General features: G+C 41.3%; 3 protein-coding genes, 1 long non-coding RNA gene and 1 pseudogene across 4 annotated transcripts; 4 read left to right on the top strand and 1 right to left on the bottom strand.

Annotated features, from left to right (window-relative positions):
• The first annotated feature begins 10,666 nt into the window (after window positions 1–10,666).
• Window positions 10,667–27,351, top strand: KRT23 (keratin 23). Its single transcript, XM_011289149.4, has 8 exons — window positions 10,667–11,139; window positions 17,871–17,953; window positions 19,341–19,497; window positions 20,551–20,712; window positions 20,800–20,922; window positions 23,872–24,092; window positions 25,525–25,556; window positions 26,962–27,351. Exons 1-8 carry the CDS (start codon window positions 10,744–10,746, stop codon window positions 27,054–27,056), a joined length of 1,269 nt encoding a protein of 422 aa, XP_011287451.2. The 5' UTR covers window positions 10,667–10,743; the 3' UTR covers window positions 27,057–27,351.
• A 35,690-nt stretch (window positions 27,352–63,041) lies between these two features.
• KRT20 (keratin 20) lies at window positions 63,042–70,451 on the top strand. Its single transcript, XM_019817854.3, has 8 exons — window positions 63,042–63,612; window positions 65,219–65,301; window positions 66,592–66,748; window positions 67,026–67,187; window positions 67,314–67,439; window positions 68,370–68,590; window positions 69,378–69,427; window positions 69,954–70,451. The coding sequence occupies exons 1-8, from the start codon at window positions 63,208–63,210 to the stop codon at window positions 70,049–70,051; spliced, it is 1,302 nt and encodes a 433-aa protein (XP_019673413.2). The 5' UTR covers window positions 63,042–63,207; the 3' UTR covers window positions 70,052–70,451.
• A 6,427-nt stretch (window positions 70,452–76,878) lies between these two features.
• On the top strand, window positions 76,879–140,139 carry KRT10 (keratin 10). Its single transcript, XM_045044175.1, has 23 exons — window positions 76,879–77,145; window positions 77,529–77,611; window positions 78,590–78,746; window positions 79,863–80,024; window positions 80,123–80,248; window positions 80,390–80,610; window positions 81,274–81,344; window positions 81,871–81,941; window positions 117,827–118,453; window positions 119,291–119,373; window positions 119,748–119,904; window positions 120,002–120,163; window positions 120,253–120,378; window positions 120,723–120,940; window positions 121,295–121,600; window positions 131,733–131,766; window positions 132,657–132,739; window positions 133,833–133,989; window positions 134,764–134,925; window positions 135,007–135,132; window positions 138,075–138,292; window positions 139,220–139,275; window positions 139,794–140,139. Exons 1-23 carry the CDS (start codon window positions 76,960–76,962, stop codon window positions 139,949–139,951), a joined length of 3,750 nt encoding a protein of 1,249 aa, XP_044900110.1. The 5' UTR covers window positions 76,879–76,959; the 3' UTR covers window positions 139,952–140,139.
• Window positions 82,760–82,918, top strand: LOC111557943 (annotated as a pseudogene).
• LOC102900897 lies at window positions 87,662–108,762 on the bottom strand. Its single transcript, XR_006589467.1, has 3 exons — window positions 108,558–108,762; window positions 102,461–102,499; window positions 87,662–87,991 (listed from the first exon to the last, which is right to left on the bottom strand). It is a non-coding gene; the product is annotated as an uncharacterized LOC102900897 (long non-coding RNA).
• Window positions 140,140–144,179: the final 4,040 nt, after the last annotated feature.

Here is a 144,179-nt window from a genome sequence, read left to right as displayed (position 1 = left end):
CATTCCTTCCCCGATGCTGACTCTCTTCTACCTCCCTCTTCCACCTGTAAAGACACAGCCCCACCTGAATATTTCAAGATAATCTCCCCACTTTAAGGCCAGCTTATTAGCAACCTTAACTCTGTCTACAACGTTAACTCCCCTTTGCCATGTAGCATAACAGAGTCATAGGGTTCTAGGTATTAGGAGATGAACATACTGGGGGTGGGGGGAGGGTGTTATTCTGCCTGCCACACTCTCCTACATCTAAACCAAAGGGAAAGCAGAGAGAGAGAGGTCTCATATATTACCTCCATAAAACACCAACACCCAAAATAGAACTTGATGCATATGGTAACAAAGTCCTGAGTGTTTAAATCCACGAACCAATCAAGTTTCCGTGTTGTGCTTCAAGCCTCAGGCAACACAAGTGATGTTAAGACAGTATATATTCAGGCTTCTAGCTTAACTAATGGTTTGAAGATGTAAACATGCTCCATAACCTTCCGGGGGTCACCTTTTTATAGCAACAATAACAACAATTAACATTTGCTGAGTACTTCTCAATGTGCCAGACAAAGTGTTCATGTTCTCTATGTGCATTTCCTGCACACCCACTCATTTTTGAGGAACCTCAGGCAAGAGACATTCATAACTTACCAGAGTCGCATGGATAGTTAGCGTCAGAGCCAGGATTCAAACCCAGAACTGTGTGACTTCAGACCCTGCACTTTTAACCATCATGCAACACTGCCTCTTCTTTTTTTATCCAACATATATTTTGCAAGAATTTATTTCCTAATTGACTGTTATGATTTCAGTATGAAAGAAAAAGGACAACTAGCTGGAATGATACTGTCCCTCCCGGCCAATCTGGCCACTCTCCCCGACCTCTCCTCTCATTCTGGGAGACAGTGGAGTGAACAAAGGGGGAGAGAGAAAGGGTCATGGTCCAGGCAGGGAATGAGGAAGACAGAGAAGGAAGGAAAGAATGGGGAGTGAGATCTAGCAAAAGGTGTTTGGGGATGGTTTTCACTTGCTCAAAGGAAATAGGACAAATTCAAGCCTTCTTAGGGAAGAACTAGAAGATGGGTTTACTGTGCTTCATGCTACTTTAAACCCCAGGTATTATAACACAATATAATATACAGAATCCTCTGGTAACTTCCTCAGAGTGGAAATAGCATATATCCTAAAATATAAATATCTTTAAACAGATAACATTGTAGGAGTAAGAATAAAATATACCAAACAAAGAAATTGGGATATAATACATTGAAAAGTGAGAATTTATTTTTTAAACATTTTTTTAATGTTTACTCATTTTTGAGAGAGAGGGAGAGAGACAGAGTGCAAGCAGGGCAGGAGCAGAGAGAGAGGCAGACACAGAATCTGAAGCAGGCTCCAGGCTCTGAGCTGTCAGCACAGAGCCTGATGCAGGGCTTCAACCCACTAACCATGAGATCATGACCTGAGCCGAAGTCAGACATCGAACCAACTGAGCCACCCGGGTGCCCTGAAAAGGAAGAATTTAAGACACCAAGGATACTAAAATAAATTTACAAGTTTAAAGCAATCTATTAAAAAAAAAATATATATATATATAACTCCTCAGCAAACTATAGCCAAAGCCAGAACATAGAATGATATCAGCTTATTTTACTTGACCAAAATAGACTATTCTAATACATACACACACACATACACACACACACACACACACACATTTTAGTAATAGCACCACTAAGCACATTTTATGTGCAATGCATGAATTATCTGATTTAATTCCCACAATAACCCCCTATCCATCAAGGTGAGTATTAATCTCAGTTCACATTTGAGGAAATTGAGGCCTGAGGGGTTGGGCAGCAGATGGCAGAATCAAAATCTGAACTTAAAGCTAGTAACTAGAATATTCATCAGCATAAATGTAGACTGACCTTTACATGGACTGTGCCTATAAAACGTCAACTCTTGCAATTAACGTTTATTTCTGAGTTCATCAGGGGACAGAGGTATGCCTCTTAGGCTAGGCTTTTTTATGTAGCCCTTGTGACCTCCTGACAATTTCATTGGCCTCCTCTGTCTCAAGACCTGTGGGATCGTGGCTGAAGGGCAGACAAGTAGTGTTTACAATCATCACTTCTCTCTACCCTCAACTATGCACTGAAGTTTACAGATTACAAGGTCATATGCATATATTACATGACAATTACATAGCTCATCTATGTAGGCTGCACACAGCATGGCATGTGTGCGTACATAGCATGCAGATTACATTGTTTCTGTATGTGCATTACATATAAATTACATAGTTCATGTATGTATGTTACATAGAGATTATACAGCTCATGTATGTACATTAATTCATTCACTCCCAGCAACAGCACTATTAATTACAGGAGGATTGTTAGTCCCATTTTAATGATAAGAAAATTGAGACCAAGAGGTTAAGATTGCCCAGTGTGTTTAACCCCCAAGCCAAAGCCCCTTCCACTAACCCAAACTGTAACAAAGACATAAGAAAGATACAGCATTGGGGCACCTGGGTGGATCAGTTGGTTAAGCATCCAACTTCGCTTCAGGTCATGATCTCATGGTTCATGGTTTCAAGTCCCGTGTCAGGCTCTGTGCTGACAGCTCAGAGCCTGGAGCCTGCTTCAGATTCTGTGTCTCCCTCTCTCTCTGCTCCTCCCTGGCTCACATTCTATCTCTCTCTCAAAAAATAAGCAAACATTAAAAACTTTAAAAAGATAAAGAAAGAAAGAAGAAAAGAAAGAAAGAAAGAAGGAAGGAAGGAAGGAAGGAAGGAAAGAAAGAAAGAGAAAGAAAGAAAGAAAGAAAGAAAGAAAGAAAGAAAGAAAGAAAGAAAGAAAAAGAAAGAAAGAGAAAGAAAGAGAAAGAGAAAAAGAAAAAGGGAAAGAAAGATAGATACAGCATCATCGGGATAATTTTTAAAGGGGGCAGGGAATTCTCTGAAACAAGAAGCATAGAAAAAGCAATCATTCCTAACCAAAAGAAAGGAGAGAGTGGGGGAAGAATAAATCCAGTTTTCCCAAAGCAAAGACAAGCAGGAAAATAGGTGAGGAGAACGTCACCCACAAACATAAAAAGGAGCAACCTAGAAATAAATCTGCAAAGATACTGTAAACACAGAGGAAGTCACAGTAAATACATGCATGAAATTTGAAGCCAGTGGTTAAGAAGGGGATGGGCTCCAAGGGCCTGGTGCCACCAACACCGGACAACCTCGGGCAAGTCTACCTCCTTTTACTGTATAAATTCTTTCATCTGTAAGGGAGAGTCCACCCAAGTAGTTACTTGTCCATAAAACAGGTTAAGAGCCTTGAAAAAAGAATCCTTTTAGCCAACTATACAATTAGCCTAATTCCTGTCTAAAAGCAGACCGATTAGAATGTGTATCAAACATGTACTAAGATAGCATACTCAACACTGTGTTTATGATATAAGCCTCTAGAAAAGATCAATGTAGCACATATATACTATGGATGCCATGACAATCAATAATAAATTGAATTTTATTACATCTTCTTTTTCTTTGTTTTAATTTTTTTTTTTTTTTTGAGAGAGTGCAAGCGCAGAAGGGGCAGAGAGAGGGAGACAAGATCTGAAGCAGGCTCCATGCTGACAGCAGAGAGCCCGATGTGAGGCTCAAACTCACTAACTGTGAGATCCTGACCTGAGCCAAAATCAGATGCTTAACCAACTGAACCACCCAGGCGCCCCGACGTCTTTGTCATGGCAGAAAATCTAATTAACGCTATACTACTCTTCAAATATCCTTGCATATTTCACCAAATCATTCTCCTACAAAAAATAATAAGTGAACCACCATCATCACTCTTCTGGGTAGGTGCAGGAGCCTCCCAGCTGCCCCCCACACGCTTACTTGTGCTCTCATGCATTTTCTGCAAGGCAGCCAGAGTTATCTTTTCAAAGCACAAATGTAATCATGGCACGGCACTCCCCTGTTTAAAATCTTTCTGTAGAAAATTCTGACATTTGGGGCACCTGGGTGGCTCAGTCGGTTGAGCATCCGACTTCAGCTCAGGTCATGATCTTGCGGTCCATGAGTTCGAGCCCTGTGTCGGGCTCTGTGCTGACGGCTCGGAGCCTGGAGCCTGCTTCAGATTCTGTGTCTCCCTCTCTCTCTGCCCTTCCCCACTCATGCTCTATCTCTCTCTGTCTCAAAAATAAACATTAAAATTTTTTTTTAATTCTCTCAATAAAATTAAAAAAAAAAAAAGAAAACTCTAATGTTTAAGACCAAAATACTCAGGAAGTCCGGGACTTCCCAGCACCTGTGTGTATCCCCCCAGCTTTATCCCATCATCCTCTGTTGCTCTCTGTCCCATCACTTAGAGTAGGTATTCAATAAATATTTGTTGAAGGAATGGATGAATGAATGGATAAATGAATAAAAAAATGAATACATTAGGAATTTTTTTAATGTTTATTTTTAAGGGGGGGTGCAGAGAGAGAGGGAGACCCAGAATCTGAAGCAGGTTCCCGGCTCTGAGCTGTCAGCACAGAGCCCGACTCAGGGCTTGAACTCATGAACCGAGAGATAGTGACCTGAGCCAAAGTCGGCCACTTAACCGACTGAGCCACCCAGGTGCCCCCCAGTATTTTTTTAATAGGAAGCAACATTTTGGCGAGCCAAACAAATAAGTGGTTGGATTTCAGGCACCAACAACTATCAAGTGCAAAAGAATTCTGGAGGGCAAGGACCTCCCCACAGCCCTCCATACACTGACCCGGCCACAACACGAACCACCCTGGACTCAAGGTAAAAGCTACCAGGACAGACTTCGGCAAACTGCGTGAGATGATGTCTCAGCAAACCAACACCGCACTTACTCGAAATGTCTCCTTAAATGGCAGAAGAAAGGAACGTCCCAAGAGCACTGAAGCTAATGTTCAGGTTAATTCAAGGATTATCAGTGTCAACAACCTTTGTATAAGGGATTTGTTGACCTATCAAGTTGGGCAGATTAAGATGATAAAAAGGAGAAAAAAGAAGAGATGAAACCATTTCAGTCTTGCACTAGCGCTCCCCACCCACTACGGGATCTGTTTGTCTTCTGGAGCCTCAAAGAACAAAAATCACCTCAACAGAGCTGGTGGCGTGCCAGAGGTAGTGTAAAAGGACTCGGGGATCTTTCTAAAGCCAGGCCTAAACCGGATTGCCCTGGCACTCCTCTCAAAGAAGCTATCTGGCTGGAACATCTCTTCCCTTCTCAGGAAGGTTTGGTGGCAGCTGTTAAAGGAAACTGGGAACAGGGAGGGGATGGGCCTCCTTTTTCGAAGGTGACGGTGATGATATATGAGACTCGCCTCCCAGTATCATGGGATAGGCCGACCCATTCTCCCCAAGCTCCACAATGAGGTACTCAGTGACAAATGTGTCACTCAAATGAGGATGACTTCATTGCTATCAGGTGAAAAGATCCTGACAACCAGGAACATATGGTTTTCTCTGGTGGTGATAATGCTAACCTACCACGGCTCCCTGAGATCTGGCAACTTTGAGTTCAAGGTATAAATGGGTAAATAAAGATCAGTAACTGCTCCTAAGCACCCCAAAACAGGCTGTGTCACTGGCAGAGTACTGGCTTTGCAAAAAAACAAAACCAAACCAAACCCCAAACCCCCAGATCCATGAAGGATGTTTGAAGGCAGGAACTGTGTCTTATCAGTCTAGTCCAGAGCACTTCTAAAGTAAACTCTCAGTAAAATAAATAATTAAGTGAATTAAATTAGAGGAATTTAACCCTAATTATTTGTGGCTATGGAGTTTAACCAGCAGTGGAATCAGAGGCAAAATGCATAGCTTTAAGGGTAGAAGAAAAAAGGAACAGAAACATTTTAACCATAGCTCGCTATTTGTAAATGAACACGTGCATCTATCAACATCCCACAACTGCAAAAACTTCAGTGAATCTGAAGCATCATCTTTATGGTTTTAAAAAATAATAATAAAGTAGGACACCTGGGTGGCTCAGTCGGTTGAGCATCCTACTTCAGGTCATGATCTCATGGTTCATAGGTTTGAGCCCTGCATCAGGCACAGAGCCTGCTTCGGACCCTCTGTCCATGTCTCTCTCTGTCCCTCCCCTGCTCTCATGTGCTCGCTCTCTCTCTCAAAACTAAACATTAAAAAATAAAAAATAATAATAAAGTAGAGAGAATCAGGAGCTCTGCAACAATACCATGGAATCCTTCTGTTAGTCCTAGCCCTGCCATTAACTGGCCATGGGCCCTTGCCCAAAGTACCCACCTTCTTTAGTTTCCTGTCTATAAAGTGATGGGTATGACAGAGGCGATACACGTGGTTCATTTCGAAGTCCACTGTTGCATTGCTATTACACATGAAAATCCTACACATCTTACTGGTAACTAAAGGCCAAGGAAAGAATGGGCCTTTAGAGCTTTACACCACTGGATTCTGACTTTTTCTATTCATATGCTCCTTTGACAAGCTAATGAAAGCTTAACTTCCTCTCAGAATAGTGAACATATGAATATGCAAAGACAATTCTGCACCGTTTCAGAGATTTTACTAACTTCCTGAAGCCTGTCCACTGAGTTCCACGTGAAAAACTCTCAGTCTGAAAGGAGGCACGGTCTCATTTTTTCTCTTGGGGAAATATTCACCTGGAATACAGAAGCTGCAAGAGCTTAAGCATCGATGGTCAAGCAAGGCCAATAGAAGATATTTTGTTACAGCATGAACAACAAGAAGAACACAACACTCCCTAGGAAGTATTCTTGCCAAAAATGTCAGACAGGAATCTCATGAAGCCTTCAGATCCAACTACTGTCTTACAAGGAATATAGGGGTCAGGGAAACATGTTAAAAAATACCATGGGGAGGCAATCAGTAAAATCTGATTTTACTGGGAAGACTCTACAGGATTTGTCTTTTTCCTTGGCGGCCATTCTTTCTGACGCCATGACCTGGGACCTCTTGTTCCCTCTCAACCATGAGAGTCCCTTAAGGATCGATGTTTTCTAACCACACCTGGCCACCATCACCTTCCTTTTTCTTCTCATTTGTATCTCACGTAGTCTATTCCATCCAATCCACTACTGCTCTATCTTCTTCCCAAGACCAAGGTTAACAAACTCTTATGGAGGGCCTGCCACAGCCTTCTGGAAACTAGAAACAATATTCACGACTTAAAGGTGAGTTGGCCAGAGCCTGGGCCTTTAAGTGTCCTTACAATTACGTGCTGGGGTAACTGGGCAGTTGCTTAATGTGCAGTATATGCATTCCCCACTCTTGCTCTCTCTCTCAAAAAAAATATTTTTTTTTTAAAAAAAGAAGGCAATTAGCCTTTATCCCTTGAGTTCTTTTTAAAAATAGCTTAAAAATAAGTGCAGCAATTTGCAGTTGACATATCTAAAATCAGAAAGCTGCAAAAAAAAAAAAAAAAAAAAAAAAAGATCTATTCTTGCCCTTCTTTCCAGCTCTGTGATTCCACAAATTTACAGGTCATTTTACTCTCCTTAAAAATTGTAAAATTAAAAGAATATGATGAAAGTCTAAAAATCCGATAGAAAACATATGAAGTGAATCCATTTCAGCTTCTTATTTGTTAACTAAATTTTTTAAAGTAAACTCTTCTAAAATAGAATAAATTGTATGGGCTCATTTTCCTAAAGTTATTCTTGCCATCCATAGGTCTACCAATATACACAGATAGAGAGTATCTGAAATAATATTCACCAATTTACCAATGGCTGACTGTGTGGTAGAATTAGGCAGTTTCTAAAAATATTTTTTCTTATACTTTCTTGTATTACTTCAAAATTTTTTATCCTAAGCATGTATCATTTTTACCAAACAGGCAACCAACCAATAATTTTTAAAAATCCACCATTTCTTTTAAAATCCAATGGAGCGCCACAGATTGGAAGTTATAAGGAAAATCTTCACACGATGGTTCTAGAAGAGATGACTTCTCTCCAGTCTTCTCAAATGGCACCACCAATTTTTCCCTACCCTGGTCCTGCTACAACACCAGAAGTATTTTGCTCGAGGTTAACTCCCATAAATCCCAACTCCCACACACTGGTGTAAAATGACGCATGGGCGAAATCCACGGGGCTAAGAGGTCACTGCCACTTCAGACATGCCTGCAAAGTACGGAAAAAGGATCACTCCCATCACCAACCACTGAGAGGGAGTTTCAGGAGGCGGTGTGCAGCCTGGCTCTTGCACGACCTACAGATGGATGTTCTCCTCTGTGAGGCTGGGTCCATGTGAACACAATCCAGAGCTGACCTGAACCCTGAGTCAAAACAGATGATCAGGCATCGCCCAGGTCCATCAGAACACTGCTCGCCACCACACAAACAAGTTCCTCATTTGCTCTATTTTTATCTCATCTCCCTTTTGTCTCTTTCTTGTGTTCGGAGACTTAAGTGATCATAGAACACTTTAAAAGAGCACTCTCTCTAAGCACCCCCAAAGCTTTCTTTTAGTCTTTTTTTTTTTTTTTTTACTGTTTATTTATTGTGAGAGAGAGGGAGAGACAGAGACAGAGTGTGAGCAGGGGAGGGGCAGAGAGAGAGAAGGAGATACAGAATCAGAAGCAGGCTCCAGGCTGTAAGCTGTCAGCACAGAGCCCAACTCAGGGCTCAGATCTATGAACCGTGAGATCATGACCTGAACTGAAGTCGGATGCTTAACCCCTGAGCCACCCAGGTGCCACTTTCCTTTAGTCTTGGAAATTCCAGAAGAATTTTGCAAGGTTTTGTTGCCAGAGTGGACAAGCAGAGCTAGTGTGCTTTAGGTAATTTTATTAGTATTTAGGAATGAGGTTGCCTTTACGGCTCTCACCCCTGGGAGAGGCTTCTTCCTACTATCTGGTTTTACAACTCACACTCCCAAAAGGGGCAGGAGGTGATGACATCAGAAGACCAGAATTAAAATCCTAACTCTAAAAAGTTCATCCCTGAGCTAACACACATTTATGAAATGCCTAGAAGCCAGACTCCGGCGCTTGAAAGATGGAAGACATAATCCCAGCTTTCGAGAAGCCTGCAGTCCCAGAGGAGTGCAGAGTTACATGATGAGTGAAGAACGGGGTGGAGTCAGGGAGGTGGCTGGGCCAGAGCAGGGGCTCCCGGCTTCCACAGTGGGGCGGGGATCCTAAACTCTCTGCCCCTCTGGAAGATCTTAAGACCAGAAGAGGTGGTTTCTTCATGGGTGGGGCACCCAACCCGTGCAGGAAAATTCAGAAAACAATTGTGGAAAAAGATAACCCTCGAACTATGTCTGGAAGTCAGGGGAGCTGTTACAGGCAGTAAGGCAGTGAGTATCCAAGCACAGACCAAGGCAGTGACACTCACAAATTCATGTGCACGTGCAATACATTGCACATGCAAATCAGCTCTCAATCACTGACCTCCATGAGCCCGTGATTCTTTATCTGGGGACAATAACCCTTGTGTGGCTACATCAAGAGCTGTTGCTCGCGTTAAATAAACACCACCAAAGGGCTGTGTAAACTGGGAAGTCCCATTATCACCATGATGATGGGACTCTGTCAAGATTCAACTCAAGGATGACACTGCTATGTGGTGGAAAGAATCCCACCCTGGCTTTGCCACTAACCCACGATCTATCCTCTGCCACACCCCGGTCTCAGTTTTCTTCATCAGCAAGTCAGTGGTTTGGATGGAGCTACACTAAAGTCCCTTCCAATGTTGCCATTTTATTTCAAAGTCCCCTTTAAATTGCTAGCAATTAGCACATGGCTCCCCGCCCCCAGACTATCTCTTTATTCATTCTTAACCTTTACCTTGGCAGACGAAGCATAAGATTCATCAAGCACAGTAGACAACCCCTGGCATATTTCCTGCTTTCCTCCATCCCCCCTGCAGGTCACGGACACATGGAACCCAGGCTTTTCAGGGCTCAGTTGGGACACGGCTGCTGGCCAGTTAACAAAGGCTGCATTTCTCCCAGGGGCCAAGGAAGTCCGGTGTAGGCCCGGTTGTTTGGATTTGAGGTGTGCTGGGGATGAAAGGCACCCTGGGAGCGGAAGGCTCGGTCATTCATTCATTAATTATAATTGACGGTTTGTTCTTAAGAATGATCCTTTGAAATTACTTTCCATCAAACAGTGACTGCCACAAAGGCATCAGATATTCAGAACATTCTCCATTTCCTCAGCACGAGTATTTTCATTCTAGGACCTGAGATTCTGATCTGGCTCTTCCCTTGGGAGTCTCTCCCACCCTCGCTTTAGAGGTGGGGTTTATTTACTTGGGGCTGGCGGAGAGGGCATGTGTGTCAGTGTGATTAATGTCTCCCTTTTAAAAGGAAATCTATACTACACCAAATAACCTTTTTGTAGACTTCAGTCTGGCCGTTTTCAGATAAGTGGACAATAGAAAAATTCCACGGAAAGGCTAGAAAAACACCTGAGACTAGTACCCACCTAATGTTGTGGGCCACACCTCTGGGTTACCACTGGAAGGGAGAAGCAAACTGGTATATTGATGTGGCTCTAAACAACAACAATGTGTGTGAAGGCCCAGGGGCATTTCGGGATTGACCAAGAGGAAACACATGTTGCACAATGATACGATCTTGTTGGTACAGTTGTCAGAGAAGGGAACTCCCACAGCAAAGGGCATAAAACCATCCGGAGCAGTCTGGGGCGGCTCAGTTCTGCAGCTCCAGGGAGCAGAGCAGAGCCCAGCCCTGCACCAAACACAGATGGGACCATGATCTCCAGCCACAACTTTAGCCAGACCCTCTCAGGCTCCTTCCATGGCACAGGAGGCAGCTGGGGCCAGCTGGGGAGCTTCCCTCGGGCTCCCAGTGTCCATGGGGGTGCCGGGGGCGTCCGCGTCTCCCTTTCCTTCAGCTCGCCAAGCTGCCTGCCTCCTGGAGGGTCTTGGGGATCCAGAAGAGGCAATTCCCTCCCAGGCAGGAATGGGAAGGAGATGATGCAGAACCTCAATGACCGCCTGGCCTCCTACCTGGAGAAGGTACGTGCCCTGGAGGAGGCCAACGAGCAGCTCGAGAGTCGCATCCTGAAGTGGCACGAGCAGAGAGATCCTGGCAGTAAGCAAAATTACTCCCAGTATGAGGAAAACATCAGCCACCTGCAGGAGCAGGTAAGATCCTGGGTGACCCTGGAACTCGAGAAGGGCTGCGTTTCCAGAGAGCCGTGGGAGGAGAAATAGGTACAAAAGACAATTTCCAGGAATATGGCAAAACAGCTTAAAGTCATTGTGAACAAAGGTATTTGAGGATATTTTCTTACTATCTCTTTTGGACCCGGGAAACTCTGTTCTGTATATTTCATCTTCTATACACAAATTATGCAGAGAATCCAAAAAAATGCCAAAAGGCAACCAGCTACTGTCCAGTATCAGTTATGATCCAGCAATGTTATAGTAATGATAAGGGCTGGTATTCATCCTTCACGCTCAGTGCACAAGGCACAGGACAGCATTTACTTTCTCACTACATCAGTTCTGTTCCACCACAAAAGTCCTGGTGACAGAGTGATGACCCACAGAAAGAAAAGCTGAGTTACATTATTTTGGAGATCACACCTAAAAGCTGTCACTCCACTAGCCGGTACATTATTCTGACATCCCTGGATATTTCCTCTTGCGAGCTGCTAAAAGCTCTGAGTCCTTATTGCTTACAGTTCTGAAAAGGGCATATTGCTTGAAAAATAAGAATAATTAATTACCCAATTAATTTATTTTTATTATATTCATAATAAAAATATGTATATTGGAAAGGAAAAAAGAAAAATAAGAATAAAATGAGCATAATTTTTGGAATCTTACAGGAGGATGGGTAATGGAGACTTCTTTAAAAAAAAAATTCAATCAGACATTTAAAAAGCTAGGCTTGGGGCACCTGGGTGGCTCAGTCGGTTGGGCATCTGACTTCGGCTCAGGTCACGATCTCGCGGTCCGTGAGTTTGAGCCCCGCGTCGGGCTCTGTGATGACAGCTCAGGGCCTGGAGCCTGCTTTGGATTCTGTGTCTCCCTCTCTCTGACCCTCCCCCGTTCATGCTCTGTTGTCTCTGTCTCAAAAATAAATAAATGTTAAAAAAAAAATTTTTTTTTAAATAAAAAGCTAGGCTTATACCTTCTGGGATGTCTCATAACATTGGTTAGAAGTAGAGGGAATCCAGTTACCTCATAAGATTTTAAGTGTTTTTTTTTTTTTTTTTTTTTTTTTGAGAGAGAGACAGAGAGAGCGCAAGTGTGGGAGGGGCAGAGAGAGGGGGAGAGAGGGAGAATCCCAAGCAGGCTCCGCACTGCCAGCACAGAGCCCGACATAGGGCTCAAACCCACAAAACCGTGAGATCATGACCTGAACTGAAACCAACAGTCAGACGTTTAACCGATTGAGCCACCCAGGTATCCCATAAGATAATTTTTTAAAGCTATATAACTTCCCTCTTATGTAAAGCAGTCCCAGAAAATTCCCCAAAAGATCATAATTTTGCACATCCTAGAAAGGGCATCAAGGTTTCCAATATTATTCAGTGTTATTTTTCAACCTTTGGTCATCCTTACTTGAATGTAAGAAAGACCAATCAAGATAATATAAATCTGTCCTCATAATGAACCCTAATTATTGAATAATCAACCTAATAACTGACTGTGTAATTACCTTAACTATATAGTACATGGTTGTCTTTAGAAAAAAAACAAGGTGACTCAACAAACCTCATCATATATTTTTTTTAACTAATAAAAGCTGCTTTGGTTTTAGAATGGAGAATATAGAAGATTTTTGCAAATGGACAGTTGAGAACATAACTCCCAAAAGAAATGTGAGGTCAGACCTAGTCAAATAATTCACTGATAGTAGAGAGGAGGAGGGAACAGGAAAGAGGGAGGAAAACACGTATTGAACGCTTATGATTTGCCAGCCGCCGTGTTGGATATTTTAATACACATATCAGCACTATCTGAGAGCTCTCTGCACTGATGGAAACATTCGATAGTACCTGATTCAATTCTTACAATTACGCTGTAAAAAGACAGGCTCAGAGTAGTGAAGCAGACACGAAAAGCCACCAGCGAGAGGCAGAGGTCGAATTCTAACCCAGATCTGTTTCTAATGGCCTCACAGTTTCCATACAGCATGGTGCTCACCTTGCCTATGTAATACAAAAATGGTACTGCTTGTTAATAAAGATAATGCATTACAATGGCATTGTTAATCATACAACACATTTCATACACATTATCTCATTTTGTGAAGCAGGTATTTTCACCCTCAATTTATAGATGAGACTGAGACTGCATGGTTGCCCAAATTCTTTGGAACAGGATTGAGAAAAGGAGCAGGTGGCTTGCCCACTCTCCAGGTGGCCCAGGATCCTGGTTCTGACTTTGAAATTCTGGGTTACAAATTAAATTCAGGTTTGAATTCCACTCTTTTCTGGATTTCTTACTTCAGTTGTATTTTTTTCGTGTTTGAAGAAAACAACTCTTTGACGTTGAGGTTGTTCTATCTGTCCCAATCTCCCCTGATTGCAGGCGAGAAAAGACAGACCCAAAGATACAACAACCCACAACAACCAGGGGCTGACCCCTTCCCAGGCCTTGATGAAATGCTATCAATAAATATGGTACTCTTCCCATCCCCACCTCAGGGGTCTTAAATGTTACTCAAAAAGTCTTTCAGAGGTGCCTGGGTGGCTCAGTCGGTTAAGCATCTGACTTCAGCTCAGGTCATGATCTTACCACTCGTGAGTTCGATCCCTGTGTCGGGCTCTGTGCTGACAGCTCAGAGCCTGAAGCCTGCTTCAGGTTCTGTGCCTCTCTCCCTCTCTGCCCCTCCCCCACTTGTGCTCTGTCTCTCTCTCTCTCTCTCTCTCTCTCTCTCAAAAATAAACACTAAAAACAATTTTTTAAAAAAGTATTTTAAAAATGAACTCAAAAATTAATCCAACCCTCTTGAAACACCGAGTCAGATATAGCCATAAGGATATGTGTATTTTAGAAAGGCTCTCAATAGTACTCTATTTGGTACTGTGGTTTACAATCAAAAATTCTATTTTCCTCTTCCTGGGACGAGATTACACACCCTGGAGCAGCAATGCTGTATTAATACACCAACTAGATCCTTTTAAAAGAATGAACTCAGAGCCTTGGGGGAGGATCCAGGTGATTAACTACAACACACAATGCAAAACCTACGCTTCACATATTATTTCTCAATCCGTCCTCATCATCCATTCATCACCGTGAAGGATGTCTCAGAAAGAGTGGCTGTATCATAAAATTGCATCAAGTAAGCCTGAACTGGGGAAGTGTTTTTGATATTTAAATGTGCTCTATGGAAGGAAAAATAAGATAAAAACAGAGAGGGAGGCAAACCATAAGAGACTCTTAAATACAGAGAACAAACTGAGGGTTGCTGGAGGGCTGTTGGGTGAGGGGTGGGGGGGGGGTGGGCTCAATGGGGGATGGGCATTGAGGAGAGCACTTGCTGAGATGAGCACTGGGTTTCATATGTAAGCGAGGAATCACTGGGTTCAACTCCTGAAACCAATACTACACTGTATGTTAACTAACTTGAATTTAAATAAATACATTTAAACAAACAAACAAACAAATAAATAAACAAGCAAGCTCTAGATCAAGTGCACTTCAGAAGTCACCATTCATGTACTCTGAGAAGGATGCTGGCTGGGGGAATCAGACTCTTGATGTGGGGGTTGCAACAGATAAAGCATCAGTTTAACCCAGAAAAGGCAAATAAGCCCCCAGACAGCATTTTGGATTTTCTGATTCCATGGGGGGGAATAGTGTTTGGTTTCTCTGGATGTCTCTGATGATCCTGTCACCTCAGTAACCAGGGTCCCCAGGCCCTTGTGGATGGAGCTGCTTTTTCATTTCCTATGAGCTTAGATAGCATAGCACAAAGAGTAAAGAGCCTGGAAGGAAAAGCATTGATTGATATGAGAGTCCCTAAGCAGCACTTACAGAGGGGAGACCAGGAAATATCTACAGAATCCTTCTTTGGAGCAAAGGAAGTAGTCAGAGTACCACTTGGAATCCACTGGAAGAAAGAAGTTGGGCAAGGCAGGAGCCTGGCTATCTCCCACCACAAACAACAGAACTTTGGGGATGCATCTCAAAACATACAGAACCTGGCCTTTATCCAGCACAGACATTGGCTCTAGTTTCTTTCTTTCCTTTTTAACTATATTCCTTATGCTGTACCTTTCATCCCCATGACTTATTTATTTTACAACTGGAAGTCTGTATCTCTTAATCCCATTTGCCTACTTCACCCACTCCCCTCCGCCCCTCCTCTGGAAACCACCAGTTGGTTCCCTGCATTTACGAGTCCATTTCTGTTTGTTTTCTTTATTCTTTATTTCTTTATTTATTGTCTTTTAGATTCCCTATGTAAGTGAAATCATACGGTATTTGACTTCTTCCTTATTTCTATGGTATTTTTCTGTCTGACTTATTTCACCTAGCATATATCCTCTAGGTCCACCCATGTCATCACAGAGGATATCATTCTTTTTATTGTTCAGTAGCATTCCATTGTATATATCTAGCACATCTTCTGTATCCATTCATCTATTGATGGACACTTACGTTGGTTCTCGGCTATTATAAATAATGCTGCAATGAACACAGAGGTGCATACATCTTTTCAAATTAGTGTTTTTTTGTTTTATTTTTTTCAGGTAAATATCCAGAAGTGGAATTACTGGGTCATATGGCATTTCTATTTCTAATTTTTGAGGAACCTCCATACTGTTTTCCACTGTGTCTGTACTAATTTACATTCCCACTCACAGTGCACGAAGGTTCCCTTTTCCCCACATCCGCTCCAACACTTATTATATCTTGTCTTTTTGATGCTAGCCAATTCTGACTGGTGTGAGGTATTATCTTATTGTGGTTTTGATTTGCGTTTCCCTGATGATGAGTGATGTAGAGCATTTTTTCGTGTGTCTATTGGCCATCTGGATGTCTTCTCAAAAGCTCTTTCATAAAAAAAAAATTAAACACTTCAAATTTTTCTAAATTAATTTACTTTCAACTAATTTTTCAGTGTCTACAGTATGCCCAGAATATGCTAAGTATGTCATGACATTATTTTATTTAATCGCTTCCAATCTAATCCTCATAACTCTTTGATAAAGTGGCTACTATGATTATTATTGCCATTTTATGGATGAAGAAACTGATACTTGGCAAGCTCACTCAGCTAGCAGGTGATAGGGCGGGACCCCAGGCCCTGCTTTTTGAGTTCCAGACTCAGGAGTGTTATCACCACCTCTGAATCTTGCTATTGTGCATTCATGATGCCAAATTCCAAGCAACCAGTGGAGCTTTGAATAGGATCAGATTTTTAAAAGGTGTCTTTGTATTAAGGTATGACTTTATCCTAAGGAAATCTTTTCTAAATAAAGGAATTATCTGTTTAAATACGATGGGAATGTCACAGAATTTTCTGTCTCCAACTACATCACAGAAGTTTAGAGCTAGGACCTCTAAGGTCAACTGGTTCTAGTACAAACTCCTTATTTAACAGACAATGAAACTGAAACCCAAGGGACAGTGTGACTGGCCTGAGTTCATGCCAATGGTGAGTAATAGGAAGTTAAAAGAAAACCTCCAGTTCCTAGTTCAGCACAATACTTGGTACAAAAGTAGTATTATACTTTTGACATTGAGACATCGTCTCCCCAATTTTCCTAAAGATGGTGACATACATGTGCAATACTTCCCCAGTCACCACTGGGGAATGTGCAATACTTCCCCAGTCACCACTACCTAGAAGAATTTACAAATCATACACGTACACACAACTGCTCGGGTAGGAACTTTCAACAGCAGTTTTTATTTAATGTTAAAAAGTATATGAACATCTAGTGAAAGTCTTAACTAGAGGCCTTAACACAGCTGAAGTTTATTAAGCTGCTAAAAAGTTATTTCAGTCAATATTTTAATAGATACAATTGGGGCATTCTCATCATAGAAGAGCTTACAAACATGTACGCATACCTAAAAGTTATGGGCATGGCTATCACCACTTTGGACAAAAAATAATTGTGGCATGTGATGACTATTACAAAATTCATTTAAAATTAGTTTGACAAACATATGCCAGTGATAATTTTGGTACTTCGCTTAGTGATCTGAAACATGAATGCTACCACGAGGAAGAATTATGTTCATCTAAAATAACTAATGCACTTTAAGGGAGCCAACCTAATATTCACAATAAGGCAGGATTGGAACTTAAACCTCTTTTAACATCTTCAGATGTGGATGAGCTGAAACAAAACACTAAAGGTATGTTTGCAGCACTAGCAAGTTAGAAGGCACTTTGAAGTGACTCTTCTTCCCTTTCCAATGTCATTTTTCCAACAGCGGCCTCAATTTTAGCCTCTCAAACTCAGTGTAAAAAAAGACAGCGAAGGGGCTGCGGGCCATATTCTTACTTTAAAATCATTCCGATGCTTTGTACCTCATAAGTGTTCAGTATTTATTGATTTAATTATTTGTTGTTCCAATGCCAGAAAAAGAAATCATCTATGCTAACAAATCATATACCCAGAAAGTACAGGGTGGAAACACAACTCTCCCATGGGAGGTGTCTGATTTAAAAGCCTCTTTTTTTTTTTTTAATTTATTTTGAGAGAGAGAGAGAGAGACAGAGTGAGCAGGGGAGGGGCAGAGAGAGAGGGAGAGAGAGTCCCAAGCAGGCTCTGTGTGGGACTCGAACTCATGAACTGTGAAATCATGACCGGAGCCGAAATCAAGAGCCAGATGCTTAACCAACCGAGCCACCCAGGAGCCCCTGACTTAAGTGACTCTTGATGTATGTTTTCCAGATCATGGATGGCAAGCAGACCAACGCTCAGATCACTCTTCTCATTGACAATGCCAGGATGGCAGTGGATGACTTCGGCCTCAAGTAAGTTCCTTCTTCACTGTATTGTGGGGAATTGTCATTTGCTGTTTTTGTTTTGTTTTGTTTTGTTTTGTTTTGTTTTGTTTTGTTTTGGGGGTTCATCTTGTTTTTGTTTTCTAAAGGAATTAACTTATCTCACTATTAGCCACGTGTAATATCTTTAAAAGAGAATTAAAAAGGCATAATAACAAATACTTGAATGGACCCTACTTTTTTTTTTTTTTTTTTTAATTTTTTTTTCAACGTTTATTTATTTCTGGGACAGAGAGAGACAGAGCATGAACGGGGGAGGGGCAGAGAGAGAGGGAGACACAGAATCGGAAACAGGCTCCAGGCTCCGAGCCATCAGCCCAGAGCCTGACGTGGGGCTCGAACTCACGGACCGCGAGATCGTGACCTGGCTGAAGTCCGACGCTTAACCGACTGCGCCACCCAGGCGCCCCAGAATGGACCCTACTTTAAACAAACTAGATATAAAATACACTTTTGGGCATGGGGAAATTTGAATATGAACCAAGAATTAGATGATGTTAAAGAGCTATTATTAGCTCTGCAGGTGTGATAATGTTATGCTTATTTAGAAAACTTTTGTTTTCATTTTTTTTTCTTATTTTAATTCCAGTATAGTTAACATACAGCTTTACATTAGTTTTGGGTGTACAATATAGTGGTTCAATACTTCCATACATCACCCAGTGCTCATCACAACAGGTGTCTTCCTTAATCCCCATCACCTATTTCCCCCATTCCCCACCCCAATCCCCTCTGGTGACCATCAACGTGTTCTCCATAGTTAAGAGTCTGCTCATCACTTAGATAACATTTAGCTTCATTCTTAATGAAAATTCTTGTTTTAAAAAGATGTATTCCTGGGACACCTGTGGGCTCACTCAGTTAAGCATCTGACTTTGACTTAGGTCATGATCTCATGGTTCATGTGTTCAAGCCCCATGTTGGGCTCTGTGCTGACAGCTCAGAGCCTGGAGCCTGCTTCGGGTTCTGTGTCTACCTCTCTCTCTGTTCCTCCCCCACTCATGCTCTCTCTCTCTCTCAGAAATAAACATTAAAAAGTTTTTTTAAATGTATTCCTAAGTATTTAGAGGTGAAATGTCATAATGCCTATAGTTTAGGTTAAAATACAAAATAGAGTATAGACGAAGCAAATTGTTAAGAGTTACTAAATTTAATTGATGGGTATATGGCTGTTTATTATTTCATCTTCTCTAATTAAAAAACAAATAAACAAACAAACATTGAGTCACCATCACAGAAAAACCTGCATGAAACAGACATATGAGGGATAAGAGATTCACCTCTAAATGAAGGTGAATCCTTACAAGGCCGTGGCCTTCCAACGACAGGTGTATTCTTCTCTTCCTTCCAACCAAAGGTACGAAAATGAACACTCCTTCAAGAAAGATTTGGAAATTGAAGTTGAAGGTCTCCGAAAGACCTTGGATGATCTGACCATTGTCACAACAGATCTGGAACAGGAGGTTGAGGGGATGAGGAAAGAGCTCATTCTCATGAAGAAGCGCCATGAACAGGTAGGACTCCCTAGGAGCTCCTGGTAACCAGCACAGCTCTTAATCTGCACGTTCAGATGACTTAATAGCCACAGAAAAACCTACCATCTGAATGCTAGTCCTAGTATAGAAACATCTAATTTTTCCAGCTTCAAGGTTGTCTATGCAGTGTCAGATCCAATAGCCAAAATAAAATCACAATTGATGATAAATCAGCCAATAATTTTGCTAATATACAATGATTATCCAGACTTGTTTGTTAGTATGATACCGTAAGAATAAATGCGTGAGGTTGAACTTCCTTCATTGACCCAAAGTACAGCAAATTGGGGGACAGTAGAATGAAAAGAATCTGCCACTGACCAAGGTAAATAAAACTAGTGACAAAAACGAAGAATCTTAATTTCCAGAACTATGTAACTAACTTTGAAGAGGTTACATTCCGTCTAAAGCCCCTGAGACTCTGATGCAATATGAGGAAAGCAATCCCCGTTTTAGGCAAACAAAATTGCTTATGAACATCAAAGGGCCTCAATTATGAAGAGCTGGTGAGACAATGACTTAATTAAACTTTTCCTACGGTTTCTTGGTTTTCATGATATCCTATGGGTGTCAACCCTATGGTATCATAATACGTGGCCAAGACGTTGAAAGTCTTTATACCTTTTGGCTTTGGGTTGCTAAACTGCTTCCCCAAAGCAGTAGCCTACAAACTGAAATGTTCAACTGTTGAATTGTGCCATCATTTCACCCATGAATGTGTGCTGAAGAGTATTTTATGTGCTACAGAAGCAGAATTCTTTGCGAAACATTTTCAACCAGGGATTAAGCCAGTAATCACAGAGGCCATTTGATTACCTATCTAGTGTTATTTTTTTTTATGGAGTTATAATAGAAAAAAGAATATATGTTTTGTCATCAACAAATAATACCTGAGAAGCCAAACCAAACCAATAAAAGAATAACAACCACATAAGGTGAATTTTTAAAAGATCTGTTAACTGCTGCCAATCAACACACTTCTGGCCTTCTGATTCTCACAGCCGATTCATTTTTTTTTCTGTTATTAAACAGGAAATGATAGAACGTCATGTACCAAATGACTTCAAGGTCAATGTGAAGGTGGATGCAACTCCAGGAGATGATCTAATTAAGATCCTGGAGGATATGAGAGAGGAATATGAGTTTATAATAAAGAAGAAGCATCAAGAGTTGGACACTTGGTATAAAGAGCAGGTAAAGAAAAGGGGCTCAGACTTCCCAAAGGTTCCATCTCCATGTGGTCCCAATGCCAATGCCTCTGCCCTTTGCTTGGTCTCGCAGTCAGCAGCCATGGCGCAAGAAGTGGCCAGTCCAGCAGCTGTGCCAAGTAGCCAAAGTGACATCCATGAGCTGAAGCGCACTTTCCAGGCCCTGGAGATTGACCTGCAGGCGCAGTGCCACAGGGTGAGTCTGAGGAAAATCCTGGGTCAGGTCCCGCCTCTTCAACAGAACCTCTCGTGACCTCTCTCCTGGGCTCATCTCCCCAACTCCCTTGGGACATCTCTCACTTCCCATTTTCCATCCAAATTGCTCATGATGAGCATGATAATGAGAGCTATCATTTACCGCCGTGTCCACAATGTGCCACATGGTACGTCAGGGGGTTCATTATGTTAAGTGTCATCAAACCTCACATTAACCTTTCCAGGCAGGTCTTTGTGTTCTCATTTTAGAGATGAGAAAACAAAAGTTCCAAACAGTTAAGTAAATTGGCCAAGGTCACATAGATAGTAAGTGGCCAGTGGTGAAGCCACCTGGTATTTGGGGGCAGGTGCGGGGGTCTAGGAGGCCCTCATAATCTCTACCAGCCCTCTCCCCGCTCGGCAACCAGGCCGCCCCCTGAAACCCCAATAAAAAGAAATCCTGGTGCCAAAATGAATTGGTGGCAAATCCAGGCCTGGCTCACTCCGAAGTACCACTCTGTTCATTATGTATATGTCCTATCACCCAGTGAACTATAAATTCTTATATACAAATCATTTCTAGAATTTTCGTGGTTTTTAGTAAAATGCTTTGTGTCAAGTGTCACAAGCACTCAAGATTCATTAAATAAAATCTATCATTTGATTACCTTTGTAGCCTATCCAAATCTTCTGATCATTCATCAATATCATTTCCAAGGGCTACTCTGCCCTTGGTCTTGAGGAGAAATCACTGGTTTATTCTGTTGCAGAAATTACTGTTATGTTTTAGGAATAAGTGACGGTAAAGAGCCATTTAAAATGTACACTGTCAAGGTGATAATAATGAGCAAAGAAATAATTACAGTGTTTTATAGTTTTCAAAACATTTAGACTTGCAGTATTTCGCAACAACCCTGTGAGGTCAGCAAAACATTTATATCCATTTTCATTCATTCTACCATCTGCTACTGTTCTGAGTGCTGAGGATTCTACAATAAGGGAGTTGACACTCTTGTGGGGATGACAGTCAATAAAGGCACAGATCATCAAAATATGTAGTATGTGAGATGGCAAAAAGTGCTGCCGATAAATAAAGCATGGCAGGGCGAGGTCAGGCATTCTGGAGTGCAGGACTGCCATTTTAAACAAGGTGCTCAGGAAAGGTTTCACTGTTAAGGCGACAGTTGAAGTGGTAAGAAGGCGCATCGTGTGGCAATAGAGAGGGGGTTCCAGGGGGAGAGAACAGTAACTGCGAAAGCCATGATGTACAGGTGCGTGGGTCGGGTTGGAGGATCAGTAGGGAAGCCAATGTGGCTGTAGTAAATGAACAAAGGGAAGAAAAAAGGAGAAGAGAGGAGGGAAGGGAAGGGGAGGCCATCGGGGTAACAGTGGAGTCAGACTGCGCAGCCTTCACCCTCGGAGGGAGGTCAAGAGGAATTTAGAACAGCAGATATGGACAATTCTTCAAGGAGCTTTGCTATAGGCGAAGGGGAGCAGAGAAATCGGATGACAGCTGAAGGCAGATAAGGAGTCAAGAGAACAATTTTAAGATGGGAGAAATTACTCTATTTGACAGATGGGAAGAAGCCGGTAGAGAGGAAAATACAGGTGATGCAAGACAGCGGGCAACGGCTGAAATGACTGGAGAACAGACAGCTCGTGCCAGGTACCAGGAGGGGAGTGAGAACCTGGTACCAGGGGGGCACTGAGAACCTGGAAGCAGATTCACGTATGTGGGCGGAAATAATGGTGGGAGCCTGTGGGAATCCTCTCCTGACGGCTTTCGTTTCCGTAACAACATAGGAAGTGAGGCCCTGGGCTGAGAGAAAGGAGAGGGAAGGCAGCAGCCCTTTGGGAGAACAGGAGAGGGAGGGGAGCAGAGCAGGCGGCATGAAGGGCCCCCCTGAAAGTTAGCAGCTGTGATAAAGTGACAGCATCCAGCAGAGTCAGGGATTTCTCCTGAAGATTAAAGTTCTGCGCTCCAGAAAAGCAGGTGGTAAATCCAAACAGAGCAGGGATTTAAGTCAGTTCTCTGTACCCTAGAGCAGCAACTTCAATGTGCAGCTTTTAAAATTTCCTCAAAAATGACAACCTGTTACCATTGTCATCATCAATAAGCATCGCTTGGGACTATGGTTGCCAGACTGACCAAAATTAAAATACAGGACATCCCATTAAATTTGAATTTAGGGGGCACCTGGGTGGCTCAGTAGGTTGGTTGAGTGTCCAGCTTTAGCTCAGGTCATGATCTCGCGGTTCATGAGTTCAAGCTCCTCATGCGGTTCACTGCTGTCAGCCTGTCAGCACAGAGCCCTCTTCGGATCCTCTGTCCCCCTCTCTCTGCCCCTCCCTGATTTGCACTCTCCCAAAAATAAAAAACAAAAAATTTGAATTTTGGATACGCAGCACAGTTTTGTTTTTTTTTAGTGTAAGTATATCCCATGCAATATTGAGGCAATTTTTAGGATATACATGTACTAAAAAATTACTTGTCGCTCGTCTGAAATTCAAATATAACGAGGTGCACCCTATTTTATCTGGCACCCCTACTTGAAACCCTTCTCTGAAGACACAAAGAGACAGGGGTCCCAGCTGCTATTTCCCCAGGAGGTTTAGATTAGGCCAGAGATAAAATGGGCATATGCTCACAATCGCAAAAGAGCAGCACATACAGTAAACGCTACAGGAATGCGGCAAAGTTGCCAAGAGCTCCCTGACACAAAGAAATGCCCATAAAATGGGCTTCAGAAGTCCTGACTCTAGTCCACTCCTCTAGTCCACTCCAAGCCCCAACCCTGGGAGTCAGCCAGCTGCCCACCTTTGCACCCCCGGCAGCCACCAAGACACCTAGCAGAGTGGTCGGTGTGTTCTAACTACTCAACCAGCACACGTTGTTCAATCTATCAAGCCATCGGTCAGTTAGTACAAGAAACCTCGTTTCCTCTTTCAGAAATCTGCTTTAGAGAACATGCTGTCAGAGACCCAGTCCCGGTACTCCTGCCAGCTCCGGGACATGCAATACGTCATCTCCCACTATGAGGATGAACTGACACAGCTACGCCATGAGCTGGAGCGGCAGAACAATGAATACAAGGTCCTCCTGGGCATCAAGACCCACCTGGAGAAGGAAATCGCCACCTACCAGCAGCTCCTGGAGGGAGAGAGCGAGGGGTAAGGCAAAGGCCGGCTGGGGAGGAGGACGAAAAGAGCACTGAGTTTCTGTGTGTGCATTCATATACCTCATACCTGTTATGCCTGTTAGCGAGCATCACTCCAGAGAAAGAAAGGTTTGTGATGAATTTCTTCTGGATATTTAACATCAGGTTGTATTTAAGTAGCATATGTCAATCAATCAGCTATTACTCCCAAGACACTAAGATTTAAGGTCCATCGTTAAAATTAATATATTAAGATCTCTAGAAAGAAACAACTAAGGGGGCAACTGGGTGGCTCAGTAAGCTAAGCATCTGACTCATGATTTTGGCTCAGATCACGATCTCATGGTTCATGAGATCGAGCCCCTCATGGGGCTCTGTGCTGACTGCAGAGTCTGCTTGGGATTCTTTCTTCCTCTCTCTCTGTCCCTCCCTCTCTCTGTCTCTCTCGCTCTTACTCTCTCTCAAAATAAATAAACTTAGAAAGAAAAAAAAGAAACAACTAGGAAGGCTTGACTATAGTGTTTCCCACTGGAAATGTATACAATTTTGGTTCTGGAAAAAAAAAAAAGGAAGGTTGGTGGAATATTTTAACCTGACAGCAGGAAAAGATTCATAAGAGATTGAGAAGTCTAGATTCTTCAATCCAGTATTTCCAACCAATTTAGGAAATGACAATAATTGTTCAGAAAAAAAAGGGCACATACATTCTATGACCCAAGAGAAAGGATGAGAAATTTTTTTAATGTTTATTTATTAATTTTGAGAGAGAGAGAGAGAGAGAGCACGAATAGGGGAGGGACAGAGAGAGAGAGAGGGAGAGAGAGAATCCCAAGCAGATTCTCCAATGTCAGCACAGAGTCCAACACAGGGCTTGAACACATGAACTGTGAGATCATGACCTGAGCCGAAATCAAGAGTTGGACACTTAACTAACTGAGCCACCCAGGAGTCCCAGAAAATTTTTTAAATACATAAATAGGGGGGGCCCAGCTGGCTCTGTCGGTAAAGCATGTGGCTCTTGATCTCGGGGTCATAAGTTCGAGCCCCACTCTGGGTATAGAGATTGCTTAAGTAAACTCCAAAAAATAAAATAAATAAAAATACATAGACCAAATCTTGAACAGTCTGAAAAACAGTTCTAAGCTTCAAACCCAGACCCTGGAAAGGATCTCAGTTGAGGCAAATCCTGCAGCCAACTGAAATGATGGAGGTGGTTTGACAGACTTGTCTTGACCCTAGGGTCCATGTGAGGCCATACTCACTTTCTTCTGGATCCAGGAAGGTTTGCCCATGAACTCATGGCCTTGAGACTACAGAGCTTGGACAATTATCCTCATTAAAGAGCTATGAATTTATAGGCAGGCAAAGGAAGTTAGTTCACCCTGAGGAGTTTTTATGATTGTTGCTAACGCTAAAATGAGCCATAACTCTTATCATTTTTATAGGACGATGGAAGAATCAAAGTCAAGTGTGAAAGGTAAAAAAAAGTCTTTTCATCATTTGAATTTTCTTTTTAAAAATTAATCAGCATGTTTATTAATTCTCTAGTAGTCATAATCTTTACCGTACTCCCAAATATCTTGTGTTCAATTTTTATTTTACTCCCAAATGTCCAGGAATTTTTGAATGAACTTAAAGTAGATAACAGGAAAACAGGGATCTGTCAGTATTGTCTTCAATAATATATACGCAAGGTCTCTGCCAGCAATAAAGTAGATAGCAATGATCATTCACATTATTACATCTCTGTTAAGTTATGGGGTCTGTTTACTAAACTCCTAGGAAATTAAGAGAAAATGATTTCACATAATTTCCCAAACTATATTCTGTTGAACACTAGTGTTCCGTGAAACTTGTTGCATATTATGAAAGATGTGTTCCATGGACAGAAATGGTTGGGAATACCATATGCCACTATCCTCTTAATGAACAGCCATGCATTTCAGTAAGTTAAACATGGAACAGATACTGCTGTGGGGAAGAAAATAGGAAAGGGAACGAAACAACAAAAGTTTTACTTGGCTTAACTCAGTGTTGCCAAATATCTTTGACCTGGGAACACTATTTTCTCAGATTGCCTGTAACATCTCACAGAAAAGTTCTAAGAAGCCCCCATCTGGGACGAGCAGCACTTTTCTGATCAGTTTGTGGTAAACGTGTTCTAAGGTCTTAGAGATTCAGAGAGTCAGGGTTCTGGGCACCATCATGGGCAGCTTGTGTAACTGCTACCTCTTTGCAAGATATTGACAGATGGTCCTTCAGCCTCTCCTTACCATGTCCAGGGACAGGGAACTCATTACTTGATGGAGTGGCACAATCTATTGTTGGAGAGGTTTGATTTTTAACAAAGGTCTCCCCACGTCTCTATTAATTTCAAGTCTTCCCTTTGGTCTAGCATCAGTTTCCTGCCGTGTCAAGAAAGCCCATGTTCAAATAAATCATAACTTTGAAAACAGTGGGCATGATAAACAGCCCTGGCTTCTCATCCATCCCTCATGCTTTCTAGATCTTTAAATGAGGTGCTCAGAATGGCATTTAATGTGCTGTTCGCTCATAGAATCTGTGGTACAAGTGGAACAAAAGCAGGAAGACCTCCTCCAGGATGTGTAGTCAGGGACTAGATTCTGTATCAGTCATGCCTAGGATGAAGGTCTTGGCCCCTAGAAGATGACACTATTCACACACCCTTGTTTCCTGGAGGGTGAGATGAAAAACCTTCCTTGGTGAGATCTCTTCCCCCTAGCAGAACCTGCCATATTGCTCAGAGATTATGTTGGAAGGGATGGAGAAGTTTCAGGTACTAAGAGCAGGGAAATAAAAATAAGTATTTCAGATGGTGGCAGGAGCATGATAGTGACCTCTTCATTGCCTTTTCCCTTCAGCATCTGCAGCTCCAAAGATCAAGGCCATCACACAGGAGAGCATCAACGGAAGAATAATTCTTTCTCAAGTGAATGAGATCCAAAAGTATGCATAAAGCCAAATAAAGTTTCTGCCTATTGTAACAGCTACTTTTCCCCAATAGAAATCTTTGCCCAGACATGATGGGTGAGTCCTAAGAGGTATCCTTGGAGTTTTCAATCTCAGAAACTTTTTCCCTGCTCTGGAACAATGTCACCAGACATTCCATAACAACCTTAATATACTGCTGCACTTTCTGAATCACAGTATGAGTTCATGAGCATAAAGCTCTACTTTACTACTACAGTCTTCAGATTGCCATCACTGTGTATCTGTTTTGTAGCCAATAAAACTTTACACCTGGTGCATCATGTCTTTGTTTATGTCACATCATATTTATGTCATTGTTATATCAATGTCTCAACCTAACAAGGGATTCTCTGGGCATTGTCCATGAAAGAAAGGGAGCTTAATGCTTTGAACATGTCTGCAGCAGCCAAACACTGGGCAGAATTGTTACTTTGCAGATATGCAACCAAGGGAAAGATGTGGCTCATGAGGCTCTCCACACCTCTGCCAGCAGAAGGGGGAAAACAGAGAAAGGGAGGCCTAAGAAAGCCTCGCTGAGAATGTAAGATGACCAAACGGTATTCTGTCTCACATACAGGCATACCTACATAACCTTAAGGACCTAAAAGTAAGTTAAAGCTAGAAAAGGGAAGTCAGGGGCACCTGGGTGGCTCAGTCCATTAAGCATCTGCCTTCCACTCAGGTCACGATCTCATCGGTTCATGCGTTCAACCCCTGGTAGAGCTCTCTGCTGTCCACACAGAGCCCCCTTCAGATCCTCTGTCCCCTTCTCTCTCTGCTCCTCCCCCACTGTTTCTCTCTCTCTCAAAAATAAATAAATAAAAACTTTAAAAAATATATTTAATTTTTTTTAATGTTTATTTATTTTTGAGACAGAGAGAGGCACTGCATGAACAGGGAGGGTCAGAGAAAGAGGGAGACACAGAATCTGAAACGGGCTCCAGGCTCTGAGCTGTCAACACAGAGCCTGACGTGGGGCTCGAACTCACGGACCGTGAGATCATGACCTGAGCCGAAGTCGGACGCTTAACTGACTGAGCCACCCAGGCGCCCCTAAAAAATATATTTAAAAAAAAGAAAAGGGAATTCAGAAAAAAAAAAAATCCTCATTGCAAACAGCCACTAAGACCCTAAAAGGGGAAATGACTTGTCTAAGACCTGAAATGCAAATGTTAGGGTCCAGGTTATTATGTTGAGGTGGAGTATGGGCTGATGCACAAAGACTATGCCCCTCTGTCCTCTCAAAAAGATGCTTTTTTTTCTCAAATTGTAGCAGTGTGAGCTATTGTTCCAAGGCAGAAATCCATATATCTGCTAAGGGGTTACCAGAATGCTGTCCATGGAATTAACAATTCCAGGATATTCACAATTTAAGGGATCACAAGCGCAGGCTAGTCAAACTCTCCCCTTTAACAGACAAATAAACTGAGACCCAGGACAATAAAGGCATTTACTCAAACACTCACTGGATTGTTGCTGGTCTAAATCTAGCTCTCTCGACTGTTAACCAAAGTTAACTAACGCTTGTTAAACTAAAAGTGGTATGAAGTAGTTCCACTGTCATCTACCACATCAGCAATGCCCCGTATGTTTTTTTCTGTGTTTTAATACTTTCTCGGAAAGGATTGCTTTTGATGTTTCCTGAACGAGGCATCTGTTAAAACTGAACTGGTCTTCCCTTTAAACAATAATTGGTGTTTCTTATTCTTAATGTCCAAATAACGGAAAACCAACCCCTTAACAATCTGAAATTAGACAAAAGGAACCTGGGATGATCACATTATTACAAAAATGTTTATTGGTTTACCTGAAATACACTAATTCTCTGAAGTAAAATTATAACTTTATCTTTACTATGTGATTACATCAAAGAATCTCAAAAATAACCGGTACACTAATACTGTCAATGAGTTTTCTTTGCACAGTATTTGTCTGTGGAGACATTCGATGTTTGGGGGACAAGAACGGACTCATATTAGACTTTATTATTTCTCTTTTTCGATTTAATTTTACCATGAAATAGGGTACTACTCATATGTTAATAGGGTACTAGACTGTCAAGACAGACCTAAAAATGATTTTTTTTCCATTTTAGCACCAAAACACTCTGCAATTTTAGACATTATCTCTTTCTCAAAGTATGCATTAAATATATATATATACATATATATATATATATAAAGTATGCATTAAATATATATTTTTTCTCAAGGTGAAGTTTGAGTACTGTTAGCAAAATCTTTTGAAGAATATTCAAAAAATATGACAAGCTGAAGGGAAAGTTACAACACTAGGCTCAGAAAATAATCACTAATCTTCCATTTACTCTCCTAATTTATATATGATTTGGTAACAGGAAATCATAACATATGAATAATTTTTCATTCAAGAGGTTAAAATATCCTTAAAGTCTTATTAATTTTTACTGTATCAATTAAGGTGACAAATTTATCCCAGTTTGCCCAGGAAACCCCTCAACTGGGGGTGGTTGGGTACCCTATTCATAAAGAAATCATTGCTCTTGCCTTAGTCCATTCAAGTAGCTATAAGTATACACAGACTGGATGGCTTACAAACAACAGAAATTTATTTCTCACAGTTCTGATGACTTGGAAGTTCAAAATCAAGGTACCAGCAGGGTTGTGTCCTGGTGAAGACCCTCTTCCTGGTTCATAGCTTGTGTCCTCAAATGGTAGAAGAGGCCAGGGAGTTCTGTAGGGTATCTTTTGTAAGAAGCTTAAAGCCATTCATGAGAGTTCCACCCTCATGACCTAGGCAACTCCCAAATGCCTCACCTCCTAAAACCCTCATCTGTGGGGGTTAGGACTTGAACATTTGAATTTTTTTTAGGCCACACCATCTCTATTTCACTAACTAGAGACAAACAGAGAAATTAAACCATTTGCCTGAATAAAGAGACAATTGCATGCTAGATAACATAGAATAACTTCTTTCCCACATTTAAATCAGCCCCAAAATATTTCAAAGTACCATTACAAATTGATTAGTGCCTGCATGTTTAGGTGAGTAACTAACCACAGAAGTTTTCATTTGGATTTGGTTTTGGCCAACGCACACCCAATGCACATAAAGGAGTTGATAATAAGTTATATTGTTTTTGTTACAGGAACACTTTGAGTAAATAGCAACTATTCCATTACCCAAGACCCAACTAAACAAACAGTTGACTAACCCAGAGAGATACAAAATATTACTTTGGAATTTAATATTTATGGCAACATATTTCCCAAGAGTGCCATAACATGGTTGAGTGGATAGATCCATTTAATATGTGTCCATCCAATCAAATACATGCCTTTACTATGTGTTTTTCAGTTAATGCTTTCATACACCCACCCTGTTAATAATGTGTGAAACTGAGAACTAAACTTCATAAAAATTCATTATTGAGGAATGTAGCAATTGTATGTTGGGGGAGAGGTCATAAGCCTGAGCAGGGGGCAAGGACTTGAATTACTGTAGGAAAACACGGTAAGAGAAAGAGATCCAAGAAAGTTTCTTGAGGGCAAAGGTTCTGAAACTTGGCTGCATTTCAGGATCTCCCAGGGAGATTTAAAAATGCTAATGCCAAGGCCACATCATGGATCAATTAAAACATGGTTTTTAAAGGTTGGGACCCAGGCACCCATATATTTGAAAGATCCCCATGTAATTACAACATTCAGCCAAGTTTGAGAACCTGCTGCTTTGGGAGCTTCAGGTGAGTACTTCTGTATTTGTTTGTATGTTCCCCATATGCTAATTGTGTCATACTCTCCTAAGAATTAATGACAACTACTAGAAAACTAAGAGCCTCTTCCATGTCATTCCCAAATGTTTGTGAATAGTTTCATTTTACCAGATTGGAGAGAAGTCCTTCCAGGAAACACACACACACACACACACACACACACACACACACACACACACACACAAACTCTGGAAACTTACTTCCACCTAATCTTAGTAAAATCCCTTTCAGTTGCTTAATCAAATATTTTACCAAAGTGTTAGGCTCCTGTAATGAGCTTCTATGATGAAAATTGGCTGTGTTATTTTAGCCTCTTTCTTCCCTTTACCTCTTACCTTTTTTCATAGCAAAGCAAAATAATAACACATGCAGATAAGAGATTTGTGGGGAAAATATCTCTAAGCCAAGTAATGAAAAAACTTAATTTCAGGATCACCTAAGTAAATCTTTCCTTAAGGAAACATCAGATTGTTTTAGTATTTCCCAAAAGCACATTTTACATTACTCTAATAGTGAATCAGGCATCACACAGAGTTTAAATAAAAAAATAGCAGCCTTAGAAGAAAGCAGCAATCAATTGATTGAACCTTCTTGTTAAAGAGCTGAGGAAGCCAAAGTCTAGAAAAATTAACCTAGCCCTCCTGGGACTCAGATCTCATTGCTACCTATATGTAGCATCCCTGACATATGGAAATTTCAGAATTGAAAAAAAGCATCACACAATTTTTTAAACACATAGCAAATTAAAAATCAGAATTCTAGAGGAGCCTGGGTGGCTCTGTCGGTTAAGCGTCCAACTTCAGCTCTAGTCATGATCTCACGATTTGTGGGTTTGAGCCCCACACTGGTCTCTGTGCTGACAGCTCAGAGCTGGAGGCTGCTTCAGAGTCTGTGTCTCCCTCTCTCTCTATTCCTCCCCCACTCACACTCTGTCTCTGTCTCTCTCTCTCTCAAAAAATAAGTAAAAAATTTTTAATTAAAATAATAATAATAATGATATTAATTCTAAATGTGTGAATATTAAAAAGCCAAAATAATTAAGGTATGAGCTTTTAAGATGGGACCAATTTGTAAAAATGCCAATAATCACAAGAAAAAAGTAAGCCTGAGATAGGAACTAAAGGTTGGATGTTTTTATTTTCTTTACAAATGGTCTTAACTAAATTATTTAATGCAGACTTTATGTAGCATGAAGATTTTTTTTAATGTTTACCTTGTATCAAATAATTTGGCATACCATTTCTTTGGGATAAAAATAACATAATTCCAAAAATACATCTTATGGACATTAAGCAATAGTGATTTAGTCATTCACAGTAGAAAATGGATACTAAATAATAGTATTATTTTCTGAGTAGCTAGTAGATACCGATGGCCCCAATGAACCCACATCACCAGGACTCAGGCCTTTCCATAGTCTTTCCCACATCTACTTTGAACTTGACAATGTGACTTGATCTGGCCAATGAAACATCAGCAAGCATGACACAAGCAGGCATTTAATGAATGCTTATGCATTGGAGCTTATGTCTTCTTAGAATGTTCCCTATAGGAAGCCAGCTACCATATAAGAAGCTCATTTACCCTGAGACTACCACGCTGTGGGGAAGTCTAAGCTAGCCTCACAGAGAGACCACATGAAGAAAAACTGAGGAACCCAGACAAGAGCCATAACTAAGGTTCTAGATGTATGACTCTGCTCCAGCCATTCCAGCTAGTTCCTGGCCATTCCAGCTAGTTCCCGGCCATTCCAGATAGTTCCTGCCCATTCAAGCCAACTAGCCTGAGGCCCCAGACATTATGGAGCAGAGATAAGCCATCCCCAATATTCTGAATCTGAAATTCTGACCTATAAAATTATGAACAAATAAAATGGTTGTTGTTTTAAACCAGTAAGTTCCAGTAAGTTCTGGAGTACTTTTTCATGTGACAATGGACAATGAAACAGAGTATTTAAAATAAGAGTCTATTATCTGCAGGGCACTTGGGTGGCTCAGTTGGTTAAGTATCTTACTCTCCTTGATTTCAGCTCAGGTCATGACCTCACAGTTCGTGAGACTGAGCCACGCATTGGGCTCTGTGCTGACAGTGTGGAGCCTGCTTGGGATTCTCTCTCCCTTTCTCTCTCTGTCCCTCCCCCCCATCTTCCACACACACACATGCACATGTTCTTTCTCTCAAAAAAAAATTTTTTTTTTGAAAAAGAGTCTGTTATTTGCTCAGTGACAATAGCTGATATAAGTTTAGCCCATTAGCCTCCCACCAAACCTTTCAACCAGGATTTTAGCCATTTTAACACTGAAATGGATCTCTATGGCAGTCCTGGTCCAGTAACCATAGATGAAGCACCAAAGCATCCAAGAGAAAAGCCAAGGTCCTCACTCTTCTAAGGCAGCAGAAAATAAAGCCATTGCCCATGTATGTAGGTTCATAGCTCTCTGCCTCTTCACAAATCAGGACCAAGCAGTGTAACTCCAACTCAAAAAGGAGGGACGTCCCCTGCTTTTCATGAGAGCATGCTGGGATACCCAGGTAAATTCCCCTCCTTCTTATCTTTAAGTTTTGATTCCTTTTGACTCTGTCTTTAAGTTCCTCATTCCAGGGACATTAACAACTTCTCTATAAATATGCTCACAGTAAGTATCACACAGATCAAGAGTTTCACTGAAAGGTGATCTGTGTTCCATGTAGGTGAGCAATATTCTCCTTCATCTAGAAATTATAAGGCCTTTTACAGACTAAGATGGGCATGATTATTAGGTAGCTCTTAGTTCTAACGTTTAAGTTTTTAAATCATTAAGACCCTTAAATAACTGTCCATTCATTCTAGGCATGTTTCTTCACAATGCTATGCTCATTTCAATATATAATTCTATATTATTTGGGGTGTTTATATATACCCTCTAAAGTGTTTTGTTGGCTTTTTGTGTATCATAACAATGTTGGTTTCTCTAACTTACTACATGACTGAGCTCATTCCCATGTGGGTGACTCATTCCCCATCTCATTTATTCTATTACAACATCTATATGTCACCTGCTTTCTGAAGAGGATTAGAGAGTTTCTAAAATATATTTGCAGTGAGGTCATGCAAAAAGGAAAGATGACAGTATCTCTGACATACTCCATGATCTGACCTAAACAGACTTAGGAGTTTTACTGAAGAACTGTGTGTGTGTGTGTGTGTGTGTGTGTGTGTGTGTGTGTGTGTATTTACAGGGACTATCCTATGCACCAAAACTTCTCTTTGAAATTTAAAATAGGAACCATCTAATAAAATTATGAGTCACCGAATAAAAATGATATGTCAGTTTATACCAATTTTTAAGTCTGCATACACAACGTAAACTCACGCATGTGACATACATACACACATATACTAGAGGAAATTTTAACAGTAACAACTATTCTTGACTGACCTTTGCATTCACAATTTCATTTGTCACAACCTTGCAAGGCATTATTATCCTCATTTTGGACTGATGAAATTGGGGCTCAAATGGATTAACTGAACTGTGGTCATAGAGCTAAAAATGGTGGAACCAGAATTTGTACCCAGTGTACTTACTCTTTTTATTGTACCACACAAAGTCAAAACATGGTCACCAAAGAGTTTTAAAAAAAAGTAAACACAGGCAACACATTTTGATGAACTCTTGCTGATGGTTTTTATCTGAGATGAGAGTCCAGGGATGAGAAATCTGAAAATGTACATTGTACTAGAATAATACAAAGGAGTCAGAAACACACACTCAGGTCTAGGGAGGGACAGACTTTTATGACTAAAAGCTACCTTCCCACTACCCAGACCTCAAAGCGTTCAACCCTCTGCGCACAGAGGTCAACACCAGGGGAGAGCTTAGCAAGTTCCAAAACTAGAGGACCTCAGCCCTTAGTCTGTCCAGTTAGATCTTACATTCACTCCTAGTTTCTATCAAAGTTATCTCTCCCATACACTAAGAGAACAAGAAAGAGGACAAAGATAGTAATGATGGATGAACCATATGTTCCAGAATCATCAACTGGAAAAATTTTATCTACAGTGTTATCACAAAAACATCTTTGTTTGTTTGTTTGTTTGTTTCCCACATTCTAGGAAGCAGTAGTTTGGGGTCAACCTCTAATCCTAAGACTTATATGTATATCGGTGCTTTTCAAATCTTAATGTCTATATATATACTTATATGTATGTATTACATGTTATATAAAAAATATAATAAATGTAAAATACATAAACCTGGCAATCTTGTTAAAATTGCAGATTCTGGGCTTCTAGTACATCTAGGTTGGGGGTCCAAGATTCTGCATGTCTAACAAGCTCCCAGATGATGCTGAGGCTGCTGATCCATGGACCACACTTTGAGTAGAAAGATGAGTTCAACCCATCAGCCATTTTGATAAATCCCCTAGACTGAATGTCTTATCCACAAGCCAGTCTCAATAGATTTAATATAGACTGAACTGGATGAAAGATACAATAGGAAAGGTGGTATCATTAGAATCTGGTTAGCATTGTCTTGCTCAAAGCAAGTGAAGCTGGCAAGAGTACTCACTGATTAAGTAAAGCCTTGAAAGAAAGTGTTTTTTGGTTCTGGTCAAGAGTGGAAAATGGAATGAAGTCAGGAAACGAAGGAGATCAATCACTTTGTCCCCAGTTATTCCTGGCCTCATTGCATTAGCGCATGACATGAAAAGTTCACCACTAACCAGACTCACTGGAGAGGATGAAAATGCCTGTCAGAGGTTGTCTATCGTGCTACTAACACAGCACTAAAAAGTATGCTACTATTTACGAATGAGTATTCACTTACAAAATTCTTCCTCAATTTTCCTCAAGGACCATTTCTTTACTGAGTGGACCAAATAACGGCTGAAGTTCTCAGAAAAACAGTAATAACTCTGTGAAATTATGTCTCATTCCACACCAGCTTGAACTGGTTACTTTCATCTTGGGTATGGATTTTTTTTTTTAACATTTATTTATTTTTGAGACAGAGACAGAGCATGAACGGGGGAGGGGCAGAGAGAGAGGGAGACACAGAATCGGAAGCAGGCTCCAGGCTCTGAGCCATCAGCCCAGAGCCCGATGCGGGGCTCGAACTCACGGACCACGAGATCATGACCTGAGCCGAAGTCAGACGCTCAACCGACTGAGCCACCCAGGCGCCCCTTGGGTATTGATTTTTATCACTCTTTGTTTTCAAGAAATTCACATGAGTTGGACTTAAGAACCAATCGGGAAGTATTTATGAAGCTTCCGACACATGTCTACACCGAAGCCAGCCACTGTTAGGAAGACAAAACAAGGAAGTTCATGAAGTCAGAGCTTCTGAGAAGGAAATGAAAATACACAAAACCGTCCCTTTGCCCAACTGTACTTCCTGTCGCCCATAATCATAGTAGGCAGCCATAATAATTACACCTTTGCTGGTGTTATGATAAGGAAATTGATTTGAGCTGAGAGACAAAAAGAAAGCACATCTCTCCAGTAAAGCTCTTTCCACCCTCTTGAAATTTTCTCCCACACTCAACAAAAACTTCATAAAGTCATCCATGACCCTTCTGCTCGTCTCCACCAAGTCAACTCCTATGACTGGTCTCACACCCTTCTCAAGTATCGAGGCATTGCCACACGGCCTTCTCCTAGTGAGGCCCAGCTTGTTTTTCCAGAGGGCAGCAGTCATTACCTGAATGGCAGGTTTGCAATGCAAGCTGCCTTAATGTAGGGCTTTGTAGCCATCACGTCTGGGTTGTCATTAGTGTCCTCTGAAAACAACAATCAGCTGGCAGACCAAAAAAGGGCATTCAAGAAAACTCATTAATTCAAGTGTTTGGGGAAGCTACAGAAAATCTAAATTTATTTATCTTTTAGTTATTCAAAGAAAGTTCTAACATACACACAAGGATAATAGTCACCTAAAAGTTTATGAACTATACTTGCTACAATGCTGAATTGGGACAGGCTACACATCTGTGGGCTGGCAGCTCTGGGAAGGAGGTAGCACCTTTGATCATTCCTGCACGGGATGATGTAATCATTCATCAGGGGGCTGAGCCGTGTTGTAGGGACATGAGTAATTCCATTTCTCACTGTCCCTTCCTCTTCCCTCTACAATGTTAGGTGGTTGGAAAGTTCTAGAAGAAGTCTGTTTACAGGAGTCTTCCTCCTCTGCCCCCACCTTTAGCATGGATGCACCTAAGGCTAAAAAGACAAGAGAGGAGATGACAGGACTCCTCTCTTCTGCCCCAGCCACACTGTTCCTGGGCCAGCCAGAGGTCAGAGTGACCAGGACTGAGTTCTGTGTCAGACCACAAGAGGGCTGCCTTCGAATAGCAGATGTCCAGAGTCTGCTCCCTGTTCCCTCACAGGAAGCAGAACGTAGAAATAAGCCCCCAGTGACAAGCACAGGCCTGCTAACCATTTTTACAGCAGGCAAAGGGTTAAAACCACAGCCTCCAGAAAGGTGCCTGCAGGAAAGTGGCAGAAGGAAGCTGGGAGCCTGCACCTCTAGGCAAACTGGACACCCATCTGGGGTCCAGACACGGGGCAGGCTGGGTGGGAGGGACCCACAGACACCTGAGGTGGGGGAATCACGGAGGGTGGGGTCAGAGGCTGAGTTCAAGGCTTTGATACCCAAATGCATTCTGCCAGTTTCTTCCTGGTAGTGCTTAGAATTAGATCCTCCCCACCTCACCCACCAGGAACACATAAGGGGGAGAATTCAGAGCCCACTCCCATAACCCTCTAGAAATAAAACTTTCTAAGTGGCTCTGCTATCTATGCTCACAGGATCCAAAGGATCTCGAGAAGGCACTCCTGTGCACAGCAGGGGAGGCTTGGGGGCCTCTCAGAGATTCACTTCCTGCCTCCCAGCTTTGTTTTTGGGGCCTCCAAGCAATATCTTGATGTAAAAGCTTCTCCTGCACTTGGAGCATTCTAGCTTGCTCTGCAGGGGCCCCACCTGAAGGTTTCTTTGCTGAAAGGGAGAGGGGTATGTAGCCACACCCCCATCAGAAGCAAGGAGGGGAAGGGGGACTTTAAGAGGAGGTGAAGAGGGACTGAAACTTCAGGCAGAGATCCTGTTACCTCAGTTTCCCCCAAACCCACTCAAACTTGAAAGAGACAGAACCCATGCACCAAGTACAAAGATGGGTTTGCGATCAGGCAGGAGACACAAAAGTCCTAGTTCCTGCCCTTACAATGATCCCTTCTCTGAATGCTGGCTCCCTCCATGAGACAACCTGACAGAGTTTACTTCCACCTTGGCATCTGTGTCCTCAAGGCATCCAAGTATCTTGTGTATCTTTCAACAGATCAAAAGGCAGAAAGAAAAATGTTCTTGGATCAGCTCCTAGAAAAATCTGAAACCAGATTTTCCTGGGATACGTCAGGCCAGTCAGCACCTGTTATTTTATACTGTGGCACCTTTCCTTTAAAATATGGATTAAACGATGTGGCGAATGAAAAGATGAAAAATTCACAAATCCAGCAGCTCTAGTTTCTAAATTGCTGCGTTATCTCCTTTTAAACTTCTGTGGACTTTCATCACCCTCTCTGCTCTTTGGGGCGCTGCCTTTCTTACAGGGAAAACAGAAAACCTGAGCTTTGCAAGCGGGGCACAGGGACACCGGTCAGGAATGCTGTAAGGAGGACCAGGTATCAATCTCCATAGGAGTGGAACCAGACGGTGGGCATTCAGATTTGATGATTCTCGTGTTAATGAGAAAAGATTTTACACTTCTAAAGAAGATAAAGTAACAGATCTATGGAAGATATTAACTGGTTTTTTAGATGTCTACAGGTTGGCCGAATTATAAATAAAGTTTCATTAGGACACAGAGACACCCACTTGTTTACACATTGTCTGTGGCGGCTTTGGGCTGTGGCAGCGGAGCCGAATAGTTACAACTGAGTTTCTCTGGCCCATAAAGCTTAAAATATTGACCATCTGGCCTTTGCAGAAAAAAATCTTCCAACCTTGTCTACAGACATTAGGAGGAAATGAGTTGAAATTACAGCAGAAACAGGCCCAACTATAACATCATCTCTGCCAGGTGAAGGGGGAATCTTTCTGACAGTTGAGATGGCTCTTGACCCCTTGCCAAGTACTAAACATGAACACGGCTAATTTAAAGAACACCTGGACAATTTAGCGCCGGTGTAATAACTTGAAAGATTGAAAAGTATCTGCTCTTCCCCCAGGTAATTCATACTCAGGGCAAAAAATTTTAAATAAAAAAAAAAGAATATTTTACTTTTAAAGTTGTAGAGTTTCCCAAATGTTTTCCAGGATGACTGGTCAACTGTGCTCACCAATAAATTATGCTGTTCTTTGCAAAATGCCTTATTTGCACAGAGTGGGAAGGGAGATAATGGTGACTCATAAGTTTGGGTTTCCCCCTGGAGTCTTGGAAAGGGTAACCTTTATTAGATATGAAGGGCAGGAGCGCCCCCTGCTGACCAGAGAGGCAACTTAGGCCTGAACTCAATATTTTTTTTTCTGATCAGGGCTCTCAGGTTGGACAAGAATCAATTTCCACACAGCCCCATGAGGGAATAAAGGAATACCAAACATTCGCAATTCATGCCCAAGGCATGGTAGCAACTTTAAATCTCAGTAGTTTGCATAACGTGTGTGGTAGCAAAAACAACCATCAAAATGGAATCACCAGATTTTCACTTCTCTTCCTTAAGTCTCCTTCTCCACTAAATATAAAAATAAAAATACAGCCTTCGACAACAGCCCATTGAATACAAACTCCTTTAACAGCAAAGAAGTTAACCCCTTACTTGAAATCAAGTACCGGCTGAAGGTTTTGTTCCAAATAAGTCAAACTATATGAAATTGCCAATATTCCACTTGTTTGACTCACAAAAACAGCAACTTCATATGGTTCAGGTTGAATGTAATGACTCCATCAACAATTGACAAAGATACATAGGAGAGTCTGAATGTGTAAGCTAGGGGGCAGGCTTCCCTTACTCACCTACAGATACAGTGGTTGGAGGCTGGGGATACAGGACGTAGACCTTCTGGCCTCACAATTCTCCCCCAGGGAAGCCTCTGAATTCATCTAACCAATGAAAACAGAGGCTAGGATTTTAAAGTATCTTTCTTGTCACTTAGGCAACTCTGCTCCACATGATGGATAAGTATTTTTAAAATCAGTTCTCTCTTTTTAACACAAGTGTCCTAATAAAAGAGCTTCAGGGAAGAGGAGGATTTTTTTTAGTGTTTATTTATTTTTGAGAGAAAGAGAGAGACAGAGTGCAAGCGAGGGAGGGGCAGAGTGAGAGGGAGACACAGAATCCAAAACAGGCTCCAGGGTCCAAGCTGTCAGCACAGAGCCTGACACGGGGTTGGAACTCGTGAACTGCGAGATCATGACCTGAGCCTAAGTCGGATGCTTAACTGACTGAGCCACCCAGCTGCCCCGGAAGAAGAGGATTTGAAAATCCTGATCTCACCATTGCCTCACTTTGAGGTTCTACAAGAACAGGGGATGTAAAAGCCCCACTGACCATGACCATGGGACTGCAGTAGTGACTCTGCCATGCAGACCAGGCGCAGTGGAGGACTGGGGCCAGGACAGATGCAGACAATGCCAAAGACCAAGGGTTACGAGGGCAGGGACTTCTGATTAGAAAAGGAGAATCTGGGAGGGAACATTTACAAGGTCTGAATACCAAGCAAATTAGAACATGGACTCATTCATGCATCTGAATTTTGCAGTAAAATCCATATGGATCTGGATTTCTAAACCACAGTGACCTAGATAATAATCACTCCTCTAGGCCCATTTTTCAGGGCCCACTGTTAGCTCCAAGAGCCACAAAAAGCTGCAAAAGCCACAACCGTAAGAGTTGTGGGAAGAGTCTGGAGTAAAATAAAAGAAAGGAGTACGACAGCAACTCAGTCACACAATTCTCTTAAAAGAACTTGGTAGAACTTTGTGTGTGTGTATACATATATATTTTTTAATGTTTTCTTTATTTATTTTTAGTTAAAAAATTGTTAATGTTTATTTATTTTTGAAGGAGAGAGAGACAGAACGTGAGCAGGGAAGGGGCAGAGAGAGAGAGGGAGACACAGAATCCAAAGCAGGCTCTGGGCTCTGAGCTGTCAGCACAGAGCCCGACGTGGGGCTCGAACCCATGAGCCGTGAGATCGTGACCTGAGCTGAAGTCAGCCACTTAACTGACTGAGCCAACCAGAGGCCCCTTATTTATTTATTTTTGAGAGAGAGAATGGGGGAGGGGCAGAGAGAGAGGGAAACAGCTCTGCGCTGACAGAAGCAAGCCCATTGTGAGGCTCAAACTCATGAACAGTGAGATCATGACCTGAGCTGAAGTTGGATGCTTACCTGACTGAGCCACCTAACTTGGTAGGACTTTGAAGGCAAGTTCCAAGTAGACTTATTTGAAGGATCAAGTCGGGAGAAACAGGAGTTGCCCATACCCTGACCTAGCCCAATACTTTGATACATTCCTTAAAATGTCCATGATTTAAGGCAGCGGTCCCTAGGTTAAAAACACAATTCTTGAATTTGAAAACACAGTGGCCAAATGCCATCCTCCAGGACAGAAACACTGAACACAGTAAAAGCCTGAATGATATCCTTAGACTATAATATCAAGCCCCCAGGAGATTTCCAATGTGACGCTCACTGACAGGAACCACTAAGTTGAAGGACCTCTCGAGTCGAATTATAATTCCATATAAGCTTGGGAATTTTTAAGTACAAAAGAAAAAAGAAAATCCCACAGCTACACAAGTCATTATAAGAGCAAAGCTCAAAGCCTATCATCCAGCAGAGGGAGCAAGAGGTAAACAAATACTTTTTTTTTTTTTTTAATTTTTTTTTTTTCAACGTTTATTTATTTTTGGGACAGAGAGAGACAGAGCACGAACGGGGGAGGGGCAGAGAGAGAGGGAGACACAGAATCGGAAACAGGCTCCAGGCTCTGAGCCATCAGCCCAGAGCCCGACGCGGGGCTCGAACTCACGGACCGCGAGATCGTGACCTGGCTGAAGTCGGGCGCTTAACCGACTGCGCCACCCAGGCGCCCCAACAAATACTTTTAAAGTCGGACCATGGAATTTAATTAAGACCTTGGATTGTGATGCCTCCCACTTAGGTCTTTTTCAAAATTACTTTGGCTATTCGGGGTCTTTTGTGGTTCCATACACATTTTAGGATTGCTTGTTCTAGCTTCGAGAAGAATGCTGGTGCAATTTTGATTGGGATTCCATTGAACGTGTACATAGCTTTGGGTAGTATTGACATTTTAACAATATTTATTCCTCCAATCCATGAGCACGGAATGTTTTTCCACTTCTTTATATCTTCTTCAATTTCCTTCATAAGCTTTCGATAGTTTTCAGCATACAGATCTTTTACACCTTTGGTTAGGTTTATTCCTAGGTATTTTATCATTTTTGGTGCAACTGTGAATGGGATCACTTTCTTTATTTGTCTTTCTGTTGCTTCATTATTAGTGTATAAGAATGCAACTGATTTCTGTACATTGATTTTGTATCTTGTGACATTGCTGAATTTATGTATCAGTTCTAGTAGATTTTTGGTGGAGTCTATCAGGTTTTCCATGTATAATATCATGACATCTGCAAAAAGTGAAGGCTTGACTTCATCTTTGCCAATTTTGATACCTTTGATTTCCTTTTGTTGTCTGATTGCTGATTCTAGAACTTCCAACACTGTTAAACAACAGCAGTGAGAGTGGACATCCCTGTCGTGTTCCTGATCTCAGGAAGAAAGCTCTCAGTTTTTCCCCATTGAGGATGATATTAGTTATGGGCTTTTCATAAATGGCTTTTATGATGTTTAAGTATGTTCCTTCTATCCTGACTTTCTTGAGGGTTTTTATTAAGAAAGGATGCTGAATTTTGTCAAATGCTTTTTCTGCATCGATGGACAGGATCATATGGTTCTTTTCTTTTCTTTTATTAATGTGATGTATCACATTGATTGATTTGCAAATGTTGAACCAGCCCTGCATCCCAGGAATGAATCCCACTTGATCATGGTGAATAATTCTTTTTATATGCTGTTGAATTCGATTTGCTAGTATCTTATTGAGAATTTTTGCATCCATATTCATTAGGGATATTGGCCTGCAGTTCTTTTTTTTTTTTTAATATTGAAGAAGAAGACCAAAGTGGGAAGCATCATAATCTCAGACTTTAGCCTCTACTACAAAGCTGTAATCATCAAGACAGCATGATATTGGCACAAAAACAGACACATAGACCAATGAAATAGAATAGAGACTCCAGAAGTGGACCCACAAAAGTATGGCCAACTAATCTTTGACAAAGCAGGAAAGAATATCCAATGGAAAAAAGACAGTCTCTTTAACAAATGGTGTTGGGAGAACTGGACAGCAACATGGAGAAGAATGAAACTAGACCACTTTCTTACACCATTCACAAAAATAAACTCAAAATGGATAAAGGACCAGAATGTGAGACAGAAAACCATCAAAACCCTAGAGGAGAAAGCAGAAGAACACCTCTCTGACCTCAGCCACAGAAATTTCTTATTTGACACATCTCCAAAGGCAAGGGAATTAAAAGCAAAAATGAACTATGGGGACCTCATGAAGATAAAAACCTGCACTGCAAAGGAAACAATCAACAAAACTAAAAGGCAACCAATGGAATGGGAAAAGATATTTGCAAATGACATATCGGATAAGGGGCTAGTATCCAAAATCTATAAAGAGCTCACCAAACTCCACACCCGAAAACAAATAATCCAGTGAAGAAATGGGCAGAAAACATGAATAGACACTTCTCTAAAGAAGACATCCTGATGCCAACAGGCACATGAAAAGATGCTCGACGTCGCTCCTCATCAGGGAAATACAAATCAAAACCACACTCAGATACCACCTCACGCCAGTCAGAGTGGCTAAAATGAACAAATCAGAAAACTATAGATGCTGGAGAGGATGTAGAGAAACGGGAACCCTCTTGCACTGTTGGTGGGAATGCAAACTGGTGCAGCCACTCTGGAAAACAGTGTGGAGGTTCCTCAAAAAATTAAAAATAGATCTACCCTATGACCCAGCAATAGCACTGTTAGGAATTTACCCAAGGGATACAGGAGTGCTGATGCATAGGGGCACTTGTACCCCAATGTTTACAGCAGCACTTTCAACAATAGCCAAATTATGGAAAGAGCCTAAATGTCCATCAACTGATGAATGGATAAAGAAATTGTGGTTTATATATACAATGGAATACTACGTGGCAATGAGAAAGAATGAAATTTGGCCTTTTGTACCAATGTGGATGGAACTGGAGAATGTTATGCTAAGTGAAATAAGTCATACAGAAAAAGATAGATACCATATGATTTCACTCTTATGTGGATCCTGAGAAACTTACCAGAAAACCATGGGGGAGGGGAAGGAAAAAAAAAAAAGGTTAGAGAGGGAGGGAGCCAAACCATAAAAGACTCTTAAAAACTGAGAACAGGGGCACCTGGGTGGCTCAGTCGGTTGAGCGTCTGACTTCAGCTCAGGTCATGATCTCACAGTCTGTGAGTTTGAGCCCCACATCGGGCTCTGTGCTGACAGCTCAGATCCTGGAGTCTGTTTCGGATTCTGTGTCTCCCCCTCTCTCTGCCCCTCTCCCACTCGTGCTCTGTCTCTGTCTCAAAAATAAATAAAAACATTAAAAAATTTTTAAAAAACTGAGAACAATCTGAGGGTTGATGGTGGGTGGGAGGGAGGGGAAGGTGGGTGATGGGTATTGAGGAGGGCACCTGTTGGGATGAGAACTGGGTGCTGTATGGAAACCAATTTGACAATAAATTTCATATTAAAAAAGAAAAAAGACCGTGGAGCCTAGGGGCGCCTGAGTGGCTCAGTCAGTTGGGTGGCTGAGTTTGGCTCAGGTCGTGATCTCACAGTTTGTGGGTTTGAGCTCCCCATCAGGCTCTGTGCTGACAGCTCAAAGCCCAGAGCCTGCTTCAGATTCTTCATCTCCCTCTCTCTCTGCCCCTCCCCCACTCGCATTCTGTGTCTCTATCTCAAGAATAAATAAACATTAAAAATATTTTTTAAAAAAAGACTTTGGAGCCTAAATGATTCATTTTATCTTCAACGATAGTATTTCCTGAAAAGTAAAGAAACCTGGTCATAGCAACACAGAGAGTGAAATCCTGTGTCTCTTCATTCATGGGTGTCTCAACATTCATGTGTCTCAACATTCATGTGTCTCAACATTCATGGGTGATATGTTCTCTCCCATGACAAAGCTAACATGAAATGATTCTCTTTCATGTTCATTTACCTATAGAAACATGCAATCAAAATTCCTTATTTGAATAAGGAACATAGTAAAATACTTAATTGGTTGTAGACACCAGAAACACAAGAAGGTTTTTTAATGTTTGTTTATTTTTGAGAGAGAGTCAGAGCAAGAGTGGGGGAGGGGCAGAGAGAGAGGGAGTCACAGAATCCGAAGCAGGCTCCAGGCTCTGACCTGTCAGCACAGAGCCAGACATGGGGACCTGAGCCAAAGTCAGACACCTAACAGACTAAGCCACCCAGGTGCCCCTGAACACAAGAAGGATTTTAAAGAAATCCTTTGTGTACAACACAAATGTCTTCCTCTTTATAACAGATAAATTGGACTCTTCATACCAATTCACCCATTCACTCACTTATTAATTATCAACTGTGTACTTATTCTGTTAGACACTGTATCCAGACCTCACCTAACATCTCTGCATAGCCCTGTGTTGATGTTTGGGATATTTTGGCCCCTTCTTCAGAGAGCCCATTTCATGGGATACAGTGCTGGGTATTATTGTGCTGTGTCCTTCTGTGGCTGTCAGTGTCACATCTGCGGCCATAGGCATACACTTGGACATTTGTACTCACAGTGGGGAAGACGGACAGAACATTTCTGGAGGAATGTTCCAAAGTCCCTGCACTTTATACACTGAGCCATTCAACACACGTTTGTTGGCAAAGGTCCAGTCCTCATAATTCAAGGTTCAGAAATTTGATTTTATCAGTTCACTCAAGGTTGATAAGGGGCTAAGGGAATGGAGTCATATAAACCCCATTAACAAGAGAACGTCTATTCTTTTCCAATAAAAGTGGTGTTGGTGTTTTACCACTATCCAGTGCACCTTGTCTCATGATCAAGGTGCCCACAAACTAAATTAGGTATCTGAAAAGTGTTTGGTGATCATGGAATAAAGGCAAAGGCTGTGAATAGGCTAGAAAGGCATTTTTCTAAGGAACATGAGAGCTCCTTCAGCACCAAATAACAATCTGCTGTGACGAGAAGACCATCCCTGCCAGATGGTGTCTGCTGTGCAATATTGTGCCCAAGAGCCACTTTCGCCAGGTGCTCCCACGTACACCTGCAAGCCCTAATCTAGCCTCTTTGCCTGGACTGTCAGTCCTCGAGGGGAGAACACGCGTACTCACATTTGCACCTGGATGACGCTAGGCTCCCAGAATCTCTAATGATCAGATAGGGGAAGGAAGGATGGATGGATGGGGTCGGTGCATGAATGAAAGGCAACTCCAGTTACCCAGTCCCTGCCTGCGTTACCAGAGTCCTAAGCTGCTAGCCCCTTAGGGAGGTGATAGGGGGCTCCCTCTGAATCATCACTAGTTTGTTCTTCAGCTTTCATTTCTTTGCATTCAAATGTGTGGGGCGTGTGTGTGTGTGTGTGTGTGTGTGTGTGTGTGTGTGTGTGTGTTACAACTGATACTACTTTCCTTCTCAACTGATTGTAAAGAAAAAGATTGCCTGTTCTGTTAATTTAAAATCAGTATTTACAAAGGTCTCTTTTTAAAGACACAGGGGAGTACTCCACGAACAAAGTTCAGTGGCTGCCCTTATTACAGAGAGGTAAAGCCAGAGTCTTTGCAGGACAACGCGGTCCGCACACCATAGCCATTTTCCTCTGGTCTCCCTCCTTTCCCGCCAGTCTCCCTTCCAGACCTCAGCACCAGCTTAGGTTGTGAAGGGGCCACTGCCCCACCCACATTGGGAGGTCTCTGCCCCAGACTTCTACACAGCTCTTCCCTCTCGCCAAACTTCCCATTTTCTTTTTTTTTTTTCAATTTTTTTTTTTAATGTTTATTTTTGAGAGAGAGAGAGACAGAGTGCGAGCGGGGAAGGAGGAGCAGAGAGAGAAAGAGACACAGAATCTGAAGCAGGCTCCAGGCTCTCAGCTGTCAGCACAGAGCCCTATGAGGGGCTTAAACTCATGGACTGTGAGATCATGACCTGAGCCGAAGTCAGACACTTAACTGACTGAGCCACCCAGGCGTCCCCAAACTTCCCATTTTCATTCAAGTACCACTCATGGTGAGGCCAGTCCTAACTACTCCATACACAAGTGCACCCTCTCCAGAACAACCCCAGGCCCCCAAAGCACAGGTCATCCTCTTGCAGACTTCTCCTGGTAGTCCCTGCCTCCGATGCCAAATTCCACAAGATGCCCCCAAACAGGGCCTGGCACACCCTTCTCATATGGCTATAAATATTTGTGAATGGATGAATCAATGCCTGGAACATCACATATTCTACAAGGCTCAGGCTAAATAATAGCAGGTCCTCGTCCTCCTCAATCTTCCTCTTTAAGATCTTGTAACGATTTCTTCGGGTATTAACCTGCATATTGCTAAAGAACATGCTTCTACGGCTATTTCTTAATTATTCAACTTAAGACGTTAAAAACCTAAATTGCTGGTGTGGAAGATGGCAAGACAGGATTCTGATACCACTCCACACCCCAGTTCCCATTTCTCCACCTTTTTGGTAGAATTATATAACATTAGCTTTTATCATTTTTGCCAAAGTCCTCTAGATACAATATGCAACTGAATGCATCAACTCAACTGATTGATATAATACAATCTCTCTAGATACAATTCTAGCTAGAATGAAGCTCCGGCAGCAGAAGTTTTTGTCTGTTTTGCTCACTGAAGCATCCCTGTGGCCTAGAGCAATGTCGCACATAGCAGGTGGGCACTGAAGAAGCATTTGTAGAACACTCAGATTTATGGTATGTGACATAAGTCATTCATTATTGCACGTGCAGGGTGCATGGGCCATCCCCCACATCCCTCCACCTGGTGGCCTGGCTGGTTGAACGCTGCACTGGCATGAGACCACCTGCAGGGAAGTTTCAATGACTCACTCTCATCCAGTTTCACTTGGGAATCCCTACCCGACATCCCCCAAACTCTTCTTGAAACTTACAGTGATTTATAATTACTGATCTACTAATCAGCTTCCCCAACGAGACTGCAGCCTCCTTGGCATCATGGAGGTCCTTGGTCATCTCTGGACCCCACGGTCTGTCACAGCATCAGATCCATCATAATAGATTCTCCAGAAGTTCTGAATGAAGAACACAAGGCCCTGCCTGCCACTCTGAGGCAAGAGAGAAAGAACTTCTTCCTGTTCTGGGTGAGCCCTTATGACGAGGCCCTCTCACTATTTACAGAAATAAAATGGAGATCGACTGTTTTTCCTTTCGCTCTTCGCACCCCTGGGCTCATTAATCCCAGGTCATTTCGTTCACTTTATTTTTTTCAATGATTTAGTTTCTTTCTAGCCACTTTCCTTGTTCAAATCTCCCTTGAAAATAAAAATAAATTTCAACTAACAGTTAAATCAGTCTCGGAGCCTGATGGTTTCTTCCCAAGTTAGAATTGCTCTGTTGCCTTGCGAAACTGTCCGATTTTACACTGGGCTCCACTTGACAAAACAAAGCATTCAAAACTAAAATGCACAATCAGTTGAAAGGTCTTCCTACGTCACTACTACCGTTACTTTCTAGCGGTGGTTCTCAAACTTTGCGCGTCAGAATCACCTGGAGGATTTAAGACCCAGATTGCCGGGCTCCCACCTCCAGGGTCTTTGATTCAGAGGATCAGGAAGGGCCTGAGGATATGTATTTGCAACAAGTGCCCAGGTGATGCTGATGCCGGCCACCTGGGGACCACTCTTTGAGAGCCCTTGCTTCCCCATAATTCTCTGGGAGGTCTCGAAATGGGTTAAATTTCTTGCTACCCCACCCCTCAACCAAGATAACCAGATGTTGGGTACATGGTTACAGCGCTCCTTAACCTTACCAATGCACAGAAGTCCCCTGAGGATCTTTTGAAAATGCAGATTATTCAGCCAGTCTGAGGTGGGGCCCAAGATCTGCATGTCTAACCAGCCCCGGGTGAGGCCAACATTGTGGATCCAGGGATCAAACTTTGAGTTTGAGGCATTACAAATTGTACCAAGCAGGTTAGTATTAAAACTCAAGGGCTTTTGCAGGTCTCAAAGCATTTGATTTCAGGTCTGAGCCCTAAAACTACCAATATACTCCTACACTTTATTTATTATTACACTTCATTATTAAAATCCTGACAAAATAGAAGCAAGTGAACATTTAACTTTCTCCCATATAAAACTTCAACATGGATGGGTCCAGCTGACTCACTGGCATTGCCCAGATGTATCTGAACATGGTTCCAACAGTGTGGGTAGATAATGGTAAACCTGGTGGAGATGGTGGGGAGGGTGGGACTGCTTATACGCGTTGATTTAGGAACTGCCCCTTTGTCATGCGGTGAATGGTGTTTTGTTATACAATTCTAGCATTTAGCCTTCACAGAAAACTGGTTTTAAAACACCTTGTCTAATGCGTCATTGAGCCCAATTCCCCCCAAGGCCAGGATTATCTCTTTTTAATTTCTCAGGCTATAAAGAGATCCTAGCAATGGGGAAGTGAAAGACAGCATTAGCTCCTCCCAAACCCTACCTAATCCATTTACTCTCTTACAGGTGCAGGTGAATATTAAGAACACACTTAGAGGAGCACAGAACGAGGTACAAAATCTGCAGGGCCCAGTGCAAAATGAAAATTTGGGACCTCTTCTTCAAAATTATTAAGAATTTCCACACTGCAGAGCATCAAAGCAAAGGCCAGGACCTTCTAAGGTCATGTGCCAGTGAAGTCAACCCCAGGGGGAAGGACTCTGACATAATGAAAAACCCATGAGTTAGGAAACTAACCAGACCCTCTCACTCTCTCTCCTCCTCTTTTTCCCTCTCAAAACATACGTCCAAAAAGAATAGCTATGATGACAATGGTAGTGTCACTGTTGAATGAAAAGTTGTCCCTGTCTCTCATCTTTGGCTCTACCCTTCCTTCATTTTTCACTAAAATAACTCAACCATCTGATTTACAAAAACCTAATGAGATGCCACTAATTCCAACAAGGGCTAAAATGAACCCTACCTTTGGTCTGGTTATGATAAGATGGTTTACCTAAACTATGATAAGGAAATGTACAGCACAGTTATGATTAGAGGTGAGGGTGTGTGTGATCTCAAATAACCAGCCTTTCAAATCACCAGGCAGTGCATCTCAAGCTTTGGTGATTCACCATGGATCTTGTGAAAATGAAGGGAGGTGAGTACGGGACCCAGGTGAGCAAGGGACCCCAAGAGTAGGGGACACCTATACTATGAGACTGAGGACCACACTTTGAGTAGCTTAGTCTAGAACTGTCAGTAAGGCAGCCATTAACCTCATGGACCTACTGAGTGCTTGTCCAAATGGAGATGTGCTGTGAGTTTAAGTGAATACCACATTTCAAAGACAGTTAAAAAAAAAAAAAGGCAAAGTATCTCATTAATAATTTTAATTTTTTTTCCACGTTTTTATTTATTTTTGGGACAGAGAGAGACAGAGCATGAACGGGGGAGGGGCAGAGAGAGAGGGAGACACAGAATCGGAAACAGGCTCCAGGCTCTGAGCAGTCAGCACAGAGCCCGACGCGGGGCTCGCACTCACGGACCGTGAGATCATGACCTGAGCCGAAGTCGGACGCTTAACCGACTGAGCCACCCAGGCGCCCCTTTTTTACCTTTTTAAATGCAGCTCCTAGAAAACTTTAACTTAGATGTACCATTGCTGTTGAACAGCACTGTTCGAGAAATGCCACTGGAGCTTTCCCTTATCTATCCTCTCCATCTGATTATAAACTCCCTGGGGTGGGAACGTGAGACCAGCCCTGGACACCATCCAAGGAGGGAACAACTTGATAGCTGAGTTCATCCCTCAACTTCTCACCACACTAAGTTTGCTGCTCTGGCTCCTTCCACTCCAACATACGCATTTGTGCACATGCACACGCGTGCACGTGCACACACAAACACACACACACACACACACACACACACACACACACACCCCAGAGTGGAGCAGACTTGAGGACAGGACCTTGTCTTCTGCAGCTTTCTATCCTCAGTGCCCAGCACATGAATATCTGATGTGTTGATGCTCTATGTAAATCATTCGTTGCTCCTCCCCCTTATAATACTTACGGGTCACTCACTGTATGTATATAGTATAAATATACATATATATCATATACTGAAATATGTATATATCTCAGACTTATTACATGCTTTCTCAATTACATTTTCATCCAGAAGGTTGTCCTTCGGCTTATCTGGTACTAGCCACACGGGCTCAATCAGTATCAGTGACAATGCCACTAGCCCTACTGCGCACTGAGTGGTAAATGTTGGTGGCTCTTTCCTTATCTCCATCACCAAGTTCACAATCACTACAGCTCTACTAGGCTCACTGCTGCTACTAGTAGCTACAGCTCACTGAGTGCTTTTGCTACGTGTCAGGTGTTGTGACAGGCACTCCAAAACGTCATCTCGTTTAATCCCCACAACAGCGCCATGCTAGGCGCCATTAACGATCCTCTACTTTCCATATGAGGAAAGTGAGGCTCAGAGAGGTTAAGAACTTACCCATGTTCACACAGCAAGTAAGCGGCAGAGACGGGATTCTAATCCAGATCTCCAAACACTGTGCTTTCGACCCTTGGTATCTATAATACCAGCAGCAGGTTCTGGATCGCAGAGCAGTAAAAAGGCAAAAGTAATGTTGGATGGTTTTGAATAGTTGCTTTTTAATAGCCACACCGAGGCAAAGATGTTCTTTAATTCTTTTTCTGAGTCTGTTTTTCAAACGTATAACTTTCTCAGGGCGCCTGGGTGGCTCAGTCAGTTAAGTGTCTGACTCTTGGTTTCGGCTCAGGTCATGATCTCATGGCTCATGAGTTCGAGCCTCATGTTGGGTTCTGCTGATGGTGCAGAGCCTGCTTGGCATTCTCTCCCTCTCCTGCTCTCCCTGCACCTCTCCCCGCAACTTGTGCTCTCTCAAATAAATAAATAAACTTTTAATAAATAAATAAATGTATATGTTTCTCAATACTCAAGAAAATACAAAGTTGTCATCAACCTTTTATTCTTCCAGTTCAGGGAATATGTAAATCTGACATTTCCTTTATAGCGGAACGTTGCGAACTCATGTGTGTTCACATTTACGAACTGTATACAGTATGTGTGTCCACACATACACTGCATTTCAAGTTTCAATATGGAGCATATCAGAGTAACACTGGGCAAATAGGCTTACAAGGAAAAAAATGGAAGACCAACTCAAAACCAATTACCAATGAATTGTTTTATGATGAAGGCACAAGTTTTAGGATGATCTTTGAAAGATGGATTTAGAATTTCTCAGTCAGTTTCAGGTTTGCAGCCATTTTTTTCCCCTAATGACTTTATTCTTTCCGCATCAAAAGAACTGGTTCATCCTAAAAAGTAGATTTTATGATGGCAATTTTACCTTTGGGATTAACGCCCGTGTGTATTAATATCTTAGTACAATTTTAAAACACCAAAGCTTTGAAATAATATACAAAGTGCTTGCTGAATCCACTTTGACAGAACTGTAAAAAGGACAAAGTCCTTAAAAGATTTCTTACAGTTCTCCCAAAAGATTTCATTCAAGTTCCCACATTAAGAATGTGGGAGGGGTGCCTGGGTGGCTTAGTTGGTCAAGCATCTGACTTCGGCTCACGTCATAATCTCACGGTTCATGAGTTTGAGCCCAGCATTGGGCTCTGTGCTGACAGCTCAGAGCCTGGAGCCTGCTTCCGATTCTGTGTCTCCCCCTCTCTGTGTTCCTTCCCCGCTCACCCTCTGTCTCTCTCTCGTCAAAAATAAATAAAGATTAAAAATAAAAAATAAAAGAATGTGGGAGATAATTCCTGGAATACTAACATGCAAAACGAAGGAGACAAAATGATTGTAATCATTGTGACAAAGCAGATCAAGAACAGTGGCTTTACCATAAGAGCGTGACGGGCCAGAATAATTGGTTTCCATTTTCATCTGTGACTAATTCATCATCGCTTCTAGGGCCAATTGTGCTGTCTGGTGTCTCCATTTTGCCAATGATACGGCCCTATGTTGGTGTGAATCTGGCAGGGTAGGAGGGGGGATGAATTCGAGGTTAAAAACCTGACCTCTGGCCGAATGTCATACTTATTACGTTCGATAAACATAACTGGTGACTGAACACACACAGCACAGTAAATACTGTGCTTTTAAAAAGCCACCAGGTAAATCTTTAATAAAGCCTCAAATGACTTAGGAACAAAATGAGGCCTGCAGCGGGGAACAAAATGAATTATTGGTATAGATCAAATTGCCCAGAAACCTCATGTGTCAACATTAATGTCAGTTCTTCAGAACCAATATATTGCGCCTTAATTACGCCAGGCTTCCAAGCCCTGTGGTCCTCCTGACAGCTCATTTCACAGAGACGCATTTATTTTGAAAAAGTGTGTGTGGCTACCAGCCTGTCCACTCTATCAACATGAGACTTGGCCATAAAACCCTGCTATATTTTGCCCAGGGCAGCAACTATTAAGTATCCCTCAACATATGTGTCAAACACATGAGAAACTGCTCCAGGCTTTTCCTGGTTTTTCATCGCTTAAAAAAAGTAGAAAACACCAAAACAGGAGGCCTTTGCGGAACATGAGGCATCAAAAATGTTAGTAGCGTGGTGAGAACTGAAGGGCAGCAACTCGTTCTTGGAGAAAATATGAATAAACCAAGTCTCCGCTGACACCTAGGACGTCCCCAGAAAGGTGTAAAGCCTCTGGTTACGTGGCTAGAAACACAGCGCAGGGACACAGCGCAAAACCGCACAAAGGCTCCGCTCTCTGCGCTGGTTATTGGCACTAGTGAATCTTGTTGTAACGATAGGGGTTCTCTGCTTTCACTTTTCTAAGTTGGGTTAAATGGGGCTCCTCACAGTGGGGTTCTTTCCTCCTAACCCTCTGATGCCCGAGCAGGATGACCTAAGGATTTATTACCTTATCATATGCTAGCATCCCAACTCAACAAATAATACATAACCTGGACCCCAGAGCCCGCAGGCTGACTGAACTCACCCGTTCTTTATCTGCGGGGCCCGTCTGGGTCTCAGTGTTCTATTCTCATATCCCACCCTTGCTCATCTTTCTTATCCACCCACATTAAAAATTAAAATAAAGGTTAAAATTAAAATCCATGTCAGTATGTCCTCTGCTAGAGGCATTCCTTGAGAGCAGTGTCTAACTAATTGATTGTTGCTTCTAGGGCCAATTTCGCTGTCTGGTATTTCCACTTTAACAGTGTTAAGGCCCTGTCTGTGTCTGTGTGGTGGGGGGCGGGGCAGGGCAGGAGGAAGGATCTGAATTGGAAATTAAAAACCTGACTTCTAGTCAAATGTGGTATTTACTACACTCAATGAACATAACGGGAGACTGGACACACCATTCATTTATTCAACAAAGAATAAATGATGTGATTTATTTTACCTGGTTATTTTTCTTTTTTTCTTTTTTTTCTTTTTTTAATGTTTATTTTTGAGAGAGAAAGAGAGAGAGAGAGAGAGTCGGGGAGGGGCAGAGAGAGAGAGGGAGACACAGAATCAGAAGCAGGCTGCAGGTTCTGAGCTGTCAGCACAGAGCCCGATGTGGGGTTTGAACCCACAAACCATGAGATCATGTCCTGAGCTGAAGTTGGACGCTTAACAGACTAACCCACCCAGGTGCCCCTATTTTTCATTTTTTAAAAGCTAGCTGTCAAAATTTTGATTCAGGCTTTGCCAACTGCCTCGTTCACAAAATGTTGATCTTTATAGGCATTTTCCTAAAATCTGTTTACAACTCCTCCTTCCGAAATTAGATGTTGAAAAGCTTACTGTCTCTCAGTTGCCCTCTCTTGCTCTCATGCACTCTCTTTCTCTCTCTCTCTCTCTCCCTCCTTTGTTTCTCAAGTTCTGTCCTATTCCCTACAAGAGATTTTCAATATCAGCATCGAGAATTTCTCTTTTAATCACTCATCTGCTTTGTACAGGTTTTCTAACTTAAATGTGCACACATTAAAAAGTAATGACACACCCAACGGAGCTGAAATGTGAACACATGTGTCGTTTGTGTTCCGAAAGGCTAATTAATAATACATCTCTTCATCTGCTTGTATCCGTATATACCGTGCCTCGTTTGAGGAACATCCTGGGGCCAGTGATCACTGCCACATCTTACAGAATCTACTTCAACGTTGTGCTAGTAGGAGCAAATGAAGGAAGATATAGGAAGAGTAGGTCTTTAGCCCCAGGGTGGAAACTCGTTATGTGTGGGGCATATAACTTATATTAGACTTTTAAACAGTAATCTAATCAGTGAGAGTTTCATTTCTTTATCAGGGTGCTGTTTGCAAGACAGCTTTCCTGGGTCAGGCAAACTTGCTGAAAACCAAGATAGAAAGCAAACATTATGTGGATTAAGTTGACCAACTTTCTATATTTGCACTGTTGCCATAAGCAAGTCAATAAATCTATTAACACCCCAGCTGTCCTGTTCATCAAGTGAGCAGAAACATGGCCTAGATGATTTTCAAGGTCTCCTCCAAATACAAGAGCCTATAGTTTTTTGTATTGAAAATTAAGCACCACAAAAAATAACACACAGTGAGTAACTGCCACTTGTTTACTTGTTTTCAAAAATACTAAGTCTGGATTGTTCAAATAACATGAAAGGACACCATTAAACTGAACCACGGATCACTTCTTTCCTTAAAATATAGTCTACTCGGCAATCAAAAAGAATGAAATCCTGCCATTTGCACCAACGTGGATGGAATTAGAATGTATTATCCTAAGAGAAATAAGTCAAAGAAAGACAAATATCACATGATTTAACTCGTATGTGGAATTTAAGAAACACAACACATGACCATAGGAGGAAGGAAGGAAAAATAAGATAAAAACAGAGAGGGAGGCAACCCATAAGAGACTCTTAAATACAGAGAACAAACTGGGGGTTGCTGGAGGGGAGGTGGGTGGGGATGAGTTAAATGGGTGATGGGTATTATGGAGGGCACGTTTCAGGATGAGCACTGGGTGTCATATGTAAGAGATGAATCACTGGGTTCCACTACTGAAACCAATACTACACTGTATGTTAACTAACTTGAATGAATGAATAAATGAATAAAAAAATAAAGTAATGATATATGTATATATATATATATATATATATGTTGGTTATACACACACACACACACACACACACACACACACACACATATATACACACATACATAACCAGTGCTAATTGGTTATTACCATTTAGCTGCTAAGTCTAGGCCAGACTTTTTGGATCCTTCACAAATTGTACTTAAGCACCATAACTACTACATTTTTAGTTTATTGCAATGAATGAAATGTTCAGTTGTGTGGCAATGCAGAGTAGTCTAGAGAAGGAAAAAACCTTAATGCAGTGACAAGGCCCATGCAAGGCGAGGTTCCTCCCTGTCACCTGTGGTCTCTCTGCGCAGAGGTTTGACTCTGGGGTTCTGAAAAGACCAAGTGGACTAGAATTACGGTGGCAATTTTTATATGAGGGATAATGTGCGAACCAACAAGGTGGAGCAAACCTCGCCTGTTACGTCATTATACACCTCCAACTCAGTTCCTGCCAGATCAGAATATTCTACAGCCACCTTCAAAGAGGCCTTCTCCACGTGCATCTAATAGCACAGACACTAAAACGCGGCATGTCTACAAATGAACACATCACAACAACCCCTTTACAACAACCCCTCCCCAGACCCTCTCCCAGCCCTGTCCCAGGGCCTCCCTTAGTAAACTATCATTACCCACTCACCCAAGTCAGAACCCTGGGAGTTATCCTTATCTCCTTCTACTCCTCACGTCCAAACCCATTCATTCAACAAAGGAATCAGGACCAGAGTGTGCACAGGTGTACCCCAGAGAGACATGCACGGAAGAGATGAACAGGATGACCGACTGTCCCAGTTTGCCTGGAACTTTCCTGATTTTAACATTCAAAGTCTGACATCCCAGAAAACCTCCCAGTCTTAGGCAAACCAAGATAGCTGGGCATCTTGGAAAGGAAAGAGTTTGGGAGTACAAAGATTCTTCCTGGAAGAAATGACATCCATACAGAGGTGTGGCATGGAGGAGTACCAGTGGCTTGTGTTCCTGAAGAGCAGAGCTGGTGGCACAGGGCTGGTAGGAAGGGGACTCTGGAAAGGCAGGCAGGGGTTAGATCTTAAAGAGCTATGTATTGAGCTTGACCACAAAAGTGCCAGGAATTTTTCAAAGAAGTGAAATTTTGCATTTGCGTTGGCAGGCAGGTGTTTCGAGATGGACCTCGACATTTATGAACCATTGATGGCTAGAAGCAGGAACTGTTACTTTTAAATTGTCAGTAAGTTAACTGTCATTTTTAAAAAAGTTTTTAGAGAGAGCATGAATGGGGAGGAGAGGGGCAAAGGAAGAGAGAGAGAATCTTAAGCAGGCTCCACACTCAATGCAGAGCCCGACGTGGGGCTCAGTCACACAACCCTGGGATCAAGACCTGAGCCGAAATCAAGAATCAGACAATCAACTGACTGAGCCACACAGGCGCCCCTCTTACCTGTCATTCTAAGAATAGAAACTATATTTGCCTTGGGAATAAATTATTCTGTTTTGGGAGGAATTTGGTTGGGCTCTCTCTTAGTCAAGCTAATATAGAAGAAGTACCTACCAGCTGTCCTTGGTATAACATCAAACTTTGGTGAAATAATCCAGACACAGGGCCAAATTGCAGGAAGAGGGCCATTCGGCCTATGGCTTCCCATTCAGAGACTTTGGAGGTTAAATTCAAATGGTTTCAGTGATCACTTCCAGGATTGAAAGAAGACATTCACCTTGTCAGTCAAAAGTGTCCCAGCACCAGATCACAGGGCCTAAAAAGCATGAAATAAAGTAAGCGTTTTTTATAAATCTTGTATTGATACAAACATATTATAATATCTTTGTGTTGAAAATGGTACTGTGTAGGCAATAAAAATACTTTAACCATGGTAATTTTGACTACCTCATTCTGGATTGTTTTCATTTGTTCAATATATCAGGAGCCTCAAAAAAAATAGAGATGGTCCAGATGCCCCTTAAACTCTAAGAGGATTTGCAAAGGGGTGTGTATACAGCTTCAGGAGGATTCTGTGACCGTTGTGTGCAATCTGCTAACTATATGTATATCCCTTAATCATATAATATTTAGTTTTGCCTATTTTTGTAATTTATATAAATTGAATTTACTGGGATATATTATTTTGTATCATTTCTCTCACTACACATGCTTTTGGATTCATCCATGTCAAGAATGTAGTTTATCCATTTCATTTCTTTAGAGAGGGAGAGAGTTGTGAGCAAGGGAGAGAGAGAGAGAGAGAGAGAGAGAGAGAGAATCTTAAGTGGACTCCACACAGAGTTCAATGTGGGGCTCAATTCCACAACCCTGGAATCATGACCTGAACCAAAATCAAGAGTCGGACGCTCAACTCACTGAGCCACCCAAGCACCCCTAGTTTATCCATTTTGAACTGCTGCATCGTATTTCATTGTATGAATATCTGTCAATGTATTTATTCATTCTGTTGAACATTTGCGTTGTTTTGAGTGTGTGTGTGTTAGTATTATGAACAATACTTCTGTGAATATTCTTGTACTTGACTTCAGATAAATATGTGTAAGGGTTTCTCTAGAATACGTACCTAGGAATGGAGTTACTGGATGATAGGTATGTGCATGCTCATGGTTCTGAGATAATGTATAACTGTTTTCCAAAGTAATTGTACTTATTTACACACCTACTATTAGTGGGTAAGAATTCCCCTTGTCCATCCTTCTAATTTATTCCAGTTGGCAGGTGTGAAATGGGCCGATCGGCTTTCCTCTTCTGTGCATCCATTCGTGTTTTTGCCGACTTTCTCACTCGGTTGTTTTTGCTTTCTTATTTATTTGTAGGTATTCTTAACATATTCTGGAAACTAATTCCCTGTCACTTACATATATTATAAATATCCCCTCCCTGTTTGGGGCTTTTTGCATTATAATTATGGTATCTTTAATGAACAAAAATTGTTAATATCACAGTTTGCACTTTTTGTGTCTTGTTTAAGAAATATTCCTTCACCCTAATTCCTAGAGATCGTATTCTATATTTTCATCTGAACATTTTATAGCTTTTACCTTTCACTTTACATCTTTAACAAACCTGGAATTTACTTTTGTATATTACATGTATAGCTTGCCTGAAGCAATTATAATTTCTTTTTTTAATATGGAGATATTCTATTCCTTTCCGTATCATTTCACTTGTAACTATTTCATTAAGTACACCAGTTTTTATTTTTTATTTATTTTTTTTAACGTTTATTTATTTTTGAGACAGAGAGAGACAGAGCATGAACGGGGGAGGGGCAGAGAGAGAGGGAGACACAGAATCGGAAGCAGACTCCAGGCTCTGAGACATCAGCCCAGAGCCGGACGCGGGGCTCGAACTCACAGACCGCGAGATCGTGGCCCGAGCTGAAGTCGGACGCTTAACTGACTGAGCCACCCAGGTGCCCCAAGTACGCCAGTTTTTAAACACAGAGGCCATCATTTTTTTCTGAATTAACTTTGTATGGTGTCTAGAACCACATTGCCTACAAACATCCACAGTTCCTATATGCCATACTCCACAACCAATGACAGCAATATATCCTAACTAAGATATCTGGGCAAGAGAACGCCCACACCGCCCAACCCCCACCCCAGATTCTATATGTTCTCACATTGGGGCTGCAATACCTTGTCCATGTTGGGGGGGAAAAGTTGAAAATCCTCTGAAAACTGCAGTGCTTGTAATAACTCTCGAAATTACTGGGCATACTTAGTATTAATCATTAACATCCTCATCAGAGTCTGTCTCAGAGGTCAAAATGCACCACTGATTAGCTATAAGTTGGGATCTAATAAATATTTATTTATAGATGCTGTCATCCAACAGCCTGGAATAGCAGGGGCTCTAAATTCTAAATGACTTGTTAATGAATAAGAGTCTATAAGGTACATATCTAGTCCTCAGATATAATTCAGAAAAATTAATTGCTATGAAATACCAGCCTGGTTTCATATGATCACATTAGAAGTTATAATAATCTACCAAAGCATAAAACTCACCGTGATAGAGGAGCTGAGAAATTCTCCTGCCCTGACACAAACATGTGGGAGTCTTCACAATAGGAATTTTTCTAGATTGGATGGCTGAACCCATAACTATAGACTTGTTGAATCATAATGTACACCTGAAACTAATATAACACCATATGTTAATTATACTTCAATTAAAATAATAACAGCCCTACAGTACCATATTTTAGTTTAAATTTGAAATCTCAAAAAACCTACAAATACTAGCCAAAACTGGTGGAATAACATAGTCATTTCTCAAAAAATTAAAAAATGATGTTAATGATTTTAATGAGATTTTAACTCTTTCACTTAAACATAATTGGGTGCAGCCACAAGAAATAATTGTGCCAAAGAAGAAAACAAAAATTATCATGTTTAAATAACTGCACTGATATCCCAACTCTTACAAAGCTAACTCTTGATTTAAATAACGCTTTTACATGCCTTGACCATATGTGTTATTGTATTAAACTCTTAGCTGAAACTAACACACTGCAAAACTTGTGTAATTTAAACAGTAAAATTTTCCAGTGACTTTACTCAATCTCTTTCTCCCCCGTTAAGCAACAACAAAAGACACATTACACATTACTTTTGTGAATATATACACATAAAAGAACACAGTTCATGTGTTCATAAAAAGTTCTTGGGGCACCTGGGTGGCTCAGTGGGTTAAGCACCAACTTCAGCTCAGGTCATGATCTCATGATCTGAGAGTTCAAGCCCCGCATGAGGCTCTGTGCTGACAGCTCAGAGCCTGGAGCTTGCTTTGGATTCTGTGTCTCCCTCTCTCTCTGCCCCTACCCCACTCATGCTCGCTCGCTCGCTCTCTCTCTCAAAAATAAGTAAACATTAAAAAAATTTTTTTTAAGTTTTTCACTAAAGATTTTAGCTGTGACAGCTAGTTACAAAGTAATTTAAGGTTTGTAACAAAAAGCTAGGTCTGCTTAGTACATGTTCAGTAACTGGTGGTGAACACTCAGTGAGTATTGGCTGATGCATATATGAATGGATGAAAATATAAGTAAGAGAAATCCACATATATATCATATATATCATAAAGAGTATGAAGTAGGTTTAACTTTCTACACACCCTGTCTACACCCCTGTCTACACCCCTGTCTACACACCTGTCTATACATATAATGACTCCACTTAAGCTATCAGTCTGTGGACCTGTGAGAAGGTCAGGCTTCCGTGAAAACTTGAGCCACCCAAATCCATTAGAGATTCTAGGAGGGAGCAGCTGCAATGAACATGTAGTTTCAGAACGGATGGAGCAAGCAATCTGTCTCATAGGGACTGCTGAGCTGACCTTGTAACAGGAGAGAGAGACTCCTCCATGTACCAGGTCAAGTGCAAAGCACTATGCTATTTATTCTGTTTTCAGGGAACAAGCCCTAAAGCCAGGCATTGATGGAAACTTTTAACGACTTACCTAGTCTTAGAACATTAGAATCAGGAAAAAGAAAAACTCAAAATCATCTATCCACCACTCACCTAAATTCATTTAATTCACTTCCCCAAGCTACATCTCCAAATGTATAAATGTTTCATTCCTGTTTTAAACACTTGAGGTTTTGTGTTTGTACAAAACATTTTAATAATTTTATAAAATATAACCTCTAAATAGGGATAAACCTAAAAGCCAAAAAAAGCATAAAATGGAGATTCTGAAAGTGATTATCAATATCTATAAACCACTGTTCTTATGCAAATCAAAGCCGCAATGAGCTATCACCTCAACCTGTTAGAATTGTCATCGTCAAAAACGCTGGTGAGGACGTAGAGAAAAGGGAACCCTGTGCACCGCTGGTGGTAATGTAAAGTGGTGCAGCCACTATGGAAATTAATATGGAGGTTCTTCAAAAATTAAATATAGAATTACCATATGATCCAACAATCCCAGTTCTAGGTATATATCCAAAGGAAATAAAAATCACTATCTCAAAGGCATCTGATCTCCTATGTTCATTGCAGCATTATTCACAATAGCCAAGATATAGAAACAGCTTCAAAAGATTCACAAAAAGATGAATGGCTAAAGAAGATCACACACACACACACACACACACACACACACACACACACACACACTGAAATATTATTCAGTCACGAAAAAGAAGGGAACCCTGCAACAACATAGATGGACCCTGGGGGCATTATGTTAAGTGAAATAAGCCAGACAGAGAGGACAAATATTATACGTGGAATCCTAAGGACAGAAAAAAAAGTCGAGCTCATAGAAACAGGGGCTGCCAGGTCCTGGGGGGTTGGGAAAATAGGGAGAGGTAAAAGAATACAAACGTTCAGCTTTTAGATGAATAAGGTCTGAGGATCTAATGCAAAATACGGTGACCATAGTTGATAACACTGTACTGTATACTTGGAATTTATGAAAAAGAAGAACTTAAATGCTCTCACCAAAAAGAAAATGATAAATTAAAAAAGATTTTTAAAACATTGTTCTTTTAAACCATTGTTCTTTTAAACCAGTGTAGCTTACTATTATGTACCTATGTCTGTTTCTTTAGGTATCTAAATTATTCACAGGGTTTGCAAATATTCTTTATGTGTGTATTATGATTAAAAAAAAAATCTGCCAAGGCAGGTGCAAGGGCTAAAAGAATACATCTTCTGGTTTCCTGTCTCTGTTTAAAAAAAAGGAATCGCCCCTGAGAAAAGCCTCTAAGGAATGCCTCTAGGCGTAGTTTCTGGAATGAAATGGAACAGACTGCTGTACAAAGAGAAAAAGAAAACACACAGCAAGGCAAGGTGGACAGCGGTGTGAGTCCTGCGGTGAGGTGTCAGCAGAGGAGGTGTTCCTTTCCTACGAACTGTATAAAAGGTCAGCTCATCCACCACCCAGAGGCAGATTCTGCTCCAGCCATCCTGAAGCTTCAGGTGCTCCCTCCTACCATCTCCAATGGAATTCACCGGCAGAAGCTTCCACAGAAGCCTGAGTTCCTCCTTGCAAGGCCCTGCACTCAGCATGAGAGGTTCCACGTATGGGAAGGGAGGCATGCAGCACTTTGGGGCGGCACCCAGCGTCTACGGGGGGGCTGGAGGCCAGGGCATCCGCATCTCGACCTCCAGACCCATGGTGGGCTATGGGAGTGATCTCACCAGAGGAGACGTGTTTGCTGGCAATGATAAGATGACCATGCAGAACCTAAACGACCGCCTAGCAAGCTACCTGGAGAAAGTACACTCCCTGGAGCAGTCCAACTCCAAACTCGAACTGCTGATCAAGCAGTGGTATGAAACAAACACACCCGGCATCAGGGACGACAGTGCATATTACCAACAAATAAAAGAGCTGCAAAACCAGGTAAGGGATGATGCCTTTGTTTTCCACTCTACTGCTGAGCTGCACGGTATAGCAAGGGGGCATCTATGTTAGGTGGGTGCAAATAGATGTCAGAAAGCAAATTAGGCTGAAATGCTATATCTATAAAAATGGTGAATTCCATAATCTACCCTTAGTGGTTGAATAGCTGACTACATAACTGGATGACTGTAAATCATACTTTGTTAACTTTTTACAACATAGTTACATGGAAAATATGAAAATGTTACCCTACAGTCTTGTAATCTGTATTTTTGTCACAGTTTACCAGGACACAGCTAAGTGGATAGTAAAAAGTTTTTCTAAGAAGAGCTAAAATTTTTATGTGATGATATATCTTTTTTTCACCCAGTTCCCATTAACTTGTGAATTCCCAGTCAATGCAGAGATGCTCCTCCTTTAATTTATGTAAATTTGTAATATTAGTTATTAAGACACCATATGAAAAATTTCAATGATGAAGTGACCCAGGGTGGAAATAAGGGGAAGGGATGTAGGTATTCGTGAGGTCCAGATTTTTCAATGCCCTGTTTAATAATCCCATCATCAGTTCAGAAGCCGCTTCTACAGCAATAAGATGTTCTATTGCCCCCAACTCAAATTTGTTGCAATTATATCACAGCCTACTCCCACATTATCGGAGAAAGGTGGAGTTCTATTTATCAACTGTGTGTAATAAAGGGAGTGAACTTTGCTCCAAAGTGAAGGGCACTTATGACACGAGCACTTGCTCTGCTTTAAAATTCGTATCTAATCGAGGAAAGAATCCCTTTCATTTTCATTCCTATTTTAACATTCATATTCCTTTATAGCAAAGGCCACCTCCTTGGTGGCCTCAGTATACACAGAAAGGCAGCTGGATCTGCTGAAAGACACAGACCATTGTAACATCTTCTACAAGCAGCCTGGACCCATATATATCTTAGGGAACGCACCCATTCGGGAACCCCTTTTTTAAGATTGAGGGCTTATCCATCCTGACAGCTTCAGTGCCCAACACAACTCTCACATAGCAAAGTGTCCATTCATTCAGCCAATAGTTGGTAGATACTAAGTGCTGGACACCATGCTGAGCATTGGGGAATATGGAAACATAATGTGATTCGGAGGAACAGACACAAAGGCTTAATCCACACAGAGGGATAGATGTTAGCAAGGAGGGCCCTATAGGGCAGTGAGAACACAGGCAATTCATCCAGTTCTGCCTTGAAGAAATCACTGAGACTTCCTTGAGGCAAGGATGTAGAAGGTGAGACATGGAGGAGAAGTTGTTCACCAAGTGAGAAAGGCTAACAGGAATATTCTCAGCAGGAACAACATCAAGGGGAAGGCACTCGATAAAGTTTGATGGTTTGAGTTGAATGAAATTCTTCCTTTCGTAAAACCATAAGAAAGCTCACCTAACCCTGGGACCAGAGTTGTATTTTATGACTCGATTACGTTAAATGCCCATATCATTGCCCTTCCTATTTTCATGGTTGAAAGGAACATCATCTTTGATAGAATAGTGGTTGTATCTGAAGATAAACTTGATCATTTGAAACTTTTTTCCAGTTGAAAATGTCATTCTTTCTCATGTATTTTCCAGATTAAAAGTGTACAACTGCAAAATTTTCACTGTGTCCTGCAAATTGATAATGCCAAACTAGCTGCTGAGGACCTCAGGCTGAAGTAGGTTCTAGCACCATGGTAAAACTTCCTGGAAAAGGATTCCTTTTAGCTGTGCCTAATGACATTCAGCTTTCCACATTCTTGTTGGTAAAGGAGCTACCTTAAGTAATTTCAGGATCTGGGAGTTTGAAGGGTGGTGGAAGTTATCTGGTCCGGCCCAGCACTCAGGGCTAGACTTCCCTCTCCCACATTCTTAGTATTTTTCACTGGTTAGCTCTAGTCGCTAGAACATTCTTTTTTAGTAACCCTTCATCTACCTTTTCACCCACTGAACCTAATTCTGCCCTTTGGAGTGACACCAAAGCAATTTACAACTCCCCTTCTGCACAGGTGCGCTTCTCTTATCCGAAGCAAGACATTTGTCTATGCTCAGTGATTCCCCAAGTGAGTCATCCATGCTTCTTGGAGTGCCTGCAAATGTACAGCCCAAGTTCCAGGGGTGACCTTTGATGCTTCTGAGTCTGCTGGTGTTTTACAATAGGGTCTGCCCAACCAAATGAGTAGGACTATGATTAAAGCAGCTCAGATTGTGTTCACTCTCTTGCAGCCATATCACACTACATGTGATCAGAACTGTTCCTCATAAATGGCTCCTATACTAGGGCTTTCTCATCCTGAATGTGTACAATGCATTGGTACTAAAAACTCCTTTGTGGCTTAAAAGGGTAGCATTTTAATGTTACAAAGGATCCAAAAGGAGGAAATGGGAAAGCAAATCTGAAGACTAAAGCAGTAAACGTTTGTTCATTCCAATTATACCAAGTCAATATCTGGGTGTTCCACTGCATTATCATTTTTTTTTTAAGTTTTGCTACTTTAATAAAAATGGAGTAGGTAAGATTTTGGAAGAGAATCATGAATTTTTAAGATAACTCACTTTGGATGCATCTGCTTACTAAGTAATAAAAATAATAAATTGATCACGTGCATTCATTAAGTAAATCTAACCATTATTTAATATCAATAATGAGAATCTTTTGCTGACACATTAATTAAAGCAAGTATTTTTTTTATTTCCTTAAAAATATATTCGAGAATTTAGGAACTTTTAAGAGTTATTTCGGATTGCTTTTTTTACCAGTCACTCCAAATTACAGAGATTATATTATGGAGCAAATTATCTGATTCCTGGGTTCCCATGAACATTTTTGATATGTATAAAGAAGGATACAATGTATTGAAATTGATCTCCTCACATACCACGTAAAAATATCTCATTATATTAGGACTATCTCTTCTATAATGGCTTCTGCAGGACTCAATTATCTCTGCATACCAATTAATTCACAGGTATGAGGCTGAGAGGGAGACGCGCCTGACAGTGGAAAGTGATATCCAAGGCCTGAATAAGGTCTCGGCTGATCTATCCCTAAGTAGAACAGACTTGGAGATTCAAATTAAAGAACTGACTAAAGACCTGGATCTCCTCAAAAAAGAACATCAGGAGGTGAGGCCATGCTCAGAAGCAGTGTTGGGAATGATAGAAATGGCTCTAATAACGATAATAAGGAGGGGGGAGTTGGTAAGAAGATGACAACAATAAGGGTATGAGCTGTCAGGGTTCAATGACTTAGAGCAGTACCCGCACTACAATAAGCCCTACCTAAATTATTTTCTTTCTTTTTTACTCATTCCCCATGAAAGAAGCCATAAGACTTACTCTTTCTGCCCAGCCTCATCTGAGAATGTGCTTCAGACTATAATTAGGATTTTCACTCTTGTAGGAAGTAGACAGCCTACGCAGACATTTGGGCGATACTGTATGTGTAGAAGTGGATGCTGCTCCAGGCCTGGAGCTTGGCACCGTCATGAATGAATTGAGGCAGAAGTACGAAACAATAGTCCAGGAGAACCTTCAGAAGGCCAAGGAACAGTTTGAGACACAGGTAATAGCATAATTCCAAAGGGTAAGCAACTATGTAGAAGCTGTCCTTCAAAAAAAAGATAACTCATGTTCTTTCTTTTCTCTCTCTCCTTACTCACTTTTTTTTTTTCCATTTTTGGAACTTTAGACTCAACTTCTGCAGCAACAAGTCACAGGGAGCACTCAAGAGATCAAAGACAATGAGGCTCAAGTAAAGGAGCTGAGACACACCTACCGGAACCTAGAGATCGAACTCCAGTCCCACCTCAGTATGGTAAAGCACATCTAACTTCACACTCTCAATGTAGTGTATGCTTACTAAGTGCCTGTGTGAGGAACTCTGGGGATGCAGAAAACTCTAGGAAATAACCCCTCACCCTTGCAGGGCTGGCAGGGGAAACAGGCCAAACCACCGATTATAATTAAAACACAGAAAGAAATCAAGGACAAGGGCAATGTACTGCAAGGATGCAGAGGGGCAAGTAGACCTGGAAGAAGACCTGGAGGTCTACCTGAGTAGACATCACAGAGAAAGTGGCCTTTAAACTAGATCTTAAAATGTGAGATGAATGTGTAGTTGAACAATAGGGGTAAAGACATTTCAGGCTAAGCAAATCAGTCAGCTCCTGTCATGGTGTCTTACAGTAACAACACTACCCCATCATGGGTTGGCTGCAGCTCTGCTCCATGGCATTTCCACTGTGGGGGTAAGGCTAAAGGAGGTGACCCTAGCCAGGGCATGCCAGTGTTGTTGCAGAAAGAAAAAAGCAATGGCCAGACCATGTGATAGCTCCTAAAGCTTCTCAGAAAAGGCATTTGTCAGCTTCACCTGCATTGCATTAGCCAAAGAAAGTCGCATGACCAAGCCTCCTGTCAACAGGGATGAGGAAACCTTATCCTCCACTTGGAGGGATCACAGGGAGATCACAATCACAGGGAGAGGAGGCAAACGTTGAGAACAATAATACAACATACCACAGTGAGACAACAGTGAGCGCAAGGCTAAAAACGAACAAAAGACTCCAGGAACTGGGGACCCTAGCAGCTGGCTGAGGTCGCCTAGATGGAAAGAGGGGGAAACAAAGCTAGAAATAAGAGTCATGCCCACAATGACTAGCAGTGGAAGTCCTCCTCAAATGAAATTAAATTGAGCCACCTCTTAAGTTTTCAACTAAGAAACATCCACTTTTTCTTGTGCTCATAGAAAGAATCTTTGGAGCGTACATTAGAGGAGACCAGAGCTCGTTATGGTAGTCAATTGGCCACCATCCAGGCACTGCTGAACTCCATAGAAGCCCAAATGACACAGATTTGGAGTGATACAGAACGCCAGAACAAGGAGTACAATATCCTCCTTGACATAAAGACCCGGCTTGAGCAGGAAATTGCTACTTACCGCCGCCTTCTGGAAGGAGAAGATGTCATGTAAGGCTCTTAGAATCAAGGGATACGTGCCAGTGTCTACATGCTGTGCTATTTTAATGTCTACATATTACACTGTCACTCATTCCCCAGCACCAATGCAATCCCTAGCACAAAAGCAATTACACATGCGCCACCAACAACAAAACAAAAATATACCAAAAGTACACCCATCCTCCAAATACCAAGTATGTGTAGGACTGACTTAGAAGATGGTTCTACAGTAGATGATACAGATTATGCTTTGCTAATTTTTATGATTAATACATGATTGAATAACTTTTAACAACAATAACTTTTAAAAATCCTCATTGAGAGGTCATGAAATGAACAACAGAGTTTGAGACCAGTTTGAGAATCATCAGTATTGCCATAGCAACTGTCTTCAACTACCACACCCAAGAAACTCAGTAAGAGAACATAAGATTTAAACTTCCACTGTAATTTTGTTATTTTTATTACAAAAACTTCTAGCACAGGGTAAACAGGTGAGTTTTGGAGCTATCTATCTATCTATCTATCTGTATATATATATAGAGATAGATACAGATAGATAGATATCTGTATATATATAGATAGATAGATATATAGATAGATAGAGATATAGAGATATCTGTATAGAGAGAGAGAGAGAGAGAGAGAGAGATGGTAAAGGGGGGAATGCAAACACAGCATTAAAACACACATCATGCAGACTTTATTTTGAAACAAAAAAGGCAGGACAGTGCTTCATTTTCAAAATGGTGATAACACCTTTTCCTGTCTCTTTTTCTTTTCTTAAAAAATACAGACAGACAAACACAACTATAGAGCATCTGCCGAGCACCCTGGAGGAGAAAGGTAAGTGTTCTAATTTCACACATTTCCTGTAAGACTGAATTCTCACTCAGCAGCTTACCACTTATTAAATGCCACTGGTGAAGAGTAAAGAGATCGGTTTTCAAGTCAGCAGATATTACCCTAGGGATTCTAAAAATCAGGCACGTTATATAAAGAAACCCCCAACATGGGAAGTTTGTCATACTCCCACAACAGGGTAGTTTTCTCGGCCCATGCTATTACCGTTCTGAGACATCCTGGAATCATGAAAGGGAAAAAAAATAAGATGAAAAAGTACATTTGGCTTAATTCGATATTGTATCTTTCTCTTTGGGGGTGGGGAGAGAAGAAAACTTGTGAATTTGGAGACAGTGACACATTTTCGGCATTTATTTATAAATCTGACAAGATTATTTAAGAAAAAGAATGGGTTTCTTTTCTTTTTAGGAAAAAATACATGTAAAATCATGATGATTTAGAACTGAATATTATAAGTCAGCAGAGGCATGTTCCTGAATTAACATTTTATACTTAAATCTAAATTCAGATGTGAAGAGAAAAAGGAAGATTAAGACGATTGTGGAAGAAGTGGTGGACGGCAAGGTTGTGTCGTGTGAAACCAAAGAGATGGAAGAAGATGTGTAAACAGTTGTCGGGAGATGCTGCTGAGGGTTTGAAAGACATGTAGACATACTTTTTGCTCCCTACAAGAAAGTGGCCATCAGAAAGCACTATTAAAAATTTGTAGTGATCAGAAGCGGGGTAAAGCCCATTTATCAGTCTCTATAACTGAATATAGATGTTTTATTCAGAGGAGTTGCAAACTGCCTACAAAAATAAAACCTAGTGAGCACTAGGACATTTAAAACCTCATTGCCACCATCTTTACCATGAAACACATTGGGTATAAGCTATAGACCACCTAATATCAATTTGTTAACGTTCCTGAAAATTATAGCACATTTGAATTATACTAAACTTTGCAGAGCAGAGGAGTCCCTGCAAATTGCAAATAAACCACTCTCTAATCTTTCCTGTTTCCGAATTACAAAATCTCCTTTCGGGGGCCTCTGGATTCTTAATTGAGCCAATTTCTTGGTTAATTTCATTGGATTTTTGATATTGGTATAATCCTGCTAGCTTTGAGTTACATCTGCTTTCTTTTCCATTGTCTTCATTGCCTTTTAAAATTCACCTCAGCTCAGGGCGCCTGGGTGGCACAAGTCAGTTAAGTGTCCGAATTCAGCTCAGGTCATCATCTCACGGTTCGTGAGTTTGAGCCCCAAATCGGGCTCTCTGCTGTCAGCACAGAGCCCGTTTCAGATCCTCTGTCTCCCTCTCTCTCTGCCCCTCCCCACTGCTTCTCTCTCTCTCTCTCTCTCTCTCTCTCTCTCTCTCTCTTTCTCTCTCACTCTCTCTCACACACACACACAAAATACATAAACTTAAAAAAAAAAAACTCAACTCAGCTCTTCGAATAATTTGAGAGTCAGACTCCGATTTCAAATGCTGAGCAGAATAAGAATGAAGCACATCAGGCTTGAAATGGGAATAGATTAGGGGCACAGGTGAATATCAGACTCTTGATTTCAGCTAATGTCACAATCCCAGGGTCCTAGGATCAAGCCCTTGAGCCCTGGGTTGGGCTCTGTGCTGAACCTAGAGCCTGCTTAAGATTCTCTTGTTCTAGGGGCGCCTGGGTGGCTCAGTTAGTTGGGCGTCCGACTTCGGCTCAGGTCATGATCTCACACTCCGTGAGTTCAGGCCCCGCATCAGGCTCTGTGCTAATAGCTTGGAGCCTGGAGCCTGCTTCGGATTCTGTGTCTCCCTCTCTCTCTGCTCCTCCCCTGCTCATGCTCTGTCTCAAAAATAAATAAAAACTTAAAAAAAAATTCTCCCTTCTCTATCTGTCTCTCTCCCTCTGCCCATCTCCTCCACTCCTGCTTTCTGTTTCTAAAATAAAAAACAAAAAAAAATTTTTTTTAAAGAAATGGGAATAGATTAAACACAAAATTAGTGAAAACCTTCTCAAGGCAGAATGCTTCTGCATAAATCATCAGGTGTTCTCTTTCTTTATGGGGTGAATGTATGTTATGAAATATTTCTCACTATTTTTTTAAATAATAGCCTTAATGAGATAAAATTCATACACCATAAAATTCATCCTCATAAAGTACACAATTCAGTGGTCTTCAGGATGTTCACAGGATTGTGCAACCATCATTACTGTCTAGTTTTAGGACATTTTCATCGTTCAGAAAAGAAACCCCAGAAGTGCCTGGTGGCACAGTTTATTAAGTGTCAGACTCTGCATTTTGGCTTAGGTCATGATCTCAGGGTCATGGGATCGAGCCCCTCAGCACAGAGCCTGCTTTGGATTCTCTCTCTCCCCTCTCTCTCTCTACCTCTCTCTCTCTCTCTGTGTCTCAAAATAAACATTAAACAAAAGAAAAGAAACCCCAGTAGGAGTCACCCCCCACTTCTCTTCCCCCCAGTTCTGGCAACCAAATCCACTTCTTCTATGGATTTGCTTACTCTGGACATTTCAAATAAATGGAATCATATAATTTGTTCTTTTGTACAGAAATGTTTGTAGCAGCATTATCCATAAGCCCAAAGTAGAAACAACTCAAATGTCCATCAACTGATCGATGGATAAACAAAATGCAGTAGGTCCCACAACAGAATATTATTTGGCAACTTATACACAGTGCAAAGAGATGAACCTTGAAAACACTATGCTGAGGGAAGTCAGACCCAAAAAGATACATACTGTATTCTCACCCATTTTGCATTTCAGTAAGCAGTAACTGCCTTGCAAATGTTTACAGGAAAAATCATTTTGCCCTCTCTCATCATATTCTAGTAAATGAATAGCTTGGATTTAAATTTTGATACATAAGTTTATAAGTAAACAGGATTTTGAGTGTGATTATATTGAAAATAATAATGTGATTTGCTTACAGATAATAGTATCTACCATTTATTGAGCACTTACTATGAGCTAAGCAGTATGCATGGCATTTTATATGCATTTCTCATTTAATCCTCACACTGACCCCATGAAATAGAAGTTATTAAGTTGAATCATATGATCTTGCCAATACGTGATCATTTTTTACCTTTAAAAAATAGCAATTTCATATGGGTTGGCCTTATTCTATTATCCCCATTTTATGAATGAGGATTATATATGAAGATATGAAATAAGTCTCCCAAAGTTACAGTTACCAAGTCATGGAGCAAGACTGAACCTCAGGACTGTTTGTCTGAAGTCATGATACCCTTCTAAGCAATTAATTACACAACAGTGAATTCTTTTTCTCCTACCAAAACACATTCCAAAATAGTCTGTAACTTTGACATGCAAATACTGAAACTGAGTCTGATTAGTAAAAACCCTACAGGAGGTGGGGATTGAAATTCACTAGGCATGACCATCATCAGTATGACAATTATTGCCTACGGCCCTAGGCAATAATGATACTTTGTTCAAAAGTTAGGATTACTACTAACTGAATTTCCTATCATAAAAATGAAAACTAATCCTTGCCTTTGGGTCAATCTCTAGTTTCTTCCAAACAATCTTTCGAAGAAAGCAGTGAAACCCTACATACATGTGGAACCAGATGGCTCTACCTCTGTTTCTTCCAGTAGTTACTGTGTGAAGGTGAAGTGTTAATCTCCGTATCTATACTTCTTATACCAGCTAGGACACGGAACAGCATGACCCTATTTCTGACAGGCATACAGATCCAGAGAAGATCTGTAGTCCCTAAATATGGGTCTCTTTATCACACATTGGAATTTCATGACTTCATACGAAACCATCAGTGCCGAAGTGGTCCCACCACACTGCGAGAGAAACCCCAGAGGGGAAGCTAGGATGGACTTGGGGGATTACACCTACTAAGAGCCTTATAACATCTAGAAAGAATGACATGGAATGACATAAAATCAAAACATGACCAGTGGACACCCTGCGCTCTCACCCTTACTGACTTGGGGACAGTCTCAAATAACAATTCCAACTTAAAGTATTAGCTAGTGCTTTTTATTTTTTAATTTCTCTTCAAACATTTGTTTTCTCTCCCCTAGACTCACTTCTAAGATTCGCTTCCCAGAAAAGGCAAGTATAGATACTTGAGCACAATTATTTTAAATTTACATATAGGCATTAGAGGTGGAAAGTATACATGTCAGCACAAAACCGGCTCCAAGTTCAAGAATTCAAGTTAATCATATTCCCATATCACGTGATGATATCACTAAGTTACAAGCCTGCACCTGGCACATTCCCTCCAGTCTGTAAGCAAGTAATAGCCTGTTTTCATTTCTATGGCAATCACAATGGACTCACCCTTGGTGGGGCAGGTTGGGGGGGGGAGCTGCTTGTAAGCAAAAATTAATGACCATAACATCAAGCTCCTGTGCAGGAAGTGCAAGTTGAACTAGTACTTTATATGATCTCTGACAATGCAGTTACATGTCAAAAGTATAACTAAAACTACATTTGCCCACGTGTTTGCAGGATTTCATGTGTGGTGTCATTCTTTTGGTCTCAGCCTATACAATGAGAAATGAAATTCAAGGAGAAAGCTTTTTTGAAAAGAAAAGAGTGAAAGCTCCAGGTTGATGTGCAGGGCAGAAACCCAGTCTCATGGCTGGCGGCTCTGAGTGACCCTCTGTCTTTTCTGTTTTCACCATAAGAAGCAGGGTTATGTTGTCTATAAAACGCACTGCAACCTGAATCCTGTCTTTGCCACCTCCTGGCTCTGTGGCCTTGAATAAGTCACTTGACGTCGTGACCCTCAGATTTCTCTCTTGTAAAATGGGACAAAAGTATCCAACTGAAGAGGTTGCCACAAAGGTTAAAAATAACGTCTGCAGTTTACCTGGCCCACTGTCTAGAACGTAGTAAGCCCACTATCACTATCAACGATTCAAACAAAGACAATCTCATTCAAAGTGCTTGTAATACAGATTAAAGGAACCTTTGGTAACAATCTCCATAGGAGGCTGAGGCCCCTGGTTATTTCCATTTAACACATTTCCATTTTCTCAAGAAATGAAACCAATGGATTATGGCCTCTCTCATCAAGCAGAGTCTGCATTTGATCACTGCATCTTTTCTATATTTATTGTAAGAATATGTAGTTTCTGCAAATGTCTTGCTTAAAACCCCTTTATTTGGAAATCCCACCGGCTTGCTCTTTGTGATGTGTATAGGAGGGGGGAAAATACATCTCTTCACATGTGTCGCTTCCATCGTAAGGTAAAAGGAAGTTGTAACTGGATTTCACCCTGGGTTCATCATTCTTGTCCCTGGGAAAGCAAAAAGAAGGGTCACACAGTCCTTCCATTTGCCAGAATTGACAATGAGTATTCCCAATAGAGGTCTGAAATGGGCTTCAGGCGTAAACCCTCCGCATTTGCCCCCGTATCACCAATGGGCACTGCTGGCTCTGGCTCAAGAGCTCAGTGGGTTAAGCGGCCGACCTCTGCTCAGGTCATGATCTCGCATTTTGTGGGTTCGAGCCCCACATTGGGCTCTGTGCTGGCAGCTCAGAGTCTAGAGCCTGCTTCGGATTCTGTGTCTCCCTCTCTCTCTGCCTGCCCCTCCCCTGCTCATGCTCTGTCTCTCTCTCTCAAAAATAAACATTAAAAATTAAAAAAAAAAAAGACTATTCATAGACTTAAAGAGCCTCACTTCGGGGTGCCTGGGTGGCTCAGTCTGTTGAGCGTCCGACTTCGGCTCAGGTCCGGCTTCGATCTCACGGTCTGTGGGTTCGAGCCCCGCGTCGGGCTCTGTGCTGACAGCTCAGAGCCTAGAGCCTGCTTCGGATTCTGTGTCTCCCTCTCTCTCTGCCCCTCCCCCACTCTCACTTTGTTTCACTCTGTCTCTCAAAAATAAATAAATGTAAAAAAAAAAAAAAAAAGAGCCTCACTTCCCAGGAAGCTAGAGTCAATATTTTCTGGATATTTGGAGGGGCAGAGGGCAGGGATTGAGGGTGTGAGCACTGATATAATTTTAATACACAAAAAATCAGTTGTATTTTGATACATTAGCAATGCTGGGGGTAGAGCAGTGAACAATCAGACAGTGAAATCAGGCTCCTGATTTCATAGAGTTTACTAACAAGGTAATTCTTATGTAAAGGGAAGGCTGTTGAGAATATTATAATATTCTACTCAAAACATAATATTTTTCAATGTTCAAATGTCCCCTTTCTGAATCAGAAAAAAAGAAACCATGCGACATCCTAATTCTAATCTGATGATTTAAAATCCTTGAGAATTCAAGGGCACCTGGGTGGCTCAGTTGGTTAAGTGCCCAGCTTCGGCTCGGGTCATGATCTCACTGTTCATGAGTTCAAGTCCCACATGGGGCTCTGTGCTGACAGCTGAGAGCCTGGAGCCTGCTTCAGATTCTGCATCTCCCTCTCTCTCTCCCTCTCTCTGCTCCTTGCTCTCTCTCTCTCTCAGAAATTAAACATTAAAAAAATTAAGAAAAAAATCCTTGAGAATTCAAATTCCTGTATGAATCTGGAAAATGCATTTATTCCCCCACCTCTCACCAGTGTGTTTCACAACTGCTTCTGAATCTATATTCCACTAGGAGATAGACTAGATCATGACTGTATGGTTTACATTTAGTTTTCCAAAGGAAACAAGTCAGAAATATGAGTGAAGAACTTTAAGAAGCTCAAGGCTGAGGACGACGTACGATTAGTTTATCCATTTGACAATCACTCATTGCCTTCCCACTGTGCCTAAGACACCGGGCAGTGCTGAGAATACAAGCAATAGAATATGTTGGAAGAGAAAAATTCCTTCTGACAACCTATCTCTACTCCACCCAGATTTCTTTTTTGTATAACAAATATATAATGGGCACAATTATTCAATTAGTTCTATACCGATAAGTTTTCAGTATGTATAAATCATGCATTTGTTGAGCTGGTCAAAAAAGGGGGAAGCACAACATTTTGAATGAAGAGAGTGAACTTTTCAACTGTAACACCCATTTCATGACCTATAAAAGGCCAACCTTTCTGCCTTGCTGACACTGCTTTCTCTCAGGTTGTAGCCCCCTTCCCCGGGCTGCGGATCTCTCCAGCAGCACCATGTCCCTCTCAGTGCGCACCTCTGGGCTCTCCCGGCGGCCATCTTCCCAGAGTGGGACATCGGGCAGAGCCAGGGGCACGTCCGCTTCCATCGTTGGAAGTGGCTATGGGGGGAGCACCTTTGGCTTTGGAGACAGCTATGGGGGAGGCTTTTCTTCTGCTTCCATGTTTGGTTCTAGTTCTGGCTTTGGTGGCGGCTCTGGAATTTCCTTTGCAGGAGGACTGGGCAGTGCTTATGGGGGAGCCCTGGGAGGTGGTTCTGGAGCCCTGGGAGGTGGCTTTGGAAGCCTAGGAAGTGGCTTTGGAGGCCTGGGAGGTGGCTTTGGAGGCCTGGGAATTGGATTTGGAGGAAGCCCCGGAGGTGGCCCTGGAGGCATTCTCTCTGGCAATGATGGAGGCCTTCTTTCTGGATCAGAAAAGGAAACCATGCAAAATCTTAATGACAGATTGGCCTCCTACCTGGATAAGGTTCGAGCTCTAGAAGAGGCTAATACTGAGCTAGAAAACAAAATTCGAGAATGGTATGAGACACGAGGATCTGGGACTGGAGACCCCGGGTCGCAGAGTGATTACAGTAAATATTATCCATTGATCGAAGACCTCAGGAATAAGGTAACAATATGGTTTTTGAAGGGGCTTTGGGAATTCCTTTTGATGCTTCTTTTTTACTATTACAATATTTTACAGTGATAAGACATGTAAAACTTAAGGTTTTTCAATTTGACTGTATTAGGAGCAATTTTTCAACTCAGGATATTTAGTTTCATTTTATCATTTATTATAAAGTGATTGTACTTCTGCTACCTTTTCTGCAAAAACATGTTTCTTGATTTTTAAATAAAATGTTATAAATGTTTTCTTTTAAAAAGTTAAATTGCCTTAAACTCGTAATGAAATCGCATGTTAAATCACCTAAAAATTTTCTGTCAAAAATATACCTGCATAATACTAGTATTTTCCATCCTCATTTTGTGTGTCTCCCCCTCTTTGGCCAGATCATTTCTGCCACCATTGGAAATGCCCAGCTCATCCTGCAGATTGATAACGCGAGACTGGCTGCCGAAGACTTCAGAATGAAGTGAGTAGAACAAAAGAAAGACTGATGAGAATTGACAGGTCTCATTATTTCTTCTTAGTCCCTATTTTCCTGCCTTCGTTGATGGCAAACATTCTACCCCTCTGCAGTTCACGTGCTCTGCGCATTTGTTGTTTTGGTAAATGCACATTGGGCATTCTAGGAAGTAATCAGATTCGGACACAATTCACCTCACACATCCTTAATTATAAGGTGCTTTAGCCTAGGGCTATGATCACCATGCTGGTAATTTGCTGTTGGCTCATAACACGGATATGATATTACCACCGATGTCCCAAACCTCGATCTCCCATGCATCAAAATGAATTCATAATGTTTTTGCCCAGAAGTTAAGTGAAATTGTCTTTTGCCGGATGACACATACCACTAAAATATTAACCACACACCTATTTTGATACTCCCTCCTCCTTTCCCGTACTCCACCCTCCCAGACCTGAGGAAGAAACACTAATGCTCATCCTGCTCCACAAAATCCCCACACAGGATGTGGCAGTGCTGATGATCCTGAACCTCTGAAGTCTTGGTAAAAGCTATTAAGGAAGTAGCAGTGTTTTAAATTAAATCATGAATAAAAGTTAAGCAAAAAGACTATTATTTTATTTTCAACTGCTTTTAGGATGCCATCAGAAACCCCACCTGGAGAGGGGCTACTACTGTCTATAGCCGGGGTGGCCAGCCAAAGGGGAAACTGTTCCCTGGGACACAGTGCTACTGAGGGTCATTGCTGGCGGAAAAGTCTCACCTCACAATTTTTTCACTTCTCTCCAACTGAGCAGTGAACTACCATGAAAAAAAGGAAGGGAAAATCTTAAAAAGGAAAAAGAGCATCACACGTCATACGTCACGATGCTGCCACTTTTAAATAATCACAAGGGGCACAAGACAGCCCTGAAATGATGGCAGGGGCCTTATTCAAATGGGTGTGTGGACTCCAGGAACTGTTTTGCACTTGGTTTTCAGGTATGAGAACGAGCTGGCCCTGCGGGTGAGTGTGGAGGCCGACACCAACGGCCTGCGCAGGGTGCTGGACGAGCTGACCCTGGCCAGGGCCGACCTGGAGATGCAGATCGAGAACCTCAGGGAGGAGTTGGCCTACCTGAAGAAGAATCATGAAGAGGTCAGCTGAAAAGGCAGCTTTCTAAGCTGTTTTTTTTTCTCCCGAATTCACAAATTACAATTTCAAATTTACAAACCTACAGTTAGACCCAATATGGATGATATATCATGTCCTTGTTAAATTGGCCCTTGGCTTTGAATTTCTGGATGTGTGTATGTATGGTGGTGGGATTGGTGGTGGTTTCAGTGAAGGTTTAACGGATTAGAGGTACTTTCTGATGCTGTCATTTGCATCACTAGGTAAGAACAATCAGAATGTTAATTGTCCTGATTTAGTGATTTAAAAAAAATATATAGTACTTTTCAAGTTCAAAAACAAAAGTCTACAAACAATACATAATGTTTTATATGTTAGAAAAACAGGTTATGCCCAGTGTAAAACTCCCATGGTACTCTGGTGTGCCACTATATCAAAAGCTGGTGTATAAAACAGACATTAATCATGACCCTGGCAATGGGTTTCTAAATAACTTTCTACTGGAAATCAATGACTGTGGTACAGTGCGCAACCGTTGTACTCTCTGCAGCCCCCCTCTGGCAGCTGTGGTTGAAACCCCACTATACCTTTCCCACCAGGCCCTCCCTTCTTCTTGGTAAAGGCCCTGGAACCCCAAGAGGCAGGGCCAACTCATCCATTTTCTATGGTAGGCACAGCCCCTAGGGCCTATGGTAAGTTTAGGGACCCAAGAAAATGTCTTAAGTTCTTTTATTTTTTTTTTTAATTTTTTTTTCAACATTTATTTATTTTTGGGACAGAGAGAGACAGAGCATGAACGGGGGAGGGGCAGAGAGAGAGGGAGACACAGAATCGGAAACAGGCTCCAGGCTCTGAGCCATCAGCCCAGAGCCTGACGCGGGTCTTGAACTCACGGACCGTGAGATCGTGACCTGGCTGAAGTCGGACGCTTAACCGACTGCGCCACCCAGGCGCCCCTTAAGTTCTTTTAAAATAGAAGAAAAATACGAATTTTTAGGTTAAAAAAAGTTTAATTTTTGTATTATGCAGTACAGCAACACGGTTATGAAATAAAACATTTAGTGTCTTTTGTGTTGGAAGAGACCCACGAAAGTCACAACGGGCCTCTGTGACCCTCTTTTTCTCACTCTCTGTGCCCAGGAGCTCCAAACCTTCCTGGCAGGCGGCCCGGGGCAGGTCAGCGTGGAAATGGACGCTGCTCCGGGGCTGGACCTCACCAGGCTCCTCAACGACATGAGGGCGCAGTACGAAGCCATCGCTGAGCAGAATCGTAAGGACGCGGAGGCCTGGTTCGTTGAAAAGGTACCACGAACAGAAACAAAAGGCTTTGACCCATTTGCAGGAAAGAGGCGCGGGAACAGCGCCCGCTCACGTCCCTTCACCCCTGTTTGCCTCGGCAGAGCGGGGAGCTAAGGAAGGAGATCAGCATCAACACGGAGCAGCTTCAGTCCAGCAAGAGCGAGGTCACCGACCTGAGGCGCGCAGTTCAAAACCTGGAGATCGAGCTCCAGTCCCAGCTGGCCACGGTAGGGCGTGCCCGCGCAGTATCTTTTCATGACTTCCAAAGAAAACGTGCCATCCACATTAGGAAGGCCACCGGCGGGCCGCCTTCCTCACTTCAGTCCCCTCCACCGTTCTGTCTGTGCCATTTCCCTCCCACCGTGCAGAAGAAATCCCTGGAGGACTCGCTGGCGGAAGTGGAGGGCGACTACTGCGGCCAGCTGTCGCAGGTGCAGCAGCTCATCGGCAGCCTGGAGGAGCAGCTGCTCCAGGTGCGCGCCGACGCCGAGCGCCAGAACGCCGACCACCAGCGGCTGCTGAACGCCAAGGCCCGCCTGGAGCTGGAGATCGAGACCTACCGCCGCCTGCTGGACGGCGAGGCCCAAGGGTGAATAGACAGGTTGAAATGGGTTGGAAATGAGTTTAGTGGCTGACCAACAGCGGCCACCTGCTGCGCTCTGGGCAACAGAAGGCAGGGTTCTCTGGTTGATGGAAATTAACCACATCTCCTAATGACATGCCTTGGATTTGGTAAATGTCCTACACTTTGCAAAGTGCTGTCACCCGCTATCTTGAATTTTATAAAATGCTGGGATGAATAATGGCACCACAGACAAGAGGCATACTGCAAAGGAGCACTAGAAAAGTCACCCATTAGAGACCTGGTATCAATGCCCCAATGCTAAGAATGACACATCAAATAACAGCCACCTGAGTCACCTCACAACCAACTGCAGCGAACTTTCCAAAAGGGAGCAGCAGCCTGGAATAGTAGGAAGAGCCCAGGGCTGTAAATCAGGAAATCTGACTTCTGAGAGCAGATCTTCCATTAACTGCCAGTTTGCTTCACTTTGAGAGCCCATTTTAGGCACGGTTTGAAAATAAAGGTCCATGCACTAAGTGATTCCTCTCAGGGTGCAACATTCAATCATTGTTCATCAAGAAATTTAGAAAACTAGTTTTATGCACATTTTTAGCTTAAACAGCAAACTCTATTTCTCCTCCTCCCAGAAAGCATCATGTGATACCATCTCCCTTGTTTTCTTTACAGCGACGGTTTTGATGAAAGTTTATATGTGACAGACTCCAAATCTCAAACACAGTCGATCGATTCCTCTAAAGGTATGCAGATTCCCTAAGAATCACTTAGAGTAAGTCAGAATCACACTTATTAATGACTAAAACTATAAGATCTCATTAAATATTGCAGTTAATAATATTAATTATTATTAATTATTATTATTAATTAATAACATTAATAATTTAAAGTATATTTGCATTTCTGAGCCAAGGAAAAATATTTATGCATTCCTGCAGAAAAATACACAGTCTGTACTATATAAAACTTTTGGCAAGCCCAGGAAGGGAAAAATCTACTCTACAAAGAGGTATTATGAGCATCATAACCACTTTTTAAATGTTTAAAAAGAAAAGTATTTTCATTTGTGCATAAGACAATACAGAATACATTTCATTTTCACTGAATAACATGCATTGTTTTAGAATGCAAAAGTCATTTTCACAAGTTTAAATTTAATGGATTGTATCTGCCACTATCTCACTTAAAGCTTAAGTCAAACAACAATCAATTTTGGATGAATATGTGAAACACTAACTTTCGCCCCCTTCATTCTATTTTTATCTTTAGATCCAACCAAATCCCGGAAAATCAAGACAATTGTGCAGGAAGTGGTGAATGGTGAAGTGGTCTCATCTCAAGTTCAGGAAGAACTAATATAAAATTTCATTAGATCTTCCCCAAGATTGATTCCTTAGGAACAGTAAATTTACAAGCAGAAATTATCCCTTTCAGAGTAAGATATTAGTTCAATTCTACTTCTGTCTGTTTCATTTTCCTTGGATTCCCTATTCACTATGAGTCCTTTTTGCTCTTCAATTACAAATCACTATGGCCACGTTGGTCTTTATAACAAACCAAAATTGCCTTACATCTTTCTGGACCTGCAGTAGTCTTTTAATAAACTTTCTTCTGGTGACCAGGAACATGTTTTAATCACAGGATTCTGATCAAGTAGTATGGTTTTAATAAATAAAAGATGAATGGTAATAATGTGAAATGTGTACCTTCTCTATTCCAACAATAATGTCAAGAGCATAGAGAGAGGTTTGTAAAATACTAATAGTAAAGTAGATAAACACTGAGATGAAGATGGCAAGGTTGGAGATTAAGTTAAGAAGATTCTTTTAGAGAGGTGCCTGGATGGCTCAGTCAGTTAAGCATCCAACTTCAGCTCAGATCATGAGCTCACAGTTGGTGGGTTCAAGCCCCATATCGGGCTCTGTGCTGACAGTGCAGAGCCTGCTTGGGATTCTCCCTCTGCCTCTCTCGGCCCCTCCCCTACTTGTGCTCTCACTCTAAATACATACATACATACGTACAGATTCTTGGTGCAGCGCCAGCCTGGGATTCTTGCTTTCTGCCCCTGCCCCATTCACATGCACCCACATGCGTGTTCTCTTTCTCTCAAAATAAATGCACTTTAAAAAAAAGATTCTTTTAGAAGTTCTGTCCTTTTATCGCTTCTCGGCCTTTTGGCTAAGATCAAGTGTAGAAGTTCTGTCCTTTTTACATCAGCCAATCAAGGTTACAGCAAAATTACATTACCCATGATGGGGGAGAACAGTTGTCCTATTCTTTTTCTGGACCTTCTTTCATTCAGTCAAGAAACACTTACAGAACCCTTACAGTGTACAAGACTGGAGACTCAAAGGTGAATACAATAAGATCTTTGCCTGGATGAGCTCACAATCGAGGGCAGAGATACACCTCTACCAGAAATGGTGATACAGAGAGATAAGGCAGATAGAAGTTCAAAGGACACATGGACGAAGAAGTGAACAGTTTGTCAGGGGGCAACTAATTGCTTCATACAGAAATCAACCAGGCAGAGAAGGGGAAAAGGAAACAGAGGAAACACATGTGAAAGAACACGAGGGTGTAAACAAACATTGCTTTGACGTCCCTTCTCCTATCTGGCGCCATTGAGGCCGAGGGTGGGGTTTTCATTGGGGTGGATCAGACCCATGAGTCAATAACAGGTGTCATGTTCTGGGTTGTGGCAGCAGGTGGCCAAAGTTTAAGCCTGAGTAGATGGGGGTTCAATCTGGGTTGCCAAATTCAAAACCCTAAAAGGGAAATAAGAGCAGGACTTAACGATTAAGAGCCTGGGCTCTGAAGCCAGACTGGGTTCAAATCCCGGCTCTGCCACTTCATAGTAAGTAACCTAATCCCTGTGTGCCTTAGTTTCCCCATCCATCATTGAAGTGGGTGGGTTTTGTGGAGATGAAATGAGGTAACATACATAAAACACTAGAAGCAGTCCCTGGCACCTAACAAGTACTCAATACATGCACTCTATTATTATTTAGTGTATGGAACCCACATGGGGCACAGCAACCAGGGGAACTGATGAACAAGGAGTGTCATGGGGAGCAGAAGGGAGAGGCAGGAGTCACGCAAGCCTGGAGGAATTCTAGCCCTGAGTGCAAAAACCCACGGAAGGTTATTATGCCATTATAGCTGACCTGCTTCAGCATGCAGCTTTCTGAAGTCACACTCCTTTTAATATTTGCTAGTGGTTTCCAGTGCTCCATTTATCTCCATATTATGCATAGCAATTCCACTCTCGGCCTAGCCCTCACCCACCACAACACATCCTGGGAGAACTTTACCTTTTAGACTCAAAGAAATGATCAAAGTCTTTTCCTGAACAAGGTCCACAGCTTCCAAGTAATAGATGATATCCCTTTTCTGGTACACGACAGAGGCTGCAAATAGTACTACTCTTTCAAATAACATCTGTTTTCCTTATAACTACATCTGCACTGTGTGAGACTCAAAGGAGAAAGGAGTTTTGCACAAGGATAAACCCAGTGGGCTGTTCCTAGCTACCATCTTAGTTTTTCAGCACTCCTTTCCTTTCAAAGCATTTTCTCCTCTGGGCTCCCATGGACAATACCTCACTTGCCATTTTTTTCTCAGATTCTTCTTTGTGACCTCTGAATGCTGGCCACGTCTTTCTGTCCTCTCTCTCTACACTCATTTCCTGGGTGATCTTAACTAATCCTGTGGCTTTAAAATAGCTATCTATAGATTTACTGTGGTGGTCATTTCACAATATACACAAATATTGAATCATTATGTTGTGTATTTGAAATGAGTAAATACTGTGTGTCAATTACACCTCATTAAAAGAATAAAATAATCTTCTATGCATTGATTGCTTCTTGCAGTAGCCTCCAAGATGGCCCCAATGATTCCCACCTCCTGGTACTCCTGTCCCTGTATACAGTCCCCTCCAACAATGAATAGAGTAGACCTACCGAAGAAGTGATCGTGTGTGATTTCCAAGGCTAGGCCACAAAAAGCATTTCAATTCTGGCTGGGTCTCTTGGATTATTCACTCTGGGGGAAGTCAGCTGGACTTAAAGTTATATTGGGGGGAGGGGGGAGCTACTGAAAAAAAAATCAGTGATATCACAAAATTGCCCACATAAGCGCCAATGGCTAGGATCTCATGGAATAGTCATCAAGTCCAAAATAGCAGTCCTATTCTGGTAATATTTCAGAATATTCTACAGTCTTCAGTTGGCAAAGGGTGCATTAGGTTTATTATTTAAGTTCACTCTGCCCCATTCTCACTGCTAAGAAGTGCAATTAGCACAGCATCCTTATCACAAGATTCCAGCCCTCATTCACAAGACCACAAGCCCTAATTCAACACAGATGTAAAAGGTCCTTTTGGACTCAGCAATTAATGAATTGCAGAAGTGAGAGGTCTGTCTTTAAGGAAAATAAAGGGAAAATAGCTTACAAGACAAAACCCAAGTACAAGATCAGACAACAAAAGACAAGCATATTGTTCACGATCATTTTAAAATCTAAAACTTCGCCAATTAAAATGTTTACTTTTTATATCCTTTTGTTGTATGTACAGGCTACAGAAATATCTGGAAAGTATTGTATATACTAATGTATATTAGTATATTGTATGTATATATGCATATTGTTACAGTGGTTATCTTCTAGAAATTACCAAGGACTCAGAAGACAATTATAATTTTTCTTATGTACATTTCTCAAAATGCTTAACAAAGAGCATGTTTAACTCTGATAATTAGGGAAAACAATAACTTTTAGTTATCTAGAACAAATAGGTTTGCAAGTAGGTCACAGTAGAAGGGAACCATCTAGAAAACAACCCTGGGTTGCCAAAGTAGTCAATTCTTTTAGGCTTTGTAAGAGTGCCACCTACTGGAATCTCAGGAACTGAACTTTTAAAAAACTAACACTGCTTTTCAAGCCACTTGAGGTATGTTTGATACTAGAAAGTTTCCTTTTCAAAAAAGAGAGAGGGGCACACAGGTGGTGCAGTTGGTTAAACACCCAACTCTTGACCTCAGCTCAGGTCATGGTCTCACAGTTCGTGAGTTCAAGTCCTGCATCAGGCTCTGCAGTTAGGTTGCAGAGCCTGCTTGGGGTTCTGTCTCTACTTCTCTCTGACCCTCCCCCACTTGTGCTCTCTCTCTCTCCCTCTCAAAATAAATAAACTTAAAAACATTTTTTTAGTAAATAAGTAAAACATAAAAAAGAGATAAAGAAAAGAAAAAAAGGCAAACTATCAACCTAATAAATGAAAACATTCTTATTTAAATAACAAATGGCATTAATTTCCAGAAAGTCCACCAGTAAGGCAGCAAGTTGTCTTAAGGCATAAAGAAGAAAGCTAGTAATTATTCAGAGTTTAGACAACTAGAGAGACAATCTGAACTACTCAAGCTTTTAAAAACATACTCAGACATCAACTGAAAATTTATTCACATAGCTGGGAAAGTGACTTTTTATAGGCTAGTGAATGTTTAAGTTTTGGGACTGGATCTAAGATTTAAATAACATTTAACATTAGTATCATAAACTCAAAATCAAACTGAAAAATATTAATGTCCTAACTGACTCTTCATCCTATGCTGCTTCCCTGGCTGAACCTGGCTGGTCAGATTATATACATTTCAGTTGTCAGCTTGGAACGTGCATCCTAAAGTTATATATATACAAGAAGTTTCTGCTGAGAAAAATATATCCATTTTGGAGTATTTCATTTATTTGTCAATACCATGGGATTTTTTTTAAAAAAAGTCATCAGAGCTGCAGTTTCATATTTCAAATGAACAGAGCTGCAAATACAACTTTTTTTTTAACCGGTCGAAGTATAATTTTTCATTTTTTAAACAATGATCAACTGGTACATTTATGTATGTGAGACACCACATATTCATTTATTTGTGTATTCATTCATTCATCCAGTATTTATTCAGCACCAACTATATGTAAGTCTATACATATTCTACTGAAAATAACCAGCTATGGGGGCACCTGGGTGGCCTAGTCAGCTAAGCATCGATTCTTGATTTCAGCTCAAGCCATGATCTCACAGTTCACGAGATCAAGCACCATGTCAGTCTCCACCTAAAAGGGCAGAGACTGCTTGGGATTCTCTCCCTCCCTCACTCTCTGCCTCTCCCCCACTTATGTGTATGCACATAATTTATTTATTTATTTATTTATTTATTTAAAAAAAAGAAACAGATTTTATGGATGTAAATACATGAAGATAAATACATGATAGTTTCATACATTATTCTCCTTTGTTGCATTGGTGCAAATAGAATAAGACAAATTGTTGTCATTTTTCATTGGCAAGTGTCCTTTCTCCAGACACAGTAAATTTGATTATTTAACAAAAGTGTGAGGAGGCTTCATCAATTCCTTTTGGAAGATATGTTACGTCTTCATTCATTTTTAGGAGTTTTTGAAGTTTTTAAGAGGGGCAACTCATACTGTTCAAAAGGTATTTTCAGGGCATTTTTTTAAGACTGTATTTTTAAGTAATCTTTACACCCAACATGAAGCTCTAAGTCACAACCTCGAGATCAAGAGTTGCACAGTCCACTGACTGAGCCAGCCAGGCACCACAGCATATTTTTTTTTTTAATTTTTTTTTCAACGTTTTTTATTTATTTTTGGGACAGAGAGAGACAGAGCATGAATGGGGGAGGGGCAGAGAGAGAGGGAGACACAGAATCGGAAACAGGCTCCAGGCTCTGAGCCATCAGCCCAGAGCCCGAGCCCAACGCGGGGCTCGAACCCACGGACCGCGAGATCATGACCTGGCTGAAGTCGGACGCTTAACCGACTGCGCCACCCAGGCGCCCCCATATTTTTTTAAATTAGGATACTTTTAAATATTTAATTACACTTTACATTACATTTTTCGTTATATAAAAGTATCTCCAAGGTACTTTAAGATGTTTTCACTGGGCACCCATTTTATACAACTTCATGTGCTGATTCTGGAAGGACAGGGTAAGTTTACTGTTAAACTTCCCTATCTTATCTAATAAGTAACTGAGTAGGCTGATAAATAATAAGGTAAATTTTCATCATGGTTTTTTAAAAAACAAACAAACATATACAATCAGCATCCAATCAAGAGATAATCCTGGAACCAAGACTACAGAATTGGATCCAGGCTAACAGAGGATTCATTATCAGTAGTGCTACAGATAAAGCAGAACAATGAAGTCTAGTTTCCCCGGTCTCACTGGTCAGAGGCTGAGGGTGAGGAAAAGTCATCCGAGGGGGGCGGGGAGGAAGGTGGGAGAAGCTGGTTCAGTTCCCCAGAGGAGTCTTCAGTGGTAGACCTCCTTCCCCCATGGGACTCAGGAAGGTGTTTTGACAGCTTGTAGGGCTGGAAGGAGCAAGAACTGAGTGCTAACCAGTGGGAAGATGAGAACTGCTCTAGGGGAAGGAAGGTCTCAGCAGGGAGGGGAGCCCAATGAACATTTTAGTCATCATTATCATCATCATCTGTCACCTCCGGGGTACACAGTGAAAAGCTGCATGACAGAGGAAATCATCGCTGATGAGATAAAGGACAATATAATACTGTAATTCCCCAGACACAGAGCTAAAGGGACAGATTACACAATTCTTTCCCGATTTGTCCAGATGGAGGTTGTTTGGCTGCATTTTCCAAAGGTCTGGCATCCGGGAAACCTAGTCACATAAAACTAAGTTCCAAAAACACATGATATGCACCATAAAACACTTGCTATATAAACATATGTCCAAACGTTTTATATCGTCACTTCTCTGTTCAGAATGCGTGTGGGTCATTTATGTTTGGTTGAGACAAAAGAATCACTAAATAAGGGTCATTTTAATGAATTTATACATTTGCATCAAAATGTACTTTGCCTAAACAAGCCAAGAGAAGTTATTCCATCAGTGTTGGTGTAAAACCCCTTCTGCTGTAACTTCTTAACTAGGTTGAGCTCCGTGTCTCCTGAGTCCACCGGTTTATTTATTCATTAAACAAATATTCTGAGCACATCCTAGCTGTATCAGACATTTTACTCCTAAATATCTATGATCTAGTTTCTTTCCTGCATCCCCACCACCACCACCACCCTGTCCAGGCCACTGCCCATCGCCCCCTCGCCTAAAAACCATACAGCTTCCACTTGCTTCCACCTCCTTCCACTGTTCACCCGCCACAGCTAGGGAGGGACTGTTTTGAAAACACAAACCTCACCCTATCACCCTGTTCCTTAACACCCCTTAGGCTTCCTATAGTCCTTGGAATAAAGACCAAAATCCAGCAAGGTCTGGCCTGGCCCCCTTTCTCTTCTCTCAAATTGTGTGCCTCCCCCTGCCTTTCCTTTATACTTCACCTCCCTTACTGGCCTAGTTTAGCTTTTCTACACCCTGCTCCTTCCCACAGGCTCTCCCTCTTTGCCTAGAATGTGCTTCCTCTCCATTTCAGCCTGGCTAACTCCTACTCACCTGTCAGGTTTGAATTCAGAGGTCACCTCTGAAAAATCTTGATTAGTCTCTCCCCTCCCCCTCCCCCCACCAATCACATCAGGTTCTCCCATTACATACTCTCATAGTATACTGTAGTCTTCTTATGTATTAATTTCGACAACTACTGAATTAATGCCTGCTTCTCCCACTGTAAAGTCTCTAAGGTCTCTATTGTTTTGCCTTCCACTATAGCCCTGGTGTCCAGCCCACTACATAAAACAGCCCACTGCGTAGGAGAAAAATCAGTATTTGCTGAATCTGTGTGAATGGAATTGTGTACAGTGCCAAACTACTCAATTAAAGCTGAAACAACATTATTATCATATCCCCAGGGCTTAGCATAGGGCTACCACATAAGAGGTACTCAATAAACATTTGTTGCATGAATACTGAAAAGGGTTGATATATTTCTTCTATTACTTTATTGAAACATTCAACATATTTTACTCTATTTATTAACTCTAAAATTCTCCAGCACTTATCTTTGGAAAGGCAGACTAAACAAACCCAAATTTATCAATGTACAGCAGCTAAGCAGAGTCCATCACATTGGAGGCATTAAAAGGATGCTCTGCAGGATTATTTACAATAGCCAGGATACAGAAGCAAACCAGTGTCCATCAACAGATGAATGCACAAAGATGTGGTGTGTGTGTGTGTGTGTGTGTGTGTGTGTGTGTGTGTGATGGAATATTAGTCAGCCATAAAAAAGAATCTTGCAATCTGCAACATCCTCTCTAGGATGGACCCAGAGGGTAGAGGGCATAATGCTAAATGAAATAAGTCTGCCAGAGAAAAACAAATACTGTACGATTTCACCCATATTTGGAATTTAAGAAACAAACAAGCAAACAAAGAAAAAAGAAACAAACAAAAAAATAGACTCAAATACAGAGAACAATCTAGTGGTTCCCAGAGGGGAGATGGATAGGATAATGGGTGAAATAGATAAAGAGGATTATCTTGATGAGCACTGAGAAATGTACAGAATTGTTGAATCATTATATTGTATACCTGAAACTAAGAGAACACTGTATATTAATTATACATACATACATACATACATAATAGGATGCTTTGAATAGATTTAATTTAAATCTATTCATTTTGGTTGCTTTATTTTTTTTTAAATGTGTAAGTCACATGGAAATGAATTTCACTTACTCCTTAAATCTTACTTAAATAATTATGATATCAGGGACTAAAACACCATTAAAATGTTGTTTGCATTTTACTGAGAATTTTGTTGAATTAAATTAATATTTCCAGAGAACCTTTAAGATACTTGACACTTTGTGGAAACGTAACTTTTTTATCTAAAATGCACAAATTCTCACTTGGTAATTTCACAAGGCCTATTTATACCAATCATATTGCTCAACAGACAGTATCTGATGACTCAGTAGAAAGTGATCTTCAGTTTCAATAAAGCAGTCCTTTAATTAATGATGCTTTTTTTTTTTTTAACGAAATTAACCTGAGGACTTTTTCCCATATATCTAAAGAGTCCCAGGAGTTGTTTTCACAAAATAGAGTACCTCGGTTTCTATGAAGTCTTTATAAGTAGAAACAAAACAAAACAAAACAAAACAAAACTGTGTCCATTAAAATTCACTTACAGAAGTAGCCCCAGACTTCTTATTCATCAGTAGAGTGTGCTTTATAAACAGGCAATCAATTCACTACGGATACAAAACTGAGTTAACTTAAAGCAATTAATGGAAGACAGATTAGCTTTCCGTGAAAAAACTGAGACTAAAACCTTAATACTCCCGGCAGTCTAGACCAAAATAGGATGTTTTCCTCCTTCATTAATCAATGTGCTTTATCTAAAGTAGATTTTTTCTCTCAATCAAATATTTACTGGGCATTACAGAAATAGCTATGAGCAAACATAGACATATATGCAAATAACATTACCTTGGGGTATAAAGACACCTGCCTAGACCAGAAAGAAAATGCAGATGAGGTGCTACAGAAGTTTGGTGGAGGGAGAGAATACATTGGGCTGGAGCACGAGGACCAGGGCCACTCTTATGGCACAAAAAGCATTTGGGCAGAGACTTGATGGACATATAAAATCTCAATGTATGGTGTTAAATGGAAGTGGGTAGGCAGAACAGAACCAAAGAACATGGAATGCTTTCTTGGAATGCTTTCCCACAAGATTAAGTGACCTTCTTCTGAGAACCCTATATTCTTTGACCGTGGTGGTCTGAGCTTTGTTTATAGAAGATGAGTTTGCGTGTCTGATTCCTCTTCAAAGGCAGGGCCGTGTATTACTGGCCATCCAGAAATACATTACCAGCACTTAATATAGCATCTCACAGAATGTAGGTATACCAAATACATGTTGGTTGAAGTGATGTTTAGAAACATCGCATTCAGGGGGCGCCTGGGTGGCTCAGTTGGTTAAGTGTCCAACTCTTGGTTTCAGCTCAGGTTATGATCTCATGGTTTGTGAGTTTGAGCCCCACATCAGGCTCTGCACTGACAGCATGGAGCCTGCTTAGGATTCTCTCTTTCTCCCTCTCTCACTGCCCTCCCCCACTCGTGCTCTCTCTCAAAATAAATAAACTTTAAAAAGGAAAATAAAATAAGATAAAATAAAATAAATAAAATAAAATAAAATAAAATAAAATAAAATAAAATAAAATAAAATAAAATGAAACATCACATTCAGTTTATACATTGTCAAGATGATTGAAAAATTCAGGGGAAAAGACTGGCTGAAATCCATTGAAAACTATTAGTCAAGCCCATCATTTGGCATAGTTTAAAATAAAACATATGTTGACTGAATTTTTCATTTTGGCATCAATTATGCTGTCACACAAGTATGGCTCTAGTTTATGAGTCACTCAAAATTCTTTAAGCTGGGAATAATAATACAGTGTATTTTAATCACTATATTACAGAAGTGAGGCCATAGGAAAACAAAGTCAACAATACTGCAAAGTGCCCACTGATCAATTTTTGTTAGGAAGAATGTCCCAGTCAGGAGTGCTATAACAGCAACACCTAACAACTGAACAACCCAGAAGAAAAAATATGAATTGTCAGGGAAATTCTGCTTTGAGTGAAATAAAAATCTAATGCGTATTATTAGGTTTTGCAATAGCTCATGTTGTAATACTGAATTGTGATTTTAACTGAAGGAGGAAGATAATTATAGCTTAGGAGCCAACTAGCTAATCAACACCATAATCAGAAATGTCTAAAGTGACAAACCTTGGCCCCACACCCAAGAGGGTGAACCCAAAATGTAAGTGAAACAAGTTTCCATTACAAATATGTTGTACAAATATGTACAAATATGCCCAATACCTGAGCCATCTTGAAACCCAGGTGGGGGACAGGGGGAGGTGAGGGTGTTATATTACTAATGACTAATTACTAAATTTAAATAATTTCTATATTTAATAGGAAAACAAGAAATTCTGTGCTGGATTCTATCTCTGGAAGCACTGTTATGCTGGAGACTGATGCAATGGAATAAAACACAGCATGCATTCCTTAAAAAAATAATCCTTTCACTAACACTAGACACCAAAAAAAAAAAAAAAAAAAAACAGAAGAAGTTTGATCAGTCCTACAGATTTAGAAGTGATTCAAGTAATGGCAACCTAGCTGATAATGGAAATGAGTTTCCATTTTCATGTCCTTCAAGGAGCAATTGAATGAATGGTGACAACTCAGCTTAGAAAATAAAAGATTTAGGAGGGTAGAGTAACACTCTTCAAATATCCAAGAGACTCCAAAGGTAAGCTCTATGTTGGCAGAGGGCAAGCTATATTCTCTGTGGCAGACTTCAGCTCATCATAATGAGAGAGTTTTTAGTAGTTAGGGCAGCTCAGAAATGGAATGCCCGGTGAGATAATGAGCTACACTTCACTAGAAACATTTGAGTAGAGATGGGAGATCTTTGATTAAGGGAGTTCTGCTTGGTGTTGAGTATCATTAACAAGAGAAGCAAGAAGGAAACTAACATTTTTGAGTACCTACCATTTGCAAGACACTTTGCACATGTCATCTACACTGGCAGTCTCAAACTTGCAAATTGTATGTTATTTCTCAGATGAGAACGCTAAGACCCAGAGATGTTAAGTAACTCGTCACACACCCAGTAAGAGGCAAAGTGAGGACTTGAACTCTGGGAAAAACATCTAAGGTCCCTCACAAATTCTGTCCTGGTTGACACCTTGATGGTGAATGTGACAGTGGTCTAGATAATTCCATTCTGATAATTCCTGTCCATCTATCTAGTCTGGTATTATTTCCATCAGAGTATCTAGAGACTTCTGGTCAGAGAACATATTAGCTTTCCCCCATGACGTCAAACTCAAAAACTAAGCCACCTCTTAGATCCTTCCCAGGTGAATTCTGGAATTTGATGACCAGAATGCTGAAGAGCTCATCTAAACTAGAAAAGGCAGAGAGTTTTAGCTCACATGGATCCAATCTAGGTGACTGATTGTGGCTTCTTGGATTAAGGTCATTAATAAGAGTTCCAGAGCCAGTGCAGGTTCAGCAGGAAGGAGTGTTGTTTTCGATTAGTAATGTCTGCCATGGCTATAGGACAGAAGAGCGGCAGCAAGAATACTTTGTGTCTATCTTCTCTAATCTACACATTTCCTAAGCCTTTTTCTATTTTTCATCATAAATTCTTGAGTGGATACAAGCTCCATGTTATTTTACCAACTGTTGAAAGTAATGTTTCCTGCTATTATTCCTAAAACCACTAGTGGAGGGTTCAGGAATACATAATGAGGCAGACAGAGGCCACCCGCAAGACTGATTATCAAAGAGCTTCCTTAAAAATATAAATTAGAACTACGGAAAGCTTACCGTTGTCCAGAATCTGTTCCTTTCAGCCTATCATGTCCAGAAACTGGACTTCACCAGTATAGTCAGAGGTAACGTGGAATTTCATGAAGACTTACGACAACTGAATTCGCACAATACTAATGTACAGATTAGAATGCCAGACAATTAGGCAACAATAAGCAACATGTCTTTCCAGGTGTTCAAGGCCTCTTTCAGAACACTCACTTTCCTGCTATAGGTATACTTGACAGGGTGAAACAGGAAATTGCTGCATAAGCTCAGAACTCAAGAAGTTAATAGAAGACTTGAGGGACATTTCCTCTGGATCTCACTGAGGCCAAGTAAGATATCTCTGCTACTCGTTAGGCAACTCCCCTATAGTGGCTGTATTGACTGTGTGCCCAAATTCAGCACTGCTCTCCCTGAGGCCAAAAGAACCTTCTTTGAATCCCCCTTTTATATTTCCTGCTGACCACACTCCTTACCCAGTTGTTGGCCCTGGGAAATATATATTTTGGTTTTATTAGTTCAGTTAGGAAGGCAACTATATTCCCTTTTCTCCCAAGTTCATGGGGATACTTCGCTGTCACATCCATATTTACAGCTGTGACTACCTCTCTCAAGTATCAAAGGGCAACCCCTTGGTTCACTGTACGTAAGAATGAAGCCTTACCATTTTAAAAGTACAAAGGAGAATGATACCTTCCAGGCTCCGTGCACATTTGCCACAGTGACTCTTCTAAAACATAGAATTTTCTCAGTCATGTTTTTAATGATACCACAGATCTGTTCTTTAAAAGTTCTTGGTGATGAGGTTTAAATTAATCATCCAACAGGTCATTTCCTATACCAATGAGGCTGCCCTGTGTCTTGGATCACTATTTCTTTTTTTAATTTTTTTAATGTTTATTTTTGAGAGAGAGAGAGACAGAGTGTGAGCAGGGAAAGGGGAAAGGACAGAGAGCGAGGGAGACACAGAATCCGAAGCAGGCTCCAGGCTCTGACCTGTCAGCACAGAGCCCAACATGGGGCTCGAACTCACAAACCGTGAGATCATGACCTGAGCTGAAGTTGGACACAGCCGAGTGAGCCACCCAGGCACCCCCTTCTTGGATCACTATTCTTTCTTTCTTTCATTAAGTGTTTTATTTTAATTCTAGTAGAGTTAACATACAATGTTCTATGAGTTTCAGGTGTATAATACAGTGATTCAACAGGATCGCTATTATTTCCTTTTTTAAAAAAGTTTATTTATTTTGAGAGAGAGAGAGAGCACACGTGAGAGAGCGCACACAGGGAGGGGCAGAGAGAGAGAGGGACAGAGAGAGGATCCCAAGCAGGCTCCGCACTGACGTCAAAGAGCCTGACACGAGGCTTGACCTCATGAACCATGAGATCATGACCTGAACTGAAATCAAAAGTCAAATCAGACGCTTAACCAACTGAGCCACCCAGGTGCCCTCGATCACTATTATTTCTAACTACTCGTTCCTTCCAGATACCTAAGTGCTACTTCACTTCTTGGTTCCCTGAGCGTTCTCCTTTTCTTGCTTTCCAAGAAGCCCTAAAGAGTTACAAAATTCTACTTGCTCCTGTTCTCAAGTGCATTCCACACCCAATAATCTTCAGTCCACCCTCGCTTCCTCCCTCACCATTCTTTTGTCTTCTATGCCCACTCGGGATGCTGCAGCAATACAAGACACAGATGGCTTTGTTCCATCTCTACCTTTTCTTCCCTAATGACGGGCAGTCTGGCTCTGGGCCCTGAATTGTCCAGGAAATCCTTGCTTTCAGATCTCTAAGGATCTTGTGGCAATATCATGGACATTGTTCTAGCCCTCATTTTCCCTGGAGATTTTCAAACTTAAGACATGGAAAAACCTTTGGGAGGTTCTAGAAACTCCACCAGGGAAATCATTTGTGCTTCAATCCATGCTGTGATTTCCTGGGGTTTCCTCACCATTCAGCCTTAACCTTCTGCTCTTCTCTCCCTTAAAAAACTCAGTTGTTCTCATGGCTTCAACTATCACCCCAATATGGATGCTACCTGGCTTTGTGCACTCTCCTCAATTCTTCTCTTAATTTCTGTTTTAAAGGAAATTAACATTTTCCTTTAATTTGAGCACACGGTCATGTTATATAATCAACAAACTATAGGGGCGCCTGGGTGGCTCAGTCGGTTAAGCGGCCGACTTCGGCTCAGGTCATGATCTCGCGGTCGGTGAGTTTGAGCCCCGTGTCGAGCTCTGTGCTGACAGCTCAGAGCCTGGAGCCTGTTTCAGATTCTGTGTCTCCCTCTCTCTGACCCTCCCCTGTTCATGCTCTGTCTCTCTCTGTCTCAAAAATAAACAAACTATAAAGACTGAGAATATGTATGTATTTTAGTTAGGAACTTTGAGAGAACTCACTTCCCAGTACTTATATGGTCTTTTCAGAATCCCAAACAGCCAAATTGAAAAGTGGCTTTGCAGTCCTAATCCTACTTGACATCTCTGAACTACTGAAATCCTCCATGTTGTTGACCACTCCACCTTCTTGAAATTCTCCTCTCCCTTGGCTTTCTTGAAACTTCTGTGTTCTAGTTCTCTCCTTTTTGAGTGTTACCTTTCAACCTCTTCTGTTTCTCCTTAAATATTACAGTTTCTCAAGGCTTTATCCTTGGTCCTCAGCTCTACGGATTCTATGAAATCTCATCCAGTTTCATGACTGCTCTTTTGCCAATAACTTCCAAACCTAGCCACAGTTTCTGAATCCCAGACCCACACTGAAACTGCCCTTGAAGTATCTGTACCTGGATGTTGACAGGCGCTTCACCCCTAATCCTCCCTATCCTGAGCTCATTATCTTTCCCACAAGACCTGCTCCTCCTTTGCATTCCCACATCAGCTAATGGCACGTCTCAAAGTCCAAAACTGGAAACCTTCTGCCATTTGACACTCCCTCCTTCTCCTTCCTCACCCCAAAACTAAGCAATAATCAAAGCAACCATTTCTATCTTCTATCTTCCCATTCTTTCCACCCCACTGCTACTTTCTTGAAGCTCTCATCGTCTCTTCCCCTTCCCCCAGACTCTTGCAAATCCTCCTATCTCCTCTCCCTGCCTCCGGTTTCCCTGTGATCCATCTAGTACACGGGCAACAATGTTATCGTTCTTAAAATTAGGATCATGTTCGTCCCCTGCGCAGCAACCTTTGTTGGTCCACCCCCTGACTATGGGACCAAGTCCAAATTCCTTAGCATGGTATTAAAGGCCCTTCCCCAACTGATTTCCAATCTTATCTCTTGGAAATCACTCATACAAACTTTATGCCCCAGCCAAACCAAACGTTTCAGTTCTTCAAATAGGTCATGCATATTTACACCTCCCGTATACCCACTCGTCCCTCCACCTTGAAATTCTCCCCCCACTCATTTTTTTATAAGTGGCATCTCCCTCTATCCTCAGGGGACTGGCTTCTCTTCCTTGGTGCTTCATATGCTGTACATAAATCTGTATTATTAAAATCATCCTATTTTGTAATTATTTGTGTCTTATCCCCTGCCCTCTGGTTTCTTTGAGAGCAAGGACCACATCTTACTTACCTTTGCATTTCAGAACCCCATACTTCTGGTATATAGTATATATTCAGTGAATAACTTGCATAAAAATGGGGAAATCAGAGCCAAAGTGCCTGACCCTTCCCCACAGAAGGTGAAGGGAAAGGCCTAGAGACAAAAAACAAAACAAAACAAAACAAAACAAAACAACACCTCTTTACCTTCTTTTCTGCTTCAGCTGATCTAACGGTCAGTTGTACTAACTGAAAGAATACAAAAAAGTCCTTTCTGCAGAATTTTTATCACTACAAAGCCTGAAATTCCACTTAGGTAAAAGGTACATTTTTTTAATGTAAATAGTTTTGGTGAACGCCTCTCTACTCCTACCCACCTTTGTCAGTAAGTCACACCTTAGATGAATGAGACTAACCAGATGGTTATCCGACTGGTACCTATTCCCACAGCAGGGTTGAAAGTCTCAAAGCAAAGGAGGCCAAAACAGGGGAATGGGGCACGTCAAGGGAGGGCGAAGGAAGCTGGGGTGTGGCTCTACCATGCTAGGGAGCGCGGACACACAGCACCTGGAGGGGGACGGCTGCCGGGAGGAAGTGGGCAGCAAAACTGAGATCCAAATTCAGTGATGGGAACTTTGGTAGGGACTTGTTCTTCTGGTCCTCCCCAGAGATGGGGGAAACACCCTCTCTCACACTCAGCAAAAGCAGCCCCACCTCTGAGGCAGGCTTGGCTTTTCAGGAGAAGAACTCACCTTCCATTGTTACTTCACTCCTGCTAACCCTTGTAACTCAACCGAAGTATTGTTCCCACCTACTGCCCCCATTATCCTGCCTTTCATCTAGCGAGGAGGCGAGGAAGACAGGGGTGAGCCGGTTTCTGCAGTCCCAAAACATCTTCTATTATCTGAGAACTCTTTCTTCCTACCTTGCTTGGGGCATCAAGCAGGGTTTCTAAGAGGAAGACTGGAAGAAAGAAGCCAGAGTGCTTCCACAGAACAAACATAATGTGTATCCAGGAATGTTTTCAGTCCTGTGAAACCTGGATCAACAGACCTTAAAGAAAATAAAAGCCAAGAGCTGTCTGTGAGGATGCCCCACTCATACTGAATGTGACTTTTGTGGGGGCCTCTGTAAACTAGCCCTCCAAAGCACCCCGGTTCCTATCTTCCAAGCTCTGTTCCCTGTTTTCCTTTGATTCTACAGTAATTTTTTTTTATTTATCTTGTGAGAGAAAGAGAGAGAGAGAGAGAGAGAGAGAGAGAGAGAAACAGTGACCAGGGGAGGGGCAGAGAGAGAATCCCAAGCAGGCTCTGCTCCACGTCAGCAGAGAGCCTAACGCAGGGCTTGAACTCACAAACTGTGAGATTAGAACCTGAGCTGAAATCAAGAGTCAGAGGCTTAACGGACTGAGCCACCCAGGCACCCCAGTTTACTTTGATTCTAGAAGCCCTTGACACTCTTGCATTGAATTCCCCCGCTTAATGTGACCAGTCTGTTTCTGATGGCCATGCCTGCCTACACTGTGAACCCCACCTGGATCCTCCTGCACAGATGCTAACTCCATCCCCCACTCCCCACACTGTGTGCATACATCTCCCACTCCATACCAGTAAGCTCTGCTCTCCACCTAGCATTATGCTGTCAAGAAAGAAACATGAATAATGTATGGTCTCTACCTTCAAAGAGCCTATACTTTGATAAGCATGTATTTCATGGTATTGCAATTATTCACTTTCCCATTAACCTCCTGGAGGGTAAGGACTTTATATAAGCCTTACCAATCAGTAGAATCTGAGCAGGAAAGAGCTGGAACACGCGAATTGGGAAAAACTGAGGAGAAGCTAATACAAGGACTGTTTGCAGAAGTGTGGACACAGCGTACAGAAACCAGTAGCTATGGTTACTCCCATACCCAAAGAGACAAAGGAAAGTGACTCAGAAAGAGAAAGTCCTATAAAGAGGGTCCCCTTGAGGGGCGCCTGGGTGGCGCAGTCGGTTGGGCGTCCGACTTCAGCCAGGTCACGATCTCGCGGTCTGGGAGTTCGAGCCCCGCGTCAGGCTCTGGCCTGATGGCTCAGAGCCTGGAGCCTGTTTCCGATTCTGTGTCTCCCTCTCTCTCTGCCCCTCCCCCGTTCATGCTCTGTCTCTCTCTGTCCCAAAAATAAAAATAAACGTTGAAAAAAAAAATTAAAAAAAAAAAAAAAAAAAGAGGGTCCCCTTGAAAGGAGTTGTAGCTTTTTATGAAAGGCCACACCCAACCAGTAGAGGCCAGGGGAATAAATACCTCAAACTCATTCTCCTCCCTCTCTTCCCCCCATTTACTGATTGGGTCCCCACTACGCCCACTAATGAAAGCCAGGGGGCAGCAATCCTTCTGGAGCAGGAGAGCAGGAGGAGAAAGATGGCAAGTGGATCTGGAGGGGCAAATGGCTTTGTAGGGTCGGCGCTCGGTACACGTTTGCTAAATTCGATTATCAGTACCACATATACACAGACAATTTCTAGGTTCACTTTTCCCATTTTATTAGTTCTCAAGTAGCTACAGTAGTGTTTCAGTTGACAGTTTTCCTGATATGTATAAGTGTTAACTCTCCCTCTCCGCTACAGAAATATATATACTAACATTAAAGAGACAATTGTCCTAAAAAAAAAAAAGGCAATTGTCTTCAATCTAACTTCCCAATAATCAGTTCCACTCTGGACACCCTGATGAAGGCTGAGATTCTTCTGTCTTTCTGTGCATTTCCACCCCCTCCATTCTGTGCACGTAAGTGTAACAAAATCATGGGCCCTCGGGGTCTGAGACGCTGACGCGGAGAAGGCCGAACAATCCCCATGCACTCTGGGGATGGGGTGCGATGAGGTGGAGATCGTGGCACAAGGGAGTGGGGTGGCACAGAGCTGCCACGTGCAGACATTTGGGATGCTGAGGACGGACAAGGAGATACGAAAAGAAGTGCCAGCAAGAAAGTCTGAAGGAGAGGTGACTTCCAGAAATTCAGAGCAGACTATGGGAGCAGAACTCTGAGAAATGGGCATGGAAGCAGGGAGAGCTCTGTGCATAGAGTAAGAACTAAGAAAGTTTGTGCCTTCTCTTTAGGCTACCCACCCCCCCACTCCACACACACACATTCTGACAGATTAAATCGCATGTTTGCTTCAAGGCTGCCCTTTTAAGTGTGAAACTGCTTTCAACAGATTTCTGCCCAAAATAACCTCTCTTCTCCTTACCAAGAACTGCAATTCCTATCACGGGAAACAATCTCTCACTTCACAATTGAAGAACAAGTTCAGAATGCATATGCTAGAGCACCTGGAACAGCACGGTAAATAGGGTGCTCTATTTCTCTTTTTGTAAATGAACACTATCGTATCTCTTCCTTGGAAAAGGGAGTTAAAACACGAGAAAGCCCATGGCTTCCGACGAAGGGCAGAGAGATTTCAACCCAGAGAAGGGTGAAGAAGGAAGAGAGTAAAGACGCCAATGACGAACACCAACAACTCCACAGTTGGGTGCAAAGGCACCCATAAGCAGTCTGAGATGTGTGTGGGTATCCAAAATCAATGCATGCTCGGAAGCTGGACTTAGGAGGAACTCAGAGCCAGAGGCATGCATGATATCTGTCAAAAACCTAAGGCCCATAACTGTCCCATGAGCATCCCTGGCACATACTTGAGCATTCAGTCAGTATGCCTTAAGTGAATGTGTGACAGAAGTACGGTTATGAGTTTTAAAGACCACTCTGGACTAAAGTGAGGGAGCAGGGGGAAGAAGAGGGTAAGGGAGAGAACGAGCATTTATTGAGTGACTACTGTGTACCAGGCACTAATACTTGTTTCTCATTTGCTTTCCCAACATCTTCTGGAAGGTGTACAGATGAGGAAACTGAGACTCAAAGAAGATAAGTAACTTTTATCCAGGCTGGAAAACAGTGAACCAGGACTCAAACACCCATCTGTCTGACTCCAAAGCATATACACTACTCCACATAGACACCCTGGAAAGAGACTGGTAGTTGGCTTGCAAAGCTACACCAAAAAGAGAGAAACCTGAGCTAGGCTCAAGAGCATGGGAATGATAGAAAATATAGGGTCAGAGGGAAACAAAGATTTTTCTGCGAGATGCATGCCTGCAGAGTTTCAATAAAAAATGACCATTCATCACGGTGTAAAACGCAGGGTCATGAAATGATCTGTTTTTCCCACCCTCACATAGTTTCCTGTCATATGTAGCCAACTCCCTGGGAGGCACCACTTGCACCTATATGGCCCATCAATGTCTAGATTAAGGAGTAGAGGGGCGCCTGGGTGGCCGTTGGTTAGTAAGCGTCCAACTTCGGCTCAGGTCATGATCTCACGGTTCAGGAGTTCGAGCCCTGTGTCGGGCTCTGTGCTGACAGCTCAGGGCCTGGAGCCTGCTTCAGATTCTGTGTCTCCCTCTCTCTCTGCCCCTCCCCCACTCACACTCTGTCTCTGTCTCTCAAAAATAAGTAAATAAACATTAAAAAAACTTTTAACTAAGGGGTAGAGAGATTAAGCTGACCGCCCAAAAAACTATATATTTTTTAAAAACTGCTCATAAAAGATGATGTAATGTGATAGTGTTACATAACATCCACAGTGGTCTCCACAGTGCACTGACTGAGGCTATACTTTGACCTCAGACTTCTGTTACATTTGCACACAATGGCTTATTCCTCTGGGCTCTGACAGCATAGCCACACTGGCTACGGGTCTGTTAAGGCCTCAGGGGAAGCTATGGCATTGTAGGGGGCTCAGAGAGTTAGGGGGCCTTCTGGTGTACTTTCTGGTGTTGGGGTTGGGAGGCTGGGTGCTGGAACAGGGTAGAGTAGCATGAGTGCCGGACCCAATGGGAGCCATGTAAAATGCTGGTAGCTCTGATGATGATGGCCTTCTTTCAAGTAACACAAGGGAAAACGTGTGGAATTTAAACCACGGGCATGGTCTCCTACCTTGACAAGGTGCATCACCCGGAAAACACCAATGCTGACCTTGAATTAAAAATAAAAACATCGTATGAGAATTTTGGAAAAAAGAACATTAATGGTCCACCTCAAGACTATAGCAAATACTACACCACCATTGAGGACCTTAAAACTCAGATAAGTTGTCTTACGTATAAATAACTTTTCTTTCCTGGATAACATACATTATATCACATAAATTAATGCATTTAATTTAAACATAAAAATATCTGGGGGCACCTGGGTGGCTCAGTCAGTTAAGCGTCAGCCTTCAGCTCAGGTCACGATCCCACGGTTCACCAGTTCGAGCCCAACATCAGGCTCTGTATTGACAGCTCAGATTCAGTCTCTCTCTCTATCTGCCCCTCCCCTACTTGTACTCTGTCTATCTCTGTCTCAAAAATAAACATTTAAAAAATTAAATAAACATAAAAATATCTAATGTGCATAAAAATTAATATAAAATTTCCTGATGACACTCATTTGAAAGAGCATTTGACTTATTTTTCTGTATTTCAGAAGTTGTAAAAGAAAATATATTTAGCTGAAAAGTTCTATAACCATTCTAGAAAGGTTTGAACTTACTGTTTATATACTTTAGACAAATATAGTTATGATGGCATACACTTATAATTATTGAAACCTATGATGCATATAATCTTGACCTAACACTCTATATATTTTGTTGAATGATATGGTTCCTTTTCCTCTCTCAAAGGTCAACCCAATATTACTTTGGAAAAAGTCAACACTCTGCTTCAGATCAACAGTTCCAGGCTTACCGTGGATGACATCAAGCTCAAGTTAAGCCAAAAAACATATAAAGGACTGATTGTTAAGAAAATATTTTTGCCCATTCACATTAATTACATTTAACAAGCAATTACCACAAAATTTACAATATAATTCTTTCATATTATTACATAGCCCAATATAATGACCTCTTTTAAAACACTTAGATTACAATAAATAACAGTAATAGGCTACCTATCTGAAAACTCCCAGCTCTTGGAAATCTAACAGATGGCATAGGACTCTCAAATCATGGGTCAGAGACTCATTTTTACAAAAGTGCAGAAGGTCCCCAGTACTGCATTTGAAAGTGAGAATTTGGTTCCCTTCTTGGTCAAAGAGCAGAAGGTAGATTTTCAATCTTTTAAGACTTCAGGAACACCGGACCTACCATTTCCTGAACACCGAGGATGCGCTAGGCCCTGTGCTAAGCACTTTTGCACACATCAGTTCACTTAATCCTCACACTATTCCTATTTTAACAATGAGGAAACTAAGGTGTAGAGCAAATATTTGCCCCAAGGTGACAGCTAAAAGTGGTGGACGTGCAATGGGAACCCTGGTCTTTACTCCAGAGTTGTGCTCTTTACCCTCCACTATGTGGAATGTTCTAGTACCACTAGATGAGGAGAATTCCATTACTATCTAAGTTGTATTTGTTCTTCTAATTGTGCTTTGTCCACATACCACAATGGAGTTTCCCATTACCAGAGCGTTGAGGTGGATAGCATCAGCCTGAGAAGTTTTGGATGGGTTGTCCCCAAACAAGACTGATCTAGTGTTGAAAATGGAAACCTGATGGGAGGAGCTGACTCACCTCCAAAAGAATCATGGAGGAGACAAGGGTGGGGGGTCAGAGAGAGACTCATGAAGAATTAGGAATTGCATGAAATGTTAATCAAAACCTTCAATATGTCAGCACTTGAAGATATGGTAGTGGTGGGTGTCATTATAAGATTCCATTTCATAAAACACAGGTAAAATAACACAGACTGTAAAGTCAAGGTGTCTATAACATTCTTCACACCTTGTTCCCTCTGCCTAGCCCTCTGATTTCAGGAAGGCCAACAGGGGCCTGGGTCATGAGAGGGGTCCTCACTAAATATGATGCTTTCTAAGATCAGCATCATAAAGCATTGTGCTAGAAAAGCACACTCAACTGGAAGCAAATAAGAAAAATAAGGGTCAGCAATGCTAGGTGGTGGGAATATGGAATTTCTTACATTATTATTTGTAACTTTCTGATCTTAATGCTCAGTGTTTTTTCAATATTCTGTAAATGTCTCAAAATTTTAAGGAAGACCACTGGCCTAAGAGTTAAAAGTCTTGGATTCAGGTTTGTGCTTTGTTCATCATGACTTCGATGAGTTGTTACTCTCTGAGTCTCGATTTTTTGCTAGTTAAAAAATAACAACAGGGGCGCCTGGGTGGCTCAGTTGGTTAAGCATCATGATCTCGGCTCAGGTCATGATCTCACGGTTTGCGAGTTTGAGCCCCGCATCGGGCTCTGTGCAAACAGCTCAGAGTCTGGAGCCTGCTTCGGATTCTGTGTCTTCTCCTCTCTCTGCCCCTCCCATGCTCATGCTCTGTTTCTCTCTGTCTCTCAATAATAAATAAACATTAAAAAAAATTTTTTTTAATAAAATAACAACGCCCCTCTCTCCACCTCCCAGCAAAACTTTCCTCTCAGGGTGACAGTAAAGATCAAATGAATCACTTATATTAAGATACTTTGTAAAATATAAAAATATTATTATCTTAGAAAAATATTATTATCTTACATTGGTCCTGAATATTTGTGTAATTGGGTTGCCAAACAAAATAAACGGACACTCCACTAAATGAATTAAATCTCCATCAAATAAACAGTGAATAATATTTTATTATAAATACATCCCAAATACTGCAATGGGACATACTTACTCTAAAAAAGTATTCATTGTTTATCTGAAATTTACATTTACTTGGGCATTCTGTATTTTTATTTACTAAATCTGGTAACACTGGTAATTTTGTAATCTCACGGAAATTTTTTTAAACCTTAACAATGATTTCTAAAATCTACATTTCCAGTTTTATCTTTTTAATCTATTTGCATGATCATATCCCAGATGCAAAAACCAAGTAACCTGTGACATTTCAAATTATTTGATTTTGGATCAGTAAATGAAGGGAGACGTGTTAAGGTACCTCGTGTTGAAGTGTATGTCCCAGGAGTGGACCTGACTGCCCTACAGGGCCAGGTGAGGAGGCAGTAAAAGGTGTTCACAGAACAAAGCCAAGAAAGGCTGAGGCCTGGTTTATGAAAAGGTAAGCCTATCGCCACCAAAAAAATCATGGAATACCTAGCTGGTACAAAGTATTTGTACTTTTATTCCACTCTAAGGCTTCAGAGCAAAGAACTGAATGGGCAGGCATTGGCTTCTGCTGACAAGTACCAACAGGAATAAGCCGGCTGAGCCACATCAAACTCTCCACACGCTGGAATTAAAGCTTCAGGCCCAACCAGCTCTATGAAGAATGTTGCAACGTGTTGTTCTGAGAGTCCAAATTGTTATCCACATATGACACTTACAAGACTGGTCACAGATTTCTCAAACTATTTTATGTCTGTAAGGAATCATCTCTTCATTGTAAAAACTAAAAGCGACTCTGTTTAAGATTAAACAATAAAGGAACAGGAAGAGAGGAAGACACAGTGCCAAGAACAGTTTCTTTAAAATTACAAACTATGTTCTGTTTTTCTCCACTGCAATATTTAATAAATCATCTTTCACTTTTATTTTCTATCCCTTCAGAACAATCCTTTGGATTCAGTTTGACAGAAACTGAAAGTAACCAACTACTACGGTCAACTTTCACAAATGCAAGAAATGATGAGCAATCTGGAATTTCAAGTTCAACAAATCAGGACTCAAGTGGAGAGCCAGGATGTTGACTAGGAACAACTCCTGGGCTGAGATTCAACCAGTGAATGAAACTGAAAAGTACCATAAACTAATGAATGGCAAGTCTGGGTAAGTGATTAATTAATCCACTAAAACCCTAGCCCTCTATTAAACACTCAGTTCTTTTTTATATGTATATTAAATATAATTTATTATCAAATTGGTTTCCATACAACACCCAGTGCTCATCCCAACAGGTGCCCTCTTCAATGCCCATCAACCATTTTCCCCTCTCTCCCACCCCCCATCAACCTTCAGTTTGTTCTCAGTATTTAAGAGTCTTTATGGATTAAACACTCAGTTCTTAAACTGACAGTGTGTATGGGGCGGCCTAGGTGGTTCAGCCTGTTGGGCATCTGACTCCTGATTTCAGCTCAGGTCATGATCTCATGGTTTGTGGGTTCAATCCCCTCATTAGGCTCTGCACTGACAGCATGGAGCCTGCTTGGAATTCTCTCTCTTCCTCTCTCTCTGTCCCTCCCCTGTTCTCTCTCTCTCTCTCTCTCTCTGTCTCTCAAAACAAATAAACATTTTTAAGTTTTAAGTAAGATAGCATGTATGTACTCAAGCCTAAAATATCAGGCCAAATAGCACTTGTCATAAAATAATTTACCATTGTGACTGACCCACTCCTACCCACTCAAATCCATTACCCTCAAAACATACCCATATTGCAAAGTGTTTGCAGAACATCTGTGAAAAGAACATTTTGAATCATCTAAACAAAAAGGAATATTCTTCAAATCTGCTTCCTTTTAAAATTCCACTTAGCTCATTTGTTAGTAGGAAATGTAAGCCTATCCTAAAACAGACTAGCTATAATAAAATGGTTCCCTACTCACCACTGTAATCTACATTTCTGGGACAGTCTTTGAAACCACAAAGCAGCATTTAATTAAACATCTGACAGTGAAAGGTGGTGGTTAAGAGTGTCAAAGGTGGGGGAGCTAGAGAAGACAGAGCTGGTTTCAATTCTGGCTCAGACACCAGTGTATTAGCTGTACCACCCTATGCCCGACACACAAGCATTGTAAGCTTCAGTTTCCTCCTCCATTTCTTTAAAAAGGGTTTAAGAATAGTATCTGCCAGGGGCGCCTGGGTGGCGCAGTCGGTTAAGCGTCCAACTTCAGCCAGGTCACGATCTCGCGGTCCGTGAGTTCGAGCCCCGCGTCAGGCTCTGGGCTGATGGCTCAGAGCCTGGAGCCTGTTTCCGATTCTGTGTCTCCCTCTCTCTCTGCCCCTCCCCCATTCATGCTCTGTCTCTCTCTGTCCCAAAAATAAATAAACGTTGAAAAAAAAAAAAAGAATAGTATCTGCCATACAGGGTTGTTCCATGAGAAAATGTGCATAAAGCCCTTAACAGTGTCTGGCACGGAGTAAATGTTAAATAAATGTTAATGATGAAAGTTCTTGCTATTCATAATATTCTTGTGCTTAGAGCAACCTGATGGCTATCAGTGTGACTGTTACAACAGTTATCCCATTGTACTAGATCTTATTTATTTATTTATTTGGGTGAGAGTGCATACCTGCAAGTGGGGGGAGGGACAAAGAGAGAGGGACAGAATCCCAAGCAGACTCTGTGCTCTCAGGAGGGGGCCCAAGGCAGGGCTCGATCTCACAACCCATGAGAAATCAAGAGTCAGTTCCCTAACCCACTGAGCCACCCAGGAGCCCCAGATCACTTTTAGATTGCAGCATTTATATTCCAAATGTCAAAAAAAAAAAAAAAAAAAAAAAAAAAGTAAAGAAAACATAACATCTTAAGTTGTATCTTTTTTATATCTAAGTTTTAGGACTAGAGAACTCATTTATATCTAAGCTTAAGGACTAGACAAGTGTAACCTTCACTCCACATTTTAACCAAAATGATCAACACAGGAAATATTAGTGAGACACCAAAAATTCTGGTAGCTTTTGGGTTATGAAAGTTGGAAAATCCCAAAGCAACAGAACCCTTCCAAGTCACAGTTTACTATCAAATTAATTCAGATAATACACCATTTGTTCAAGATTTAGAGTAAAAACCTTACAAAAAGCAGTTAATCTCCATAAAGGGTTTAGCTCTGTCTAGAAAAGCCAGCATAATAAAAGGATTAGTGTGGCAATTATGCATGGTGGCTAATTGCTCCGATTTGTTATTTTAATGACTGGTCTGGAGCTGAGGACCATCACGCCCAAGGCTTAGGGACCTCCAGAAACCCAAGCAGGAAGGACCCTCAAAAAGTCAGGACACAGTCTAGCCTGGGTACAGATAAAACCTACAAGTCTGACCCCTCCAGGAGCAGAATTCATGTCCCAGTCTGTTTTTCATCACAAATGAAATGATTTTTAAAAAGGCTTACCTGATCTGAGAAAGAAAACAGAACCCCTCGTGTTCTTGTTCATTTTCTAAGTCACATGACTGCAAAATACAATTCTGGATCACTTCCAGAGACTTTTAGCTCACTCACCGTGTTAAAAGTTCTCAAGCTAGATCTGTACTCAAACCCCAGCTGAGTCCTTCTATTGAACAATTTTGAGCAAGCTACTTAATTTTTCAGTTAAAATAAAAGCTACCTCGTACGATTGCTGTCAGGATTTGATGAGACAAAAATTCAGGTCAAGTGTTTGGCACGGGCCCTGGAACACAGAATAAGTCTCAATAAGCTCTATCTGAGGACTGACTTTGCAAAGGTTACTTTCATATTTATTTAATAAATTTAATCCAAGAAATTAGTGTTCTTTGGGCATTATCTCCCATCAACCTTGTAGAGGGAGGCCACAGAATGGTTACAGTAAATTTTCTCCATTGCAATTATGTATTTCATTTTAATAATTGTTTCAATCTATTCCTTACCATTCCCACCACACACACACACACACAGGTGATCTGGACACCGAGCTATTGTCAACTTGTTATAAAACTGACAAGCTGATTCTTTAAAGTATTTTAAAAATCTCTAGGCAATAAAATTAAGAGATTAACTCGTAAGATTTTTTTCTTAATTTAAGCACATTATATATATTCATTTAAAGTTACTAGAGTGGGGGATTGCCGCTTTTATTATATTCTTTAACCTCTATATGTACCATGTGGAAATCAAAATTTTGTCTACTCTTTTTAGATCTGCCCAGATTCCCTAAGTAAAAATTAACAAGATTTCATAAATTACTTTCTCCCATTACCACACATCTTTGAGAGGATCGATTTTGATTAACAACCACAATTGGACCTAAAGGAATTTTCTTGGATTTAGGAATGAGAGCAAAAAAACAGCCACTATTTTTGACAATGTTGTTTTAATATCTTTTTTTTTTATTTTTTTTTTTAATTTTTTTTTCAACGTTTATTTATTTTTGGGACAGAGAGAGACAGGGCATGAACAGGGGAGGGGCAGAGAGAGAGAGGGAGACACAGAATCGGAAACAGGCTCCAGGCTCTGAGCCATCAGCCCAGAGCCCGACGTGGGGCTCGAACTCACGGACTGCGAGATCGTGACCTGGCTGAAGTTGGACGCTTAACCGACTGCGCCACCCAGGCGCCCCATAATATCTTAAGAGTGTAGTTTGTAGAGCTTGGCTGGTTGGCTGGTACTTTCACTTTTGCTACTTTTTATGAAAACTCAAAGGGATATTATCGTTCTGTTTTCTGCTCTACATCAGTAAATTCTCCTCCTAATGCAGGTGATTCATAGTTTCACACCTCCTAATGCAGGTAATTGTTTTCATAGAATGAAGTCAACTCAGTCGAAAGGAAGAAACCTATGACATGCTAACAAAACATAAAGGCCAAGTCACATAACATTTAATCCTTAAGTTACACCAAACTCATGTGCTTTCTAACTAGAAAACCAACTAAAATAGCCAACTATCCTAATAAACAGATTGAAGTGTTAGAAGTACAGATATATTTTAGGAGTTTGCCAGTATCAAGATCATCACAACAGATCCAAGACCAAAAAGGGCACCTTTAATGAAGCGGAAAAAGTGAGGGCCAAAATGTTTTTTTTAAATATATAAAGCATATATATAAAGTCCAAGGTATATATCTTTATATATTTTAAGATACCTTAAAACTCCTATGCAGAATATTAGATTTCTTACCATTCTTATGCAACATTCTCACATCTAAAAGTATTATAAGTTACTTTAAAGTGAAATTAGTTGTCTTCAACGGGCCTTTATTTAAATTTTGAACTTGCACCACTGCCAAAAAAGAGTTTAGAGAACAAAATAAAGGCAAGAAAAGAAAGTAGGAAAAGGCACTGAGGTGATACGAAAACATTCAGAGAACAGTAAGTATCTGTCAGGTACAGACTGGGTATACAGCACCCTCCCTTCTCTAAAGGGACTTAAAGGCCTCAACTCACTGGGAACAATGATAGTACAGCATATTATAAAACACTAGATTACACACACAGGAACTGAAAGAGACAGACAGACGTGACTTACATTAATGGTGAGAAACCTCATGAAGGAGAGGACATTTAAGCCAGAGCTTTGAGTTGAGGTAGCATGATTTGAGTAACTAGCAAAGAGAAAGAAGGACATTTCAAAACAAGAGCAACAAACAAAGGCCTTAAATTCAGGGATAAAGCATAATGTCTTGGCCAGGATTAAAAAAAAAAAAAAAAAAGGCTTGCTGATCATTAAATAATTTTTCACGGAAATGCTAATACATTTTTTCATTGGATCGTGATTATACATATTGTAATATTTACGAGTACACGCATCCCCCGCTTTTTGGAAGTTCACCTTGATGCCATTTTGCTTTTACAAAAGACTTACATTAGTACCTGTTCTCATTAACTGGAAAAAATCCAAAGAGATTTTCACTTTTGTGAAAAATAGGCAAAAAGTGAAAATAGCACCAAGCGTTTCCTGCAGTGAGCCATTATAGAGGTAGCAAGAATGGCCCCACCAAGCTCCTCCCCTGAGAACTACATTCAGCATCTCAGCGTCTTATCAGCCATAGCTTTCAACTGTGTCTGCGAGCGTGTGGGCTTTATCTCCATGTATTCTGTGCATCAGTTAGCAAGATGTGTCCCAGGGTATCAGAAAAGCCTAAAAGAAGTTATTTTCAGGACTTGGGGATGCTCAAAATTTTCCATACAAATTAATGATAACTGCTTCTTTGCTTTACAGGAACACTCTACTTTCAAACAGCAGGGGAAACCTACAGTGTTACCCATATTTTATAGGGTAGTAAAATGAGACACAGAGAGGCTGAGTGTCTTGCCCATGGCCACATAATTACTTCATGAGGAGAATGCAGCTCTCCTTCCACTCCACCACCCTTATGCACCGCAGGGAGCATGAAGATGAACAGACAGAGTCAGGCAAAGCTGTTGAGAAGACTTAATCCATCCACAAGAGAAATCCATAATAGGTGCTTGAGTACACTGATGAAGTCATGACAATACTTTGTCAAGAACATTAATCCTGCAGCAGTGAACAGGAAAGATCTTAAGTGACATAGCACTGAGCCAAGAAAATGTCTTCAGAAGCTGGTGACAGAAGTGCTGAAAGCCTGGATTAGGGCAGTTGTAGTGGGACCAGACAGAAAGAAAGAAAAACATCAGCTAAGATTTAAAAAAAAAAAAAAAAAAAAAAAGTGACAAAATTGGGGATTTGGTGGATATAGGAGATAAAGAAAAGAATGAAGTTAAAAATGAAAGCACAGGGGCACCCGGGTGGCTTAGTCAGTGAAGCACCCAGGTTGGTGAGTTTGGGCCCCTCATCGGGCTCCCCGCTGACAGTGCAGAGCCTGCTTGGGATCCTCTCTACCTCTTTCCCTGCCCCTCCACCACATGCACACACACACACTCTCTCTCTCTCTCTCTCAAAATAAATAAACTTAAAAAAAAAATCACACATCATTTAGAGAAAAACAGATGGCAAACTTTATCACAAAGTTATCAGTAAAGCACATCTTTCCTTTGCCTACCCTCCTCCCCTGCCATTTTCTCCTCCTCACCAGCCATTTTCCATCCTCTAACCTTACCCTTTCACTCATATTTTTCCGGCCTACTGTGGGTTAGACAGTGGCTTAGGCTCTAAGATACTGATCACAGTAACACCAATAAACATGTCTTAAGCACTTGTTCTATGTATGTCAGGCACTGTTCTAAATGCTTAATATTTAACTAACTCATTCAACTACCACTACAACACTGCAGAGTAAGCAAAATTATCAGTCCTTTTTGAGAAATGAGGAAACCGTGGGGCATCTTGGTGGCTCAGCCAGTTAAGCGTCCGACTTCGGCTCGGGGCATGATCTCACAGTTTGTGAGTTGGAGCCCTGTGTTGGCTCTGTGCTGACAGCCCAGAGCCTGGAGACTGCTTCTGACACCTGCTTCCAATTCCGTGTCTCCCTCTCTCTCTGCCCCACCCCCGCTGACACTCCGTCTCTCCTTCAAAAATAAATAAACATTTTTTTTTTCAATTAAGAAATGAGGAAACCAAGACAACACATAGTGAGTGGTGGGGTGTGGGCTGTAACCCTGGCAGTCTGGCTCCAGAGCCCACTCACTTAACCATCTGCTATATTAACTGAAAACCCTTCATGTAATTTCCACATTTTTGTGGCTTCTATCACAGTGCAATCCCAGAAGTTTCAGAAAAATTGCATGATATGGGAGTGTCTGCAGGTTTTAAAGCACTGAATTTTAGATGTTTTGCAATGAGAAGTCATGGGCCTTATGAATATCTTCGCTAATTACTAATTATTGCCTAAATACTCAGTCGTCTGGGAGGAGGGTACCAAATCCACTACACCGTTGTACAATTTTCCATTTGGCTTTGACTCTGTGGGTGGTAATCATATAGGCACATTCAGCAGTTTGCACACAGTCACAGACCAGTCAAGCAAAATATGTCTAACTTTCAAACTTTCTGTGATAAACAATGGAAAACTCTAAACATTTAGCTCATCAATCCTGCCATCTTGAGACATAATCTGCACTACCAGAGTCCTCTTTCTGTAACTACTTAAATTACTCATTGTATCTCAATTAATCAGAGAAAGAAACTTGCAAATAGAATTTTCAAATAGAAACTTCAAAAGAGAATTTTACTTGAAGAAAAACAAGGAATAGGAAAGGTCCAAAAATCCCAACAGTGCGACAAGTCAAGTTGATAACAAAGCTGAATCAACAAGTTTCAAGAGCCCCAGCCAAACTAAACTCATGAGAATAGTGTATACCCGCCTTAACCATGACTGCAAATCCAGAAGCAATTAAAGAGGAAATTAATACACTGGACTACATGAAAACAAAATACAGTAAGCAAAGTGGCCAAATCTAATATTGGGTATATATTGTAGATTACCCTACTACAATTCCACTAAACCTCCCCTGTGGAAGGACGCCAGTGGTTCCTAACTGCCAAATCAAGTTTCTCTTCAATCTCCTTTCTCCTTGATCTTTCTGGTGACCAGCCTACTTATCTGGGTTCCCTCCTCCCTGGGCTTCCAAGTTCCTTCTTCCTCTTTCCCAAATCATAAGTGCCCTCCTTCTCAGTATTATTCTCTAGTCTCTAGTTCTTCTTCCCAGCCCCTAAAGTGGCCATCCATCAAAGTTCAGGCTTAGACCTTCACTCATTTCTTTCTCAATTCCTTCCCTTAGGGATCTTACCTATCTTGAACGTATCCGCTGCTCTAATCTCCCTCCTGAACTGTAGTCCTAGGAGTCTCAGTGCTAAGACATTTTTACGTGAATATCCTGGTACTACTTCAAATTCCTATCTTAAAACAAACTTCTCAAAACTTCATTTTTCTTTCATTGTGCGCACACACACACACACACACACACACACACACACACACCAGACTGTTAGAATCCCTCCCTGCACTACCTCAACACCCTGGTCATGCCTCAAGTGTAGCCCAGAGTACCCTATATTAGAATCTCCAACTTGTGGGTATGTTTGCTTGTCTCTCCAAGTACAGTGCAAATTCCCTAAGTGGCAGGATTTGTCTTAGTCACCTATGTATCCCCAGGGAATATTGCAGGTACCAAATAAAATCTGTTAAGAGAAATTAATAAATATAGATGATCTGATCTAGCCAAACTGGCCCATTAAGAGTCTCCACCTGTTTGGCATTTTCATAGTCCCCACTTCCCAGAAAGGTCCTCTCTCTGCTGCTGCATGCATGGAAGAATCCTACCCATCCTTTGCAAGACTCAGCTTAAATTCCACCGGCACATGAAACTTTGTCAGGTGACCCTATTCCAACAAGACTCCTTGCTCATCAGTCTTACAGCGACAGTCTTTCACGACAGATCCTGTCATGAAAACAGGATCATCTTTGAAGCTGATTCAAAACCAGGCTCTAGCATAAACTACCTATGCTACTCTGGGCAATTCCTAAAGCTTTCTAAAGCTTCACTTTTTTTTTTTCCAGCTATAAAATGAGGTATGTAATACCAATCAGAGAGAAATTGGGGAGGATTACAGGAGACTAAACCAACTAGAACATAGTAGATGTTTAGAAATGTTAACTCCTTTTCCCCACCCCACCTCCTTTTCACTTCATTTACCATTCATATGGTGCTTAGGTTGATAATGTTTGTTTTGTCTCCTCAATTAGATTGTAAGGATTAGTAAAATCGTTAAGTGCAAGAGCTGAATCTCACTCATCTATCTTCTAAATACCTATCAATGCCCCACAGAGACACAATAAAAATAGAAAACAACGAAATTACAGTTACAGTGGATTATGGCAATCAAGTATATACGGTGCCAAGATTAGAAATGACAGTCTGGGGGCGCCTGGGTGGCGCAGTCGGTTGGGCGTCCGACTTCAGCCAGGTCACGATCTCGCGGTCCGTGAGTTCGAGCCCCGCGTCGGGCTCTGGGCTGATGGCTCAGAGCCTGGAGCCTGTTTCCGATTCTGTGTCTCCCTCTCTCTCTGCCCCTCCCCCGTTCATGCTCTGTCTCTCTCTGTCCCAAAAATAAATAAACGTTGAAAAAAAAAATTTTAATAAAGAAATGACAGTCTGTAAATTTTCATCCCACTTAGCTATAGAATTGTTACATGGCACCTCTGTAACGTCACTCATGCTAAAGGCGGATTTCAACAAATGACAGTGCAAATAAAAACAAATCAATTTCTACAATATATAGGTTAATAAGCAGCCTTTGATAATAGATTTAGTTAAAGGTGGTTTAAATATTATAGTTGGTATTAGAAGAGTCTCTATACATGTATTTGTCCCCATGTACTTGTACGCACAGGTTTCCTTTCACATATTCTTTAATATGATTGTAACAGATTTCTTCATACCATTTGCACTGGTTAAATAACTGAAAATAGATTTAAATTTTATATTTCTCCACCAGGGTGAAAAAAAAAAAAGTAAAACCTAATACTGAAGCAAAACTGGTAAGATCAAGATCCAAAATTCACAATAATGGCAGGTAAAATCTACCAGAATCTCTCTTTAATTAAAATGGTTTCTTTCCAAATCGCTTTCATTAATATCAAGGCTTCAACATCCGCTCTGAACTCACTGGAATGGTTTTTTGTTTTCTCTATCCTGATTTTTACAGCCTTCCTCTACCGCCTGCTATCTTCCTCAAGGATCAATTCCCATGGTTGGGTTTCATTATTTCTTTTAGCTACTGCCCCACTTACATGTGCTAACAAGTTGGCGGAACCACAACGTGCTGGGTAATAACCGTAACCCCTGACAATCAGCTCTACACTAACACTCCCAGCCACATTCCCCTTCCCTGAAGAAACTATTTCCACAGTTTTCATAGGCTGTGCAGCTGTACATCTAATAGGAAAAAGCAATTCGTAAAAGAAGAGCATGTGCCAAATACCCTCTCATCTCAACATTTTCATGCTTCCAAGGACTTTTTGTTTTGTTTTGTTTTTTCCCAAGTGGAGAAGTTTATGGTGAGAAAGAGAGGCATTCGGTCCTATCAGACCAACCACAGTAGAGAGTACACAGACACAATGGTAGCGTAGGAAAGAGCGAAAAGTCAGGCATTAAAACACTAAGTTTCTGATCTCAGTTCAACCACCTATTTCATTTCGTTAGGTGAAACCATAACCTCTCTCAGCTTCAACTTCCTCTTTCATACACTAGAGATAACCACCATCCCTATTTCAGCAGCTGGTTTCACAGATTATAAAATCACAGGATCACAAATGGCACTGTTTAATTATAAAATATGTGTGTGTGCAATACACATGAATATATTTTTGAACAACAGCATTGTCATAGCCTATGGGTAGATGAAAAATAATTTTATACCATGTATTAAAGTCCCAATTAAATACTCCACTAGACAAACTGTTACACCAAATTCTATACACAGTGTATCCAAGGAAAAAAAAATTTTTTTTGAGAAACAGAATCTAGCTTGGAAACATATGTTCACAGTCCAGATCATAATTTTTGGAGCAAGTAACATTCTCTAATCTGGATTTATATTCCTGTAAGCAAATTTTTAATCACAATTACAACATAACTAAGCTCTCCCTTTGGGGATCAATCAAATTTAGAGTAAAGAAAGTAATGGAGGTTAGTTTTTCATATATTGTGCTAAGAATATTTGCATTATGGTCTTCAAATCAGCCTTCACTATGATGAATTTAAAAATCAATAAAATCCAGAATCACTTCAGGATTTTTTTTTTTTTTAGGTTAAAAAGAAAGGGTGCCTGGGTGGCTCAGTTAAGCGTCCAGCTCATGGTTTCAGCTCAGGTCGTGATCTTGCGGTTTGTGGTATTGAGCCCTGTGTTGGGCTCCATGCTGACAGCATGAAGCCTGCTTGGGATTCTGTCTCTCTCTCTCTCTCTCTCTCTCTTTCTCTCTCTCTCAGCCCCTCCCCTGCTCACACATTCATATGAGTTTTCTCGCTCTCAAAATAAACTTAAAAATATATATAAGGTTAAAAAGAATAGCACCATTAAATTAGCAGATTCCTAAGTCATTACTCACTTTCAACTCTCTAAGCAAAGTACCACTATGCTTTCATTCTCCAAATAAATTAAAAGATTCCCTACAAACACTACACACACACACACACACACACACACACACACACACACACACTTACCAATTTGGTTTTTTTATGGCTTTAATTTTTCGTATGTGGCATCTTTTGAACCCTAATTAAACTGCTTAGCACATTTTTTTCTTTTCTTTTTGGTTTGCTTGCAATTTTCTACAAGATCCCCATTAGAGCATGACTTTATGTTAGTTTTTTTTTCCAATTAATTAAAACTATTTAAAACATGAATTTGAAAAATCTTCAGCAATAATTTTGTAGCTAAAATTCTTTTTCCAAACTTTGCAAACATTCTGTGTAACTAAATTAGTACTGAGAAAAAACTGGATTTAAGTTGCTCAATATTCTTCAAAAGGTAAAAAAGCGTAATGAAACATAAGCTCATCTGAACTACACCCATTTTCAATTTCAACACAGCAAAACTCCTGTTTGTTCTTAGGGCCAATTCAAAACCATACATATTGGAATTGGTTATTACCAACGATAATTTATGCAATCATAAGTAAAGATGCTAAATTGGCAAAAAGAAAACCATGCAAGTAAGCAAACTCTAACACATGTGGGACACACCCTCTCAGTGTATAAAGGCTTGTCACTGTCCTTGGTAGCAAGCACTCCCTGAGCTAAACAGCATCACCATGTCTGTTCGATACAGCTCAAGCAAGCAGTACTCTTCCTCCCGCAGTGGGGGGGGAGGAGGAGGAGGAGGAGGGTCATCCTTCAGAATTTCAAGCAGCAAAGGCTCCATTGGTGGAGGATTTAGCTCAGGGGGGTTCAGTGGTGGTTCTTTTAGTCGTGGGAGCTCTGGTGGAGGCTGCTTTGGGGGCTCATCAGGTGGCTATGGAGGATTAGGAGGAGGCTTTGGCGGAGGAGGCTTTGGTGGAGGAGGCTTTGGTGGAGGCTATGGAAGCAGCAGCTTTGGTGGGGGCTATGGAGGAGGCAGCTTTGGAGGGGGCAGCTTTGGTGGTGGTGGCTTCAGTGGAGGCAGCTTTGGAGGCTTTGGGGGTGGATTTGGAGGAGATGGTGGCCTTCTCTCCGGAAATGAAAAAGTAACCATGCAGAATCTGAATGACCGCCTGGCTTCCTACTTGGACAAAGTGCGGGCTCTGGAAGAATCAAACTATGAGCTAGAAGGCAAAATCAAAGAGTGGTATGAAAAGCATGGCGGCTTAGGCCAGAGAGAACCTCGTGACTACAGCAAATACTACCAAACCATCGATGATCTTAAAAATCAGGTAAGGTGCATCTTAAAAATCCAACTTTAAGCCTATTTTTTATCCATGTAACTCAGATATGTGACTCTTACATTAACTACAATGTAGCTATTCACTGTGTTTGCCTATGTTACTTTCTCGCTTCCAAAAATAATCCAGTCTCCTCAAAGGTAAATATTTGTGAGGATATGGTCATTGAAATCTTCAATGTGTGTTGTATACCTTATCAGACGACGGATTACTGAGAATTTTTTATGTTTTAATGAGTGTATGAGTTCCTAGTTAAAATACTAGGTCATTTACAAATATCGGAACTGAAAGAATTATTAAATCAATCAGAACAAGACAGTATTCAGATTAATAAAAAAAAAAAATCCATTACCAACATTACAAGTAACATGAATTCTCCAGTATGAAAATGGGATACTGTTTGCCTCTGGGAGAATTTGTGAATTGTACCTACTGTGTGTCAGCCCAGAGTGTATTCATTTAGAATGTATATTTAAAACAAGTTAAACCAAAAGGTATGAGTCAGTCAAAAGTTCACTGAAATACATGGAAATCACACAGTATAAAATGGGAGGGGGGAGAGGGGAGCTGTGCAAGAACACAGCTATATAATTGCAGTTAGTTTTCAGAAAAAGATGATACAGAAGTAGATATGTATAGAAACTTTAAGAGAACAAATGACTCAAATTTAAGTATATGAGTACCCCTGCAATATTTTATATTTAAGATAAAAAAAAATCCCCCCAGGATTATGTTCCCCCCAAGAACATAAAAATGCAGCTTATCTATCTATGCCACCTGGTTTTATAATGGCGTATCTGTATCTGATTTCTTTGCCTCTCCCTCCAGATCCTCAATCTGACAACTGATAATGCCAACATCCTGCTTCAGATCGACAATGCCAGGCTGGCAGCTGATGACTTCAGATTAAAGTAAGCTAAGTAAACATGGTACAACACAGTCACAACAAATACAGGAGTTGTTTTTAACAGTGACTTTGGACACCTACAATAGCATTTACACTTTCTTGAATTCATTCAAAGTTAAACAGTATTGGAGCTGTCCGAAAATTTTTCAATTTCAATATTACCTTCTTGGCAATATTAAAAGAAGAAAATGCATTTTAAAGCAAACTGCTAAGCTTCTTTGCATTAACCCACTAATATCTCTCTATCCCCATATGAATTAGTACACAATAAATGTTGCCATATGAAGCCAACTCCGTATTCGCTTCTAAAACAGTCTCAGCCCGGGAACATCTCCCATATGTAAATTATATCCAGTATTTGTACCATGCTTGTTTCAGGTATGAGAACGAGGTCACCCTGCGCCAGAGCGTGGAGGCTGACATCAATGGCCTGCGCAGGGTGCTGGATGAACTGACCCTGACCAAGACTGACTTGGAGATGCAGATCGAAGGCCTGACTGAGGAGCTGGCCTACCTGAAGAAGAATCATGAAGAGGTGATGCAAAAAGTTATACGTCCCCCAGCCAAAAATAAAAGGGGGGGGGGTCACGTGGTCATGATACAATCATTAAATTTTTCTGTTCCTCTAACAGGAAATGAAAGACCTTCAAAATGTGTCCACTGGTGATGTAAATGTAGAAATGAATGCTGCCCCAGGTGTCGATCTGACTGAACTTCTGAATAACATGAGAAACCAGTATGAACAACTTGCTGAACAAAACCGCAAAGACGCTGAAGCCTGGTTCAACGAAAAGGTTAATTCGTCTTCCTTCATAGTGGGGCCAACGGACGTTTGGTTATCATTTCAGAATTTTCTCATCTTTTCCCGTTGTTAATACTCTAGAGCAAAGAACTCACTACGGAAATCAATAGTAACATCGAACAAATGTCCAGCCACAAATCGGAGATTACTGAATTGAGACGCACGGTTCAAGGTCTGGAAATCGAACTACAGTCCCAACTAGCCCTGGTATGTTTGTAATTCTCTCTTGAAACAACTTCAACTTTAACACACAAAGTTTCACGCTCACATAATATGCACCACAAGAAAAAAAGAAAGAGTACGAAGGTATAAATAAAATTGGAGCTCTTTGTTAATGGGAGAAAAGTCTTAGGGGCCCTGCTCTAAACGTGAAGTTAAAATGTTGCCATTAAACATAAAACACAAATTCTATTCATTTCCTTTATTCTATTTGATGTCTTATTATTAAAGATTAAATATTAATTATCATTAAATAATTATTAAGTAATCTTCACTGTACTCAATTAAACAAAGAAGTCGCTAAGCCACCGTACATTCTCTCCTCTTTCCAGAAACAATCCCTGGAAGCCTCCTTGGCAGAAACAGAAGGTCGCTACTGTATGCAGCTCTCCCAGATTCAGGCCCAGATCTCCTCTCTGGAGGAACAACTGCAACAGATTCGAGCTGAAACCGAGTGCCAGAACGCTGAGTACCAACAGCTCCTGGATATTAAGATCCGACTGGAGAATGAAATTCAAACCTACCGCAGCCTACTAGAAGGAGAAGGAAGGTAAATTATAAAAATCTTAGAATTATCCCAATTCGTCTTATTCGGTGTTCTAAATCGCCGGGCTTTTCCAAAACCCAAAGTGCCGGAGGATGGGCGAAAGGGAGGAGAAGGGGGAAGGCAGAGTACAGAGAAAGGCTTATGCAACCACAGCCTGAGTTTCCCATGGATTTGATTCTGAAAGTTGTGTGCATATAAAACTGTTCGTTAGTGGGTCTGAGAATCCATATTCGACAGGTATTTTTTTTTCCCCTCTCGAAACACGTTTTGCTTATTTTTAAAGTAACGATAACCTAGAAGGCGACCCACCATTTCTCAAAGTTAGAGTTAACCGAACATAACTCTCACTCCCGGTAGTTCCGGCGGCGGCGGCGGCTACGGCGGCGGGCGCGGCGGCGGAAGTTCCGGCGGCGGCTACGGCGGAAGTTCCGGCGGCGGTGGCGGCTACGGCGGCGGAAGTTCCAGCGGTGGCGGCCACGGCGGTAGCGGCCACGGCGGTAGCTCCGGCGGAAGTCACGGGGGTGGTTACGGCGGCGGCAGCTCCGGCGGCGGCGGTGGCCACGGCGGCAGTTCCAGCGGCGGCGGCTACGGTGGCGGCAGCTCCGGCGGTCACAAGTCCTCGTCTTCTGGGTCCGTCGGGGAACCCTCTTCCAAGGGACCAAGGTCAGCAGAAACTAGCTGGGGTAATCAGAATTAGTTTTAACTTTCCGTGATGATTTTGTTGCTTTTTAAAGCTTTCTAAAAAATTAAAATCTTAGAGATTTCCCCTTGGATTTTTTTTTTTTTTTTAGCAAACTATACTCTTGACATCCATCTTGAACGAAAAATCACCTGGTGCAAGATGCTGTAGCTTAAATACTATTCGGATCTAAAAAACAAACCAAAAAATAAGATTTTCTTTCTTTTTTAATTTAGTGTACTTTTCTTTTAAAATTTTTGATTAATTAGTAAGAAGCTCCACAAATTATTTAGTCTAAATTGTTTTTTTCCCCTGTGATTCATGTACAGATACTAACAAAACCAGAGTAATCAAGACAATTATTGAAGAGGTGGCACCTGATGGTAGAGTCCTTTCATCAATGATTGAATCAGAAACCAAGAAACACTACTATTAAGCCGCATCAAGAGGAAAGAGTCTCCCTTCACACAGACCATTATGTACAGGTGCATGAAAAACAAAAGCTCCAAGAAAACACTTCAGTCTTAATGGTCTATGGAAATAGGTTCACTCCTTGAAAATAAGGTGTCTAAAAGGTGTTTTGTGGTTTCTGTATTTCTTTTCACTTTACCAGAAAGTGTTCTTTAATGGGAAAAAAAAAAAAAACTTTCTATTCTCATTCACTAATGAATTTCAATAAACTTTCTTACTGATGCAAGCTATCCAATTTGGTCAGAATTGTCCTTATTTAAATTAAGTGATTTTTTTTTTAACCTTAAAGATTAGTGAACTATAGCATTTGAAGGTTCATTTGTCCAGAAATTCTGAAGACAGAATTATTATCATTATGATTTCCCTGAGTAAATTTTTTAATCTTGTGGGTGTTAGATCAATGTCCATAATCTCACTAAGTCAGAAATCTGATACCCAATCTTACCCTTTCTTAAAGATATACCATAGGTGGGAAACTCCCAGTGCTCTGGCTTTGAATTATTTCAGTCCTGAAAATTCTAAAATATCTCCAGTAAGTCTCCATGGATAAAGTTATTGGAAATTTCACATTTTCTGACTACTTGGCTTCGCACATTTACCTTCCCTCATTTTCTTCCCATTCATTTCTGCCCAGTTGCTATATATACACCTTAAGAGATATCATCTACCACTCACCAGGCCAGTAATATATCACCCTAACAAAATTATTTGGTGTCTGTCAGATGAACAGGAAAAGACATAATGCCAGTTTTACCAAAGGAACAACTCTAGGTCCCTGCCTTCACCAAACACATCTCGTGATAAGTACTAAAGACCTGGTATAGGGTCAACCCAGTCATATCCTTCAGCCATTAAGAACCCAGCTGCCAGTACTCTGCTAGTATATGGAGTAGATGGATTTACTAAGGGCTATATTTGTTCTTTGTCCCTAAGACTACCTTGTGTTCCCTGGTGGGTTCCTAGATACGCGGGTCTACCAAATAGCAGCCTGTCTCTGTATCCTTACTGATTTGAGCTTGTTTTCCCCAAGACCAGAGCCCTGGTCCCCAGGTCATTTACTTGGGTCTCCTGCTGGATAAACTCTATCCTCTGTACTCAAGCCCTGTTTCAAAATGGATGGACTTCCCTATAGTCAAGGCTCCATGACCTACTTACCACCAAATATCATACTTCAGAAGCTCCCCACTTAAGTTGGCATTACTTTTTTATCTGGGTACCAGCGTCCCTTCTTGGGAGCCTGTCTCCTAAGTTTCTGTTGAAGTCCCAACATGCTACACTGTAAAGCCCTAAAACTGAGATATTGATGGGTAAGGACCCTGAGCTGCCACTGTGTCTATACTGAATGCTGTTCAGAAACACTGCCTTTTAAAATATCTAACAAAGTTGTGGCACCTGGATGGCTCAGTTGGTTAAGTGTCCTACTCTTGGTTTTGGCTCAGGTCATGAACTCAGGGTTCTTGAGTTCGAGCCCTGCATCAGGCTCCACCCACAGGCTGCTTGGGATTCTTTCTGCCCTTCCCCTGCTCACTCTATCTCTCAAATAAATAAACTTAAATTTAAAAAATAAATATCTAACAGTTAACCCAGAGCCTAGGACTTAGAGTATTGTTAATAATCTGAGATGGCCATTCTCCTAATTCTGAAGAAATAAGTGTTCTATTCAGTGACACAAATATAAACATGATACTATGAGATAGCTGTGTTTGTTATTAACCTTTGTCTCTTCTACCCAGTCCTACCACCACTACCTGCCTAACCCCCACCCCAAGCAGAGATCTCAGCTGATCAGAGTTCTTCATCTGGTTGGGTAACCCTTCATTCCTGAAAGGTCTAAATCATGGTAGTCCCGACTTCTTGCCTGTTTAGTCTTCCGGTACCTTCTTAAACAATTATTTATATTACATTTTCTCTGATGAAGTAACTACTTTATCTCTGGTAAAGAACCACTTTCTTTTTGGATGCGAACTGTGGTATTCATTTCACTGTATAGTTAAGTCATTATGTACACCTTAAACAGTACTGTGTGTCAATTATATCAATAAAACTGGAAAAAAATTAAAATAGAACTTTCTCAATGGGACTCAGACTAGTTTAATAAAGACAGTCTGAACAAGTTTGATTTTAGCAAGGACATTGATATTTATAGTTAAAAAAACTGCTAACTGTACAGATCACTACTCTTACATGGATTTATGATGTAGCTATTAAAAAAATCCTGTACACATTCTTACAAATTCTAAAGTTGTGACAGTGTCCTGCTATTTAAGCAGGGCAGTGTCCAGCAAGACTAGCAGAGCCAACTCTGGCACTCATGTGGAATCATACCAAACAGCAAAAGCTGGCTTCTTTTCCAGAAGGTTTGCATCATGCCTCTTAAAGCTTTGCACCATGACTTTGATGTCTATGATGGCTCGATTTTGCTAGGGCATGGAGAAGTAACTTAGTTATGGTCAGGTTTATAGGGGAAATAGCTTGTGTAAGGTTAACTAAATAAGGTCCACCCAGTATCCCATCTACATGGCATCTGGAGAGTGAGAATTAGGAAAAGAGGTCATTTGTGGCTTTAAGCATGCATTCCAAAGTCAATGGTTCCTGGATTTCATATCCTGTCGGTGGCATTTACAAATCACGTTAAATTTTGGACAAGTTACTTCAACCCTTCTGAATTTCAGTTTTCTTATCTGTCCAATACAATTGTCCCTATAATAGGGACAATAACTACTTCATATGAGATTGTGGGGATAAAATGGGTTAATGCCTATAAAGCCCTTAAAAAACGACCACCATGGAATAGACATTGAAAAAACAGTATTCTATTTTGCATAGCAAACCATCAACAAAATGAAAAAGCAGCCTACTGAGTGGGAGAAGATATTTGCAAATGATATATCTAATAAGGGGTGAATGTCCAAAATATATAAAGAACTACACAATTCAAAACACACACAAAAAAAACAATCCAGTTAAAAGTGGGAGAAGATATGAACAGACATTTCTCCAAGGAAGATTATACAAATGGCCAACCGACACATGAAAAGATGCTCAACATCACTAATTGTCAGGGAACTACAAGTCAAAACCATAGTGAGATACCACCTTACACCTGTCAGAATGGCTAAAATGAAGAAGAAAGGAAATAGCAAGTGTTGGCAAGGATGTGGCAAAAAAGAACCTTTGTGCACTGTTCACGGAATGAAATTGGTGCAGTCACTGGGGAAAACAGTAAGGAGTTTCCTCAAAAACTAAAAAATAGGAATATTATATGATCCAGTAATTCTACTACTGGGTATTTACCCAAAGAAAATGAAAGCACTAAGTGGAAAAGATACAGGCACCCCTACGTTTGTTATGTTTATTGCAGCATTATTTACAATAGCCCAGATACAGAAGCAATCTAAGTGTCCATCAATAGAAAAATGGATAAAGAAGATGTGATATGTATCACATATACATATATATATATATACACATATGTATGTCCATATATATGTGTGTATATATATGTATATGTGATACATATCACATCTTCTTTATCCATTTTTCTATATACATATATAGAATGTGTATGTATACATATATAGAATGAATGTATGTATACATATATATGTATACATATATAGAATGAATGTATGTATACATATATATGTATACACATATATACATATATGTATGTACATATATATGTATATTTATATACATATATATTTATATATATTTAAATAAATATAAATAAATATTTATAAATAAATTATAAATACATATTTATAAATACATATTTATAAATAAATTATAAATACATATTTATAAATAAATTTGAATAGAACTTTACTAAGTTATAAATATTTACATATAAATATATAAAAAAATATATATCACATTCCATTATATGTAATGGAATATTACTCAGCCATTAAAAAGGATGAGATATCTTGCTATTTGCAACAGCACTGATGGACCTAGAGGATATTATGCTAAGTGAAATAAGCTAGACAGAAATACCATATGATTTCACTTACATGTGGAATCCAAAAAGCAAAACAAATGAACAAACAAAAATAGAAACAGACCCACAAATACAGAGAACAAACCGATCGTTGCCAGAGGGGAGGGTAGTGGTGAGATGTGTAAACTGAATGAAGGGGAATAGGAGATACAGGCTTCCAGTTGTGGAATGAATAAATCAGAGGGATGAAAGGTATAGCATAGGGAATATAGTCAGTGGTATTGTAACGGCTGGCATGGTGACAGATGGGAGCTACTACACTTGTGATGAGCACAGCATAAGTACTGAGTGGTCAAGTTGCTATGTTGTACATTTTGAAAAATATTTTCAAAATATTACCAAAACAACTGAAAAAGACACTACTGAAATTTGGTAACTGCTGTAAATTTTTAATCCTGTTTCTTCAATATATCTGCTTTTATCCTTTGTTTATATAAAGAGTATATAAACGTATATATATACGTATATAAAGAGTATAACTGTTTATAATGCATGCTTCTAGTATGTATTAGATAAGTCCAAATAAATGAGGATTTTATTAAGCAAAAAACAAAACAGCATTCTGTTCATCCTCAGAGAAATATGCTTATTGGCTAAATAGTTTTATCCAAAAATGGGCATGAGCATCACAATAAATTGTTACTAGAGTAGGCGATCATTAATGTGGTCTGCCACGGGGTAGAGATCAAGGTCAGGTTGCTGTCGTAGGGCTGCAAAACAAAAATCCAGACAGTAGGAACAGTGGTAAGAGTGTGTCACAAAGGAGTAGGACTAATCTAGTCCTGTGAACCTGAGGTCCAATAAAATAGAGCAAGAGGTTTGTGAAGGTAAGTAGGAAGGACCAGATGATTGTCCCAAAGGTTTGAGATAGCTGACCATCCCTAAAAGCTGCAGCTGTGGTCATCCTGATCATGATGCAAATGACCCATGCTGTGTCTTTGAATGACAAAGAGAAACGAGTTATCACAACAAAAATAAGTCCAGCCTGGAAACCAGGTATCAAGGATATTTCTTACGGATACTTTTTGAACCAGGTTGTCCCACAGAAAGCCATGCCAAAGGAGGAAGAACTCTTTGAGTTGTCACATTGATTTTCAGTGTCTCTAAATAAAAACACAAACATCATCTCACAACTCCAACACTGCATAAGAGATCTTTGCAGCCTAGCAGCAGTTAGAAAGGGAATAATTGTGAATTAGTACAAATATTGGGCATTACCTGGGGGAAGAATTTGAATAGTGTTCTGAAAATAGCTTTGTCCTTCAGGATCCTAGCCAAGAAAAAATCACATACCAGGCTTCTGATTAACCTTTCCTACTCAGAATATGTTATCTCAGGAGAAATGCTTGAAAAGCATGAATATACAGGTTCACAGGCTAGCAGAGCCAGGACAAAGCTAATGACCTTTTTGGAAGAGGAACTCTCATTAAAGTTTTGATCTATAGAGCCTCTGTAAGGTTTCCTAAAGTAAGAAATTTGAGGGGAAGACTAGAAAACAAAATGGCACCAGGGGCGCCTGGCTGGCTCAGTTGGTAGAGCATGCACCTCTTGATCTCAGGGTCATGAGTCCAAGTCCCACGATGGGTGTAGAGATTACTTAAATAAATAAACAAATCTTTAGAAAACCAAAGGGCACCAAAATGCATCTCTGTAGATTGAAAGCAGTTGTAAAGACAAAAGCAAATGGGGTATGCCCAGTAAACACATAAAAAGATGCCCAACATCACTAATCATTAGAAAAATGCAAATCAAAACTACCATGAGATACCATTTCATACCCATTAGGAAAGCTACCATCAAGAAAAGGGAGGGGGGCACCTGGGTGGCTCAGTCAGTTAAGCATCTGACTCTTGATCTCAGCAACATAAGAGTTAAAGCCCCGCACTGGGCTTGGAGCCTACTTAAAAAATAAAATAGAAAATAGCAAGTGTTGGCAAGGTTGTGGAGAAACTGGAACCTTTGTGCCCTCCTGATGGAAATGAAAAATGGGACAGGGGCTGCAGAAACCAGAACGATGACTCCTCAAAACATTAAAAACAAAAGTACCGTATGATCCAGCAATTTCACTTCCGGGTCTAAAGTCAAAAGAATTGCTATTAAGGTCTTGAAGAGATATTTGTGTGTGCCGTGTTCACAGCAGCATTCTTCACAATAAAGCTTGGGAGGCACTTACTGTCTTCCTTCTGGATGCCCTGCTACCGATATAGTGCCCTGTACATTGTAGGTGCTCATTAAATCCTTCTTGAATGAACAACAACATAACTGAATGAATGACATCTGATAGGCAGCCTGACTACAGTCAGAAGTTTCATTTTACTATTAACTAGAAATTCTTGAAACAATTTTGTAAGAAATCAGCTTATGTTTTCCATTAAAGAGACATCTGGGCATCGTCTGAGTTACTTTTTCGTCCGACTTTAGGACAACTATTTAATGAAAGGACCACCACACTGCATCACAAGACCCATCTGAGCTGACTCACCATGTTTCATGCTGTGTATCCTTGAACAGTCTCTGTCCTCAGTCTCCTCATCTTTAAACCAGAGGAAGGAGACCACTTTTCTTAATTCCCAGATTCATTATAAGGATCAAATGAGATCATGTACAAGAAACCCCTCTGGAAGCTGTAAAGCACCATATAAATGTAAGGAAATCTTGTCTTTATACTCATCGTTCTCTGGAACTTTGAGAAGATAAATGTTGAGGTTGCTTCATACCAGGGGTCTAATAGTTTCCAGCTGCAGGCATGTGAGACCCAGGCTGAAGTGGTGCTTCTGCTCCGAACTACATCCATTTGCAGGTGAGCGCTGCCCCCTGGTGGAAATAGAAGGGCAGGGACAATTGCGGTGAACAATTTGGGATCGCCAAGGAAACGAGTTATTTCCACTTAAGCTTAAAAAAGTTTTTTTTCTAACGTTTATTTTTGAGAGAGAGAAAGAGAGAGAGAGAGATAAACAGAGCATGAGCGGGAGAGGGACAGAGAGGGAGACACAGAATCTGAAGCTGATTCCAGGCTCTGAGCCGGATGCGGGGCTCCAACACACAAACCCTGAGATTACGACCTGAGCCGAAGTCAGACGCTTAACCGACTGAGCCGCCCAGGCACCCTTCAACTTAAGCTTTTTTTTTAAAAAATAGCTTCTTTCCTTCTTTTGTCACAAAATGTCCTTTGGAATTTTTTTTTACATCTGCAGGATACATACACATTACACCAATAATTTATCTAATTATTATTTACAGTTAATTAGGCACTGAAGAGATTTTCAATTCTTCATGTTTTGATATTCTAATTCTTTAATATTTTAATTCCAATAATTCAATAACTCAAAAGAATAATTTGACAATACAACATGATAAGACTATCAATGGCAATATATAAAATAAGTATTTGCATGGGCATAGATAATTCAGAGAAATTGTTTGTATCTAAAATACACTTATGATGGAGCACCTGGGTACCTCAGTCAGCTACGCATTTGACTCTTGAGTTCAGCTCAGGTCACATGATCTCACAGTTACTGAGATAGAGCCCCATGCCCGGCTCTGCACTGACACTGGGGAGCCTGCTTGGGATTCTCTCTCTCCCTCTCTCTCTCTCTCTGCCCCTTCCCTGTTCATGTATGCATGTTCTCTCTCTCTCTCTCTCTCTCTCTCACTAAATAAACAAATAAATATTTTAAAAATAAATCAATCAATAAGGGGCACCTGGGTGGCTCAATTGATTAGGCATCCAGCTTCAGCTCAGGTCATGATCCTGCAGTTCATGAGTTCAAGCCCAGCATCAGGCCTTGCTGCTATCAGTGCAGAGCCCGCTTTGGATCCTCTGTCCCCCTCTCTCTCTCTCTGCCCCCCCCCCCCCCGGCTCGTGCACATGCACTCTTTCCCCTCCTCTCTCTCTCAAAAATGAACACTAAGCAAATTAAAATAAATAACTAGGTAAAATAAAATACTCTCATGGTGCCAGAATCTCAAGGCTTTCTAGAACATGCGCCAAGCCTTCACCTGGCATGTGCCTGGTGACTCTGAACAAATTGTTTAACATTTGTGGGTCTCAGTGGCCTCATCTGACAAAGGGGCTGAATTAGGTAATATCTAAGGCTTTTTGCAGCTCTAAACAAATCCCACAACTTTGCCCAGAAAATACATTTAAATGCCAGGCCAATGGCAGCCACAGTGCCAGATGACCAGGCTTCAGACCGCTTATGCCAACACAGTTCCAGAAGACAGAACAGTCCTGGGGCAAAACAATTCTATACCTGTCTTCACCACAGAACCTGGAACCAGTCCAGCCCAACCAAATTCCTTCTACCCCCTCCTTTTCCTATCCTCTCCACCTTCTTCACCCCCAGCTTCCTGGCCACCACCTCAAGAGGAGGCTTCTCAGGTCACTTCTTGCTCATCTCTCCTGTCCTCTCAGCTGGACCCACTCACACTCCCCCCACACACCCCCAGTCATTCCAAACTCTTTGACGCAGAAGGTTAAACACAATCCAGCTTCTGCCTGATCCTGACCATACATTTCTTAAAGACTGTGCCCATACACCTCTGCATTTACTTCCCATTATGTTTTCATTTCTATATTCAGCTTTGAACACCAGATACAGTAGCTATTTATGCATTAAATAAAGGAATCAGTCAATATTTATGTCATTGTTATAATTATAAGACCAGAGAAGTTACAAGGATCATATTATTTTTAATAACACAATTTTTTTTTTGCTATGGTGGGATGAAATATGTATTCCTTTACTTAATATATACCTCTTTATATACCTCCCTGGTAATTAAGACCCTACTGTAGCTGATGGTATCCTATCACAATCTTACTTAACTTTTAAAACTTTACGATATCTGGTGCCAGGTAATGACAGTATATTCCTAGGGCCTAGATGAAAGTAAAGGATTACTCACCCAAAATTAGAAGTTAAAATAATGAACTTAATATAGAACTAACCCTGTTATATTTAAGATAACAAATACCCCAAAGCAACAGCCAGGGATGTTAGACATCAATTTACAAAAAAAAAAAAAAAAAATTACCTAATTATACATAATTTCATGCTAATCTGAATGATGCCATTTCTCGTCTGGCATGCATAACTCAAATAGAAACACCCCAACAATTGTGTATAAAAGCCCAAAGACACCATCAGCACATGATATTCTGTTCTCCTTTGAAATTACACCTATCTTCTTCCAGACAGGGTGAACGTTTCTCATTCTAGCATGTCTCTCCGATTTTCTAGTGGGTCTAGGCATATTTGCTTATGGTCTGGAGCTGGGTCTGTCAGACCATCCAGTGGAGGCTTAGGCTTTGCCGGCAGCAATGCATGTGGCAGTTCTGTGGCTGGAAGTGGATTTTCCTGTGCCTTGGGAGGGGGCCTGGGCAATGTCCCTGGGGGGAACCATGCTGGTGGTGTCCTTGGAAACGCTGCTTGTGCTGGCTTTGCTGGAAGTGAAGGGGGACTTCTGTCCGGGAATGAGAAGGTGACCATGCAGAATCTTAACGACCGCTTGGCATCCTACCTGGGAAACGTGCGAGCTCTGGAGGAGGCAAATGCCGAACTAGAGAGAAAAATCAAGGGCTGGTATGATAAATATGGGCCTGGATCTTGCCGTGGACTTGATCATGACTATAGCAGATACTACCAGATAATTGAAGAACTTAAGAATAAGGTGAGAAATTACAAATTTGGAAATACTCAAAGTATTTAAAACTAAGAATTACCTACCCAAAGACATAAAACTAGAACAGGAAATGCCTCATAACTGTTATCTGTCATTTATATCATATTTATTATTTCTTTTGATAAAACATTCTTCCTATTAGTCAAAAATACGCACTTTGAATCATGGTTTTCAAGTAACTTAAATGTTACTAGGTTTGTCGGGGGGGTGCTTGGGTGGCTCAGTCCGTTAAGTGTCTGACTCTTGATTTCAGCTCAGGTCATGATCTCACAATTTGTGAGTTTGAGCCCCACGTCAGACTCAGTGCTGACAATGTGGAGCCTGCCTGGGATTCTCTTTCTCTCTCTCCTGCTCACCTTCCCTCTCTCTCTCAAAATAAATAAATAAACTTTTAAAAAAATGTATTTAAAAAAGTGTTGCTAGTGGGGCGCCTGGGTGACTCAGTCCGTTAAGTGTCCGACTTCAGCTCAGGTCATGATCTCCAGGTCCGTGAGTTTCAGCCCCGTGTCGGGCTCTGTGCTGACAGCTCAGAGCCTGCAGCCTGCTTTGGATTCTGTGTCTCCCTCTCTCTGCCTCTCCCCCACTCATACCTCTGTCTCTCTCCCTCTTTCTCTCAGAAGTAAATAAACGTTAAAAAAATTTTTTGTAATGTTGCCAGTTTTGAAATATATTCATTGATAAGTGTCACATTCTAAAAGTTATATGAGTATAGGAGAAGAAATAACCATATTTGTAATTTTTTAATTAAAATTTTAAGTATTTTGGCTGTTACTTAAGGAAATAGGATTTTTATGCAAAGTTAATTATGTCAAATTTTTTATTTGCTGAGAAATTGTAAGAGCTGGCGTATTTGTCCTGTCCTCCCTTTTGGCTTCTAGGTTATCTCTTCCACTATTGCTAACGCTAACGTAATTCTGCATATTGACAATGCCAGACTGGCTGCGGATGACTTCCGGCTAAAGTAAGTGATGGAAAACAATCACTCTCGAGAAAATGTTTCCTGTCTATTTAATATGCTAAATAAAATTTCAATTTTATCCCAAGGAGTATACACTCTGAAAGATGATAGGAAGTAATGCATGTTATAATACTACAATACCATATGGCACAAAGCACATTATAATATTACAATCAGCTATGCTCAAAATTTATACATATTTATTACATTTTTGAGGCAAAACATCACTGTATTTCTATGCCTGCCTGGAATAGAGCCAAGCGCAAAGTAGATGTTTATAAAATATGCATCAAGTAAGGAAAACGAGTAACTAAGATAAAATTCTAAAATGGCAAAAAAAAATTTTTTTTAATTAAATTAAAAATAAATAAATAAAATGGCATATTTGGGGGCACCTGAGTTGTCAGTTAAGTGTCCGACTTCAGCTCAGATCATGATCTTGCTGTTCATGAATTCCAGCCCCACGTTAGGCTCTGTGCTGACAGCGCAGAGCTTGGAGCCTACTTCAGATTCTGGGTCTCCCTTTCTCTCTTCCCCTCCACTCTCACGCTCTGCCTCTCTCTCTCTCCCTGTGTCAAAAATAAATAAACATAAAAACAATTTAATAAAAATAATAAAATGGCGGGCGCCTGGGTGGCTCAGTCGGTTGAACCTCCGACTTCGGCTCAGGTCATGACCTCACGGTTCGTGGGTTCAAGCCCCGCCGTCGGGCTCTGTGCTGACAGCTCAGAGCCTGGAGCCTGTTTCAGATTCTGTGTCTCCCTCTCTCTCTGCCCCTCCCCGCTCACGCTCTGTCTCCCTCTGTCTCAAAAATAAAAAAAAAATTTTTAAAAATTTAAAATAATAAAAATAATACAATGGCAAATTTTTATTTTATTGGGATCCGCTATCAGAATTTGTGTCACTAAATAAATGCCAATTATCCTACACAGAACTGGGTAAGAGAGGAGTCAAGGAAGGCTTTACATGTATACTTTTATAATATTTTGAGTCCCAATTCAATTTCCAGTGTTCAGCTTAAAGCAATTGAGGTTCTATTTTCCTGCCTCTTGAGAGAGTCTTAACTTGTGTTGAAATTCATTTAATGCCCCCCAAGGTATGAAAATGAGCTCGCTCTTCACCAAAACACAGAGGCTGACATCAACGGGCTGCGGAGAGTCCTAGACGAACTGACGCTCTGCAGGACCGACCAGGAGCTGCAGTACGAATCCCTGAGCGAAGAGCTGAGGTACCTCAAGAAGAACCACGAAGAGGTAGGAGGAGCTTTACTTCTAGTCAAACCGCCATTCTGTACATTTTAAATACTTTGGGGGGTGGCATTGCATTACAACAGTATTCCGTACCCATCACAATAATTCAAACAATGCCAAGGCATTTATAGAGAAAGAATTTTCTTTCTCCCACTCTCTGCCCTTCTGATCTCGTCTCCCGAGGTAATAAATATTAAGCATTTGATCTGTACCCTTCCATTTTTTAGGCTGATATAATATTCTATCCTTCTGAAAATGGTACATTGCTTTTGCACTAATACACCCCTTTTTGTTTGCACTACATTTATTTCTTTCATTCGTAAAAACTTATCTTGAGGTTAACCTCACTAAAGACCTCTCTGACTTGGAAAAGATGTCACTGTTTTCTCCACTTAGTGAGCCTGGCTTTAATGTTGAACCCTGCACAATAATAAACCCATTATTTGACACCTTACACCAGGCAGCTTCATATGCCTTTTTTTTTTTATAGTTATCTCCCCAAAATAGTCCCCAAAACAATGGATGAAAGATTTTCAGAAAATACTCTATGACAGAAACGCCTAAAACACCACCAAATCTAGCTGTCCCAAAGGGGAGAGTGGGGGGGGGGGGGGAGGCGAGGGGGGAAGGAAAGGAAACATGAAAAGAGAAACGGGGAGAGGGAAGAGTCACAGGGTGGAGGGCTGGGAAGTCAGGCCACAGCCTAGAGCGCGGAGAAGCAGTCGCACGTGCGCGGCACATGAACTGCCCCAGGGTCACGTTATCGTCTCCCTGCAGGAAATGCAGGCCCTGCAGTGCGCGGCGGGCGGGAACGTGAACGTGGAGATGAACGCGGCGCCCGGCGTGGACCTCACGGTCCTGCTGAACAACATGCGGGCCGAGTACGAAGACCTGGCCGAGCAGAACCGCAGGGACGCGGAGGCCTGGTTCAACGAGAGGGTGAGGCCGCCCCCCACCCCCACGCCCCAGCCCTGCCCGGTGGGCGCGGGCCCGCTCACCCCTCTGCGCCCCGCCTTCCAGAGCGCCACCCTGCAGCAGCAGATCTCCGACCACGCGGGCGCGGCCACTTCAGCCAGGAGCGAGCTGACCGACATGAAGCGCAACCTACAGACCCTGGAGATCGAGCTGCGGTCGCTCCTGGCAATGGTAGGCGAGGGCGCGGGTCGGCCTGCAGGTCGCGACTCTCACCGAAGCCCTCCTTCCCTGTTAGAGCTTTGCTTTACCTACAAATACTTAGAGCGGACGAGAACAGGGAAGACAGACACTGAGACCCTCAGAAAGAGACAGAGCGTTTCTTCCTCCCCGAGATCACTGAGGGTTTCCTTCCCGGCCGGGGCTCAGCGCCCGGTTCGTGAAAATAGCCCACATTTCCCGCGCCCAGTCCTCAAGCCCCGAAGAGCCAGCGGCAGCAGTATTGCCCCACCTGAAAACTAAGTGTCAGGCCAATGTCAGGGGGCCACACAAGGCCGACCTAGCGTCACCAACATCTCCTGGTACTGAGGGAGCCAGTGAAAGCCGCGTGGGGCTTTTCACCCCGCAGAGGAAAAGGTACACATCTGAATCCCGATGAGCCCCATCAGCCTCGTCCTCCCCACCCACCTCACAGAGCTGGGCTTTCAGCCACCCTGGCACCTCCTGCCAGTTAGTTCCCAGGTTACCATGGAGACGAGCCAGGGCTAAAACGGGCTTCCCTTCTGGGGTGTGAGCTGGCAGCACCCGAAAAGCTTGATTTTGAGAATTACCACATACATGTGGCCCAAGCGCCCCTGTCCTCATCAGGGGTTCACGCTCCCTGAGGACACCAGGCTGTAACCCAAAGGAAAGAACCCCTGTTAATACGAATGAGGGCAGTGAGCAGGGAAGGTAAAGATGACTCAAAACTATAGGAAGACTATTCTTTTATTTTTTTTATGGTTATTTATTTTTGAGAGAGAGAGTGGTAAGCAGGGGGAGGGACAGAGAATCCAAAGCGGGCTCTGTGCTGGCAGCAGAGAGCCCAATGCAGGGCTCAAACTCACAAACCATAAGATCGTGATCTTAAGTCAGACACTTAACCGACTGAGCCACCCAGGTGCCCCTAGGAAGACTGTTTTGACTTAGCCACCCTAGAAAGGTGCCGTGCTCTCTTACTATATGCTGTTTAGATTGGAGACTAACTTAACCAGGGCGCCCCTCTTCTCCTGACCCTGGTCACCACTGCTGGCTGGTTCCCGACACTCTCCCTGCCTCTCCTGGAGCCCTCTTCTCTTCCCTATTCCCTTCTTTCCTGCCACTGGAACCCTGTATCCCCATTCTTGGCAACGTGTTCTTGCTGCTGTATCCCTGGGCACAATCTTCCCTCTCGTTTCTGAGCTATGTTGAAAGAAATAAAGTCCTGAGTTCCCAGGTCAAAATGGAAGCATTTTCACGTAGGAGATGATGTTAGAAGGTAGTTAATTCTGTGCAACCAGTAGTGACACGGTTTGGGTTCAGGAGATAATCCAAAAAAAAAAAAAAAAAAAAAAGCCCATGTTAACAGACAACATAACTGAATTATAGAATAATAGTGGCATAGAACATAACTTCAATACTTGAGATTCTTTTGTCATAAGATGAATTCTAAGCATGGTCTATAGTTTAGTACACAAATCACATGTAAGTTGGGAGTTGTCTAAATACAGAAACTTTTCATATGCTTCCTGTAGTATGCATACCTGCAAGTTCATCCGTTCCTCCTTCGTCATCTACGAGCTAACCTTTACAGTGGAAGGCTGTAAAGATAGGGATGCTGTCCCCTCTGACTAAGAAGAGAATTAGCACCCTTAAAAAGGAATACCACCTGAGGACACATCCTCAGGGAAATTAAAGTTTCGAACAACAGAGCACACACCTCGCTGACGTCTTGCCTCTCGGTGCCTCCTCCTCCCCAATTCCATCCTGTTCACCCTCCACTCCTTTGCCCCGGAGAGCCCAGCACCACCCAGGTAATGCCCCAGTTGGCCTATTCATTAAGTCAGTGGTTCTTAGCCCCATCAAACCCCATCTGTGTCTGCCTGTGATGACGAGTATTTCATAACTCCCTCTTTACCTTAGAATGAATAGATGATGTATTTAGCAATACAAAAAAAATTTTAAACTACCATAATGCCATGACAGCAAAAAAAAAAAAGGAAAAATAAAAGTATTTTTAATTAAATATATATATAATATGTAAATACTTGGGCCCAACTATCCCAGAACATGTAATGAAAGAGACAGAGGCTTGCACCTTCCCCTGATAACTACATTTTGTTTTAAACAATGTAAGATCAGGAGAAGAAAAGGAAAATGAAAGAGTGGAAATGGGGGTGGACACTCAGATAATAACTAATATCAGGAGAAGTAATGACCACCCAGATGTCCTTACCTACGATAAGGGAAAGAGGAAAATTATTTTAATTGAAGTAGAAATCATGTGACCAGACAAATGACAGGGTATTCAAGTGGAAAGGAGGAGGTATAATGTTCATAAGAGTAGTGTGGAAATAATGACCTGTACTGGGTTATGAAATATATCCCTTGTGTTGGAAGCCCACCCCTGTTAAGGCATGCGTTCAATCTCAAGTGCTTCATAAAAGGCCTTTGAATAACAACAGCAAATCTGGGACAGAGAAGAAAAAGAAACAGCAGCACACAAGGCCTTGGGGCAGCGGTAGAGTAGCTCTCCGGAGACAGTAGCAGAATAAGATTGAAAAACAAATACCAACCCCAAAATAAATAAGTGATTTCAAAATATAAAATTTCCAATATGATTTCTTTTTGTGCTATCTCCCCAAAAAAGTATTAATATATAGGTTGGTCGTGATAGCAAATATTGCCTAAATAGCACAAAAGTCCACAGGAACAGTCCAAAGTCTCATGGGACAGGGCCATTTATATCAGGTCATCCAGCATGCCCGGGCCCCCACCCCGTAAATGCCTGAGACTTCCCCTGCCTCTGTGCCTCCCGTCTGGTTGTGACGAGCCCCAAGATTTCCAAACCTCACTCTGTGCTGCCGTGTGCTGAGCAGCTCTGATCTGCATAGTCCTCAAAGTGGCTTCATCCTTGCTCTGACATCTTCTGCCCTCAGAAACAGTCCCTGGAGTGCTCCCTGACCGAGACCGAAGGGAACTACTGCACGCAGCTCGCCCAGATCCAGGCTCAGATCGGGGCCCTGGAGGAACAGCTGCACCAGGTCCGAACCGAGACGGAGGGCCAGAAACTGGAGTACGAGCAGCTGCTCGACATCAAGGTCCACCTGGAAAAGGAAATTGAGACCTACTGCCGCCTGATAGATGGAGATGGGAAGTAAGTAACACCATTTGAAAATCCAGTTTTTACTTATTTTTAATTTTTTTTTGACTTATTTATTTTGAGAGAGAGTGCAAGAGAGAGCACGCATGCACATGAGCGGGGGGTGGGGGGGGTTGCAGAGAGAGAGGGAGAGAGAGAGAATCCCAAGCGGGCTCTGCGCTGTCAGTGCAGAGCCTGATGTGAGCCTTGAACTCACGAACCCCGTGATCATGATCTGAGCCGAAATCAAGAGTCGGACACTTAAACCAACTGAGCCACCCAGGCGCCCCTGGTTTTTACCTATTTTAAACCACAACCATGGACTGGCCATCCATGTTTCATGCCTCCAAGTCATTCCTTCTTCATTCCCACTGCAGAGAAGTGTGCCCACCTCTTGCCTCTGCGGTTATCTCTTCCACATTCTGTAAGGCACAGCCCGTTCCTTATTTGCCTTGGAGGACCCCAGTCAGCCCTTCAGAAAACCCCATTTGGTATCCATGTTAATCATTATAGGTTTCAAGATGACTCCCCACCAGGCTTTACCGATCTTTCACTCCGTTCCTAATATCACTGCTGCCCTGAAATAAACTACTCTATACAAACCCCAGGGACCTACATGTTTTTAAAAAGTACATATTTGTACTTGTGCATATAAAATATATTATATATGTATATGAATATATATATTCTTGGGTTTTGAATTCTTGAGTTTAAAAAAATCAAATGGAAACAAACTTATTTTATATCCTTCCCTTAGAAGACAACTATTTCCACTTCCTCTACACAAAAATTTTAATATTTTCCTTTATGGAAAATTAACATCTGTTTTTGGCATACAGAGTTCACCTGAGTTCATGTTCACCACCTGACTCAATGAATATCTCTTAAATGATAACCAGAAATATTAAAGAATAAACTGGGGTGTTTTTGTTTTGTTTGTAGCTCATGCTCCAAATCAAAGCGCTTTGGATCAGGAGGCTCAGGGAGTTCACCCAAAGGTAATTAAATCTAATTCTTTTTCTACTGCAGCAAGTACTTTTGCGTTAATGGCAATCATCTACCATGGCAACAGTCTGCATTTAAGTACTTTTAACTAAAGTGCTCTGAACTTGAAATATTATTTTTAAGTGGATGAAATTACCCCAAACTATTACTATAAATCTTTTTTAAATGTTTTATTTATTTATGTATTTATTTTAGAGAACAAGCAGGGGAGGGACAGAGAGAGAGGGAGATACAGAATCCAAAGCAGGCTCCCGGCTCTGAGCTGTGTGCTCAGAGTCTGACCCGGGGCTTGAACTCATGAAGCGTGAGATCATGACCTGAGCCAAAGTCAGATGTTTAACCAACTGAGCCACCCAGGCGCATCCCCAACCCCCCACCCCCACGCAAACTATTATTGTAAATCTACACATGCTCTCTCACCAAAAATGTACATAGTATATTATATTACATTACAACCACCACTGGAATTCTTCATCATGTAATCTTTTAGCTGGAATATGTGTATTCACAGGTGTTTTATTTCTAGAGTTATCCAAAACCACATTGGTAAAGACAGTGGTTGAAGAGATAGATCAACGTGGTAAAGTTCTTTCATCAAGAGTCCACTCCATTGAAGAAAAGACATCTAAAATGACCAGTAACAAAACAGAACAAAGGGTTCCTTTCTAGCCACCATTGAGAAAAGAACAATTTGGGAGAGGATTCTTCACAACTGCATTATTCTAAATATCAAGAAAATTATTATTTTCTACCTTTAATGATAAATCACTTAACAAAAATAACCTGGTTTCTTAGTTCACTTTTACAGGGTGTTGGGTGTTTGTTTTCAAATAAATAAAAAAGTGATTGTGCACTCATTTCCATTCACTCATGGCTAATAAATAATTGTTCAAGATTTATGTTTTTTCTACATGCATAGGGATATATTTATGGAATCTGTTTTCATTGACTTTCACTCTAGTTTTAAATTATAGTCAATATCACATGGCATTATTAACATTCACTAGGTGTAATCTTTTTTTTTTTAATGTTTATTTTTTTTTTGAGACAGAGAGAGACAGAGCATGAACAGGGGAAGGGCAGAGAGAGGGGGAGACACAGAATCGGAAGCAGGCTCCAGGCTCCGAGCCATCAGCCCAGAGCCCGATGCGCGGCTCGAACTCATGGACCACAAGATCGTGACCTGAGTCGAAGTCGGACGTTTAACCGACTGAGCCACCCAGGAGCCCCTAGGTGTAATCTTTAAGTATCTCACCATTTTTACATGGGCAAATAATCTGGAAAAAAATTAGAAATTCTCCTGTGATTGAAAAATCCCATCACTAGATGGCGCATTCCTGGTATTCTACTGGCAAACCTATCAAACTGGAGATCTGGATACTTCCCAGGGTACTGTTCCCCATACAATCAGGATTATATCTGGAAAGATCCATAGCAATGAACTTTGTGTGAATAGCTTTTTTTCTAAAGCAAACTTTTTCTGTCAAGCCCCAGAGAGCAAACAGTTCAGGCTTTGCAGGCATAAGGTCTCTATTTCAACTATTTGGCTAAGCCATTGTAGCAGAAAAAGGCCACAGACAATAGATAAATGAATGAGCATCACTGTGTTCCAAAAAAAACTTTATTTATGGACACTAAAACCCAAATTGCAAATAAGTTTGACGTATTATGAAATACTACTCTTCTTTTGATTTTTTTTTCAACAATTTAAAAATACGAAAACATTCTTAGCTTGTGAGCTATACAAAACCAGGAGGCAGACCAGATTCAACACACCAAGACCTGGTCTAGAATTTAAAATCTCACGAGGTTGATGAACATTGATGAGGGAGCATAAGGCTGGCTGAGGGCAAAGTATAAACTACCACACCCCCCACCCCCAGCTGGGATATGTGTGACATTCCTCGGGTACTTCTGGCTGCCTGAGAACAAAGGAAAGGACAGAAAACAAACGGCTAAACTGGTAGAGTCTCCATCAGTTTACAAATATCTTAGTAAATTATAAGAAAAAGGTAATCTTATCAATAGCCTAATCTCCAGGAACTTTCTACTGTCTTAATGATAATGCTTTGCTAGAGGGAAAAACAATCTTAGCCTGACAATAGCTAGGCCTCCAGGACTCTGTGACTCTTCTTTAGTATATGGAAATCCCTTTAAGACACTTGACTTTATGTCCCCCAGCTCCCTAGTATATATAACCAGTCACTCTTCACAACCCCAGTGCAGCTCTTTCTGTCCACAGGTCCTGTCCCCGTGCTTTAATAAAATCACCTTTTTGCACCTAAGATGTCTTCAAGAATTCTTTCTTGGCCATCAGCTCTGAATTCCACCATCACTGCAAAACTTCATTACAGTTACTGTGTCCTTCCATGTTTCTGGATCAAAATGTATGGTAAGCAGTCTTAATAGATGTTACATTCCCTAAAAGGAGAGTGGCTCTCCTATTTCTGTAATATGTGGTCTGATTCTGATGACAAGTTCCGGTGAAGGCAGGACTTCTCCCCAACAACACAGCAGTCACATGGGAGTTCAAATACTCTTCCAAATACACAGCATACAGGGCCAGATGCATAATTTGCAGGTGTAAGTGCAGGATGAAAATGTGGAGTCTTCTTGTTCAAAAATCAGGGGGGAAAAGTGTCATTCAAGGCACTAAAATATAAAGTTGTTTTCCTGTCTTCTGCAGTCATACACTCTACTTGTCATGTTTTTCTTATTTGTTGTTTAATGTCATTCGCAGTAAATAAAAATTAAAATTTTGACTTATTGGCATAAATTTTGCCATTCATTTTTATGTTGGGAAATACCCATTTTAAACTCGAATATAAGAACATTTAACTTGTGTACAGAATCTCCAAAATAACACAATTTATATTTCATAGCTGATACATGTGAAAGAAAGGAAAAAATTCTTCCTTGACTTTTCAAGGTCTTCCAACTAGACTAAGAATTAATTTACGTGAGTCAGATTAACAGGAGAAAAAAACCCAACAAAGTCTTACTACGTGCTCACGGAGACCCAATAATGAAAGTGAGACCCAAAGAAATGACCCAGGCAGGCAGTTTTTATACTTCTTGGACAAAGAGAAAATAAATCTGTGAGCAGTAGACAGGACAAAGGAAACTTAACTTTGGGAGCTTCAATTAGTAAGGAATTCTAAGCAGAATTAGGGCTAAGGTAGTAAATCAGTAAAAAGTAACAAGAGTTGTTTACACGACTTTCTTGGCTCTAAATTTCCCATCTCTGGTAATAAGGATGTCTCTTTACCTCTTGGTATAGAGAGGGTACGTTTCACATAGGAGATTTATTTCCTGCTTTCAGAGGGACAGAGAGGAGGGTTCGAATGTCCTTCTTGTACAGGCTTTCTTAAGTAGCTTTTATTTAAAATAGTATGCCAAAGTAGCATATTTTGGGGCAGGCTGCCTTTTGTTAGCCCCTACAAATATGTGTGTATTTTGTTCTTACCAAAACAGTGGAAACACTGCACCAAACCAACTCAACTCGTTTTCTTTCACTTCTTTAAACAGTAAAACCTTGGATTGTGAGTAACTTGTTCTGCGAGTGTTCCGCAAGACAAGGCAACATGTCTAATAAATTTTAACTTGATAAGCTGAGCGATGTCTTGCAACATGAGTCCTGCGTGACGCCAAATGTCACATGATCACAACCGAGCCAATGGTTCTTGAAATCCCCAGATATACAAGTGCTTTGGATTACAAGTGTGTCTCCAGAACAAATTATGCTCGTAAACCAAGTTTTACTGTATGCTCACATTCTACCAATGCATGCCATTGGCATACTGATGATTAACAAAGAGACAGGAAAAGAAGCAGGGAGTTGCCCTATCTTTCTATAGCATTGTTTTCAGCATACAGGGATATAACAATATGCGATAAGTTTCCTTGGAAGTTCATGTTTCTTAGAACACTGCTGCCTTCTTTCTGCATCTGAAACAAATTCTACTTGAAGGAAAGCCTGGCCTCTCGGGGTTGTCAGAAACTCTACTTACTCGGTCATGGACATACAGACATATTTCTATACTCCTCTGCTCAGACACTTGTCCCATTGCCCCAGCGGCCTTCGCTTACAAGACCCAAGTTCAGGGATAAAATTATTAAGACTATCAAGATGGTAACAGAAAAGCATGAAACCAAGCGTGAGGTCATTTGGAACATGAAACCTTGTGTGCTGCACAGATTCCCCAGTGATGAAGCCAGCCCGGCTTATCAGGTGTGCTCATAACACATTGATTTTAAAAACACTGTCTCCATGGTGACTGGCTTTTCCTCGTGTGATACAGCGATTTATAATAAGAAACATATTTTCGTCCCATTCCTGGCACAGAGCTCCCAAAATCCTTGGAAGTTCCAAGGTGTGGAGAGGTTTCGAGATTCTTTTGTGATGTTAACGAGGTGACTTTTGGAAACTAAACATGGAGGGTGGTTGCCAGATGAGCCAACCTTGGGATGAGGAGGTTAGAACTTTTCAGTCCCACCCCCAACCCCACCTCCTGGGGGGGGGGGAGAGGGGGGAGGAGCTTAAGTTCAATCACTAAAGGCCAATGATTTAATCAACCACACCTATGAAATGAAGCCTCCATAAAAACCCCCAAGGACAGGGTTTGCAGGGCTTCCAGGTGGATGAACATGTGGAGACCTGGGGGGAGTGGTACATCCAGAGAAGGCACAGAAGCTCTGTGCTCTTTCCCATACCACGCCATATACATCTCTTCCATGTAACTGTTTCTGACTTCTATCCTCTTATAATAAACTGGTGATTTAATGAGTAAAATGTTTCTCTGAGTTCTGTGAACCACCCTAACAAAATAATCAACCCAAGGAGGGGATCCTGGGGAAACCTGTGATCTGCAGCCAGTGGTTTAGAGACACAAGTGAC

The sequence above is a fragment of the Felis catus genome, chromosome E1 (assembly GCF_018350175.1).
Source record: "Felis catus isolate Fca126 chromosome E1, F.catus_Fca126_mat1.0, whole genome shotgun sequence".
Classification (NCBI taxonomy): Eukaryota; Metazoa; Chordata; class Mammalia; order Carnivora; family Felidae; genus Felis; species Felis catus.
This window is presented reverse-complemented; position numbering and strand designations above follow the sequence as displayed.

What these genes read in the sequence shown, in the direction of transcription:
- KRT23 (XM_011289149.4), top strand. Translation starts at nt 10,744, where the DNA reads ATGATCTCCAGCCACAACTTTAGCCAGACCCTCTCAGGCTCCTTCCAT. An exon ending in GTGGATGACTTCGGCCTCAA is followed by an intron (nt 17,954 to 19,340) that starts GTAAGTTCCTTC and finishes TTCCAACCAAAG; the next exon opens with GTACGAAAATGAACACTCCT. An exon ending in TGCAGGCGCAGTGCCACAGG is followed by an intron (nt 20,923 to 23,871) that starts GTGAGTCTGAGG and finishes TTCCTCTTTCAG; the next exon opens with AAATCTGCTTTAGAGAACAT.
- KRT20 (XM_019817854.3), top strand. Translation starts at nt 63,208, where the DNA reads ATGGAATTCACCGGCAGAAGCTTCCACAGAAGCCTGAGTTCCTCCTTG. An exon ending in TCCAGTCCCACCTCAGTATG is followed by an intron (nt 67,440 to 68,369) that starts GTAAAGCACATC and finishes TTGTGCTCATAG; the next exon opens with AAAGAATCTTTGGAGCGTAC. An exon ending in GAGCACCCTGGAGGAGAAAG is followed by an intron (nt 69,428 to 69,953) that starts GTAAGTGTTCTA and finishes ATCTAAATTCAG; the next exon opens with ATGTGAAGAGAAAAAGGAAG.
- KRT10 (XM_045044175.1), top strand. Translation starts at nt 76,960, where the DNA reads ATGCAAAATCTTAATGACAGATTGGCCTCCTACCTGGATAAGGTTCGA. An exon ending in CTGGACGGCGAGGCCCAAGG is followed by an intron (nt 80,611 to 81,273) that starts GTGAATAGACAG and finishes TTTTCTTTACAG; the next exon opens with CGACGGTTTTGATGAAAGTT. An exon ending in TTGAAGAACTTAAGAATAAG is followed by an intron (nt 131,767 to 132,656) that starts GTGAGAAATTAC and finishes TTTGGCTTCTAG; the next exon opens with GTTATCTCTTCCACTATTGC.